Source organism: Panthera leo, chromosome D3 (genome assembly GCF_018350215.1).
Source record: "Panthera leo isolate Ple1 chromosome D3, P.leo_Ple1_pat1.1, whole genome shotgun sequence".
Classification (NCBI taxonomy): domain Eukaryota; kingdom Metazoa; phylum Chordata; class Mammalia; order Carnivora; family Felidae; genus Panthera; species Panthera leo.
The window spans coordinates 74873367-75017545 of NC_056690.1; positions in this window are offsets into that span (position 1 = coordinate 74873367).

Consider the following 144179-nt stretch of genomic DNA (forward strand, 5'->3'; position numbering starts at 1 on the left):
ATGCCCATTTTCATACCAGTACCACACAGTAAACTGTTTTGATTATTAAGTTTTGTAGTATATTTTGAAATCTGGAATTGCAATTGTTGTGTTCTTCTTTCTCAGATTGATTCAGCTATTTGAGGTCTTTTGTGGTTCCATACATATTTTAGTATTATTTTCTCTTTTTCTTTAAAAAAAATGCTATTGGTATTTTGATAGGGATTGCATTGAAGATGGCACCTTAAGTGTGAAATCACAAGTAAGATAATAGTAAAAGGATAGAGAATGATATACCCCTCTATGATTTATCAAAAAAGTCTGGAATTTACTTATGAAAAGACAAAGCAGATTTCAAAACAAGGAATAAATATGGCTGATTCATTGTAATAAAAGAGCCAATTCTTCAAGAAGGCATAGCACTCCTTATATTATGTGACAGAGTCATCTCTGTTAATCTGAGATCTCTTGTTTCCTGGTATTGTGTCTAAGTTGTCAGCACTTATAGAGTACCAGTAAGTACTGTTACTGGGTTTAGGGCTGCTAACCTTCCATATTATCTATCCATCTAGGAACCTATACCTTATATGATGCCTGGTGCTCTGTCCATGCAGGTTGCTTTTGAGGGGAGGATCCCACTTTCTTATTTTCCTTAACAAAGGATTTCTTGGCACCACTTCTGTGCCATTCTTAGGGGCACAGGAATTACAGCACTCTGAAGCAAGAAGTTGGACAAAAATGGGTTTGTCTATGACCCTGTGCCCTGTTGATTTAAACCCACCATGTAATCATTTCCTCCTATGACTTGGTGCCTGTCATGGAAGCGGAGAGCAAGTCCCCCAGCTCCCAGAAATCATACATGTCTCCAAGGTTCTTCATGGGAAGCCACCCAAACAGTGCTCACCCATAATTATCATACTCTTCTCTTTATCTTCTAGAAGTCATTTCTTACCTGGGGATTTTTTTTTTCTTTTGAGAGGGTGAGAAAGACAAGGAAATTTGTGCATGCATGCGTGTGTGTGTGTGTGTGCATGCACACATGTGTGTACTGTGCATGTGTTGAGACATAGTATATTTGTTCTCAAATGTTTTTTCTGTGCCTCACTGTTTCCCACTGCTCTCAAACATGAAGGCAGAATGTACATCCTTTTTTCTTTGCCTTCTCATGTATCTCATTCTACCTCAAGATAATGAGAACAAAATGGCCTGTTTTTTTTTTTTTAGTAGAGATTAGATGATAAAAAATAAAGTGTAAAAGGTCATGAGAAAAGTGACAAAATAATGTAAAATATATGACTCAATTGGATAGATCTTCCCTATTTCCTTAACTGATGGCCATCACAAAATTAACTTTTTATCAGTGTGGTTTCACTATAGATATATTTTAAAAACCATTATAGGCATATAACTTGAGACCAAGAACATGATTTTATGGGACCTATATGGCATCAAAAGTTCCTCTAATCATCAATATTGGCACAGGGATGCTGACTTGGAAACTACCTAGTGGTCTTGCTGAAAGCAATTAGCTGCCCCTCTTTCTACCATAACATTCTGAAAAATATTTTAACACAAGATCTTCAAAAGTTGGCAGACTACTATAAGCCAAGTTATTCCAAAATAAGTATAAATGTATTTTAAAAGCTTTCAAATGCCTTTTTGCATTATTTTTTAAGTGTGTAAATTAACTCCACATAAAATAAGAGATGGAAATATACCTAAAGGGTTAAATCACAGCACCAGACAGAACATCACAGAATACCAAGTGAATGGTGTAGACCATGTTTCTCAAGCAGATGTCCAAGAAACCTTGAGCATCCACAATTTCTTTGAGAAACTTAGAATTTAATTTAGTAATCACAGTACTTGAATTTACTTCTGTGTCTGCAAATGCATTTCTTCCAGGTGAGGGTCAATTGATGGCACAGCTCACTGCATAAGTACACATTTCGTAGAAGTCCATATAGAGAAAACTAATGGCAGAATTGAGTCATGAAATGTATCATATCATCATGAAGACTGTAAAAGACTTTGAACCATAGCATGATTTCATCTTCATTGAGCCGTAAGCACATAAGGAGGATTTTTTTTTTCCATTTGTGACTTCGGTAATCATTGGATTAGACACCCGTTTAATGCAGATTTCCACAACACCATCATCTTAACCTTTTTTCCAAGTGAACAAGTCAGCTTTATAGACGGATCAAGTGACATTCCATTAAAATTGATGTTTGAAGATTATTCATCATCAGAGTTTTGGTTAAGTATGAGGCTTGATTATCCTCAATTATCAAATTAAGTCTTGATGTTAATGATGCCAGTTTAGTTGTACAGAGTTCAGTGGGCATTCTCTGCATTGATATTACTAAAGTTAGAACACAAAAAGCAGGTTTAAGTTAAAACTAAGACTAATTTTTCCCCACGATAAACTCAAAATCAGAGGTCTAGTTCAGCAAAACAACATAATCCATCACATTGAATTCATATTGTCAAATTGTATCTTATTGGCTATGTAGTTTCAGTGATACAATTTCCTTAATACTAAAAACACAAGTATAAATATGTTAATGCACCTGAAGGGCTTGGTACAGTCCCTGGCATATGAAAAGCATTCAGTAAAGGTTAGCTATTATTATTTTGTGGAAATTTATTTTAGTACATACTTATGGAAAATTATTAGTACATTGCATTTAGGATAGCACTGAGGTTCCCAATTTTTTTCTTTAAAAGGTCTCTAAACATTACTCAAGTGTAAGGAACACTAAGATAGAAAGTAACTGCCAGGAGTTCATTAGTGATCGGGGGGACTTCCTGGAAGATATCAGAAAAGCTGCCTTGTTATTATGACAAAAACTTAAAATTGAGGCATAGAAAAATGAAGTGCCTTATTCAAACCTATTCATCAGGGCAGTAGAAGAGCCCCTTACATTTTTAGTTCCCGGTCTTTGGGACTAACAGTCTTTTCTTTCTGTCTTGTCACTGAAGTCCAAGAATCTTTGTACTTATTATTCTTTTGTCTTTACATAGTTTTTTGGAAGTAAATAACAGTTGATTATATTTGGCAAACAGTACTTTTTACTGTATTTTGATATAATAACTTTTTTCACTTTGCTTTGGAAGTTGACAATTATGGTGACATTGAATGGAGGTTAGAGGTGACATTAATTATCGGGGTAACCTAGATATTTACATGAATGCCAGTTTTGATGAAGCATCAAACTCTTATTTGACATACACATTATCTCAATTGTGAACACGAAAACCACGTTGCTGTGGAAATGCTGACAGAATAGCTCTCAATCTGCTCGCCAAACACACACACACACACACACACACACACACACACACACACAACCAGCATTATTTTAAACTACGAAGTATACCACACCTATTTAAAAACTACATAAACACCACATTTTAAAGGAAATCTATGTATGTACTTAAAGAGAAATTACACATAAAATATAAGCTGTGGGGTACAATCATAGTGATTGGAGCTCTCCATTTAAAAACCGTAACATAGCAAAGACTGGCTACAAAAACTGACAAGATCTGCCTCTCAACAACAAAGAAGTAAGGTGAAATGAAAGAGGCACAAAGTAGTGATTGCTGAATCTTCCCTTTCTGAGCTATTTAGCAAGATATCAGAGAGGGCGTTCCATGTGCAAGATGCATTAATTAGGAATGGAACCCTCAAAAGATATAGATAGATATATATATGTGTGTGTGTTTACATGTATGTGTGTATATGTACATATACATGTGTATATACAGATAACATGCACGCACATATATGCATATATGTGCATATGTATCTATAAAGGTATGTACATATATCTATGTGTATGTATATGGCAAATCTGGTCCTCCCTTAGGAGCTAAAAATCTACATACAAAAATGAAATTGATACATGAAGCAAAAATAAACAATTAAAAATGAGGTATTACTGCAAACTGTCCCTAAGCCCTCCAGCCTTCTGGGTCACAATCTTTACAGTTTTCATCTTCTGTGTACTTACTCATTATCTTGTCTGCTTGTTTTATGTTACTGGGAGAGTTACATACTAAAATTTTCCACTGTATTTATGGATTAGTTTATTTCTATTTTAAGATTCATTCCAATTTCAGGGATGTGAAAAAATATGTGACTTAGAATCAATGAAATATGGTGTAATATCACACATCTGGACATATGAATAGTGTGTACATTGTTAAGCCCAATAGAATAATAAAAGAATTTGTATACATTCTGGGCAGTGGCTAGAATGGAAAAATGCTGGAATGTCTAGGGTTGAATTGGGTTTTTTTGGCGGTTGGAAGGATAGAAAAGAACCTCAAGTTTACTTTATTCCTTGAGCCAGGAGCAAATTCTAACCAGCATATTCACTGCTTCCTCAACTGGAGGTCTCACCCTCTGCTCCTTTTCTAGGGGATGGAACTCTCAACCTGTTGGTTCCATGGGCACCCCAATTTATAGGTGTAGGTGGCCCTATCAATTATCTTAAAAACACATACAGAATTGTGTGTTCATATAAATATGGGCATTTATCTGGAGAGAAGTCCCACCCTCTCACTGGATTATTAGAACTCTGTCTTCCAAAAGTAAGGACCATTGCTCTGGAGCCAATGAAACTTCAGACAGCATACACTCTGATCCAGATAAAAGAGGATAAGGGCGTGCACAAAAAGGCACAAAAGTCCAAGGCCCATTCCCTCTTCCCTGAAATGCCCCTCGTTCCCCCAAAAGCCAGTCCAACTCTTCTAGACGTCTTTAGACATTGTCTGCAAAGCAGGGGTGAAAAGAAGAAAGAATGTCAACAGCCCCATTCTGTCCTACACTGAGGCATTAACTTCCTACCATTTAAAAAAACAACTTATGAGTATTATACCTTTACATTTCTTCTGTATCTTTGGCTCTTTACCAAATCCATCTCCCCTCTATGCCCCTGGTTCTTTCCTGAGGACAAAGTGAGTGACATAGTAAATAGGGCCATCACTCAAAAAAGAAGCTGTCCTGCTTCTCAGGGACCCCTGACTGAGCATGGACTCCATGCACTGTGATGTATGCATTCCACACCCCAGCTGTTCTGCAGCTTATGGCCCATATAGGAGTCCTGTGATTCAAGAGTGTTTTTTGATCCTGGATACATTTCTGCTATGGCAACAGTCCTAAAGACATGGCTTAAGGCTTATCCTGGGCTGTGACCTCATACTTTTTCCACATTTTATTTATAAACATTTCAGGATGACAGTTGACAACAAGGTCGTGCACAGGAGGGAGACCGTTGTGCAGAAAGACTCAGAAACAGGAAAGACTAATTAAAGTTCAGTGGTCTTTCCCAGGTGCATATCTTCTGGACCTCAGGCATAAAAAGCTGGATTAGTTGACTCCTTTCCCCAAAGAAATCAAGGAAAACAAATGTGCCAAAGATATCACAAGGCTTAGTAAAAGTCAGAAAAAAAAAAGCCTTTTCTCTGATAGGGTCATGTAGAAATCAAATTTTAAAAATCACCAATGTAAGGATATTTTTTTAACCCAACAAATGTGGAAATATCAGCTTTTTCGATGTAGGTGAGGGGAAGTCTGAGGTGTGATTTCAGGTCATGGTTCTTAGATTTTAAAAACAGCCTCAAAGAAGAGGTAGTGTTTTTTTTTTTTTAAGTTTCTGGTTATTAGTCAGTGAGGATGTGATGTATGGAGCTACAGCCATCATAATGTGATGATGAAGAAAACTAGTTGACACAAAGATGGCAGAGCAGAAAGACAGAAAGAAACTCAGTCTATTTGAACCACTGACTAAACCAGCACTAACTTCTCTGTCTTGTCATATGAAATTACAGGGTTTGTTTGTTGTTGGTTGGTCGGTTGGTTGGTTCTTGTTAAAGTCAATTCAGTTAGACTTTTTACTAAGAGGGACTAAAAACTTCCAAAAGGATTCAGTCATACTGTGCAATTAATGTCCAAAGGGTTGTACCCATTCTTCTACCATCAGTGTGTTGATTGATCAGTTTCACTGCAACCTCAGTTGAAGTTGTGGACAACCTCAGCAGTATCCGTAGGTGTGTGTACACATATATTGATGGGGTATATGTGTTTGATTTTTGCTAAATTAAGTTGGCTAAATTTAAAATATTACCCCTGTATTATTTTTTACTGATCCTAAAGTAAATCGGGCTGAAAAATACAACTTCAATTTCAAACGTATTCTCTCCCTGCTGCTACCCTAGATCCTTATTCCACCTTTGTGAATATGCCCCACCCATTTAGGTGCCCACACCTGAAACTTGGTATCCCCTTTATGTCTTTATATCTCCAATTTAATCAGATTCCATTTTTCTTTCTTTCTTTCTTTCTTTCTTTCTTTCTTTCTTTCTCTTTCTCTTTCTCCTTTCGTTCCTTCCTTCCTTCCTTCCTTCCTTTTTCTTTCTTTCTTTCTTTCTTTCTTTCTTTCTTTTCTTTCTTTCTCTTTCTTTCTCTTTCTTTCTTTCTCCCTTCCTTCCTTCCTTTCTTTTTCTTTCTTTCTTTCTTTCTTTCTTTCTTTCTTTCTTTCTTTCTCCCTTCCTTCCTTCCTTCCTTCCTTTCTTTTTCTTTCTCTTTCTTTCTTTCTTTCTTTCTCTTTCTTCCTTCCTTCCTTCCTTCCTTTCTTTTTCTTTCTTTCTTTCTTTCTTTCTTTCTTTCTTTCTTTCTTTCTTTCTCTTCCTTCCTTCCTTCCTTCCTTCCTTCCTTCCTTCCTTCCTTTTTCTTTCTTTCTTTCTTTCTTTCTTTCTTTCTTTCTTTCTTTCTTTCTTTCTTTTTTTACTACATGCACAATACCTCATCTCATTCACTCATTTTTTTTCTTCTGAAGTCCTAGAACAGTGTCCTAACAGGTCTCCCTGCTGATAATCTCAGCCCCCTCTAACCCACCTCCCACACTTCTTTCAGCACTCTTATAAGTATACAGGTCCTATCATGTCTCTCCCTTCTTGAAATCCATAATTGAGCCTTCTCTGTGCTCAGCATGTGATCTGGATCCTCATTTGGCTTTGAAGGAACTCTGAACCCTTCCAACGCATCTTCTCATTCTGTCCTCCTGCCATCTTTAGTTAACAACAGCTACCAAAGGCACCATGTTGTGTCATCTTCTCCTTGCTTTGCACAGTTTTCTCTTTCTAGAATGGCTTCACACAACTCCTTTCCCTAACTGTTTAAAAACTCAACTTGGAGGGGTGCCTGAGTGGCTCATTTGGTTAAGCGTCCAACTTTGGCCCAGGTCATGATCTCGCAGTTTGTGGGTTCAAGCCCTGCATTGGGCTCTGTGCTGACAGCTCAGAGCCTGGAGCCTGCTTCTGATTCTGTCTCTCTCTCTCTCTCTCTCCCTCTCTCTCCCTCTTCCTGCCCCTCCCTTGCACTCTGTCTCTTTCTCTCAAAAATACAATAAAAACATTTTAAAAAATTAAAAAATAATAAGAAAGAAACCTCAACTTGCATATTATGTTTTCTAGAATGCATTTCACACCTCCATCTCCTCCGTGCCACTGCTACACTTGTCAGCATAGTTGTGTTTTTCTCCTCCTAGATTTTGAGCAGGGATTAAGCTTTATTGCCTGGTACACACTAATAATAACGCTGATTGTAATGATGTCAGATTACTTACAACATGAAAGTAATGGCTGTATAGCTGCTTCTTAGATTTTAAATGTAACTTTCATACCCACCTGATAAGGTGAGTTACTATTATTATTATTCTCATTGTATATATGTTATAGAGGTACAGAATGCTTAAAATGTTTCCCAAGTTACACAGTCGCTAAATAAGAGAGCAAGGATTTGAATTCCGGAGCCCACGTCTTTGTCTCTGTTGTTGGATGGCTTCTCTGGTGGTTGATAAATGTCCAGTTTGTGAAAGTTAAGATGAACGTAGGGAGTTTGGGTTAGATGCTTCTGACCCTCCAGCCCATTTGTAGCTCTTGAAGGAGGCAAACCGGTTAGACTGGTGTCGGTCGCTTTCCCAATTATAGCTTCCTTCTTCTCATGAGCTCTTTGATTCCACAGTGTGGCATGTGTCTTCCCCCCATCTCTGATCTTCTGAATGCCCAGTGCCTCGTTTCTCAGGAAGTAATCTGATATCTGGACAATCGTCATCATAATAATGCTGCTGCTGCTGAAAGCTAACAGTTATTGAATGTTTACTACATCCTCTTTAAATGTTTACCATGGGTAATAGAATAAAGACCATGTCCTCTTGTAAAGCAATCTTAAGGGAGAGTGGTGCATGCCTTCCTGCCATATAGGTGACTCCCCCCACTGCTTGCATGCAGGCTGCCCAGTTTAAGATTTTTAAGCTGTCTCCTGCCGTGATCAGGACAGAAAGGCTGGTTTGTTCCTTCTCTGACTAGCCCCAGCCCACTGCCCTGAGAACCCCCATTTAACTCTTCCTCCCACCGCCACCCAATCCCCCACCCAGTGCAACTCTGATGCAATGAAAGGGGAACCAGGCTAGGAGTTAGAAGACATTGGTCTTTCTTTAATAGCTGGGTTACCTTAGGAAATCATTTTATCTTGCTGAGCCATGGTTTCCGCATTTTTATTTTATTTTATTTTATTTTATTTTATTTTTTTATTAAAAACAATTTTTTTTAACATTTATTTATTTTTGAGACAGAGACAGAGCATGAACAGGGGAGGGTCAGAGAGAGGGAGACACAGAATCTGAAACAGGCTCCAGGCTCTGAGCTGTCAGCACAGAGCCCAATGCGGGGCTCGAACTCACGGACCACGAGATCATGACCTGAGCCAAAGTCGGCCGCTTAACCGACTGAGCCACCCAGGCGCCCCTCTGCATTTTTATTTAAGTTTATTTATTTTGAGACAGAGAGAGAGAGGGAACATGGGCAGGGGAGGGGCAGAGAGAGAGGGAGAGAGAGGGAGAATCCCAAGCAGGCTCTGCACTGTCATCACCGACCCTGACTTGGAGCCTGAACTCATGAACTGAGAGATCATGACCTGAGCCGAAACCAAGAATCAGACACTTAACCAACTGAGCCACCTAGGCACCCCCATTTCCACATCTTTAAGTGAGAGTGACAATTATTTCTGCCTCACAAGTCGTCTCCTCCAGGGTGTCTTCCCTAACCCTGTCACCTAAGGAGAGAATTATCCTCGCCTTCATTTTAGTACCTATCTACCTGGTTTAGACCCCTGTGTGTCACACTTTATTGTAATTGTCTGTTAAACTGTCTGCACCATCTACGACATTGTTCAAGCCTCAAGATCAAGGACTGTGTCATAGTTGTCTTTGGGTTTCCTATCCCTAGAACATCGGTTGGCCTGAATTTCCACAAATGTTCCCTGCCTTTCCCTTGAATTTCCCATTTGTGGAGATTCCTTTTGTCCTCAGATCCACCCATGATATCTGTTTGGATCTACAACCACCTGAGGAAAACTGATGGAGTAGCACACTAGGGATCCCAGCTATCCTAGACCAGGAGACCAACAAACTGTCTCTGGTCATGGTATTCAACCTGGGTCCCATCAAAAAAACTAGACAGGCCATGCTGTGTCTAATGCTAATGAAGATACAAGGACTTCTGCTGACGGTCTGGCCAAAACACGTATGATGTAATTCAAGATGTTTTGATTTCTAAAGCAGAACTTGGACAGGGGAGTGAACTGTGGGTTGTTTTCCAGTGGAGTGACTTAAAATGGTGGAGTCAATGGAGACACACCATTGAGGGATGTCCAAGCCTGTAGGATTTGTGGTGATGGCTGATTCTTTGGATATTATTCTTTCCATTCTTCTTCCCAATCCCATGCGCTATTATAGTTCAGGGTGTCCAGAGACTTGTTTGAGCTGAATACTGTTTGGAATTTCAGAACAACCATGCCGTTCTTTAATGATCAAGTTTATCCCCTTCTATAAGGATACTACTCATCGGGATAATTTCACCTCAGAGTGTGGGAAAATGGAGCCCGCAGTGTGTGTACTTCCTACCATCAAAGAGAAGAGGCAAGGGAGAAGACAGTCTAAGTGTGAGCAAGAGGAATTACTCCCACAGATGTGCCCTTTGACTCCCATTTCCTGCTCCTGGCCAACCCTTTGGAGATTATTTTCAGGGAGATCTCCCTCTTCCTGTGAGGCCAGAGACTTTTCTAGTTATAAGGCTGCTGTGTGTGACATGTCTGGGCAGGCATGCAGCAAAACCACAGAGAAACAAGGGATTAAAGAAATAAAGCTGAGCAAACTCAAAAACGTCGTCTGCAGAACTTCTCTCGAGCTTGAGGTAAACATCTCCACCCACCCTCCTCCTTCTGCAATTTCACAGTTTATTTTTCACTGCATTCGACTTGCGGCTACAGAGAAAGGGAAGCAAATTGTCCCGTAGGAGTGGTTTTCCCAAGGAGCACAGCTCTCTAAGTTCAGGAATGACAGACAGAAAATGCCCCTTCCAGAGTGAGAGGATGCCCGAAGGCAAGCAAGAGATGGCCTCAGTCACTGGAGGGTGAGCTCACTTCCCCCCTTCTCCCCGTGAGCACCGCCTGCCTTCAAACCTGGGCCCTGTGTTCTTTTCCTCTGGACACTGGCCCATCCGAAGTCAGAGAGTGGACAGCGCTGCCCCCTTTTCCGGACACATCAGGCTCACAAGCAGATTTCCTCCAAAGATTACCATCCTCTTGCCCTTACTGACAATGGGCAGTATCTGAACGATGCTTCCATCTGCCAAGATCCGAGGGCCATCTTTACGAGGCAAAGGCCCATAAGTCCTCACAGACGATCCCCAGCCTTGGCAAATGCAGCAGCCTCATCCAGATTCCAGCAAAGAGGAGTTGGCAGGGCATGAAGAAGGGCAGAAGGTAATTGAGGAGCTGGGGCTGGTTTTAAGGCAGGACAGAGCCCCGCTCCACGAGCCGAGCCGGAAGGAATTCGCTGTGCGCGCCAGATGTCATAAAGAGCTGCTGAGCTCGCTGAGCTTTCCAGTGCTCGGGAGCAAATCAATCAGATGAAGTGCGGCTGCCGCTCGGCTGCAGACCGTGAGCTAATGCGGGCCCTGCCCCGGCGAGCCAGCGCCACGGGCACTGGAGCCGGCAGTGGGGGACGGTGAGGCCGGCTCAGCGAGTGCCCGCTGCCTGATGCCAGGAGGGAGAGACAAAAGGGGCTCTTCTTTTAACTCCGAAAATAGCCCCTGAGCGAATAGGGCCCTCAACAGCTGTGGTTTCACTCTCCTCACCGCTGGGCGAGCTGGGGGTGCTAATTGTGGAGCTGGAGAGCTGTTAAAATCAGACCAGGCCTGTTACAGGAGACGAGTGACAACACTTAGACCCGCACGTGTGGTTGGGCTGCACGAAAGCTTTATGTCAGAAGTGGAAAGAAAGCAAAGAAGCCATGAGAGAAGGAAGGTAGCTGGTTGGCTGTTCCCCCATCTGTGTGACCTCAGCAATGTGTCCATGTTGTTGTGGTTGTTTTTTCATGTCGATTTATTTTTGAGAGAGACAGAGACAGAGACAGAGTGTGAGCGGGGGAGGGGTAGAGAGAGAGGGAGACACAGAATCCGAAGCAGTCTCCGGGTCTGAGCTGTCAGCACAGAGCCCCACGCGGGGCTCGAACTCACGAACGGCGGGATCATGCCCTGAGCCGAAAGCAGGAGTCAGATGCTTAACCGACTGGGCCGAGTGGCCCTCCGTATTGTTCTAGCCCCTACCACACAATGATAAGGTCATAAAAAGAATCTCATTTATTGAGATTTAACCATGTGCAGGCACTAATATGGGGGTTTAACATACATCATTTCATTCAATCCAGACTCAGAGAGGTTATGTGACTTTCCCAAAGATAAAAAGAAGTGCGTGCACGTGCTTGCATGATTGTGCCACACGCGCATACACATTACTACTGAATGGCAATCAGGCTTCAAATCCAGTTCTCCCTGACTTCAGAGCCAAAACCTTACCCATTATGCCACACAGTCTCTCAGTTTCAAAGCAGGTCCTTTGTAAGAATTTGTGAATTAATAAACTATGGCACTGATGGTCAAGAAAATAAAATTTACCAAAGTCACCCAGTTTGGAAATTAAACAGAGAATATTCCCTGGGAGCCAAAGAGAGGGACATACATTGGACATATGGTCACAGATTGAAGTTTTCCGTTTTCTCTCCCTATAATAGCCCTGGCAGACAGCTAATAAGGGAAACATATTGCAGGAGGAATCTTCTCCTCTCTCAAATCACATGGTACAGATTTCTGGTAGCAGCAGAGTTTGCTGAAAACAAATAATAATCTGACAATAGGTAAATTCTGCCCCTCTCATCCCAGTGAGATAAATATACCAAAAGATTTAGGAGTTTATCCTTTTGAGAACTGAGCCTATTTAAGGAAAAATTGCAGAGGGGGGCATGAAGGCAATGAACTATCTTCTTCTGAAACATGTGAGTTCATCAGATGCCACAATTCTCCCTCCATGCTCAGATTGTTCACTTGATGGGATCATTTGAGATTGTTTTGGAAAGATAGATGATCATTCCTACCATCTGTATGAGGGTAGACAGGCCACTATTACATCTTCATAAAACTTCCAACAAGAAAATATCCGAGCTAGCCTAAGCAAAGGAAATTACCTTTGAATGTAAACAATGGGAAAACCATTCCTGACAATAGAAAAACTCCAGGCCCCTGCAATCCTTTTGCCCCTCCGTTTTCTTTAATTTACATCAGGGTAAAAAGGTAAAAAGATGGAAAGCACAACTCCTTTGAGTGGTATAGAATCTGCAATACCTCTTTACAAGCTGTCTAACCGGTGGTGAGTTCAGACATTTCAGCCTCTTTGGTATTCCTCGCCGAGGAAAGACCAGAATAGGCCGCTGTTTTTGCTTGATTCCGTTGGATCTACATGCTAACTCTGCTGCTGAGAAATTAGCAGGCATCATATGAACACTTCTCCCTGACTATTCTGTTCTCCTGTAGGCAGTTTCTTCTTTGAACCAGCGCCCTGTGAGTGCTTCTGTAGTGTTTAGCAAGGCATCTAAAACATAATTCGAAAGCATCAAAGGGTGTGTATAATTTTACTTGAAAAAAGTGAATTTGCACATATTCTAAGTTAAGTTTAAAATATCACTCTCTCTGTCTCTCAAAAAGTTAAGCTAAGTTACCATATAACCTAGCATTTCCACTCAAAGGTACGTACCCAAGAGGAGTGACAACAGATGTTCGCACAAAAACTCGTACACAAATAGTTATGGCAGCATTATTTACAATAGCCCCGGAGTGGAAGCAACCCAAATGTCCATAACAGATGAATGGATAAACAAAGTGTGATATGTCCATACAACAGACTACTATTCAGTAATAAAAAAGAATAAAGTACTGATAAATGCTCAGCGTGAATGAACCTTGAAAACATTATGCCAAGTGCAACAAGCTGGACACAAAAGGCCATATACTGTATCATTTCATTTATATGACACATCCAGAATTGGCAAAACTATGGAGATAGACGGTCGATTAGTGGTTGCCTGGGGCTAGAGGGGTTGGGGAGTGACTACCAGTGGGTCCAGGATTTCTTTTTAGGGGATGTATATGTCAGTGGTGTGGTGACAGTTGCACAATTTGTGAATATATTAAAAATTACTGAGCTGTGCACTTCAAAAGGGTAAATTTGGTGGTAGGTGAATAATATCTCAATTTTTAAATAGTTGGTAGAAAAAAAGGTAAAAATATCACCCACATCATAGAGATTTACATGGAACATACATGCCTGTGAGCCACAACAAAGCACAGCCCTTGACCATGGGACTTATATCCTCCAATCACATCCCTCAATGCGACGGTGTTAAGAACCTTAACTGAGGTTAAGAACATAATCTCGGAAGCCAGATTGCATGGGTTCGAACCCTGGAGCTGGCACCTGCCAGCTGTGTGAGCAAAATACTTAACTTCCTTGTAGTTTGGCTTCCTTGACTGCAAAATGGAGATTCTAATCATAGCAGACTGGCGGAGTTACCATGACAATTAAGTTAGCTAATACACGAATAGTGCGGTTTTATCTATCTCCGTCATCTCGAATGTCACCAGGGAAACTATGTGGTGACCTATTTTCTAGAGTGTTTGCAACCTTGATTACACAGTCAGCATTTGCTTCTTGATCACACATTATTGATGGTACATAGTTAATTTTATTTAGGAACCATGTAACAAATACATTGATAGTTAAATATTAGATAAAATATTTATTTTATTTATGTACCATATAACCTAGTTACGAAGCATTTGAAAGTAAGAACCTATATCCATCCTTCATCCTTTCCACTTGTTTTTTCATTCCCCAGCATCCAACCCAGCACCAGCTCGTGGTCAGCCCTTCGTAGGTTCTGGCTTACTGTTTCCCCAGGGCCTGGGTCACTGGCTGCTTTCTCCTAGGACTGGTATTATGGTATGAAGTGTAGTCCCACCACAGACCGCCAAAAGACCACTAATCTGACTATGGAATGAATTACAGGAATTTATATTACCCTGGTAGCCACATCTTGGGAGTACACCTTAACTTCTGCCCCCAAGGTGCTATAGCTGAAGTTTCTACACTGTTCTGTGTCTAAAGAGCTGCTTAGATGGTGCCTAGAGACTGTGGATCATGGAGCTGGCTACATTAGTTATTTTTTGGGAGCTGACGTTTCTTCAGTGTCACCAAGGCCCGCAGCTGGGAACAACAATGTAAACTGGAGAATAACAAACCCAGCGTTGGGCAAAAGGCTCGCAGGAGAAACGTCCAAGCAAGACCAAGAAACGCGCATGCATGTGTGCACAGAGCGGTCCCTAACTGGCGATCCTGGAGACTCAACTGTTCAACAGCTGTCCTTCTTTCAGTCTCTTGGCCAAGATGGGCTTTTAAACATCAAGACCAAGATGGGCTTTAAACATTGGTGAATACTTTCTAAAAGACAAAACTTTTTGGTTTTAATTGCATTCCAAGAGACTCCGATGGTTTCCTCAACTCTGTTTTCTTCGTTAGGGTATCTTGCTTGTTAATCTTTCTCTCCTTGCTCATTTTATTTTTTTAATATTTAAAAATGTGTTTATCTATTTTTGAGAGAGAGAGAGAGGCAGTGTGTATGAGCAAGGTAGGGGCGGGGCGGGGGGGGACAGAAGATGCGAAGCAGGCTCTGTGCCAACAGTGCTGAGCCCAACGTGGGGCTCGAACTCACCAACTGTGAGATCATTACCTGAGCTGAAGTTGGTTGCTCAACCGACTGAGCCACCCAGGTGCCTCTTCTTGCTCATTTTATTATCAAACTCAAGTCAGATGCCATTTCCTGTTTATTGTAGAACATAAAGGGATGCTTGGGAAATACCACGATCAGGTATTTTGTGATAGTTCTTTAATGTCTTGGTGAGTCCTTAAGACTGACTACTGGTGGGGTCTTCCCCAGCCCATTTATACTCCAAAAATGTCCTGAAATGTCCCTGCTCCCAAGAGCAGACAGCTTATGAGAAAGTTTTCTGAAGGGCAAAACCCAAGACCATAAGATGTACACATTTAGAATTCCTCTCTTAAATTGTGTTTGGAATGCTTTGGAGATACTCTTGCTTACCTTTTTGTCCTAGACTCTGAATTCTCTATGGGTGAAAACTGCCACAGTACACGGAGGATGACTGGGGTGTGGGAGGTGCTGACTTGAAGAAAACTGGGCCAATGAGGAGATGGTCCCCGGATGTGTTCTGTGATCTTCATGGAAAAGTCTGTAAGGGATCATGAAGGGATTTCTCTCTCCACTACTATAAGACAGTGGTGCTTCTTCAGTTTTCTGGCCCTAATTAGCAATAACTAATTAATGCTCAGCCACCTTGGTGGGTATTGGGAGAGAAGAAACTGAACTAGACAATGAAATGGTTGTCAACCGCCCCCTCCCCATGCCTTGGGCCCTGGAAGAGTTGGAATGGGATTATGTCCAAAGTTTTCCCTGGCTTCCTGCTGCTCCCTGTGAACCACTGTTCCTACTTCCTGTATGGCAGCTTTGGTACAAGTCCTACTATCTCATTCAAGTCTATAATCAAGTTCTGGAGGGGAAAAACATGGCTTTAATATTTCTCTCTATTTGCTCTCATGTCAAGCCAGGAGCACTGAAGCACCAGCACTCCTCAGGAAAACATCCTTTTGCCTCATAACCGAGAGCACATTTGGTATGCTAGCCTTCTCCTCCTTGTTTGTTTTCAGGGTAGTGATAAAAGGATGGAAAAAGCATCAGGGAAAATCAGTAAATTTCGGTAATATTTCAATACATCTGCAAAGGGCAAACAGTTTAGAGTTTCTCCTGCCCTGTCTGAAGTTGGAAACTCTCACCACAGTGGGAAGCACAGCTATTTTGACTTGGCAAAGCAAACCAAACAGCACGCACCTGCAACTGTACGTCTCTGACGTGAATAGCTGTGGCCAGAGGGTCAGTCTGTTCTCAGTTTTTCATCCAGAAACCACATTCTGCAAATGGAGAGAAAACCACTGTTGGATTAAAGGAAATCCTTGCCATGGAGACTAAGCATACAACTTTAATTAACTCATCATTTTCTAATTAGCATCCCCCGAGCCCTGTGCATGGGCAGCTTATGTTGCAGAATGTGCCATCAAATTTTTCCAAACAGTTCCATAAAATAAAGTTTTGCTTTTGTAAACATTTATTTCAGAAAGTTTGGAAAACGCAGAAAAAATTTTTAAAGAGCTGAAAACCCCAAAACTCATCATTCATATCAAGTCATCTAATCTTTGGTGTATTTTTTTTCAGTCTTTATATATGTTTTACATTTTGTATTTTATACGTGGTGGAGACTGTATCATCTATAGAAGTTCTGGCCTTTTATTTAATATTTTACATTAAGCATTTTATTCTTTAGTACAAACTTCATAAACATCACTGTTAATATCTGCATAGTATGCTGAATACAGGTGTTATAATTTATTGATTATTCCATTATTGTTGAATGATTCCATATTTTCCAAAATTATCTAAAAATTTTGCTATCATAAAAATGCTGCCAGGGGCGCCTGGGTGGCTCAGTCAGTTGAGTGTCTGACTTCAGCTCAGGTCATGATCTCATAGTCCATGGGTTCGAGCCCCGCGTTGGGCTCTGTGCTGACAGCTCAGAGCCTGGAGTCTGCTTCAGATTCTGTGTCTCCCTCTCTCTCTGCCCCTCCTCTGATCATGCTCTGTCTCAAAAATAAATAAAAACGTTAAAAAAATTTTAAAAAATGCTGCCATGAATTCATTGTGTATACAGCTTTGATATCTGTATTAAGAATTATTTTCTTAAGAAGGATTCTCAGAAGGAAATTCTAATGTGGGAACTCATATATTAGCTTCTGATGCAAAATACCAAATTGATTTCTAAAATTTGCACTCTGCTATCTAGAATGAAATAGAGCTTTAATTAATAAATAACCCCTTGACTTTTACCTAACTGGGCAGAGGGAGAGAGAGAGAGAATCTCAAGCAGGCTCTATGCTCAGCCCATAGCCAGATGCAGAGCTCAATGCCATGACCCTGGAATCATGACCTGAGGCGAAATCAAGAGTAGGACATTCAACCAACGGAGCCACACAGATGTTCCTATAAATGACCTCTTTTAGTTCTTTGCCTATTTTTATTTTAGGATCTGTTTTCTTATCAGTTTATATGAGTTCTTTTTATTTACATAAAATACCAACCTCTTGCTCGGCATGTTTGCTGGAAATAATATTTCTACTTTATTGCTTTTCTGTCCATTTTAGTTATGTTTTGAGATGCAGAAATATAATATTTTAGTAGTCATATTATTGATCTTTTCCTTGGTGATTTTTTTTCTGCTGATCAAATACTTAGAAATTTCTCACTCCAGAAATTTTATAAGTATTCATCTCTATTTTGTTTTAGATTTTCTATGTTTTGAAAATTTTCATCTCCTTAATCTATCTGAAATGTATTTTAATGGATGGTGGACAATATAAATAAACTAGATCTCACATTACCTGTCCTGAAAATATCTAACCAAATTCCACATTACTTATCAAGTTAATATGTCTCTTTTTCTCTGGATGCACCATTATCCTTATGAAACTAGTGCTCTATCAAGGTTTTGTTTTTTTTTTTTACCCAATTTCTATTTTGTTTTGTTAGTGTGTTTGTAATTTTTTTTAAATGCTATGTTTTCTACTTACATAATTTTGTAATATACTTCAGACTCTGGGGGGGGGGGTAAGTTCTTACCTTTGTCAAAAATTTCTCAACTGGCACCTGGGTGGCTCAGTCAGTTAAACGTCTAACTCTTGATTTTGGCTCAGATCATGATCTCATGTGTCATGGGATCAAGTTCCACATCAGGCTCCATGCTATGCATGGAGCCTGCTTGAGATTCTCTCTCTCCTTCTCTCTCTGCTCCTCCCTGCGCGCTCTCTCTCTCAAAATAAATAAATAAACATTAAAAATGTTCTTAACTGTTTATAATGTTATACCTGTTTATATTCCAGGTAAACTTTGGAATTATCCTGTTCCCAAAATTCCTGATTTTAATCATTATTTTAATTATTTTTTAATTATGGCTGTATTCAACTGAAGAGTTTCATGTGGACTAATTTCCTCATCAAAAAACACGGTGGCTCACAGAACATATTCCCTTTTTCAGAAACATTATCAACTTGGATTACTTATTGTTTTTAAATGCATAGGTGGTTGACTATTCTCGTTTTTTTTAAATGCAATGAAATGGGAAAACTTCATGCCAGTCCCTTCCTCTCTGGAAGGTTATTTGGGTCAGTTTAAAAATTTTACTATAATAAAAAACCGTGATGCCAAAATAAATCTGTGATGATATCTTTGCACTTATTTGCAAGTATTTCTCTGGGATAACCTCCTAGAGTGTTGGTGAAATGGAATTCATAATTTTAATTTTGATAGTTTCTGCCAAATTGTCCTTGAATAAGACTATGCCAACTTATGCTCCTATTAACAGTGAATAAGAAATTCTGTTTTCTCACACTGGATGTTACGGAAATTTAAAATATTTGCCAGTCTGGTGAAAAATACAATCTCAGTGTTGTTTTAATTCATATTTCCCTAATTACTAGGGAAGTGGAACATATTTTCTGATGTATGTGACCATTTGCACTTTTTTTTTGAATTGCCTCTTCAACTTCATTTTTAATTTTAAGTTGTGCTTATTTTATTTATCTCTTTATATATTGCATATATTAAGCCTTCATCTGTTACATATTTTGCAGATATTTTCTCTTAATCTCTTCCTTGTCTTTTAATATTGTTTTACCATCTTTCTCAGTAGAGGAGTTATTCATTTTCATATGGTGAAATCTGTCATAATTTTAATTTTTGTTTTCTGATTTTCCTCCAGGTTTTCCTTTTTTTTGTTTTTTTTAAGTTTATTTATTTATTTTGAGAGAGAGAGAGAGCACAAGTAAGGGAGGGGCAGAAAGAAAGGGAGAGAGAGAATCCCAAGCAGGATCCACGCTATAAGCATGGAGCCCAACTTGGGGCTCAAATCCATGAACTGTGTGATCATGACCTGAGCCAAAATCAAGAGTCAGAGGCTTAACCGACTGAGCTACCCAGATGCACCCCCCCGCCCCAGTTCTCTATTTCATAATTTTATAGGTTAAAAATGTTTTAACATTTAATCTATGTATAACCCAACTTTTATTTTATGTATTTGTTTATTTTTTAATTTTTTTTTAACATTTATTCATTTTTGAGAGTGAGAGAGACAGAGCATGAGCGGGGGGAGGGGCAGAGAGAGAGGGAGACACAGAATCCAAAGCAGGCTCCAGGCTCCGAGTGTCAGCACAGGGCCCGACATGGGGCTTGAACTCATGGACTGCGAGATCATGACCTGAGCTGAAGTCAGCTGCTTAACCGACTGGGCCACCCAGACGCCCCAAACATAGCTTTTATATGTGGTGTGAGGAAGAAGTCTAGGGTTATTTATTCTTTCTGAGTATCCATTTGTCTCAGTTCCAGTAAGTGAGTAGTGTGTCCCCCTTAGGAAGTGTCTCCATTACCACATGCTAAAAATCATGTGTGTGCGTGTATGTATAACACATACATATTCTTAGACTTTATTTTCTCCAAGATCTTTTTGTCTATTCTTGTATTAATGTGACATAGTGTTAATTATCAAGTTAATCATTAAAATAGTTACTTATAATAATCAAAATAATTACTTATAATAGAAATAAGTGTAATTTAAAACTGTAAGGTAATATTAATTACTGTATATAATATTTTGATAACTTATAAGAAATGCCTCTTTTAACTGTTAGTTTTTGAAAATTTCACACCCAATCTTGTACTTTCTCTCCCAAATTAGATTGTAGGACTCCTTTACAACTAGTTTTTGGGGCGATTTTGATTGGGGTTATTTTGGACTTTCATGTTAATGTGAGGAAAATTGATCTCTTTATAATACTGTGTCTTCTAGTCAAGACACATAGGATGACTGTTCCTTCACTCTGGCCATTTTCATGTTCCTGCAATAAGGGTTTATACTTCTCTTTATATAGCTCTGCGTACTTCTTATTAGATTTATTTCTAGGTATTTTAAAGTTCTGTTGTGATAACACGTTATATCTCATTTTTCCATTGCATATAAAAATTGTTTACTGCATATGTAGAGATGCTTACATATGGACCTTTCATTACATTTGGGGAGGAACTTCAAATAGTTTTACAGTTAATTCTAAACTTTTGATAGACGTTTGAAGACAATGACAATTGTTGGTTTTTATAGTTCTCCTTCTGGGATGTCCAGGTATGCAGCAGCACTTTTTTTTTAATGTATCTTATTAGTTTTTTGTCTTTCTATTTCCTTGGGCAAGCCAGGGTTCTTTGGTGTCTACATTCTGTTATTTTAAGCAGAAACTCATTCACAGGCTCAAAGGGAAGGTTGGAGATGAAGTCAGGACTAGGCTGAGGTAAGTGAAGCAGTTTCCTTAGATGCCAAATTTAAGGTGATGCTAAAAATTTCAGTAATCAAGTAATCAAGACAAATAATATTTTCATGCAATTAAAAAGAATTTAAATCCATGGTGAACAAAATACAAAACATTTAAATAAAGATAGCCTTAGTATGTAGAGGCAGGCTCTGGAAAAGCCAGGAACCAGGCAAACATAGAGACCGCAGTAGCAGTTTCCAACGACAGCCTTACATTGACTGCCAATGGAATGAGTAAACTTGGAGAGAGACTGACATCCTTGACCAAAGGGAGGGTAGTGAACTTCCACTGTCTGTCAGAGATTCCACATAATGGGGGAAAGGTGATTCTCCAAAAGGAAACAAGGGTAGTGTTGCCAAAACAACAGTTGTCTACCATATTACAGTCCCAGAGTGCACTGTTCTTACATTGACCGTATCTTCAGCTAAAACCTCAGACGTTCACATGTTAGGGCCACACCTCCCATGAGGTCATGTCGCAATGTGCCAGTCCTCCTTTACTTCCTGCTATACTGTCTACTCAAAGCTGCAATCCTCATATGGATATAGCATAAAAGATAGTATTGGAGAAATTTTGGTGGCTTCAAAAAGCACTGTCCATTGGCAAGGGAATGGCAACCTGGGTTCTGCTTTGAACAAACCCTGTGGGTCTGTACTTGGGAAAGGACCTTATAGAAAGACCATAATCTCTTCCTTCCCGAATGGGTTGTTCTGCATCGGGAGAAAAAGTATGTTTTGACCATTCATTGTTTTAGGTCCATAGGCCTTGTTAGGCTAGTGAGAATTCTTCTCAAAAGAATTGACTACTTAACCTTAATGTTTAGTCATGTGATTATCTTCATGATATTGTAATGAACATTTAAATAAATTACATTTACTATAATTCTCGATAAGTTAGGTTCTACACCTACCATCTTTCTATTTGTTTTCTATGTATTTTACATCTTTTCTGTTCAGCTATTCCTGTATTACTGCCTTCCTTTGGTTAAATGGATATTTTCAATAAGTTAATTACCTTATTGTTTCTTTTGCTATATATTTTTTCTTATTTTCTTAGTGGTTGTCGCAGAGATTACAATTCGCATTTTAACATAATATGGGTTGGATTAATACTTTTTTCCAATAGTATGTAAAATTTTGTTCAGGACTCCACTGTGATTCCCTTTAAGGGTCCCTTGTTTCTGATGAATTGCTTTTCTCATGTTTCTTCCAAGACATTTTCTTTTTCTTTTAACAGTTTGTGAGTTGTCCAGGTGTGACTCTTTGGATTTATCTTACTTTACATTCGTTGTGCTTCTCAAATGTGAAGATTAATGTGTTTCCTCCAGCCAGGAATCTGGGACTATTATTTCCTCAAGTATTATTTTTGTCTCCTGTTTTTTTTTTTTTTCTTGTCCTTCTAAGACTACCTCGATGTGTACATCGGTATGCTGGATGATGGCCTGCTGGTCTCTGAGAATCTGGTTATTGTTCTTCATTCTTTCTTCTTTCTGTTCCTTGGACTGAAGAATCTCCATTGTCTTATCTTCAGGTTTGCTGACTGTTGTCCTCTGCCAGCTCTGTTCTGCAATTGAGCCCCCTCAGTGAAGTTTTTATTTCAGTTATTGTGCTTTTTCACTCTATGATTTCATTCGGTTCTCTTTGTATAGTTTCTCATTGTTCATAATCTCCACATGGTGAGACATCATTCTCATACTCCTTTTCTTTAGACGTGATTTCCTTTAGTTCTTTGGACATATTTATAATATCTGATTTAAACTCTTGTCTAATAAGTTCCTCAGGGAACATACCCACAAGCTTCTATTGACTGAATGTTTTTCTGTGTAAGGGCCATACTTTCTTATTTTTGTGTGTGCCTTGTGGGGTTGTTGTTGTCGTTGTTGCAAAATGGACACTTTAATTAATTTAAAGTGGGTATTCTTAAAATCTCCCCCCACCTCTATCTCTCCCTGACCCCCACTGAGGTGTGATGTTGTTGCAACTGCTCTTTGTTGTTTAGTAAATTCCCTGGGCTCATTCTGTAAAGTATGTATTCTTTTTTTATGTCGGGCCACTGAATTCTCTGCTTGGTTAGCTTAGTGGTCAGCTAATGATTAGACAGCATTATTTTAAGGTTTATGTATTTATTTTGAGAGAGAGAGAGAGAGAGAGAGTGAGAACCAGTGGGGGAGGGGCCGAGCAAGGGGGGTGGGGCAAAGGATCCAAAGCATGCTCTGTGCTGACTGCAGAGGGCCCTACATGGTGCTCGAACTCACAAACTGTGAGATCATTACCTGAGCCCAAGCCAGACGCTGAACCAACTGAGCCACCCAGGCATCCCTATGCAGAAATGTTTTTTAAGTGTCTTCAACAAAGAATTCTCCCAGCCTTTGCCAGTGGATTCTCTGTGTGTTGGGGCACACCTTTGGTGTTCTGGCAGTTCACAACTCTGCCTTAGCCTTCACTTCCTGCTTGTTCAGAGCCTCACGGTTAACCCAATATGAGAGATTAGAGTCATCTCAAGTCTTCCTTGGGCATTCACAGAGCCCTGCACCTGTGTGGGCCTTTCTAGATTCTCAGGGATATATTGGAACTTTTCAAGGTTCTGTAAGAACATCTTATTCCCCATATTTTCCTTTCACATTTTTTTTGGTCAGCCTCTTATTTTCCCCAGCTGTTATGCTGCCTCAGGCAGCTGCTTGTTTTTGACAAATACCCTGGGGATAGTATTGTTCTCACTAAGGGAGATCAGAATTAGGTCAAATGCAGACAAGCCTTCAGAACAGGGTTTTTCTAGGGAGCTGCCAGACAGGCCACGTAGTGACAAATATGGGGAATGAGCTTTTTGGGAAGCTCCAAACCTGTTCTGTCCACCTTCAGTGACTGCTCGGCTGCTGGCCGTGACAGCTATCACAGTTGGTCATTCTCAAATCTACCTTGGATCCGAGTAGAAGGAGATGAGAGTAGGGCAAGTTAAAATATCACAAAATGCAGTCTGTGCTAAGTAGACTCACAATCCTGTGAATAATTTTCCTTGTATGGCAAAAGGGATTTGCAGACATGATTAAGATTATGGACCTTGAGATGAGGAAATTATCCTGGGTTATCTAGTTGGGCCCAATCTAATTACATGAGTTCTTAAAAGCAGAGCTTTTCCCACCTGTCATCAGAGGGAGAGATAGCTATGAAAGAATGGTCAGAAAGATGCAGTGTGGCTGGTTTTGAAGATCGAATGGGGGCTATCAGCCAAGGAATGTGGGCTGGAAAAAGCAAAGAAATGGATACTCCTTTAGAGCCTCCAGAAAGGAATGTCGCCCCGTTGACACCTTGATTTTAGCCCATTGAATCCTGTGTTAGACTTCTAATCTACAAAAGTGTAAAATAAGAAATTTTTGCTGTTTTAAGCCTCTAAATTTATGGTAATTTGTTACATTGGCACAGAAAAACTAATACACTGTTATTACTGAGATTCAGCCATTAAAAAAAATTAACACTCCTCATGTTGTAAGCATTTGGTTAATATCCAGGTTTCTGTAAAAGTTGATTTTGACTGGTTTTTCCAGTGTTTTCCTTGCCTTTATAAAGAAGTGGAGTTATAGACATCTTTACTCTGCCATTCTGGAAGAGTTTCCCCCCACTTCCTTTTGGCATCTGGTATTGCAAATGAAAATCAGTTTGTTTGTTTTTTTTTTTTTTTTGTACTGTGGATATCTGGTTTTTTTTTTTCTCTTTTGGGAAGCTTTTCAGACTTTCTCTTGACTGTTCTGAGTTCACTACATTGTGACTAGGTTTGGAAGTTTTGTTTGCTTTTAATTCATTCTGCTAAACATTTGGTAAAGATTTTCAATCTAAGAACTCATATCTTTCTTATGTTCTGGGAAGTTATCTATTTTTATTTGCTTAATAATGTTCCTTTTCATTCTGACTATTCTCTCTCTCTGGATTTCCTACTAGATAAATGTTAAACTTCTATATATGTAGAAGATATATTATGCATGTCTCTCAATTATTCTTTCTGTCTTTTATTTTTTTCCCTCTTGTACTATGTTTAGTGAAATCTTCATTTCAATTTTCTAACTCTCCACTTCTTCAGCAGTATAACTTGTTCTGTTTTGTCTATGAATTGAATTTAAATGTCAACAATCAAGTTTTTAATCCCCATGATACCTAGGTGATTCATTCTTATAGGCGCAATACTTTTTTTGTCTTTCTGAAGATAATACATGTAAAAGTCTGGCACTGATTGTCTTATTAATTTCGCATCCTCCTTGTAAGTTCTTCTATGCGTTGTGTTTAGTGCATCTTTCTTTGTGTTACCTTTCTCAAATGTTTGCCGAGTCTTAGTTGCGTGTTCATCTGCAATTGGATTTCCTAAAGACTGCTCTTTTAATGCAGCCTATATGGCAATGGGCTAGGACTCTTTCTACTACTGCTTGTTTAAAGTGACATCAGAATAGTCAGGAAGCCTGAGTTAAGGGAGGATGGATGTAGCAGGTCTTCCTGGGTTTTGCCAGTCACATGGGGCTCTGCCCTCATTTTCTAACACATGCTGCCACACTCGCTGATCTTGCCCCAAGGCAGATTTCCCTTTTACTGCTATGTACAAATGGTGCTAAGGGGTAAGAAGGTGGAAGACAGTTGTACTTCACTCATGCTTCCTGATACAGTATTATCTGATACATAATGGTTTATAACTCAATATAAATTATAATTGCTACCAGTATAAAGCTACCCTGTTATTCCTATTTAGTGACTATTCTACTTCATCAAATACTGACATTTCTCCCTGACTTCCTTTTTCTTAGCCCTTGCTTGGAATATCTCAGCCTTCCTTTAATTTTCAAAGTTTCCAAGGTGCTTTCCTTTGCATGTGTCTTTGATGGAGAGAAGATCATAGGATTTTTAAATATTACAGTATGAATATTATGTCTTTAATAAGGAAATTCAAACCATTTTCAAATGTTGACTTCATTTGTATGTTTGCCCCAGAATATCTGTGTCTTTGGGGGGCATTCAACAAATATATGGTAAGTGGATGAACAGTTTTTGTGACAGTGATATTCAGGTTTCACTACTTTCTCTCTTTCAATATAAACATTTTAAACTTTGCTCATATCTTCTGTAGACATTTTTTATAATTTTACTGGTAGTTAATTGTAGTTTTGTAAAAAATTCTATTTATGTGTTTATTTGCAAGCTGTATTAGGCATTTGTTTATGCTCTAATCACAATTCTGAACTATTTGAATGATTTTAAACTCCATAGCAGACTATGAAGAATAACTAGCAGTCTGCATATGAAAGTTACAGAGTAAACAAAAGAATCTGCTGGATATAGCAGCAAAAAGCCAGGACCCGACATCCTTAAGGGCCTTGTGTTTTAACAATAGACCCAAAGTTTATACAACTAACTCATACATAAAGAATAATCCATATCGTATGTTAACGATCAAGGAATTACACATACTTCACAGAAAGATCACTTCCAAAATAAATTAAATTTCAAAGAAATCTTTGAGAGATTCACTATGCAAGATTCAATGAGCTAAGGCATTTGTTATGTAGAAATGCCTCTAATGTCCTAATTAACCTGTATAAGCTACCTGTTTAGGTATTTTTATTAGTTCCATGTATACAGAATCTTCTTTTAAACTGACTTGGTTTTGGATCTGTTATTTATCTTTAAACTCCATCATTGACATGTGAAAAAATGGAGGATGTTAATACCTAATAGGGCACTAATATGGATTATGTTGAAAATTGAATGAAATAATCCATGTAAAGGCATTTGGCACAGAGCCTAGCATCCATTTCCCCCACCACTTACTAGGTATGTGACCTTTGGAAAGTTCTTTAACCTCTCAATGCCTAGATTTATCATCCCTAATATGGGGATTTTAATAGTTTTTACCACACAGATTTAACATAAAGAGCTTAGAGCAGAGCCTGGTACATCTTAAGTTCTCAGTCACTGTAAGCTATTATTAGTATTTGACACAGTAAGAACTACAACATACATGCTCTGGCAGCAACTATGAGAGAAAAAAGTTTTTTGTTTTTTTGTTTTTTTGTTTTTTCACACGGATCAAGGAAGCAATAGCTGTGACATGGTCCAAAAGGTAGAGAAGGCCAGGGTCCAAGCCCAGGCCCACTGCTTGGCTATGGGAATTTAGCTATTCTCAGTATCTCTTTTTGTGTCACAGGGCAAAAATACCTAATATACATTTGATAGGAGAATTGTAGGAGTTGTCATGTACAACAGTGTTCTATAATGTAATATCAAAACTGTATCATAATGTCAGTTACCATCAATAATTATAGTATGAATACTATTTAGTGGGGGCTATTTTTTTATCTTATTGGCACCTCCTATTCTATTAACTTACCTAGCCCCATCAACATTTAGAAAAGGATTATATATCCTTGCCAATATAACCTCCTTCTTCCTTACTTCCCCATTCCTTGGATGTATGTGTCATTAGTAAATCTGGGTACAATTACCATAAGGAGTAGAAATGAGATAATTTTTTTGTGAATTATAAACAAATTTCTAACTCTCCATTTTGGCAGAACAACTCTGGCCCAGCCACTATAGCTGTCAGGGTGATTTATGATGTTCCTCACCAAGCTGACAGCCAGTGGAGGAGAAACTCCACGCAAGAAAAATTCCTTATATTTATTCTACCTAGTTTAATACCTGATGAACCATGTTATAAGAACAATTCTTAAAATAGCTCGAGGAGAGCATCTCTGCATTTCCTAGCGCATACAATACATCATAGAAATTCTCACAGAGGATGTAAGGTAGATGGTAGTCTTGCTGTGAACTTGACTGGTTTACAAAACGGACGTTGATGAGAGGCTCAGCAATAAAAACAGCAGGCTTTAAATTCTAACTGGTACACTTCTACTTGGTTTCAATCATTTCATCTTAACAATAAGCCTTCATCATAGGCAATACTGTTATCATGTAAATATAATAGTAAATAAGAAGGGAGGACCAATCCATGGGCGACAAAGCATGATTACCTCCAAAGCCTCTTAATTTGGAGAGGTGACAGAGTCCATTCTAAGTAGGGTCATCCCTGCTTCATGTCTTTCCTTAAACCTTTTCTGACCACTGCAGGACACCGTAATCTTCTACTTCACCTGCAATTCATAGAGCACCCATTATATTGACTACTTTGTAGTGCTTTCCAAGGACATGTGATTTGTGTACCCTTTCTTCTCAACTGTGTAGTGTCGTCAACCTCCCCCATTTCCATTGGCCTCTTCCTCCTAGCGTATAAACTTGAAATTCACTCCATATGACAAACCAAACAAAATCTTTCCCTTATCTTTTTAGCTCCTTATCTGGCTTAGTGTCCTATGTTTTAAAAGAGTAGGTGACAATTACTTGTCACTCTAGTCTCTTGGCTTTGGGGGCACTACTCTCTCTTGCCTCTATTCAATGCTCTTTCCTGCTTCTGTTGAAACTCTCTGACCGTATCTATTCAACCTCCTTCACTGGCTCCTCTCTCCCTGTCTTCTCCTTACACATTGATATTCCCCAGTACTTGTCTATTTGTAACAGTCCCTGGGATTCTTCAATTACTCCAATACCTTAAATATGCCAACACATGTCAAATGCGTATTTCTAGTGAGATACCTTTCATAAGTCTAGAATCATGTTTCTGACTGCTTATCATATACTTCAAATGTATCAAACAGAACTTATTTTCTCCCCAAAACATTTTCCTTTATTCACCCTCTTCATTAGGGAAACTATGGGAATTATACTTGTTTCCTCCCTCTCCTTTACTTCTAAATATCTCTTGCACATATCCAATTATTGAAATATCCAATTATTTCCTTTTCCCATGACCTCATTATTGTTCTTACCGCCTTTCCCCTGATATCCAGAACCCTCTTCATTATGTCTCTTATCATCGTTTTTCACCCACCTCTGTTGTTATCCTCACTCACACCACATGTCATCTGGGTTGACTTTAAAAACAAAATGACGCTAAATGAAAAGGAAAATCCCTCATCATGTCATTCCCCTCTCAAAAGTCCTGGAATAGTATTCCATTGATTTCAAAGCAAAGTTTCAATTCTTTGGGCAAAGTCAAGGCACTTTTCAATCTGACTCTCATTTGCCTTCCCCATTGTAATCTGCATTATTTCCCCTGGGCCACCTTTGGCTTCTATTCGTGCCCTTTCTTGCCTACTGCTTTTTGTACGTGTACATGCAGTTTCCTGTTCGTAGAGTGCCCTCCTGTCATTGTTCAGCCTGGCAATCTCCAGATTCTCCTTCAACGCTGCATCAGAGCACTATCTTCTGGGAAAACAGCCCTAACCTCCAGTAGTGTAAGACACTGTGTCCTCCGAACCACTTAAACATATCTTTATTAGAGCCCTTATGACAATGTACCATGTCTGTCTTCCTTGCTCACCTCTCATCCTCCTGAGGCTAGAATTGTCTCTTCCACCTTTACATCCCCACTGCTTAGCACAGATTCTGGCACACAGAAGAAACTTGATAAATGGTTGTGGAATAAACAAAAGACCAAATAAATGAAGCCCCTTCCTTTATGAAAGCCTGGCGCATGAAGGAATCATTCTGTTTCTTGGTATCTATAAAGCACACGATACTAATGAGTAGAACTGGCTGTTTGGTTCATGTTATTATAATCCCTTTGACACTTCTAGAGAACGCTTGCTCCAGGGCAAGTATGAGGGTTCAGTATTTTTAGCTTCTAATGACCTCAGATCTGTTCCGTATGCTTCCCGTTCCAATCATGTGTACGTGTTAGCCATGGAGAATGGCCACATATGCACACTTTCAAGGAATTACCTCAAGGAAACATTTGAGCTGTAATCATCAGTAGGAAGTGGGAGATTTAACATGTTGCTTCTGGGAAAAATGTAGGCTTCCTCATTATTGGGCACTTCTCTTTGAGCAATGTTTCCTAATGCTTCCCATTTCTGCAGTTGAGCCTTAGAAAACATGGTTGGTTTTTTGGGGGCTATAGATCATCATTAGGCCATCATGAGATCAAACAACAGGTTATTAAGCAGAAAGGCAGGTGCATTGTGTTAATAACCCAACCAATTTTACTATCCATCTGCATTCCTGACTCATACAGATGACCTAAGAGTGCCCCTGGCTTTCTTTACACTCACATACCTACTTTGGTGAGTGAAAAGTCACCCACTAATTTCATATTCTAGAGACTTATTCAAAGAATGATGTCTTCACGGATAATGAAGGACTTGATTTATTCCATTACCTATTACTGGCTAATGTTTGCAAAGAAGTTTGGATAAAATTGGTCATTTCATCTAGTTACACAATGTCCTATGGTTTTACATGAGGTAGTCTTAACTATGTTTTGGAAATATGTTTTTGGAAATATGTATTATGTTATCTGAATAAAGAGGCCATATATCCAGATACATCTGTGTACTCCACATGGCTAGTATAGAGCAGCTTCTTGATACAATATATATAAAATGACAGAATATTAGAATGATAGGATTGGATGAAATTTCATTTTCTTTATGAAAATTTATAACATAAATATTTAACATAAATATTTTGTGAAATGTCTAATTTGGTGTCTAAAATAAAAATAGCCATTTTCTTCAAAGGCTGATTATAATTACAAAAGTTTTTCCTAAAACTATTTAAGTATTGCTCTGATTTAATGTATGTCTCACTTTTTAATTCAGCGGTTGCATGTATAATTCTCTGCATGGTAAAATGATGTAACGAGAACTAAAGCTGAGAGGGGGGTAAATTATATCCAGTACAGTCTAATTGTAGTTGATCTTTATCTGATTTGGCTTCTCTGGGGGCTACTTGGAAATCGCAGTACCAGAGGCATTCACTAGTGTCCTACAGATGTTAAGAATAGAGGCTTTCTGTAGACTTTCAAATAAAGATGATGTCTCTACAGGGCAATGACAACCAATTAGAAGATGAACATTTGGTCCATGAGTTGATGATTTTAATGCCATGCATCATGCTTGACTGATTAAACACCTTCCCTCTGCCCTGCATTAACCAATTTATTGTCCTATGAGGCAATGTTGTAAAAAGCTGCTATCTGCGTAAAACTGTGGACCCACCACCCTCAATGATGTATGATACAGAAAGAACTGTTTATTTCAAGAGGGTCTTTAAAAAAACAGCTTTTCTGAAATGTAACTCACATGCCATAAAATTTACCCTTTTAAAGTCTGTCATTCACTGCTTTTTAGTATCTTTAATAAGTTGTGCACTTATCATCACTGTCTAATTTCCAAATGTGTTCAGCACCCCGTGCCCCTTTAGCAGTCTCTCCCCCAAATCCTTTCTCACCAGTTCCTGGAAACCATTAATGTTCTTTCTGTTTCTATGGATTCATTTAGTCTGAATATTCCAAATACGTGAAATCAAATCATTCAATATGTGACAGCTTCCTTCACTTAGCATGATGCATTCAGGGTCCATCCACCTTGTAGCAGGTATCAGTTTTTCCTTCCTTTTTATTGTTAAGTAATATTACATTGTAGAGACGTATAGCATTTTGTTTATCCACTCACAATTGGTGAACATTTGGGTTGTTTCCAATTTTCGCTATTATGAATAATGTTACTGTGAGTATTCATGTACAGGTTTTTGTGTGGACATATGTTTTCAGTTCTCTTGGGTTTATACTTAGGAGTGGAATTGCTGGGGCATGTGGTAATTCTATGTTTAACATTTCAAGAAACTGCCAGGTTATTTTCCAAAGTGGCTGCTCCATTTTGCATTCCCACCAGCACTGTATGAGGGTACCAATTTCTTTAAAAACATTTTTTTATGTTTATTTATTTTTGAGAGAGACAGAGACAGAATGCGAGTGGGTTGGGGCAGAGAGAGAGGGAGGCACAGGATCTGAAGCAGGCTCCAGGCTCCGAGCTGTCAGCACAGAGCCTGACGCGGGGCTCGAACTCAAAAGCTGTGAGGTCATGACCTGAGCGAAGTCGGATGCTCAACCGACTGAGCCACCCAGGCACCCCGGGTACCAATTTCTCTACATGCTCAGCAACACTAATCATCTGTCTTTCTGGTGGCAGAAATTCTAGTAGGGTTGAAGTGGTATCTCATTGTGGTTTTGAAATGCATTTTCTTAATCAGGTGACTAATGATGTGGAGCATCTTTTCGTATGCTTATTAGCCATTTGTTTATCTCCTCTGGAGAAATATCAATCTAAACCCTGGGCCTATTTTTTAAAATCAGGTTTTCTTTTTACCATTGAGTGTTTATATATTCTGGGCCTAGGTCCCTTAGAAGTCACATGATTTGCAAATATTTCCCCTTATTCTGTGTGTTATCTCTTCACCTTCCTTGACTCGTGTCTTTTGAAGCAAAAAAAAAAAAAACTGCAGTTTTGACAAAGTTCAATTTATCTATTTTTCTTTCTTGTTGTTTATGCTTTGGCTGTCTTACCCAAGAAACCATTACTTGCTCCAAGGTCAGAAAGGATTCCTTCTATATTCTTTTCTGAGGGTTTTATAGTCTTCACTCTTTAGGTAAAAGATTCATTTTAAAATTTATTTTTGCATATAGTGTGAGGAAGGTCGAGAGGACCTTGTTAAGCACTCTCTTCTGTTGTATATCAGTTTAAAACATGAACAAAGAAATCTGTCAGCTTCCTGGAAGCCCACATCATGAAAGCAACTTCTGTTGCAAACCTGACTTTATTGATTATTTATTGAGTAGAATTCTGTCCATGATGATGTAGGGCTAACATTTGCTAAAGGAACCAGATAGAAATTTTGGCAGGACTGTGAACCAATTTTAAGAACTTTTATAAAATTTCAAATGTGATTTTAAGTTCTCAAAGCTGGACTGAGAACTTGGACAAATTACCCTGGATGTTTTTCCAAACATTTTCAACTTGGTTCAAACCAGTCATTTAATCTTGATTGTATTTTCTGAAGATTTATTCCATACGGGTTTGATTAATTTACACAGAATTCTTCACAACTCTGTCTAAACCACACTGTTGCTATCAAAGAAACTCAATGAAAAACCCTCTGAAGAACACAGCAAAATCGTATTAGCAACACCAGGTTCTAAGTTGAAATCCTTTCACTTCTGTGTAAGAACCATTAGCTTTGAATGTATCTGGATACAGAAACCTATTTTCCCATAGGTTTCTCTTGAAACTTGAGTCTTGAGACTCTTGAAGGTACGTTTGTTACAGCATATTTGGGCTTAGGACTAACACCTTTGGTTTGCAAGTTGAAGCTTTTCTTTTACACTTACCACTAACAACATATAAGTTGAAAAGAATCTCAAATCTAGCTGTCCTGGGGTACTTGGGGTACTGCAAAGGAGAAACCAGTGAGAACAAGAGCATTGGAATCGTCACACATCACACGTACTGCTTGCCGCCATTGTTCTTTCATTCAAGGAGCATAATTAATTGAAATGATATTTGTATATTACATACCTGGTACATCATAGGTTTCCCAAAAATGTTGATTCCTCTTTTCTTTAAACACCTTTAAGGTACAGAAAGAATGAATATCTTGAAATGGTTTTCACTTGGAAAATCAGGTGTGGGGAAGAAAACCTATGAATAAAGGAGAATTTGCAAATGCTCTTTGGCTGTGCACATTACCTAATAGTTATGTAAAGAGCGAACATCCTCTCAGCATTAATAAGCAAATGAACCAATAAGAACACAGGTAAGGGCTTTTTTCCTAACCAGAATAGAGGGCTAGGTTGTATAGGGCAAGAGATTAGATGATTTGTATTCCAGGCAATATTATTGTCACCACCAATTCTAATGAGCATTTCCTAATTTATGTCTTTAATGTATTTATTATGAATATATTACATAAGTGGTAGCCTGCCTCAGGACTGGAAATTCAGGAGACTTGGTTTTCAGACTCAGCCTTTTCACTAATTATTTGGTCAATTAGTTATTATCTTATTATTTTTAAAATGTTTGGGAGAGTGGAGACTTACTAATAAGATATAGTTCCGTGTTGTAAATCATGCCATGTCTTCTGTCTTAATATCTATGGGGACATTGAAAATTGGCCCAACAATGACTTATGGGACAATTATGCAAAAAAAAATCTTATTTTCACTATAAAAATAGTTTACTTCAAAACACATAGGCTGCTGCTCGCAATTGTTGCTCTAGGTAACAAGGCAAAGCAATTTGGCCGCAAACAGATGACAAGACTTATGACCAATGTTTTCTGAGTTGATAAATGGAAGCAAAGAACAAATAGGGTGGGATTTAAGTGAGTTAAGAAATGTTTTCTAATTCTTAAATTGATTTATTTGAAAAATAAAAAGGGACTCAAACCTTTGCATCTCAATCTTAATCTGAGAGATTTCTTTTTTCAATTATGTGTTTATTATTATTTTTTTGTTTGATGTTTTTATTTAAATTCTGGTTAGTTAGCATATAATGTAATAATGATTTCAGGAGTAGAATTTAGTGATTAATCACTTATATATAACACCGGGTTCTCATCCCTACAAGTGCCCTCCTTAATCCCCATCACCCATTTAGCCCAACCCCCACCCACCACCCCTCCAGCAACCCTCAGTTTATTCTCTATAGTTAATAGTCTCTTATGGTTTGCCTCCCTCTCTCTTTTTATTTTCTTCTTTCCCCTATGCTCATCTGTTTTGTTTCTTAAGTTCCACATAAGAATGAAATTATATAGTATTTGTCTTTCTCTGACTTGTTTCAGTTAGCATAGTACACTCTAGCTCCACCCACATCATTGCAAATGGCAATTCTTTTTGATGCCTGAGTAACATTCCATTGTATGTATGTATATATGTATGTATGTGTGTGTGTGTGTGTGTGTGTATGTATATATATATGTATATATCACTGATAATGCTGCTATAAACATTGGGGTGCCTGTGCCCCTTCAAGTTAGTATTTTTGTATCCTTTGAGTAAATGCCTAGTAGTGCAATTGTGGGTCATAGGGTAGTTCAATTTTTAACTTTTTGAGTGGCTGCACCAGCCAGTTTGCATTCTCACCAACAGTGTAAGAGGGCTCTCCTTTCTCTGTATCCTTACCAACATCTGTTGATTCCTGTGTTGTTAATTTTAGCCATTCTGACAGATGTGAGGTGGTATCTCATCGTAGTTCTGATTTGTATTTCCCTGATGATGTGTTTAAAAGGCAGTCATTAACTACTCACTGTGTGAGGAGCACAAAGGAAAGAGAAGATACAATCTTTAATGTGAAGAGACACAATTTTTTTGAACTCAAAATATACAGGAATAGTTTAAACACGAGTTTCCAAAAAAAAACTACTAATCAATACATTTCCTAACATGAAATTGTGAGAAAAATAACTGATTCTGAATATTACCTACCTGCCGCAGATGTCTCTTGAGGTCATACTTCCTTTAACGCCCCTAATCAATTAGTCTGAACCTTCGACACACTTCACTGAAGGGTGTCTAGGATCACTGATCCATGTGTTTCTAAAGATCCTCAGGAAATTCTTTTGGTGTTCTGGTTTTTACTATTTTGGTTTTTTAAATTAATTTATTTACTAACTAATTAATTCATTTTGGCCTGGTGCATTTTCCTTTAACACAACCCATTGGAATGCAACAATATATAACATCAATATATAGCCCAAGATCTAGGCTATTCAGGATTCCAAAACACTGCACAAGGACTTCAGAACAGTGACAGTTGGTTGGGTCCAGGCATCCTGGCATAGACAGTGCCTCCACCATAACACGAAATGGTGAAGGTCTGCTCTCACTTCCAACCTGCAGCCTTTCATTATCTCCTGAAAACTCAATGTTTGGAAAAGAGTAAATACAAGTCTCCCAAGAATAAAAGCTAATTTTTAGAAAAGAAACTTTTCACAAAGGATTATGAATTATTGAGATGTAGTTCTGACCGCAAAACAAGCAAAAACTATCTTTGACTAAGGTAATTCAGAATGACACTGTTTAACCCATAGCAGTCACCTCCTCCCACCCAAGGAGCCAAATTTCAGAGCTATAGAAGAAGAATAAAACCTTTCAAATTTATGTCTGCCTTTCTGGAGTCTGGAAGGGATCACTTGATGACTTCCATTGCTTTGGATCCTTATTAGCCAGGGAAAATGAACTTAGAGGAAATAGATGGCAGAAGAAGTATGATATGCAAGAAACTGTCCCTGAAACGTTCTCATTAAGCTTCCTTGCCTCACTACACCAGTCCATCATCGTCATAATCATCAACATCATGATCATGATCACTTTTATCATTATCATGTTCACTAGCAGCAGCAGGAGCTCTCAATGACCGTTTATGGGCTGCTTGGTGTGTGCTGGACCCTGCAAAAGGCGAGAGAGGCAGTGGACAATCAAGTGCTTGCAAATGGCCAGCAAAGAGAATGTTTCCATCTCTTTATATTTGTCTTTGATGGCTAAGAATTAGGCACACTGTTGCCTGTGCCATTGGAGAAGCAACCACATGATCTACCTTACCGTGCCCCTTAGCTACTGCAGGTCATATAGTCTCAGAGCTAGAAAACACCTTAGAAATGACTGGATCTGCTTTACAAAGGCCCAGAGAAAGTTTGACTTGCCTGAAGTTAGAAAACTTAGTCATGAGAGAGCAGGGACTGGACCCTGGATCTCCTGAGTTCAATTTCAACAGACTTCTCAGTATACCAGCCTGTTTCTCTTCTTGGATAATATTCCAGGGTACCAAGAAGCATCTTAGAATATACCTGATGCTAAAATAATATTAGTTCTGGTAGAAGTAGTAAATGGAAAATATTCCTGAAATGTTTGTAGTTGATCTAATTCTCTGGGATTCCTATTTGCTTTCATGATTTACACTTTGGACTCTCAAATTTTATTATCAAATTATTATATATTTAACTATTAAGTGGTATCTAGTCTCACGGTTGAATACAGTAATGATGTTAGGTACTGAAAAGGTAGCATGATCCCTCCAGTAGCTTCATGGTAGAGCCCCTATGAATGCAAAGTCTTCAAATATAATTCATAATATAATATGGTAGTATGTGCACCTCCTTCATGATTTTCTTCTCATCACAGGACATTAAGTTTGAACACTTTTTTGCAGACACTTCCAATTTGGTATGGGTTTACAGGAACAAACAGACTAGCTCTAAATCTGTTTAGAACAAACATACCAATTCTAAATCTTTATAAGCACACATGACTTGTAATTCAATAGGAAAACATATCTAGGTTTTGGAGTCCAAAAACGTGAGCTCATTTCCAAATTATTCAACTCTCTTAACTATAGTATCCCAAACACTAAATGGTGATACCTTTCTTTTAGATTATATCTGGATTGAGTACATGTAAAGTGCCTGAGACGTATAGGTTCTCATTAGATGGTAGCACTTCTGATAGATTATTTCACTTAATCCCTCCAGATCCACTGCAAGGAAACTCAGAGTGAGAATTTGGGTCATTTGCTTAGCACCTCCCACAGGACCAGGTCATAAAAGAGCTAGGACTGACCTGAGTTTGCCCTCTCAAATCTCAGGTAAATGTACTGCTTTTGAAACACCATAATTGGCTAGAAGGATGGGGGTAGGAAGAGGAGGTAGTGGAAGTCTATATACCTTCAACTTTGCAAATATTCAATACCATTTTCCCCCCATTCCTTTGTAATTCCAAGATAGAGTACTTTGGAAGTTTTTGGGTTCATCCAATGTGTATCAGCTTTTCTAAATGATTCCATATTTCTGAGAAGACTGTAAGTAACTCATTCCAAGCTCAAACTACACACTCTGAAATCAGTACTGAGAAGAACTTAGTTGGTTATTGGGATACAAACTAACATCCTTCTAACATCCCATATCTCCTACCTTGCTGCCTGCTGTCTGGCTGTCAGAATGTTCTCCTCTTGCATGGCATCCTAGAGCTGACAAGTTGGCAAGATGATCAATAGAAGGGACAGCAGATGATTATCAGGGGCACAGAAGGCAAAGGTTATCACTATGTGTTTTAACTTCCATTTAAATTTCATGGGACCTGTAAAAAAGATGGCACGTATGAAAAAATTTTCTAGAAAATACAGAACGAATTAATCTATTAACATATTCTATGCTAGTACATTTGAACAAGGCACCTACTCCCTTTTAGAAAAACTATGTATCCAATTCTAGCAAGCTGTATTCCTCCTTACAATGTGAAAAAAAATTTTTTCTACTATGCTGAAAATTAAATTGACCATGTGCACAAAAAAAGACAATAAAGGCCTATGGCACTAAAAACTCATTAAGATTATTTTTTCAGTAGCAGTGCACAAAATATTATAAAATAATATTAAATCCAAATATTCTTAAATAATCAAAAACTAAATGAGATGGAATAGACCCTTTCAGTACCAGAGTTATTTTTCTTACAGAAATCCTCTCTTAAAGTTATACCTATAACCAGATTTGCTGGCATAAATTGATCTAGGATATAGAGGATAATCTGTAGAACATTCGGTTATAAGGAATATAAAGTTATGTTAGCTTTCACAAAAGATTTATGACATTCAGCATATTGTCTTAAACAGTTAAATATCACTAGAGAGTCTTTACAAATTTTTTTTCTTTGGTGTCTCTAACTCAAGTGGTAAAAGCAGCCACAGGTATTTGGCTAGTTAAAATGCTTAGCTTGATGAATGCTTTGGGAGTGGTAATATGATTAGAAGCCAGCATTTTTTTTCCTATTAACATTTAAAGTTTATCATTAAGGTCATCGATCTGATTTATTAAATTCCCTGATGGTAAAACCCACGGCAAATCTACCTGACATACAGTATTGGCCTTATTCTTAGGGAGTCGATTTTTGCTACTTATGAAATGATTTTTAAGTTAAGATGTCCTTCTTGCTAAAATAGAAGTACCCCTCAGCCCTGTGAGTTTAAAAATTTAGGAGTTTCTAGCTAACATAATTTGATGAGTTTGATTTGGAGAGATGTAAGAGGTCTAAGTGTGGAATGCAGAGAAGAAAGTTCTCTTTGGAGACTAAAGTGGATATCTGTTGTTCTGCCCATCCAGGATCCACCATTTACCTCTTGGTCATAGGCCCCAAGCCTCCCTTTTGGAGATTTCCCCTCTTCCATTGCCTCTAGTCTTAATGAAAGTACCCAGTAGGATGTCTCACCCTTCTTAGGCCAAGGCTGGGTATAAGACATTAGTCAGGATGTTAGGCTGTCTTTAGAATTCAAATATTGAGAGAATGACAATGATGGTGATGATGATGATAAATGGAATGGATTCATCCCAGTGCTGGCATGCTGAAAAGACCTGAGTTCCTGCCACTTAGGTTCCTAGTGCTACTCATATCTTTCCAAGGCTTATTTTCTCTATGTACTTTTTAGTTTCAGTTGCTACCCTAAACATAGTTGTTGGAAGGGTATCCCATTCTTCCCAGGATATGATACCCTTACAATAAGGTTTTTCATTGAAGGTAGTCACAGGTTTTTTTCTGCTGCTAAAGAAGGGTAACAGGACATGCCACCCCAAAATTTGCTGCTTTGGTATATCGATTATTTTGAGCTGTAGGCACTTGAAATAAAAGCCAGTAGATGCAGTGAGAGGCTTTCTCTGAACTCCCTTTATCTTCTTAAAGACAGATCCTCCAAAATGAACTCCTTTGTCACAATCCCTTCCCTGGGAATTTCACCAACCAGGGAAGACTGACTCATTGCAGGATAGGAGACTAGGAGTGGACACCACACCCAGCCATACTTTGCCACAGACTATCGTACCTCCTATCTATTCTTCTAAGGGCCCATCTATCTTCCCTAAAAATCATTTACTGTCCAAGAGGCCTACATCTCCCTTCTTCTTTCCTTATTAAGATGATGTTTAAGCCTGAAATCTATGCCACCTTGAGAGTTTCTAATTTTTCCCTGGTATCTCCTATGAGGTATACATGTTAATAAACCTTTTCTCTTGCTAATCTGTCTTTTGTTATAGGGGTCTAAGCTAAGAACTCAGCAGAGTAGAGGGAAAATTATGCTTCCTCTCCTACACTAGCAATAAGGAATCCCACCCAGCACAGATATTCTTTTTTTTTTTTAATTATTTTTTTTAACGTTTATTTCTTTTTGAGACAGAGAGAGACAGAGCATGAATGGGGGGAGGGCCAGAGAGAGAGGGAGACACAGAATCGGAAGCAGGCTCCAGGCTCTGAGCCATCAGCCCAGAGCCCGATGCAGGGCTCGAACTCACAGACCGTGAGATCGTGACCTGAGCTGAAGTCGGCGGCTTAACCGACTGAGCCACCCAGGCGCCCCTTTAAGGAGATGTACAAAGTGAGGGTCATTGGGAGCCTTGGAATAAGCTCTACCCAGAAAGGAGAACGGGGCACACAATGAGGAGTGTAACAACAGACAAATACAACCTTTAGCCTTGCGTAGACTAGTCAACTTTTAATAAAGTGGCACCGGAAACTTAGACTTCTGCTTTTCACGGAGTTCAGTGCCCTCTATAAATTTACCTTTTCATTGGAAAAGTATAAGACCATTTGCAAAGTCTACTGGGGAAAATATACACTTTCTAAGAGTCCTTGAAAGCCCCAGATAAAATGAGGTTTAGCCTTCTCTCAGAATCTTCCCAACTATGGAAGTCTAGTGGCAGGAAGACAAGAGGAGAAAAGACTTAATCTTCCCAGTTTCCCGGGTCCTCCCAATGTCATTGGATTTGTATCTTTGCTGCCCTGTGGTCAAGAGAATGATCCTGTTAAAACCTTGTGACAGTTTGGATCCTGGACTTCCGATTTCACGTGCCAGTAAAGTTTTAAGAAAACAGACTAACTTGGGGTTGCTACTTTTTTGTTTTACCAAATAAGGATATTAAAATAGGAAAAAATGACCAAATATTATTACCACTGATACTTAGAAGAAAGGTAAAATTAAAGACCAAAGAACAGTGCATAAATTTACACACACGTGAAAGCCTTTAGGTGAGTTTTAGGAAAAACCTAATTTACATTGTCATGATTTTGCTCAGTTTGCTATGTGAAAAACAGGCCCTGGTCCACAAAATGGCAAATAGTTACAGGCCTCTGAGGAGCACCCAGAGGCAGAGGTTAGACACCCTGTAGAGAGTTATACACACACAGATCTGGGGTTCTGCTTTCCAGGCTCACCTTTCTGGAGACCGACCACAGATATACTCATTGGTACAAGGGCTGAGCACAACTTTGTTCATGTAAACATGTAAGCACACTGAACTGATTAGGACCTTGACACATTTTCTGTTAACAGGAACTTTTATACCCAAGGGCAAAAACCAAGAGCACCTTACAATGCTCTGGGTCCCAGCTGGAAAGCCCATGGGTACCTATCTCAGGGTTCCCTTCCTTTCCCAGCCTCCTTCCCAGACTCTGATCTCATTTCTTTTTTATGCCAGGTGTTGACTCCTTGGATCTATCCCCAGAGACCATGGTTCTACCTACCCCTTATAGACTTCTAGTCAAGTCTGTCCCATCCTTGACTTCAATCTAAGTTTCAGGAACCTCTGCCCAAGTACACTATCCCCAGGTCTGCATTTTTCCAGGAGGAATTTGATACAACTAATTTGATCCCTGTAGGGAACGGCAGATTTTAAGCTCAATAATGACCATGGTTTACCACGCGCTACCATGTACTAATGTATGGTAGTGTAGAACAGCAAACCTTGAAATACCTGCAGATGGTCTCTGAATTCTTTTCTTAAGAGGGTCAGAAGGGAGAGAGACTGCTAGGCAATATGAGGTCAGATAGGTAACAGAGAAGGACACACCAGCAGCTTTGCATACAAGGGTAATGGCAGACACATGCTGGTTGTAGACTGCTGTAAGTCAACCCAAGGAATCATGCCCAAGTGGAAAAGGGTTAATGGTAACAGAAGTGTGTGTGTGTGTATGTGTGTGTGTGTGTATGACTGAAAACCAAACCTCTTGTTATCATTTGTTCAGGTTCATGGGTTGCCAATATTAAATGTTAATGTTAAAGTAATTAGAATTAAATAGTCCATATTATCTTAAACATGTGCTATGATCTATATCAGCCATCTTAAAGTAAATTATTCTGCAGTAATAAATTATCCCCAAATCTTTGTGACTGACAACAGCAGCAGTTTTCTGCTCATGTTACAGGTTGGCTGTGGCTCTGCTCCACCTGCCCTCACTCTAGCACTTAGACTCACGGAGCAGCCCCAATCTGGGATATTACTGGCTTCAGGGCAGAGGGTAAGACAACATGGCAGAATCATTTGAGCGCTCTTAAAGCTTTTGCTGAGAACTGACATGGGACACTTTCACTCACATTTCATTGGCCAAGTCACATGGCCAAACAATGTCAATGGAGTAGGGAAGTAGAATCCTCCCAAAGGAAGGGTCAGTGAATGTTTTAAGTAATAATACAATATACCCCGTGAGTACTCTATTTTATCTTTCTCATTCAATAGCTCCTGAGAAGTCTTTAAAAATCCTGTTTGTCTGGAATTAAAAATAGCACAATATATAGACCAGAGTCTTCAGAATTCCTCAAGATTGCGAGTCTTTCACAATTAAAATGCCAGTTCTTCAGTGCTCCTGTGTTCTGCAGGGGAGCCTGCTTACAAAATGGCAGACACGCTCACATGTCTGTCAGTGTTTAGAATGGATAATGCAAGCACAGCATTTCACAACAACCCTGGTGGCTGAGTTGCAAAATTATTTATGGCTTTACCATTTATGACATGCTGCTCAGTTTCCCATGAGTTGCTAGGAAAGATTCCTGATAGCTACTATGAGCCATTGAAACCTATGAGACTTCATTTATTATGGCATAATATACACATTACCTCACTTGTGTTAGACCATATGGAGAGCTCTCTGTTGAATTTGGCATAGTTACTGGGGTGAAACGGGAATGGATTCTGTTCCTTGTCCTCCTCAATTATGCTGTGTGTTGGATCAGGCAGCCAACTTCAACAGATCATCTGGGCATAGCAATCAGTCCTCAGGACAACATCACTGCCATCACCTATGCCAACAAAGAATAATAAATGTGATATCTAAGAGCGTCTGCATGGCAGGGAACAGCAAAATCTCAAGAGTAGATCAACAGGACTCCCTGCTGACACTAAGCTCCTCTTTGGAAGTTGAGGGAGAAGCGAGGCACCCATTTGTCACTCATTGTGGGGTGGCATTTGGAAGGGGAAGCAAGAAGCTCAAGAGAACCTGAAAAGCACAGCCAGTTCTAAGTCCAAATGAGCAACTAACAACAACTCCTTAAATGGAAAGAGATGCACCTCGGGGGGAAAGCCACAGTCTGTGATCTGCCATGCCAATTTGCCTCTTGCCTAAGAAGGGGAAGAAATGAACATTTGGACTCTGTGTACACTGAGAGAGAGAATGTTAATCCCCATACTGTAGATACAAAGGGGTCATGGCCAATATACAGGTATTTCCGTGTACCTTTTGTAATTCTGGGGCTGGTTTATATGATACAAGGTAGAGACTTAGTGTGTTCTCTTGAATACATGACTGGAAATTTCATGGTGGGAGGCATTTCCAACTTGGAACTTGTTAAACTCTCAGGCATTTTTGTAATTGTTACAATGAATTCACCTCAAATAGAACCACCACATTAGAACTGGTGTGAAAATTCACATGATAGCCTATGAAAGTAATCCTAATAGTTTTCTCCTTTTATAATGACAATTTTAAGAATTGTTCTACAATTTCCCTGTTTACATTACCAGTCCATCTGTCTGTGATGTTTGTGAATCTGTCTCTGTTTCTCTTTCCCTCTTTGTCACACACACACACACACACACACACACACACACTCCACTCGGTGACCTAAAAATCAAAGTAAAACTCAGCAAAGAGAAGAGTAAGCAGCACGTACTCTAAGAGACCTGCTGTATAAGCTCAATCCATCCTCGTATTTCTTTTTTTACTTGCCTCTCCTATGTTTCTCATCTTTATCAAAATGGAACATTAATAATTGAAGAGTTCCCATGGCAAGATATTATCACTGATAATGAGCTGTGGGTAAAACAGACCCCTCTCTTCCAAAGGACAAGCTCTAACTTTGCTTATGGTTGACTATTTGAAATAAAATCAAAAGATTGGTGCCCACCCCCCCTCCCCCTGAAAAAAAAGTCTAATTAGTGTTCGTCTATTGGAGAGGAAGCTGAGCATGCCGCCCCACCACTGCCAAATGAAATTAAGGCCCAATTATTGATAAATGAAGAGTGGTTTGTGCTGGAGCCTGGCCTGGAGTCGCGGAAATACATCTGTCATTTGGCCTGTACAGGAGTCATTCATGTGTGACATAGCATCCTGTGCATTTATCATGCATCTGTAGATTTTTGTTTTAATTCAGTTAGCTGTCTAACTAGATTCGGTGCTGGATGCCTCGAATGGAGTCAGGATTTGGACTGACAGATGCAATTCTAGTCTGAAATGGTGTGTGACAGGACTAGCTATCCTGCATATTAATTATTATTGAAACCATTATAGGCAGTGCTTCTCCACTAATGGCCGATTCCGTTATCTGTTCCATGGCTTCTATGGTGAACAATTGCCCAGTTGCTCTAGGGCAGGTAGGAGACACACTGGATCAATGGACCATTGTTGTTAAGTGCACTTACTATTACCATGAAAATTACAATGCAAGTGCTTGAAAGGCAAGAATGAAAATGCCCCTGTCTTACCATTATGCAAATTACACATTCTATAAATGAGATAAGTGGGGGGAGAAACACTTTTCATAAATCTTAACTAGGTAAAAGAGTTTATTAAGTCCATTGTCAAAAACAAATTGAAAACAAACATTTGTTAAGTTGATAAAAAAAAAAATGTCTGCAGGGCTATTCCCAACCTAGCTTTGCACACAAAGCTTAGTTTGGTAGCATGCTAAGGTTTAATTTAAAGTTCCTGTCGTTTTATCACTCCGTTGTATAAAATATTGAAAATAACTGTCACCTTCAAAAAGAAGCCACTAATGCAATTTTTGTCCCAAGTTCTGAGAAAATATTGTGTTAGGAGGACTTTAATAAGACCAACTCCAAGGGCAACCATTTTGCCTCTATGGTCTTCCTTCATTATTTACGTGTTTTACTTGTATCCTGGTCACATGCCCACCCTCCTTCCCTTCTGATTTCAATCATCTAATGACCTTTCGTAAGCCCTGCAAAAAACATTCCAGACACAGAGGACTGATCGAAGTAAATGTTGCTGAAATGTACAGTGTTTCTTGCCATTTGCTTATCAACCTCATGTGATATGAACTGTGTGATTATAAACTGTGTGAGTTCTGTCACAGGCACAGCTCGAATTACACATTTCCGATTCGTAAGGAATTTGTAAAGTTGCTGAGGACTGTAATAAAGCAAAAGACAAAATGGTAATACAATGAAATGTAATATTTTCTGTTAAATAGAAAATTAATGAGAGAGGTAAAGTAATAATGATGAATTTGCATCTTTTCAAAGATTCCTATTTGTTAAAGGACATTTCATATTGGTATTTCAGGTCCAAAGAAGCTTGTGCTTTCCTAAACAATTAAAAATTTGCATCTTAGAATAAATGCTTTTTCATCTCCCGATGTTTGAAAATGAGGTGCTAAAAAAGAACTGGGCTTCAATTTAAAAGTTCAATAGCTTGATTATGATATTGGATTGCAAGATTTTCGTTGTTCAAGATCATTTTGAATAAAAGAGCAAGTTAGAAAGCAAAGATATATCTCAGCATAAATAGATCTTAAAATATGAATAGTCATAATATTCAGGAAATATAAGTAAATTTTGACTTTACAGTTTAGAAGCTATTATCATTTTTTGTGTGATTAGCTACTCCAATTTACAATGTTTGCCTCACTGCTTTATTTCTTTCAATAGGATTTTTTTTTATAAGACTCCAAAAACTTAATTATGGCTTATGCAAATATCATTTGAGGGGAAAGAGGGTAATATTAAATCTTTGAAAGCATTATTAGGTTAAATGCTAGGAAAGTCATTGTAGGTATTAAATGGCTGTCAGAGAAAAAATGGAACTGAGGTGGAAGGCCCCTTGGAGAAGTTTCTTACACTTCTCTTAAAGCCATCTACTTGGATCAGTTTTTCCCAACGCTTTAAGGAGGTGAATATTTCTCTGGAAAGCTAGAGAAAAAAAAAGGTCTTGCTTCTGTATTATGTACAGATTGGAAGCCAAACTAAGCCCACATGATGCTGGAACTGCTAAAAAAGAATACATAAAACATGCGGCTACTTTTTTCTGGGCGTGATGCAAAACTTATTTCTTTGCTAAATCATTGAAATTTTGTCTATATTGATTGGAATCTCCAATAGTGGGTTAACCGTCTAGAAAAATACACAGGTGAATGAGAATGCCAATCATGTTTACCTAAGCTGGCAAAATTAACACGTTTCACCTAAGAAAACATGGAGTGTCAGCCACATATCAACCACATATTTTTATTTTTATTTTTAAAGTTTCTTTATTTATTTTGAGAGAGAGAGAGGGCATGTGCATACAAGCGGGAGAGGAGCAGAGAGAGAGGGAGGGAGAAATCCCAAGCAGGCTCCCCTCTGTCTGCGAAAGCCTGACACAGGGCTCGATCTCACAGATCGTAAGATGATGACCTGAGTCGAAATTAAGAGTCGGACACTTAACCAACTGAGCCCTTCCACCACATATTTTTAAAGTCCCCATAGCCTATTGAGCATAGAGCTTAAGGAGTAAAGAACGCTTAGTATCCTGAAATTATCAAAGGATAAAAGGAAAAATAATGGCTGAGAAGTGTAAGAGTGAAATGACAGAAAAAGAGGACAGTGGTCGCTAAGGGAGCAGGCACACAAGAGGGCAGATTGAATCACATGGTTGCATGTCATGGCTTCCCCAGCTCTGGGACTTTGGACCACTGTTCCTCTCTGAGCACTCACTAGGCTGCTGCTGAAAGAGACAAAAGAAATGTCAGGGAGGAAAACCTTTCCTCTACCCTCTTAGGTTATATCTGGGGGGGGCGGGGGCTGGAAATAAAACTGACAGAAACAGGTTAGTAGGAGAAAAGGCACCAAATTTTTATTAATATTTGTACGCATAGAGGGTGCCTGGGTGTCTCCGTCGGTTATGCCTCTGACTCTTGGTTTCAGCTCAGGTCATGATCTCATAGTTCATGAGTTTGTGCCCTGCATCGGGCTCTGCGCCAACAATACGGAGCCTGCTTGGGGTTGCCTCTCTCTCTACCCCTCCCTCATGCTCTCTCCCTCAAAATAAATAAATAACCTAAAAAAAAAAGCCAAATAATTTTTAAAAATGTATATGCATGGGAGTTCACTATGAAGAAGCGAAACCCTGCATAGTGATTAGACTCAGGGGCTTATGTACCCTCCTTTGAAAGGCCTGGGGGTTTAGGTTCGAGGGACAAGCAACTGTGGGGAAAGGACTAGGAAAAGATCTAGAGGAGTTGATGGAGAGTAAGGGCTATAGTTTAGTGAAGTCTGTTTTCGCAAACTCATCTCGGTGTTGGCGCCCCATTGTCAGTGATGAGTCTCTCTTCTCTCTTTGGTGCTTGGGGTATGGGGCGTCGTCCTCAAAGGGAAATGCGCACCCTACTCGTACACAGGTAAGGGGAAGGCAGAGAATTGTTCTGCGATTGCCTTCAGCTCAAAATGATCTTTATGCCGAAGTGGCATAATTTGGGGTGGCATATTCTGATCTCCTTCAAAGGATAATATTGTGTTTCCAAAAACAATGGATAGATACCGTCATTAAATAGGCTGGCTTTTATTCTAAGATTTCCTTTCCTCATTTTCAGCTTTTAAAATAACCTTTATTTCATGATGTTTGTAACCAGTGGCATTTTTTCCCCTCTCTTGCCTTTACTTGGCAAATTAAAACCTTCATGACTCAGTGTCATTCTGTCAAATTTTTCTTCTTTATTTTTTCCTTCAGCGGCCCATGATTTCTCAAACACTTGGAAACACTGTCTCTAGAGGAAATATTAACAATGGCCACCCTTTATTGAGCCCCTGCTATGCCTCAAACAGTATTCAGGGAGATGCACATATCTTCTAACACTATCGCTAGTCCTAAGAGGTAGACAGGATCGTTCTTGAATAAACAAGGAAAGCCAGGCTGATGAGTGAAGCTGCTTGCCCAGTGTGGCACGACTATTGGGTGACCTTCTCTCTATCATTTAGACAGGACACTCTTTAAAGTCCGGTTATACCAGGGCATCAAGTATAAATGGGGTCTTTCTGGGACAACCTAGTGCACGGGGTCACCCCGCAGAACTTCTTCATAGGCCAGGATTTAAATCAGCTTGTATCTAAAGCCCACGCGTGTTCTCGTTGCCGTACGAAGCTGCCTCTGAAAGTTTTACAAAAATCAAGGTATCGATTTTGGAGGAATTGAGTTCACCAAGCTGTATGACACGAGGGTACACAAAACGATAATTCATTCAGCCTTCTATTTAGGATTATTTGTATCTTAGGACATCTGCCTCCAGTGGTGATTTTACAAGTGGTTTGAGAATCCGAGGAGACTCTGTGTAGCCTGGACACGGCCTGTGCAGAACCACGCTAGTGCCGGCTCTCCAGAGAGGAATACATTTTCCCCGCATAGACGTGAAATTACTCTAGCAGTGTGTGGACTCTGACCTCAGCTAATGTCCTTCAGCGGGACAAAGGTACGGATAGATCCCCGGGTTGTCGTTTACCGCAGCCCAGCAAGGCACCCCCCCCCCCCAGGCCAGAGGTGGTTCTGGGGCTGGTTGAACCTAACCCTATGGGAAGGAGATGGGCGTTTGCCAGTTATTTGCCTTGAAAGGAGAGCCCGACCATATACAGTAGTCGAAGCTGTATGCTCAACTTTCCCTCCGTTATCTGAGAAATTGCAGGCGAGAGCCGAGTGTCTGGGACAGATCAGGATGATGCGGGACCGGAGTCCAGCTCCACTAGGTCAGAACAACGCAGCCTCACTCTCTGTGGCCCCCGCCGGTGTCCTGAAAGAGTGTGCTTAAACTTGGAGGTCGGCTCCCGGCTCTCCCACCTGCACTGTGACCTGTACCTTTTTAATATTTTAGAGAAAAGATCTCCCCTTGCGAGAAAGTGCTTTCTGTTTGTGAAAGAATATGTAAAACAGCACCAGGTGAAGAACGACTTTTTCACCCAGTCTAGAAACCGTCACAAAGAGACAAATTTTGCTGCTTTTGCTTCGTGTGTGAATTTTTTTTTCCACACAGCGCTATTCATTGCGTGAGACAATGGGGCCAGTGTTGGCCAGCAAAGAATAGTGCTATTCATGCACCCCGTACCCTGCACAGTGCCTACACTTGTTAGTCTTGGCTGCCCTGCGCTGCTGGCTGCTGGCAAGAAAATCGGGTCTATGTTGTTGGACAGAGCAGGGCAGATCAGAGAATGAACGCTGGCAGCCAGATTCCCAGATAACCTCGGCTCCTCTAGAAAACTCTTGTTGACATAAGCCTGTGCTTTCAGGGGTGTCTGGAATTCTAAGAACTTGGGCCAGGTGTGCGGGCAGGTGCTGGTGCTTCCGTTCTAGCCTCCCCACCCCCCTGCTGCGATTAAACGCAGCCACAGTAGAGATTAAATGCCTGGTCTAGGGATGAGACAATGAGGTTTCAATTCTGGCTCCGGAGCTGCCTGACGGTAGGAACTTGGACGAGTCTCTTAACTTCTCTGAATCTCCATCCCTTCATCTGCAGCAAAGGGTATCTATGCCACCTACTTCATGAGGTGCTATGAAATTCAAGGACTTAGTATTGTGTTATGAGTAGCAGGGGAAAAAAGGTAGCTCTTATTGTCATTAGCAAACGGCTGCTGTCGTGATTTTTGTCATTAATGAAAGACTGGTTTAGGCAATCTCTGGGCACAGAGTTAACGGCCGTGAAATCATGGGTAACGTCGCTGGAGTGATGGGTGGATGGGGAGGGGAGAGAGAAGACAATGGCGGGACACTGTTCATAGTACCAGAGTGGGAGAGTGTTTTGCACAGGGAGGAAAATGCCCTCTGACAGAGGCCGCTCCATTTCTCTCAAGGACAGAAGAGAAGGCTGATTTGCTTTCATATGGTGTCATCCCCGAAGGGTGGCTCCGTTAATGTATGCCGGAGATGGTCTTGCCGTCCTCTGCTTTGTCTCTTCAACTTCGAGTGAGTGCAGCACAAAACCTGGACCCTCTCCTTAACGTTCTTTTTCTTAAGGGAGATGAAATCTTATAGCTCTTGTTTGACATCTGTCGGGGAGCAAACAGCTAAATGTAGGCAACCTTGTGGAAAACTTCGAGACTGGTAGATTCTGAGATCGCCAAGGGCAAAAAGTCTGCTTCTCCTTTCCTAGAATTACCCCCGCGCAGAGCCCAGAGGACTGCCAGAACTGAAACGTGTCATCAAGATTAGTGTAGCAAAGCAGGTAAAGTCTGAGATGGATGGAGGGCTGGAAAGAGACGGTCTTTCAAGTTCATTCCAACCCAAGATGTTGTGTTTTTTGAAGTTTTCCTCTCAATAAACATTCTTTAACTATGTTGTGTCTCCTGTGAAGCTGCCACCATGAAAGCTGTACATATTTGGCACCAATTTGCTTGGCACGGCTTATATACCCGTACACTTGTTATGGTATCGGTACCTTAGATTCTGTTAATGTACTATACGAAGCGTAAAGAATACTAATCACAAGGGCAATTTTCTATGTTGTGTATATTACAGAGTAAAGATAATGTATTCTTGGTGCTTTTAGACATCTTAACCAGTTGTCCTATGAACAGCAGATTTCACTTGGTGTAATCACATAATTAGAAGACATCATTGCGGTTCATAAATGGAATTAATTAAAATTTTAATTAGATTTTCAAAAGATAATTTAATAAAAGTAGGATTGATTAGAAAATCATCAATGAATTTACAGATTCATTTAAGACATTTATCTCTGTCACTTCTAGATTTCGTTGAAATCTGTTAAAAGTTAGAGTAGGTGTGTCCGGAGTAACATTTAAATAGTCACCGTATTGTTTCAAGAGGCAAATAGTTTCTAAGATGTGTCTTGCTATCTTTCATTGAATAGTGACCTTTACCAGTCAGCTCCATTGAACATAATCCTGAAACAAATTCACAAAAAGACGTGAACCATCCATGTTCGTTCTGAAGCCAAATTGTTGTTTATTTGGCTAATGACATTTTTTTGGAAACATAAGTAAGGATTCCAGAAAAAGTATATGACTGGGGCAATTTTACTGATGGCCTAATTGAGTGGCAGTCGTGCCATTGACATAGAACAATCACAAATTCTGTGAGAAGATGGACAATAGATCTAAAATTTGTAAAAACATTAAAGCACTGGCTCCAGCACTGGCCAGAAAGCAGGAGATGTAATATACATCCTAGATCTGCTGCTTTTAAAGTATGGTTAGTAGTATTTATATTAGATATGCTTTAACTACAATAGCAAAACAGGCACAGTTTTTCATTGTGTTTTGATGGTTTTTATCTATCAATGAAAATGATGTCAAAGAGGGCCTGAAAGTTATGCATTCATGTGTTCATTCAATCAACAGAAAGCTAGTCTCTCTATTAAAGAGTTGGCTACAGAGTCATAAAATAGAGTGATATAGTCAGCAAACCTACCCACTCTACCCTCAAAGTAAATCCAGAATCCTTTGACTTCTCACCACCTCTGATGTGGCTATTCTACTGAAACCACGATCCTTTTTCTACTTAAACAATTGCATTAGCTTCCTGATTAGCCTCCCTGTTTCCACCTGTTACAACAAAGCCATCGGCTGTAGTCTTCGGAAACATAAGCAAGATCATTCAGAACCTTCCAGTGGCATCAAACCTCACTCATAATAATGCCCCAAGTCTTTCCAGTGACCTGAAACTCTATGCTGTCCTGCTGGCTTCTTCTCTGACCCCATCGCCCAGTCTCCCCTGTCAGCCACTTCTCTCCAAACACAAAGCATGCATCGCTGAAGATACCTCCATGGCTTGTTCCCTCTTCTCCCTCAGCTCTCTGGCGGGGTCAGCAGCCCACTCTGTCTCCTTCAGATGCTCGTCCTTGTATCCTTTACCATCTCCTCACCAGGCTATATTTTTTCTGCCTTGCCTCTGTCATCACTTGTATGTATCATTCACACTGGATATTTCTTCATTTTCTGTCTCTGCCTGTCCCTGGAAAGGCAAATCCTGAGAAATAATTCCAGTAAAGCATGGTGGGTGGTTATGATAGGACAAGTAGAGAGCAGGGGAAATAGCAAGAAGAACTTAGTGATTTTCTTAAGGGAGGGCTATTAGTTGAAGCTTGAAGGATAAATAGAAGAAGCCAGGCAAAGGGTCCAAGGAAGAGGCAGTAATGTCTTTATTCTACTTATTTAGTTAGTTAATTTATTTCTAGCCATGTCTTCTTGTCCTTGTCATTTTAATTCTTGGGGATGTGACATCAGCTTCTGGCAATAATTTAGATTAGATAATCTGAAGAAGTTCTTGTCCAATATTTAGTTTCACCTTCTTTTTATATCCTATCACGTTACTCAGAAAGATAGACAAAATATTTATAAACATGTTTCTAAAACACAGCTGAGTCCTTAAAGAAGTCAGGAGAGTGATAGAATTCTCAGTCCAAAAAAAAGGTACTAAAGAAGTGAGCTTGTGCTGTTGTCCTGGGGTGGGGGAACCTGCCGGTGAGTGGCCCACCCATGATTATGGAACCTGGAGGAGATGATCCACGATGAATGGGAGCTAGCAGACACATAAACCAAAGGATTAAACCCAAAGAACTTCAAGTAATAGATTATTAGAGGGAGACTCTAAAATAACATGCTAAAAATAATTAAGGAAAGAAATGAACATGTCAGAAAAACAGAACAGCATGAGTAAGGAATGGCAAGCTTTGAAAAAAATTAACTTGAATTTCTAAAGTTGAAACATGTAAACACTGAAGTGAAAAACACACCAGGTAGTTTAACCAAGACATTGCTAAAATATAGCACAGAAAGATGGAGACAAAGAAAATGTTTAAAGGAGGTTTAGACACACTGAGGAGACAGTCTTCTAATGAGAGTGCCAGAAGGAGAGAATCAAAATGGCCAGAGGAAGCAGGTGAAGCGATAAGGCCCAGAATCTTCCAGATTTGATAGAAGGTTTGAAACCTCGGGGTCAGAGGGCCCAGTGGAATTAGACAAATACATGGGCACATCTTATAGAAATGCAGACTAACAAAAAGTCTTAAGGGTGATATAACTATGTGGGTTTATATAAAAAACGATACTTGTGTAAAAAAACAACAATAATCGTGAATAATTTCATAGGAGAGAAAAATAAGGTGAAACTAACTATTGGAAAAATTAGCATGTAAGGTGGGATGGGGTGATCAGAGGTCCACACTTTGGTAAGGCTCTAGCCATATCAGAGCAGAATAGAAGGATCAGTTAACTTTAGACTCTATTAGGTCAGGACCCATGTTAAAAATTTAAGAATAAGTAAAATAATAGAAAGAGAATATATATCTTCCAAACCAGTAGAGGGAAATGTGAGAGTAAGGGAAACTGAGTCACCCCCCAAAAAAAAGAAAAAAAAAAGAATCTTGGACCAAACATGGTAAGAAAGCAAAACTAAGATGGAAAAAGTGGAAATACCTGTGCAATTATAATAAATCCAAATTGACTAAAATGATACCAGCAGTGGTAGCAAAAATATATCTCATCTGTAAAATTAGGATGCCAGCGAGATTCAGCAGTCATCTAATGTATACATCAGAAGGTCCCTGGGCGCCTGGGTGGCTCAGTGGGTTGAGCGTCCGACTTTGGCTCAGATCATGATCTCGCGGTCTGTGGGTTCAAACCCCGCGTTGGGCTCCATGCAGACAGCTCAGAGCCTGGAGCCTGCTTCGGATTCTGTGTCTCCCTCTCTCTCTTCCCCTCCTCCACTCATGCTCTCTCTCTCTCTCTCTCTCTCTCTCTCTGTCAAAAATAAAAATAAAAATAACATTAAAAAAATTAGAAGGTCCCTGTGATTATATATAATAGATGTACCGATGTAGATATTATAGAAATATAAAAGACACATAGATATAGATGTTTCCATAGATACAGAGACACAATAGATACATAGATATAGATATTTATATATTTTACATATGTTTATATCTATCTACCTATCTATTCATCTATTTATATATTTCACTTAAGCAAGCACTGGATTCCATCATTTCCCAGTGTGGGAAATAAATGTGGCCTAAGGGTATGGGTCTACAGAAAGGCAAATCAACCCAGTGGTGATGAGGTCCAGCAAAGGAGAGGGTGCTCAGTGAAAAATCCAGGGCATGAGGCAATGACCAGCAGCACAGCATATTAGGGCTGCAACTGTCAAGAACATAGGGAGATGACTCAAAATCAAAGCAATAAAATAAACAAACAAATAGAGAAATAAGTGAATACGTGCCTATAGAAGAGGCAGGAGTTTCAACTTCAGAAGAGCCTTGGGTAAGGAAAAGCATAAATGGTGCCCTATATCTCTCCAATCTGGAGATGTCTTGGAAATACTTTGAAATCTGTTCCCCCAGGTTTGTTTTTCTTCTCCATCACACCTCACAAGGAACACAGAGAATGATGTCCTGTCACTTTGATGCGTCTCTCTACTCAAATGGCAGAAACCAACCAGGTGAGTTGTCATAACTTTAGATGAGGCTAGGATAAAAATACACCTTGGAGAGCTTGCTTTCTGATGACAGACTGAGAGTAGCTCTTTTTGATTTGAGTGATTTGAGGCTTAAATTCAGTGCCAACCCACATGAGTGTCTCAGGATGCAGGGTTAGGAAAGAGATTATACCAGGAGTATAAGGTCTTTTATCTGTCTTCCCTTAGAATTGTCTTTGATTGATGGATGGGTGACTCTGTCCAGCATCCCAGTTTAAAATTGTAAGTGAAAACAAACGGTTGATCTTTTAAATTCAGTGTTCACTTCTGGATTTACCTTTAAAAGCAGTTCAACCACGGGAGGGTTAAGCATCCTAATTAATTACACCGTCTGAGACTGCAGCTATTCTGTGCATCCAATTTAATCATTTTGTTCCATGAAAAGCAAAAACCCCTTCCCTGTGGTTTCGAAACAACAACTATAAAATCCCTAATCCTAAATCCCAAGTCTTGGTCTTCAACTGGAGTAATTTGTATCAACCAGTTCGTAGGGTGGATCTCCCAAGTTGCACAAAGAGGGATTCCAACCAGCAATGGAGACATGCATTGAGACAACCAGCCAGAAATGTAAAGACACCCCCCATCATGGCTGCAAAGGGGGTCATACTGAAGTGAGCACCCACTGTGCTGAGGGTGCTTGTGACTATTAGCCAAGTGGAGAGGATGGCTTTTCTTCACCTTTTGTGGTGTCTATTGGTAGTAATGACCTTGAGCTCATCACAGTTCTTGGCTGTTCATGGCTGGCATTTGTTGTGTTCTGCTCCGGTGATACCCTTGCCTGGTTTTGTAAATGTTTTGAAAATTCTTCCCTGGATCACAGGGTATCGATGCAATACAATTGTTTGCTAGTTTTTAATTTTTAACAAGGCAGCAATTTCAGCTTTATTTATAGCCTTGTCTCACTCTAAGACCAAAGAGTGTGTCTATGGGATTGATTCCAAAGTAGACATGAGTGACTTAAAGTCATTTCTTTCTGCAGTTATGAAACCTTTTAGTTTTTAGTGGAGTCTAACGTATTGTTCTGATCTCGTTCTTACCTCGGAATAAATGATTTCCCTGGAGACCTTCAGTCTCCAATGACAGGAATCTTGCTCAACATTTCACCATATATGTACAATCACATCTGAATCCCAGCTTAGATTCAAGTGAAGACTTCAAAGCACTAATGAAAATATTCACAAGTGCCTACTCTATGCTGGACACTTGACATTTCATGTAATCCTCTCACAACCACGTTTTCAGGAGAAATCACAGAATGCTCAGATTCAAAATCAGATTCAAGGACCCAGAGGTCCAAGCACTGTCTTTACACTTTGTAGACAGTCTCTTCTTCCTGGAGGAGGCTCTCGAAGGATTAGGAAGCAGAGAGATATTAAGACCATATCTTGCATGCTTCCTGAAATATCTTTGTGTCTTGGAGCAGTAGGTTGAACCCTGACACTTCTGGTCATGGAACTCTTCCAGAAGCTTGGGAGCTTTTGGATTCTTGGGGTTATTGGACACTGAGAGGGGACAGGATGGGTTCAGGGTTGAAACACTAGGGCTAACTGCTTTGGGCTTGCTTCAGGAGGTAAAACTTCATGGAGGAAAGTTGAATCCAAACCACCCAACGCTCATTTTTTTCCTGTATTTTCATTTTGTCCATCTTTAATCTATTTTTACATAGCTCTCAGAGTTACTCTTTTTAAAAACAAAGCTAATTGTGTAATTTTCCTGCTTAAAATTTTTAAATAACTTCTTATTGGACTAATATAAAATAAACCATATTAACATGAATAGTTCAGTGGCATCCAGTACGTTCACAATGCTGTACAACCATCACCTCCTTCCAGTTCCGAAGCTCTTTCATTTCCTAAAAGGAAACCCCGTATGCAATGAACAGTCACTCAACTCAGCCCCTGGCAACCACTAATCAGTGCTCTGTCTCCACAGATTTACCTATTCTAGATATTTCGCATAAATGGAAGCACACACTATGTAACCTTTTGTATCTGGCTTCTTTCACTTAACAATGTTTGCAAGGTTTGTCCACATCATAGCATGCATCAGCACTTCATTCCTTGCTATGGCTGAATAACATTCTGTGGTGTGGATATCAAAATCATATATGGATTTTGTTTAGCCCTTTATCCCTTGATGGACAATTAGCTTGCTTCCACCTTTTGGCTATTATGTACCTTCTGTCTTTATCCATTCTACTCTTTCCCATTCTAACTGGGAGCTACCTCAGTGAGCAAAATTCTGGAGGAGTCTGGGAGGTGATGAATGCTATCTCTGAACAGACCTCAAGTTCTTTCTGAAACTTGAGAGCTTAGCAAGGTTTCCAGGGTGATTACCTTTCTGTAAAAGCCAAACGAAAGACTGGGGGGTTCAGGAATAACTTCAGTGTGTGCTTGGTTCTTGTCTGTTTCTATGCTACTGACTGGTTCTTATCCATTCCTATGCTACTGCACAAGAGTCCTAGGAGGTGATGTGGATGTTACCATTCATTTCATAGAATTTTCCTCTGGGGAGTGAGGCTAAGTGTGCGGATGGTCAGTTAAACCTGGCTTGAGGGGCCATGTTGCACTGTCATATATATAAATGTTTTATTCTGGAAAATTTCAAACATGCATAAAAATAGAAAGGCTGCTTTAACGTATTTCTACATCCCCGTCACCTAGCTTCAACAATTAATGTCAGTGGCTCTCATTTGATTTATTCATTCCCCTACCATCACTTTTTTTAAAATTGTTTATTGGTTTCTTAGTTGCTCCTTTTTATTTATTTGTTGCTGAGGTATTTTACAGCTAATTCTAGACATAATATCGTTTCTCTTGGACACATTTCAGTAGGCATATCTAACGTTTCTTTTTTTAACATAACTACAGTATTATCAGCACCCCCCAAGCCAATAATTCCTCAATATCATCATTTTGTGCTTAGTTTTTCCTACTTGTCTCAAATATGCCTCTTCTTTACTTGTTTTATTCAATTCAGAATCCAAACAAATTTCTGTGAATTTCTCATATGGTTAATACGTTCTTTTATCTCTTTCAATGAGTAGTTATTTCCCTTCTTTGGTGCGTTCATTATAGAAATTGAGAATTGGGTGCTTTGTCTTGAAGAACTGTTGAATTTGGCCGGGTATGTCTTTCTGGTGTCCTTTAATGTGTTTCTCCATCTCCCACAAGTAGCTGGAGGTAGAGGTTTGGTTACATTAGGTCGATTTGCATACATATCTGCATATTGAACAATGTACCCTATTTTCCTTAATATTAAAACGGATCAATAGTTTCATGTTGTACTAGGCTGAAAAATTGTCTCCTAAAAGATATCTATCTCTTAATCCCTGGAACCTATGAATGTTATCTTATGTGGCACAAAAGAAGAGAGGGGTTCTTTGCAGCTATGACTCCATTAAGGTTCTTGACATAGGCATATTATCCTGGATTATCTACTTGGGATCCAAATGCAATCAATGTATTTTTGCTACAGGGAAAAAGAGGTTAGAGTTCACACACACACACACACACACACACACACACACACACACACGGAGGAGGAGGAAGCAATGTAACCAAAGAGGCAGAGATTAAAGTGACATAGCCACAAACCAGGGATTCCAGCAATCACCAAAAAAGAAGAAGAAGAAGAAGAAGAAGAAGAAGAAGAAGAAGAAGAAGAAGAAGCAGCAGCGGCGGCAAGGAACAAATTCTCTCCTAGAGCCTCCAGAGAGAGTATAGCACTGCCAACACCTTAATTTCCGCTCCATGAAGCTGATATTGGGCTTTTGGCCTCCAGAACAGTGTTGTTTTAAACCACCAAGTTTGTGGTCATTTATTACAGCAGCCCTACAAAACTAATACTAATAAATGTGATCTGCCTGATCCATTTGTTCTAAAGTTCCCCTTCAATTCTTCCAATAATAAATTTTAGCTGCCACCAATTATGTTGCCTAGATCCATTGTTTCATTAAGGAGTGGAAAATAGCAATTTTATAATTCTGTCATTTTCTTCTCCATTTTGTACACATGATTCTTTAATATAAAGAAGAACTGTTTTCCTCGTCAAGTATTTGATTCGCCTGAGTTCTAGTCCAAGTAAGGAAAAATAGGGGAGAACACTATAAACTCAGGTTTTCATACATTTGGTAAGTTTCAATTCATTGCACTCATTATTATTTATGATCCTCAAACCGTCCCATCTTTGTCATGGGAGCCCTTTCAAGCTTTATTAAAAGCCAAAATAAAGTAACCCTAGCAACCAAGTAAAGAGGGGGTACCCCAATTGAAAGAGTAACAACTAGCAATGCAACACTGACCTCCATCCTGGTCTCCTTTGTGTGGGTCACACACACACACACACACACACACACACACTCAAAAATTTATTTTCAGAACATTGGCAAAAATGAAGAACTGTGAAGACACTTAATAAATCTGACATCTCCATCTCTTAATATAGTAGCTCTTAACCCTTGCTTCCCTGTAGGACCACCTGGGGGAACTTCTGAAAAATACTCCTGCTTGGTCTCTAACCCCAGAGATGCTGATTCCTTCTCCTGGGGAGGGAAGGGTATTTATGTTCTTTAAAATCTCCCCAAGTGATACGAATGTATAACCAGGACTGAGAACCACTGTCTAATGTATCTATCATACTTCTGAGATGGGTTTTTTAAAAAAAAAATAAGCCCTCATTTTCTGCCTTCTGCAGCTAAGAATCTCTAATGTTGGGCACGCAGGTTGAAAGGCTGCTTATCATCACTGTGTTTTCATGCCTTCCAATCCAAGGAAGATTCTGTCATTAATGACACCAGATCTGAATTTAAAAAGCAAAAATTACCATCCTACCCTAATGCTAATGCCTCTGTTTGATATTTTAAGTCCATATTCCGCCTTTCTTTCTTGGTTTCACCTTCCTTCTCCACTCTTACCACCTTATGACATTTTCTAGGGAAGATGACATTTTCTAGGGAAAGAGGGAACCCTCCTTCAGTAGGTCGTATGTGGGGGCTGTGTCCCGTTCACCTCTGTAGTCTTCCTTTTCCATCGGGAGCAGAGTTTGAAACATAATTGACATTTAGTAAAGTTTTGATTGGTGCCAGAAAATTACCAGGATAATTTTGTTTTCTCTTTTGCATCCCCTCTCCCTGCAATCCTATGGGATTCTATTGGATAAATGAAGAATTCTTGAAATCTCCATGCTCCTTGTCTATATACGATACAGATAATTGTTCATTTTGTTTCAATTTATGCAGTAAGGAACTCTGGGTAAAAGATTACAAATTTTACAAAGATACATGAAATTTAACATGCATCTCAATTTTTTAAAAGTTTCAAAGGTAAACAGGTGTTTGAAAACATACTGTCATGAAGCACCAACCTGGCAGAAAACCTGTAGCATTTATAATGAGAACACAATCCGATTGAATTTGTAATTAGCACTTTTGAAATATGCTCATTATTATTGTTATTATTAGCCACGAAGCTATGCAGCTTTGGCTCACACCCATTGGAATTTTAGGGTGTGAATCTAGCCAAAAGCAGTCAGTATAGAACCCAATAAAAGAAATATGTTGCAGTTTTTATAGAAGTAATTTTAAGTTAAATATCCAAGCAGGACCATCAATTAGGTAGAAATTATTTACTGTTCTGGATCAAAGAAAATGTTCACCTTTGAAGATGCAGATCTTTATGAATAATATCCTAATGGTTTGAGGAAAATGAATACATTCATGAATGGGATGCATTTGGGAAGTAATCATGAAAAAAAGGAATAATCATGGTTGAAGAGACGTATCCCAATGGAGCAGAGAGAATTTCAGAATTTAGGAATCTGTCTTCAATGAGCTTCCAGGGGAAGATACATATCCAAATACTATTCAGGTATTAAAAGAGTTGTGACCAACTTATTCCTGATGGCTCTCATAGGAAAAGTGGCTGGACACACAACAAGCTTGCAGTTTACTTCATTAACAGTTATTGATTAACCACAATGTACTGCATTTGATGCTATTAGAGAAATATTAATGATCTATTAAATTGGATACATTTGAATGGAAGGGACCTTGGGGACAATCATCAATGAGTCAAAGCAGTGATCATGAGCTCAATACAATGGCTATGGGAGATGCCAAGGAAAGTAATCTGGTAAGGGCCAGGTTAGTCAGAAAGGGAAGATTTCTGAAGAATATTCATTTTGATTCAGATTCTAAATGACACTTTGGCCTGATTGGTGGGAAAGTTAGGAGATGCCTTTCCAATAAGGTGACTGATTTGGGTTTGGTGTCATTTCAGCCTTGTGGAGAGATAGCCAACATACTGATTTGATTAGAACAGAAGAACTTACCTGATGCTCAGTAAATATTTGAGAATCAATGACTTTTACCTTCCTGTTTCCCAGGAGGATATACAGGCAACCCATTAAGGGGATATGACTCAATACTTTGCAATGATTTAATTCAATTCTAGACAAGGTACGCCCATTTGATTCAGTCCTTCATGAACTTTATGTCAATCCAACTCTGTTCATGTGTATTATCTGTTTGACTATGACTTTGTATGATTGCTGGTTTGGGCAGCATGTACAGAACACATATTAAATTTACCTGGATGATAATAATTGTAGATATTGAGACCACAATGTAATTTTCAAAGAAAACAAAATAAACATATACGGAGGCCACCTTGCCTCTCAGGTTATCTCTTACTTCAGTCTTGGGGTGGGCTCTTGGCTGCAATATTTCTGCAGAGTGATCCTGTCCCTCACCCCAACCCACAATATTGCTCCTTTTTTTTCTCAGTAAGCAGTTATTGAATGCCTTCTATTTGCCAAGTCCATTCCTAGAAAAAAACATGGAAGTCTCAAGGATCTGTTTTAAGAGGCAAGTCAATGGAGCAAAGAGCTACAAAACAGTGTGACGGTTTCAGCAAATGACTTGCAAGAGCAGACCACTCCCCAGAGATTCTGATTTTATGGGTCTGATGTGGGATAGGAAACTAATATTTAAGCCCCACTCCAGGTAATCCTAATGTGTAGGCAGGAGGGTCACTGTGGTTCTCAAGTTGTGGTCTTTGGACCAGCAGCATCAGTATCTCTTAGTGTCTTGTTAGAAATGCAAATTTTCAGACCCTGCCCCAGACGTAATGAATAAGAACCTCTGGCAGAGGGGGTGAGAGGCAATGATATGTTTTAAGAAGTCTTGCAGGTGATTACCATACATACCCCAGTTTGAGAACTACTGAGCTAGAGGAATACAGATTGACTCTGTGTCAAGATTTTGGGGAACTCTTCTAGCACCTCTCTCGCCCCTTTTCCTCTAGTGAACCCCTGTCATGTTCTTTACTACTCCAATAGTCTCTTCTGAGTATACTCTATTAACCAATTTCTTGTTTTTCTTTCTTTCTTTTTTTTTTCATACCTTATATGTTTAGGGCTCTGAGGATGACAGCTTAATTCAACCTCAATTCAACAACTGCCCATGTGTGAACCCAACCTTGTCATAGACAACATATGGGATTTTTAAAAAGTATATGGCATTATTCTTGAAAGAGTCATGAGTCAGAAACCACAGCATTACCACAGACAATATGCTGCTTGCATAGGTACTGCATGCTTCAGAAGGTCAAGGGAATATTGGGAATTATATGGGGAACATGGAAGGAACAATCCTAGAAAGCTTCATGGACCAAGGCAGACTTGAGCTGAACTTTGATACAAGAGTAGAATTTAGATCAGAGGGAGGGCAGAGGGAATGTTCAGAGCAAAGAAGCTCTTTGCAAAGACATTAGTACCAGCAAAGACGTTAGCCTGACCAAATGCAGAGCTGAGAGGCACATCAACCTTCCCTCCCTACTGAGCACTCTGAAATATCTGGTCTCTCAACTGACACCACAAAATACAAGTCAAAAAGGCAAATTTTAATTTTCTTTAATGGAAATCTGAGTTCAGGCAAATTGGCTTTCAATGGTTAGCTGAGCTAGCTACTTTACCTTGTAAGAGCCACAATAGGAGAGGCTGGGAATCAAGCTTAGTTGGCTTAAAACCACGTACTAGATGTGAGGCTTCACCTCTCTGAGCTTTAGTTTCCTCCTCTAGACAGTAGGGACAGTGAATTTTCCCTAGGACATTTCCAACTTTGATATAAGTTCACAAGTGTTAGATGGCAAGCACCATGGTAAGATAGCTCCTGGTAGATCCCTGGGCGTTATGGCCCCTCTTGGCCTTCTTTGACCTAATGAGGATCATTAGCTCAAATGATTGGCTCAGGAGGGCTACACCGGTGGTTAAGAGTGAAAGCTATGAATTCAGAGGACTGGGCTGGATCCGAGCCTACCACCAAAACATTGTGTAACCTTGGCCACAGAATGGAGCCTCTGGAAATATCAATATCAATATAGCCTCTTCCTATAATCTGGAATAATGATATTCCATACCTCATGGGATTATTGTGAAAGTTCAATGAGGTAATGCTGGTAAAATGGCCAGCATAGTGGCCAGTACACAAGGAGGTTAGCAACTGTGAAGGAGGAAAGGGCTGTCTGTTCATGGGAGAGGGTGCCGGTGGAGACAGATGATCTTCAGAGCGCTTTCCTGCCCCTCTAGGAAGGAAAGACGCACATCGGGGAGCAGGTCACCTTCTTCCTCTCTGCTTTCTTAACGCCTTTCTAGGCACCTCACCCTCGGACCTCCCACTCATCGCTCTGCAGTCTTTTTTTCAGACCAGCAGTCAATGATTGAATGAAGTGTAGCTATGCTTCTCAGGGTCCACAATGGCTGACCCGGGAATATCTTTTTTCAGTAAAATTAATACTCGCAGAGGGTCCAGGCCTGCCTGCAAGCCACTACTTAAATTTTCTTTCTAATACCCAGGTATGTGAAAAATGGTCAGGTGAAAAGACAAATGTTCTCATCCCCAGTGTGCTCACCCTGTCCACTCATACCCAAACCTCTCCCACAATTCCAATCCTCATTTCCACTACAGCCACATGGAAAAATCCCATCCAGGGGTAACATTTTATAGCTGATTTACAAATCCCTTAAAAGTGCCAAATTTAGCTCTGACATTCTTCCTTATGTACCGTAAAAATAAATGCATTGAGAAGCCTTTGGGGTCCTTGCTCTGCTGAAGCACTTCCTTTTTATATTTTTTGCTTCTCATTTTACCTCTTATTACTTTACATGAAGCTGCAGCTCTTGGGAGGACCGCACACCCACCGTAAACCCCTATTATTGATCATGTACTTACATGGTTGGCAGCGTTTTATGTAAGAGGAATAAATGATATAGTTGTTTCTATCCATTAAACTATACTGTTATCAAGGGATTGAAAAACTGCCCTGAACATGGCAATTATTTTGGAGGTTCATGTTTAAATATAATTGCCTAGTAATCTTTTATTTACTATGTGGTGGCAAAGTATAGCTGGCTTCGTGTTTGCACCTTGTAAAATGTAAGGATGGTTAGCATATTCAATTCTCTGTCGTCTCTCTGCTCTCCCCAGCCTTTCCCTTTTTCCCTGATGCTCCACCCCCAGGCATTTTGATGTGTGGCTTCTAGAGACTTCCCAAGTGCTGTAATTTTTTTCGTATCAACTCATCCTTGGAGATCAGTAACTTCCTACTTAGTATGATGTGGGGCTTCCCAGGCTCTGGCCATGTGGGAAGGAGAGCTGGGGTCTCTGAGGCACAAAAGACTTTGCATGATTAGTAGAGCCTTGAGAGTCGGGGAGACGTGCCTTGTGAGCGAACGCCCCAGCCTAGAGGAAGCTTAATTATAGTCAAGGGAGACTATTCCTTCCTCAGCAGCAGCTGCCGCTGCCCACGTGCACACACACACACATGTGCACACACGTGCACACACGTAAGCACACGCACGCCCTCACTCATCATCCGGACATGGATTCTTTTTGGAAGCTCATTTGCTCCTCTCCCTCCCCTGACAGGACCCCAACGATGGTGACCATGAGCTCTAGCCTTTCCATCTTCAGCTCCCCAAATAAGCCTATTCTGACTTTGCTTTAGCTTTTTAAGCCATTGGTAGAAAAAGCCTTGAAACTTTTAAAGACCAAATATAACAACATGATCCGAATAAAATAACTGAGAGGTTGCTAAATACGAGGCCAGGAGCAGTTTCCTCTTTTTATTGAAGTATAATAGGGGCTGAGATTTTTAAGTGTTTTTCTGTTTCTCTTTGAAGGTGCCAGGAATTTGCACGTGAGGCTTTAAATGTGCTTCTGTTACTGACTTGCAGGAGGAGACTTCTGCGCTGTTCATGTTAGTTCTCATGGTTGCACTATAAAAGCCAAATGCTTGATTCTTTCTAGAGGACTTGACTTTGCCAATCTGTGGAGGAGGAAAGAAAGCGGATATTATCTTATGCTGTCCCTGTAAAACAGGTGTACAAGAAGAACTCAGGATTTAGTGTGGTTGTAGGAGAAAGGACGTTTGGACCTCACTGCATTTTAAAGCCTCCTAGAGGTGCCATCCTGTGTCTCCTTTTCCTCATCTGAGGTTCAAGGTCTTCTGTCCAGCCACCTTTCCAGCCCCTGGGAGGCCATCTCCTTCTGCTCATCCACACGGTCACTATCCAAGTCCCCATTCTCCTTTATGCTGCTTTTCTTCAAGTTGTTAGAAAGCAGCTTTGGAGTTTCTGGTTTACATGACAAGGAGAGGGTCAAGGATTGGCACGTGGTCCTGGGAATCGGTTGCTTGCGTTCAAAACCTGGTTTTCATCTTTACAGAATGCTTTGCTGTAGACGCTGATCATCCCTGCATTCGTTTCCCATCTGAAAATTGAGGATACAGAGAGGAACTACCTTTGAGGGCTATTGCATGAATTAGTTGAAATACCGTGTGTGAACGACTCTGGACAGCACTCTTTCTTAATGTTTCCTGAAATCTTTTTTTAGACTAACTTTCACTTTCCATGTCTGGATGCGTCTTGTCTCCACTTAGCCATCCATTTTTATCTTGGTCACTGCTTCTGTTCACAAGCTTTGACTTCACTACACCAAAACAATCTATGGATTGATTGAATCATAATAATGACAAGCGTAAAAGCAGTGGAACCTTCCTCCTGGAATTAGGGATGGTCGGTCAAGCCAAGTGGTTACTTGCTTGAATCATTTCACATTATCAGTGATCTCCGATGAAAGCCAGCTGGTTTTCAGAGTTGCTTTTCCTAGCCCCTCTCTTTATTTTCCCTCCTTTATCCAACCTCACCCCACAAGGAGTTTCCTCCTATAGTGTTCCATTACAGTAGAACAGACCCCAAAACACATGCCTTCTCCTGGTCTGCCTTTTGGCTTTCAGGGAGTCTGTGAACATTTTCTAGGATAATTCACCTGCCCCGGCAGGGATCCCCAAGGGACCAAGAAGAAAGGGTCCCAGGAGAGGAGAGATGGCTGGAAATTCTACCTCAAGATCATTCCCAAGGCCTCTGTTTCCTCCTCCTGCTCCCCCTCCCCCTCCTCCACCCCTCTCCCTCCCCCCACCCCCTCTGCCTCCCAGTTGTCACTGCTATCCTATTTCTAATGCAGACCAGGAGACTGCTGAGGCCCCAGTGGGCAAGACACTGCAGTTAAAATCTTTAAACCTTCAAAACTAATGTCATTATCCTTAATTTTTCAATTCTGTTGGGGGTGGGGGTGCAGGGAGCTGTGTTCTGATGAGAAGGAGGAGTAAGAGAGAGGGTAGCTGTGGGGATATCGGGGTGTGGGGATAATTCCATTGTTGCCCCAGAGGATTGCGCATCAGGACTGGTAAATTCTCAAATCGGACACTGCATTAGGACATAGATCAGCTGTTATTTTTCCAGTCTCGGGAGAAACCTTGAGGAATCTCATTCCTCCAACTGTATGGAATTATCTGCCAATGTTGTCCTTTCCACTCACAGTACTCTGATTGAAGCATTAGGCAGGGGCTTCAGGAACAACAAAAATCTCTTTAAAGCTATTGTTTCTTTGAATGTTTGGTTTACCTTTTGGTTCGGCAACAAAATAACTTAATAAATGAAGGGTGAGTAGCATTGTTACTATAGCAATCCCCATAGTAACATCAAAATGCCACGCACATTCGTTCTGGAAACACTCGGGAAGCCTCCGCCCAGCCCTCCCCATGTTCCAGGTTCAGCATCCCAGATTTCAGCTCTGACGGCTAGAGATTTTAGGATATTAAATTAAATCCATTTTATTTCCATGCCGAAGAGTTATTGGACTCATGAAATACCAAGAAATCTTATCCACTCATGTCCTTTGCAGAAAAGTCAGAAGTGAATTTTCTATGAGCTCGACAGTAGGTACCGACTGCTTGCTCTTGAGCTTCCTGTTGTAGGTCTGCCCTTAAAATGACAACAACAATAATCCCAGTCAAGGCATGAAGTGTTCTTTGTTGGTTTCAATCGTCTTACATAACTTACATGGGGGCAGGACCAGGGGATGAAACGTCTTCGGAATGCAGCGTTGTGGGAGCACACATGTTTTTAATCTCCTATTTTCCAGAAGATGGCCAGAAGGAATCCCCAAGAGGTCACTTGGAGAAGCCTTTTGCCACCTGGTAGGGTTATAAATTGATTCTCTGATTAACATTGCTGTTATTAGGTTGAATGAATGAGAGACTATAGAAAAATGAAATGGGAGGCAAAAACTGATTTTGAACATCATGTTGTATCTTTATATAATAGGTAGTCATGCATATACATGTAAATATGTATGTCACTGTGTGTGCATATTTAGCATAAATTTATAAACCAGCTGCAGAATATCAAATAGTGGATCTGTGTATCCTGTTCCATAGCTCATTGTACCTCGAATATTAACACTGACACCCTAAAGGCAGAAATGACAATTGGAAAGCAGTTGTGTTAAATTCAGAGCCAGTGGGGCTATAAAGTCGTGCAGCCTAGAGAACTGGGGTCAGTTTACTTCACAAGCAGAAAGCATCAGTAGATAAAGAGGAAGAAGTGGAAGAATAAAGACCAGGCCATAAGCAGGCAATTCATAAAAAGAGAAACAAGATTATTAATAAACAGATAAAAAATGTCCAGTCTCACGACTAAGCAAAAAGTACACATAAGAGCAAGCATACCGGGATGTGGAGGGGGGCTTCTACTTTTGCTCTGGAGTCAGCAGCAGGCCCCCGGCCAAAAACAACAGGTGCTAAGCCTGGACACGCACAAGAGCAGCCAGCCCCCAACCCCACACCACCATTATATAAGCAGAGGGTAGCAAGGGGGCAGGAGGGAACAGGAATCAAAGTTGGGCTGTGGTACTCATCGGAGGTTACTTTCTCTCTCCCAGGAATGAGGGAGGGGGTTTGCCTTCTCTCCCCCAGTTCTACTCAACCTAAATAGCAGAGGAACTTCACAGAGAATCATCCATTGAGGATGAAGGTGCTAACAGGCAGACTGCTGTTCGCATCTCTGCCTAGAATTCTTCTTCAGGAGTAGAGAGGCTTTCTAATCTGCTCCTGTGCCTATCTAATCTGGGACGAGAACTGCAAGGCAGTCACGAGTTAAGATGACAGAGGGGTAGCTGGCACTTAAACCAACCGTACCCCAAGGATGCAAAATTTCTTGTGCCTCAAAAGGACACCAGAGACCGTATCTAGCCAGCACTGAGACACCCAACAACTCTGCCCAATGGTAGAGGCCATTCTGGTGTTAGGAACTGAGAGGAGACAGAAAGAGAGAGTCGGATCTCTCATGGCAGAGAATGTGCAGAGGGGATCCTAACAAGACTTCCAGGGAGTCCAAAACGCCAAAGACTTTACATTTACCCCTTGCGAGAACCATCACCTGGATTGCTACCACACAGAGAAATCAATAGCTAGTTAGTCTAAGTCAGAAAAGTAGTCATACCCCAAAGAATGAATATTGTCATTGTGTCCCTAGCGGTAAGAAGATAATGAAATTGTTTCATAGATGTACCGACAGTTAATTGAGATTGCTCAACCAACCAGTCACATAAGGATGTGATTTTTTTTTGCCTATTGAGTTGCCATAACTCTTAACTGACTTAGGTTGCTGAGGGCGCTGTGAAAGAACGAAGATGAACTTGCTGGTGTGAGTGTACTTTAGCTTGTCATTCTGAATCAATTCTGTCGTTTTGTCAGTTACGTATTTTGGAAGCGCTTGGGTGGTTCAGTCGGTTAAGTGTCTGACTCTTGATTTTGGCTCAGGTCATGATCTCACGATTTGTGAGCTCGAACCCCACGTTGGGCTCTGTGCTGACAGCAGAAGCCCGCTTGGGATTCTCTCTTTCCTCTCTCTGCCCCTCCCCCTGCTTGCACGCTTGCTCTCTTTCTCTCAAAATACATAAATAACTTTAAAAAATATGTATTTAAAAAGCCTTAAAAACTGGCATGCCGTTTGACATAATAGTTTCACTGCTAGGAATTTACACTAAAGATATAATTGGAAAGGTGCACAAATATATACTAACAAAAAATGTTCATTGTCATGTTATGTACAAAATAAAAGGGAGAAAATGTGAATTTCACGTTGAAAATAGCTAACTTAATTATGGCAGATGCATAGGATAAAATATATGCTGCCATTAAAATTATGCCCTACAGACCATTTAATGATATTGCACAATGCTCAAAATATAATGTTTAGTAAAAAAGACAAGCAGGATCACATCTGCCATTGCATAAGATATAGAAAGGGAGAGCAAGAATATCTCTAAGAGCAGGAGACATGAGTATGTAACTGGAAAATTCAAAGGCTCAACGGGCAAAGCACCACAAGCAATAAGATAATTTAGTAAAGTAGCAGATAGGAAAAGAAATCAACATAAACAGACTTCCTCTATACAAACTAAAAGTAATTAGAAGAGATATGGCAGTTTTGTTTGAGATAGCAATAATGATGACAAACTTAGGCATGAAAAAGACTCGAAAATTACACAAGAGCTGTACAAAGAAAACTAAAATCGCTCCTAAAGGATGCAGAAGGAGCCTTGAAGAAATGGAAAGACATGTCAGTTTCTTGGATAGCCAGGAGTTAGTTCTCCCTTGGTCAATTTATAAGTTTAATATTGTCCAAAAAAATACCACTTGGAAGAAAAAAATAAGCTAGAGTAGTCAGAAAGTCCTTGCAAAAGTGGAGCAGAGAGAAGGGGGGCTGGCTCTACCAGATATTAAAACACAATATAAAGCCTCTATAATGAATGAATAATGGTATAGGCACATGGATAGATGGATTGATGAATAGGAAATCCAGAAATAGACCTAATTGCATATGGAAATTTAATACACAAAAAAGATGGCATTTCAAATTGGTGGCAAGAGATGGACTTTTAAATAAGTGGCGTTGGGATAAGTGGATAGCCATATGGAAAAAGATAAAATTGGATCCATTTCTCACATTGTACACCAGGATAAATTCCAAAAGGCTCAGAGATCTAAATGTGAAATGAATGAGACTATACATATTTGAAGAGAAGATGGGTATTTTCCTCCAATAACTGGGATGAAGAAAACCATCTCAACTATTTAACAAAGTCCAGAAGCATTAAGGAAAAATAGAGTCAAATTTGATAGCATTAAAAAAAAAAAAACTTTCACAAGGAAAAAACTGCTATAAGCAATGTAAAAATAATGAAAAATGGGAAAAATTTGCAACTTTTATCACAAAAGGTTAACAGGTTAAATATATAAAGAGCTTCTTAAAATAGAGAAGAACAAGACTATAACTTGGTAGATAAATGGACTAGGGAAATGAACAGACTGTTCCCTAAAAAAAGAAAGGCAAATGGCTCTTAACCATATGAAAATATGTGCAGCCTTGCTCCTAATAAGAGAAATGCAAATTATAATACCCTGAGATACCGCTTCTCACATATCAGATTGGCAAAAATCCAAAAGTTGCGGAAACTCTTCCAGAAGTGGTCAGGACGAGGGCCACTGGGAGTGGAGGCCCAGGACATGGAGCTAGGTGGGCACTCGGTGACCTTCTGCAGAGCAACAAGGTTTCTGCTTGTTGTGCTGGTTTTCTCTGCGGCTGAAATCACTGGCTGTCCAGGCAACACGGTGGAGACAGGAAAACTGGGCTGGGAAATGAAAGAACCCAAGTATAGGAAACAGAACATAGATACAGGATGCCCTATATCCAGAATCGAAAGCACTGGCTGCATCCCAGCCTATTAAAATGTTAAACGGACCTAATTCACAAAGTATTTTTAGAGCACCTTCTCTATGCCAAGCACTGTTCTAGGTTCTGGGGATTCAGCAATGGGCAACACAACTCTAAGTCCTCCTCCTTCTGGTGCCTACTTTCTAGACTTCTTTATCACCTTCTAGTTATTTTGCACCCAGGCCTTGGAAATATCCTAGAACTCAGCCCCAATCTCCCATAAGATTTACCTGAGGATGACAATCACTTCTCTGACAGCATAATTTCATAACTGTGACAAAATACTGAATTCAAGTTAAAATGCTCCAGGACTTAAAGATAGCCCAATAGCAAATAGTGGACTTTGTTTTTTGTTGTTGTTTTTTTTTTTTTTTTTTTTTTGGCTCATCCCTTGTAAGTCAATTATCACTAACCATTTGCTGCATTCATTTTGTAAACTTGTCAGTTTTCATTTATACAGGTGCAAAACCCAACATTCTCCTAGGCATAGGGTTGTGTGCATTTTTGTTTGTTTGCTTGTTTGTTGTTTAACATTGCCTACATTTGGAAAGGGTCAAGCTGATTATTTTACAATCTGTTTACATGAACTCCCATACTGGGGTGCAGCATGCCAAGTCTCATCTAAGTTCAGATGCTCGCAAAACCTCCTGGAAAATTAGAGTAGTGTTTATAACAGGAAACAGTGACCCCAAATACACAGGAGCCACACAATAAATGTCCTCAGAGATGTCTTCCGGGTCCTTATTAGGGACCTTTTTATAAATGAGATTGCCTGATAACTGTCTTCTTTACCTCCAGAAATAACCCCCTCTGGATGAGGCCCAAGACACTTCCTGAGTGAGAAATCTGTAGTGAATTCTGCTCTGTAGCACATGGTGTGGTTGTAGTATATTAGGATCTGGTGGAAATTTCAGACCTTGTTGACTATTTCTATTTTGATGCCTCGTACAGTGCTTTGCACATGACAAGTTGAGTCAAAGAATAGGTAAATACAGTCAATTCTCATTGTTCTTGGTAGTAATGTTCTACAAAGTCACTGTGAACACTGAATGAGTGAATCCTGAACCATTGCTCCTAGAGGAAACACAGGGTTAGGTTCCTGTGAGTCCCTGGTCACAATGTTTTAGTCAGCAGATCAAACCATAACCTCGATTTTGTGTATTTCTGTTCAAAGACACCTTATGTAATATATGTTGTTGATTTGTTCTATTGAACTCACGGACCATAGCACTATAACTGGTACCTGAATAAAATTTATTTAGCACATTCCCTTTCTCCATAGGGCACATTGAAGCCTTCTTGAGCTTAGGAACACTATGCAGCACCTCAGCACTATGCTTAGGGTCATTTTAAGCAGCAAAATCACCCAGAAAAGCACAAGACTGTGAGTCATTGGATAGGGCGTTCTTCAAAGCACCTTCCCATTGTAAATATCCATGATGTGTTCCAGAAAAGTGACACATCCGTACTATTTTTGAAAATCACTTCAGAAAATGGGGAATTGGATGTTCAGATGGATAATGAATAATTTCATAAGTGCTCTTTCCCAATGAATATCTTCTGTGAGCTTAAGTTTCATGATATATCCTGTTCTTTCAATATTGGAATCATCACAAACTGTTAAAATGATAGGCAAGTCGAAGAATGTTTCTGAATCTGAGGGGAAATCCACTAGTAACAGCTACTCTGTTTATTAAATCACCCATAGGGCCTATTTTATGTTTTTGAATATGTGGCTTAAAACTATGAGCCTCAGCATCTTCACCTGAGAGAGGGGATTGATAGTATCTGCTTTACAGAGTAGTTGTGATGATAATTCAGGTACGACACCCAAAATTGCATGATGAACTATAAAGTGGCATTAAATATGAAGAATTACTATATTATTCCCTCTACTTTCAGCCTTATCCCAATTCAAGTCACTGACCAAGGCCCATATGAAGTCCAGCCATCTCCTTGAAGCTTTCCATAACCGCTCCAGCCAATGGCTCTCTTTCTACTTTGCACTGTAGCCACATGTGTTACATCCTACCCACGCTACTATTCAAATACTTGGTTTTTATTTCTTTGATGTGTTTTGTGTGTACACTAATTCTTAAAATTAAACTCTGGAAGAGAGAAACTCTGTCTCCTGTAGTGTAGTGTTCTACACATGGTAGGTTGTTGGTGCTTACTGGATGGATGACTGGTTGGATGGATAGATGGGTGGATGGATGATGGGTGGATATGTCACTGTAGTTCTGTTAAGCTAGATAAACATGACATCTAGGAGGAGCCTAGATGTCATTAGCTTGATAGCTTCCTTTTCTTTTCTATTCAGGCGAAATGGCTTCAGCCCCCATCCTATATCCAGCAAGAGGTCCTCCACACTCCCTGACCCCTCTGAAGATTTCCAAGGGCAGCTTATGTTCTCCTGGGTCAGTTTCTGTGCAACCTGCCTCCACCTTAGCTCTGTCAGCACCAATGGCCAACATCTTCTTTCTTCAGTGCTTTGACCCAGGCTGAATATTGCCCTGCTTCTGCCATTCTCTCCCAACACCCTAACACATTTCTACACAGATCTCGATGAAGATAGATCTTTCCTGAAGCTTTCAAAATGAGAAAAGGTGGTTTCACCACAGCACAGAATGGGGAATGATTGGTAATTGATTATTAATCACCATTATTCTTGAAAGCCCTTTGGCTATCCTTTCTGCCTTGATTTTCACATTGGTTGTCTTTTCTTCTCAGGCTTTTTCTCCAGCCTCTTGCCAAGTTGCTCAGCCCTTTCTAACCAAAAATTATGCCTCCGTGACCAATCCCCAAATTCCAGGTAATTTTTTAGGGTAGTGCCATGTAGCTGTCTTTTGTTTTCATCTTATAAGACAGGAGTGGCATCATTTATACAAAAAAGTGTTCATCAAGATATCCCCCCACCCCCCAAAAAATGCTATCTCCTGTGAGATTAATGATTCCACTTATCTGCCAGGCAAAAATAATGGAAAGCCAGTGTTCTGCTTTAAACAGTAAATATTTCCTGAATTTGTCAGTTTAAAAGTTATTTCACTTGAGCTTTCCAGCATGGTGTTAGATAAACTTGTTCTCTCAGGAGCCTTCTTTCTGGTAATCAAACACCCCAAGGACCACTATTCCATCCATCTCCAGAAGCCATCACAGAAAATTAACTTCTCATCTCAGAATGCTGTGTTCCATTGGACATTAATGATGACGTGAGGTTTGGTCTGTCTTGAATATATTCAGTAAGTTATTAATGAATACCAGACACAGGAGTGCAGATTTTTTCCCCACATCATAAAACTTGATTATAAGAAAAGCTTATCTTATCATCAGCTACTCTCCAATTGGTTAAAAATATATATATATATATATATTTGGTTTTAGGGCTTCAGGACAAGAAGCTTAACCGTGTATATGGTGAGCCTACCAAATTTTCAATCTTAAACGACACAGTTCCCTCCATTTTCTGCTTTCTTCAGGTCCCAGCTTTGCTTTTCAAAAGAAATTTTGTCTTATAACTAATCCTACAATAGTCTTCCCTAAAATCCAATATCCTATCTGCCTTATTCTATTATGACCATTCTACAGCAGCTTTTATGACACCATCCACACGTGACATTCTGGTTCCACACACTATATAACTTTTCTTGGCAGAAGACATGTATAAACAAACATAATAAACAACAAAGTGTGTGTATTATAAATTCATCTTGGTGCCTAGCATAGTGTTAAGCACCACGGAAGCTACTAAAAAATAACTGTTTAACATGTAAGCAACGTCTAGAATTGCTGACATTTTTACAATTTGAGAGTAAAATATAGAAACTGAACAAAGGATGAAATTTAGTCCTCCCTGCTATGCCAAGCAGAGAATGTTATTAACCTGGTCCTTAGTCAATGAATATTGGGTACCATCAGTATCCAGTTGTCTGTTGGGACCTGTGGCAGATATATATCCAAGATGAGGTGTGGTGTTGCTCTCATGAAGGTTAAGATTGCTATTTTTCTTTTGCTTCATTGGAAAGGCATCCAATGTTTCATACATTCATAAGCTATGAGCCATGAAACTCCAATACATTTGAACTCAGGTAACATTATGGTAAACAAAAGGAAAAACGGAAATAGTGTCCATTAAAACATCTAGCAATTACTAATTCTTTCGAGGCTAAAAACAGTTGTGTCCACAAAGTCACTTGAGCCTAGTCTAATGGTTAGACAAAAACATTTTACAACGCAGACGTTTTTGGTAGACAATTGACTATGTCTAAAAAAAAAAATCTGTATTTTTAAAACAAAGACAGTAGAGTGTTGAACTTTCTGTCGAGGTCAGCTCTCCAGTAGCATATGTGATGATTTCATTACTGTCTTGCCTCCACTTCTTTTAAGAAATGGTAATGAAAAGTGTTTGGTTTCTTTTCTTAAATTTTCAACACCTCTGTTAGAGACAAAAATACAGTTTTCCCTTACAAGTGATTATTTTAAAATGTAAAAGTCAAGCAAACCATTAGCGTCCTACCAGATTGTCAGTCCTAATGGTCATGAAAATTGGAAGCAGGATGGTGACCCCAGCACATGCTGTCTTTTTGGAAACATTTGCAAGGGTGGCCTGGAACCTGTGAGGTTAGAGATAATTTAAGAAGTAATCTTATATGGCAAGAAAGCAAACTTGGAATCTTCCTGGAAAAATAAGCAAAATCGAAGGCCATTCCTATAAAATTTCCAAAGCCCTTCACTGGAGTATTGTAATCATTAAAAAAAAAAAAAATCCCTGATTAGAAGGGTAATATGAAACATCGAATCTCATCCAACTTTTTGACAATTAATCACAGTTATGTCAAGTTATTACTGGGGCTATAAGCTTTAATTGTGTGATTAATCCTTTGTTGTATGAAACATTGGCAGATACTCTATGTATTTCATATATAATGAAGCAAACCATCATACCAGCCTATGTAAGACTCTTCTCCCATTGCTTTCCCATCAGCTAAGAACTAGATGGCACCGGCCTTCCCAAGGCTTTCGGGACACTGGCAGAACCAAGTTTTTTTTCTATGCAGTCTATGCGGTTCTTTCCTCCCAGTCTTATCATTCAGTAAACAGCTCGGCCACACATAGGTATTAGCCAGTCAGGGATATTCCCCCCCTACTAAGGAGGGAACAGTAACAAGTCTTTCATTTGCTAACTTCTCCCCTCATTTGGTTTATTTTGAATACTTTATTAAAAATAAAATATATTATTACCTTTCCATTTATCTTTCATACCCAGGTTTGTCTGAAAGATTGCTCTAGTTCTGGATACTATGGGAACGTTGCTTTGCTGGGGCTTTTCTGGTATCTTAACTCAATGGCTTTTAATAGGGATGTGTGTTCCAGTGCAGGCTTTCCAAATGCTATTTCCTCCTGGTGTCCATGGAGAAACAATGCTCACAAGTTTTCATCTTTTAAGTTACTGAAAGGTGATCATATGGCATATGGCTGTTAAGTTTAACTAAATTTGGGGGGAGGCAGATAGAGTGGAGTAGAGGCCTGGCCATGAATGGTCAGGAAGCTGGGGCAGTGCCACCTGAAGGGGCCAGGAGGCTGCGGGCCGGATGTGCACAGATCCCTGGGAGAGAAAAGAAGAAGAAGAAGAAGAAGAAGAAGAAGAAGAAGAAGAAGAAGAAGCAGCCGGAGCAGCTTAAATGGTCAAAGAATCAAATGTAAAGTGAGCTGCAAGGGTCAGATCTGGATTGAGGCCCAAATTCTGAGTCTCCGCATCCGTCCGGGGATAAACTTGGCTCCTAATCAGGGCTGACAATTAGGCCGTACAGTTAATATTTTTACAGCTGTTTTATTAATAACACATACAGTGCATCCAGCCAGGATTTGTTGGAGACACCTCAGGAAAACGAATGATGTAAATAACAGATGGATGTAGAATATTCCTACAAACAGGCATAAAGATATTCCCTTCTTGTTTAAAAAGAATTTAAATAGACAGATTGTAGATAAACAGGCAGACAGAAAGGGGGAGAGAGAGAGGATTTATGATATCGGAGGTAGCGGCTGCATGCATTCACATGGTGGAGAACATGGACATAAACACACACGCTCTCTATATGGCAGGAGAGCCTCAAAGCCTTGGCTTCCAGAAAAAATAAACTCTGTGGTGCAAGGGACTCAGCACTGCAGCATGGGGGCCGTTTGAAGCAGGTGTACCGATGTGGTTCATCTAATACCTCCTCTGATACATGTCCCAGGTTCAGAGATGACTCACGTGGCCTGCCCAGCCTTGACCCATAGGGTGGCCTGGGGGCATCCTTTCCTCTTTCTACATATGTCAATCTCCTTTTCGAAGACCCAGGTCGCTGTTTTCAGTTTTGCATCAGAACTGGGAGCAGTGATATTTCAATCTGAAAAGAGAGATAAAAAATTCAGGATCTTCATGTCTTTTGTTTTCACTCCTACTATTTTTTTTTTTTTTTTTTTGTACTGCTTTTTCATGTGCCTGCTGCACTGTGCTCCTACCATACTTTGCAACCAGATGGCTCAGGAACGAAGAACAAAGGCCACTAAAAAGTGGGTGGGGAGAAAAGGAGAAAGAAGCAGAGAACTGGAAGTCAAGGCGAAATCAGAGATGGGAGCAAAGCTCGTAGGATTTAATCCCCGGTACCTTTGGGTTGAATTGTGTAAGGAGCCCAGATACTCTTCTCGGTGATCTTCTCGGTGTGCGTTGTGTGTGTGTGTTGTGGTGTGTGTGTGTGTGTGTGTGTCTGTCTCACACACGTACATCTCCCCGGTTATTTATTCCACTGACAGGGACCAAAGCCAGAATTCTATTTTCTTTGGTTCATCTCCACGTTTCCTGACACATGTCAGAACGGGTGAGAGGTGCCTTTACCCAGAGGGAGAATTGTTGAGCGCAGATGTGGGCACGGAGGGTGGGTCCCCACACCTTGGAAGAGTAGTGGGGAGTTAGGAGGGCCCAGGAGTTGCCAGAGTTGCCTTGCACAGCTGGGCGACCTTGGGTAAGTCACCTTCCTTCTCTCACTCTTGGTTTCTTCCTCAGAAGATGTACTTCAAAGGGATGTTGGGAATGTCAAGCGGGCTGACAGGTAAAATGCCTTGTAACTAGGAAAGCACTGCATGAAAGCACTAAACCTAAGACTGCCTCTCCAGAGTGTGCCTTACACGATCAAGCTCACTCTTGATCTCCAGCTGAACTGTTTGTCTACTATTGACCTAATTGTGACTTATCAATTACTTTGCATGTGAGCCATAGAAAGGTTTCATCTTTTTTAAAAGTGTATTTCCTCTGAGAGAGAGAAAGAGAGAGCAAGCAGGGGAGGGGCAGAGAGGGAGACAGAGAATCCCGAGCAGGCTCTGCACTGTCAATGCAGAGCCCAATGCAGGGCTCAAACTCACAAACCGTGAGATCACGACTGGGGCCAAAATCAAGAACCAGATGCTTAACCAACTGAGGCGCCCCAAAAGGTTTCATTTTTAATCAGGAATGTCTGTAGCTATAATGCCTGAAAGCAAAAGGAATGACTATCTAATGGTGAAATTTCATACACATTGATCGAACTCAGTCACATTAGAAGGGAAACATCTGTTACTCTAATCAGGGCTACCCACAGAGGCTTATTCAGAATCCTTGTAAAGCCAGGCCAGCATCCGTTCGTTTGTGGAAGTATTGAGTAGGAGAGGAGGAAGACCTCATGTGGGGTATGTAAGTGCTTATACTAAAGCCTTTCTTGTGCCTTTACACCCTCCAGCTGGGCTGAAGTTTTCTTCTCACTGCAGTGTGCATGGTTACACTCCTCTTCCCAGCCTCAGATAGGAGGGGGACACTTGTGAGATTGACAAGCCTTGACATTTTCGTGTGAAACCGCGTCCACGTCTTTTGCCTTCTCTCATGTCATGGGGACTCAGGGAGGCAAGGAGGGGAATTCAGTTAAAGTGACTTAACTTCTTGTCTTCCCAGGCCAACCAGGCTTTGGAAGTATGTAGTGTATGTTCCCCGGCCGAGAGGAAGGGGGCGTCATCCTTCACATGGGGATCTAGGCAAAAGGCCTGCAACAGCTCTCTGCCATGGGCTGATTGCTAATTGATGTGCTCAGAATCTCACATGTTTGGCAGCAACTCATAAGAAAAATTAAGAAGGACTTGAGAGCCGGCCTACAAGTTTCAAGTCCCGGCTTTCTTGCCAACTGTATGTTCTGAACCTCTCTAAGATTGCTTAATTTCCTCAGTCCTTGTAAAACAGCATCGAGATTATCTAACACATAGGGTTGTTGAGAGTGTTCAGTGAGATGATGCATGGAAAGCAATTAACACGGTGCCTGGAAACCTAGTAAGTGCTAAAAGTTGCTACATTTAGTATTATCATTATGGGCTTAGTGAGCGTGTTCCTTCCATCTCCTAGAATCACAGGATATTAGAGCTGGACAGAAGTGTAGGAGTGGTTTTCAAGCCATTTGACCAAAATCTCTAGTAAGAAATGCATCCTATTGTATAAGCTTGTGCAAAAACAAAACCAAACAAAAACAAAAGCCGTAAGTATTACTTGCCAGTAAAATGGAAGTATTTGCACATTTTTCAAAAGTTGTTAAGAACCGCCGCTTGTGTGTGATAGCTTCTGATGTTGGCCTCTTTGTACTGTTTCATTTCTTTAATTTGGCTAGCATCTTGTAGAGGAGCAAAATGATTTCCATACAGATACTATTAAAACAGAAATTTCCTGAAATAAGATGGATTTACTCTCTGTGACACACTCTGATATTTTCTCCTTGGTTTGATTCTGTTTTGTTTTCCTTTTAAATGCTCGTTGTGACCCAATAAATCATTTTCAAAATGTGAATGGGTCACTGCTCATTGTTTGAGAACACTGATGGAGACAAAGCATTTCCTTTTACAGATAAAGAGGCAAGACTTAACGTGGCTTGTCCAATGTCCTTCATGTGCCAAGGACAGAACTGAGCCCTGAACCCAGGTATCGGGGCTCCCGAAATCCCAAGATACTTATAGTCACTGACAGGTGTTAGGCTGCAGGGCTTTGCCTTTGTTGTTTTTATGTCCTAAATAGCTAGAGCAAGGGTTCTCCATGATTCCTTGCCACTCAGAGCAGCCAAACAGACGTGTGCAGGTCATTCTGAACATGCTTGAGAATTTCCCGAATCTTAAGAAAGATCTGTTTTCTGCGCTGCATTGGCAACACAGTTGGAAAGTTACTTGAGTGTTTTTCAAAAATTGTTTATAGATCTGAAAACTGTTTGGGGTTTGTGATTGCTTCTGTTGTTTGCCTCTTTGTATCATCTCATTTTTCAAAATTTAATAAACACTTTGCAGAGGACCAAAATAATTGGTCACACATTTGTGGGTTCCCAGATTTGTTTTACATGTGTATGCAATACAGCGTAACTCAAAACATGTTCAAGCCCAGTGCGTCAAATCATCTCTGATGCTGTGGTCAAGACCAAAGCAGAACTCAAGTGAGCACCCATGGCCTCAGACCACATCACTCACGGGGCCTCTGACCACAGTGCTTGGGGGGCCAGATTCTGGCCCCAGTGACGCATATGGTGCCATCACAGCCCACGGCCAAAGCTGCTGTAATAGGCTCCCACAGAGGTCTGAAGACTCAGTCTGGGGTCTGCTAGGTTGGAGTCTTTGCCCAATTTGTGCCACCGAAGGAAGCAACAGCCACTGTAGGAAGCCACAGGTGACAATGGTGCATCTGCCAAGCTCCTGTCACCTGGCCCACAAAGGGCTACCAAGCAGAGTTTTTCAGGGGCCCACCTGTAAAGCAGGTAAAGATTGTATCATCTCTTTTCCTTCTTTATCTGGCACTTTTCAGGACCTCTTTTCTCCTTCCTATGATACATACAAGCCCACTATTCATCGAAAGGGTGCTGAATCCCCAGTGGATTTTCTTTTTGTCCCAAATCCTATGCCGGTCTTTATCGAGATCTTTGATCTCTTTTTACCTTGGATCATTCAGCCCTTGGGTTGTCTAGAATATCGAAATTCACGAGACAATCCCAAGACGATGTTTCACTTCCATCCCACCCCACTTTATCACAATAAAGTTTTTACCTAATAAAGCTGGTTAACTTGAAGGTATTGTCTCTGCTTTAACTGTCCTATGAAGAAGAAACAGGTTGAGAAGGCTTTGTGCAAATACCAACAGACCTTTAAACTGTGACAGTTTGGTTCTTGCAGAAATAAAGAAAAATAAACAGCCAGACTATAGAATCAGTCACAGCCCATCTGGGATGTTCAAGCCCCACATTTGGATGCCTCTGAAATCTAAAACAATCACATATTTGTTCACGAACTCGATCATTCAGCGGCACGCTTATCGGTTGGATTTCATTTAACAATGAAGTCTCGGTCTTTGCTGTTCTTCACACTAGGCTAAGATCCAGGTTCATACTGATGAAGTGGATTGGAATATGGTATTTGCGGTTCACATGGGGATATCTACGCGTCTTCGCCACAGAGTGATGAAATGCTAGGCCCGTGGCTCGCAGTGCTTATTACTTGTTGATAGGAGCTATAGCCGCTGATGTTGTCTTCCTCTCATATTGTCATGGAGGGTTTTGTACCAGTAGCTGTAAGCCCAATGTGGCTCTTCCCATACAGCTCCAAAAACAGTTTTAAAATGAAGAAAGCATTAATTCAGTTATGAATACAGTACCTAGAATGTTCCATTGTAGCCATGGTTAGGCCTTCAAACTTTTAGTCTTTTTTTAGTCACTTAAATATAACCAAATTGGTTTGAAGAGTTATTTGCCCCAGATTGCTCCTTGGTTGATTATCTTCATTCATAGGTATAGTTACTTAAAGGCAAACACCGTGTGAATGATCTGGCCGACACATGCTCCTTATATAATACTGTAAACTCCTTCCTGCTTCCTCTCTCACTGTGCAGTGATTAAGTTATAGTCTCTCACTCTAAGCCTAGCCTTCTGTAATCTGTTCTATGATACTGAGACTAACACTGTGCAAAATACATTTTCCCTTTGTTTCCAATAGGAGGCAGAAGTGGAAGGAAGCCAGGAGTAGACGAGAAGGGCCATCTTCCTTCTTATTGTCTGCTGTGCCAACAGCATTGTCTCAGTAATGGCTCCTGACTCCAGCCCCTTTCAGCGTGCTCAGAACCAACTACACCATGCCCCCAAGGAACTGCAGCATCTAGACAGTTCTCCTACCTGAAGATCTGTGTCCTGTCTCCATGTAGCCCCTCCTCTGAACTGCCAGGTCTCTGGCAGGGTTGTGGTTTTGCACTTTAATTCTCTAAATTCCCTTATTAAATTTCCCAGCTGAAATACTAGACGTGGTTTCTGTTTTCCCTGTGGACCGTGATTGGGCAGTGCTTAGCCCTGGAGTCCCAGAAAGGAGGCCCTCCAGGATGGGGTTATGGGATTAGTTTGATTCTGTCCCTGGGCTTGGGCACCTGCTAATGGAAATGAAATGTTAGTATTTCATGGCATAATGGCAATTCAATTTATTAGGGCTAATTGTGATCAAGTTCCTATCAAGTCAGTGTCTTAGGAGATGAAATACCTGCTGACCTTGGCCTTCATGGTAGCAGAGTGATAGTACTGACGACAGTTCCAAGAACACTGAGGTAAGAAGGCTGCTTTGGATGCATTGGGAGGTTTATAGGAGGAGAATGGTGAGTTCAGTGCTTTAAACTCTCAGCTTGAATTACAGTCAGAAAACTCGAGAACTTTTTCTATGGTGGCCTCAAAGATTGTCTCCTTATCATCACATAGCTGAACTCATTGAAAATCAGACTCAGAACTTAGATGTGTTGACTGCAAAATTACATACACTCGCCAAACCAATTATGTGAAAGGCAGGGCATTGACTGGGAAGAAGTGGGACCCTGACACATGGGATGGGGCATCTGGGTCAATGGAGTCAAAGTTGAGAATCATGAATTTGAATCCTTTGAACTGCTTGAATCCACTACTTGCCAGTAGAAGCAGCCCATCCTCCTGGGTTTGAGAAGACCAGCTTCCCTTTGCTTAAAGACCCTGCAATAACCTTGCTGGGGTGGCTGCCTTGCGAGAGAATGTCTATGGTCTTCAACACTTACCCCAGCTACCATTCACTGGTATAACTAGGATCTATACCTATAACTAGGATCGTATCTCAGCAAGTTCCAGGGGGAGATAGCTTATACTTAAAAAAAAAAGTGAGATTTTTATCCCTTTATAATGACAGAAATTTAGCATATGTATGAGAATGACTTCTAAGAATGTTAGAACAAAGGGGATGAATATAATATTGGATTGAACTGACTTTATTGAGGTGAATGCACTTCACAGAGACCGTAGGTTTCCAGAATTGCCCACTTTCCTTTTCTTGCCCACCTTCAAATCTCTCCAACTACCACCTCCATCTGGTCTTCTTCCTCAACTCACCAAAGATGATTAACCCTTCTCTTGCTCTGCCTCCTCCATTTTGCCATCCCCCCGTCCATTTCTCTTTCTCTTCCCCTCCTCCCTTTCCCTCTTCCTCTTTCCTCAAGAGAGAAGAATTGCAAGAAAAGTGCTAGTATTGGACCTGTATCAAAGGAAAGGAGATTCATAAATTTTGAAGGGAAATTAGACAAAAATAAGAGTTCATGTCATTCAGTTCTAAGTATACTCGTGTTCCCTAAACTCCCCTTTTAGATTTTCCACTACAATTTTCATTCACTTTCTTATTTTCATCTAGTTGGGATCTTAGGTATAAGGTCTTTCACAACTAGGGCAACTGAGACCTTGAAATCTTTAATCATCTTCCTCGGCCATTTCTGTTGTCCTCTGTGGTATATTTCTTCTACTACTTATCCTTACAAATTATATTTTATTTCCACTGGGGGTTTGATTTTATTTATATATGTGTTTGCTTTTCTTTAATGACCTGGAACAGATTCACAGTTTTATAGCAATATTTTAAGGGGGAAATGCATTCAAAGTGGCAAATAACCAACTTCAAAGAGAATTCGAATTAGAACCCATTTTTAAGTTGAGTGTTGCTTGCATAATCCTTCAAGTAATGATTGAGGAAGGAAGCCAGTAATGGAACGAAATGATTAAGATCACAAATTCTGAGCCCAGGCTGCCTGGGTTCCAATTCCAGCTCTGCCATTCCCTAGCTATGGGACTTTGAGCTAAATATAAAGAATCTCTCTGAGCTTAGGTTTCTTCATTTGTAAAATAATACCTATCACATGGTGGTGTTGTAGGAATGAAATGAGCTAGTATGTGTAAAGGGTAGAACAATGTTTGGCACTTAGTGAGCTGTTTATGTGTAAGTTTTTTATTAACACCCTTCTGAGGACCTTATTTTTCCTGATTTTATAGGTCGGAAACTAAAACTTAGAGATATCCACTAACATGCTCCAGCAGCATGCCTGATAAATGAAAGAGCTTAGATTTGAAACCACATCCATTAGATTCTAAAGTCCACGTCCTGTCTGTTGTGCCATATGCCTTCCCTTTTAATAATCAAACATATAGTAATAGATGTACCACATCATAGTACCCACAGATTAAATAACTTCCAATGTATAAGAGTTTCGTTTATGTAAGAGGCTTTCTTTCTTTTTTTTTTTTAATTTGGAAGGCATTTTTCAATGGCTAATATTATAAATGGGGTTAAACAGTGTGGGGGGAAATTATGGTGTTACTGACTATATGGAAGAGAATGAAAAGGAGGTGGACAAAATTGCCCTTTATTCTAATGGCCCTCAAAAATGGGCCACAAATCTTCCTGAAGGAATCATGTGATTTTTGACTTCTGGACTCAGAAATGCCCTCTTATTTGATGCTCTAGTCTCCATCATTCATCTTATGTTTTGGGAAAAAGAGGAAAACACCCCATCATTCCTCCCAATTTATAACTTATTATACAAAAAGGAACCTTTTAAATGTTATGAATTTTTAATTTTTTTTTTCATTTAGTTGATTCTCTTGCTGAGAAAAGAGACTGCCAAAGAACTGTGCCTAGTATGAGCAATAAACACCAACAGTATCTGCTGCATTAATAATTTAAACGTAAATAGTCAGACAAAATGATCTGGCAAGTCCCACAGGTGAATCACGCAGAATTTTAAAGATGCTGCTATGCTTAAACCACACAGCTTTTCAATAAAAATTTTGCCCCAAATGTGGTCAGAGATGTATTAGAGAGGCCACTGATTTAGCGTCCATTCTGCTACCACACTCGTCTTACTGTTTTCACCAAGATACACCTCTACCCAAGACCTCCATAAGTTTTGTATTATCCGTGGGGTCAAGTTCAAGGTCTTTTGTAAAGTAGCTACATTTCATCCAACCCAAGCTGATACTCAGCATGGACTTCTGATTGACTGGGCATCCATTCGGGCTGATCAGTCTCTGTATCTTATTTTTTTATTAATTATTTTAATTACCATTGTGTTGGTTTTCTATTGCTGCATTAAAAATTTGTCATAAGCTTAGTGGCTTGAAACAACACTAACTTATTCTCTTCCAGTTCTATGAGTTAGAAACCCAACACGTCTCCCTGGGCTAAAATCAAGGTTTTGGCAGAGCTACACTACCTTTTAGAAAACTTCAAACTTCTCTTCTGCTTCCCTCTTTCACTTATAAAGTACCTTTGTGAATAACAGGTCTACTCATATAACCCAGGATAATCCCCCTATTTTAAGGTTAGCTGGCTAGCAAACTTAATTCCATCTACAACCTTAATTCCCTTTTGTCATATATCCTAACATATTCACAGATTCTAGAGATTGGGGCATGAACATCACTGGGGGCCATTATTCTGCCTACCATACCCATTAATGCAATTATCCCTGTATACTATCAACTGCTCTTTGCTGAAATCAAGTTGAGCTCCTCATTGACTCTCGAAGTCAATGTCTTTTCCCATCTCTGTGCCTTCCCCTGTTTGCTTCTTCATTCCAGCTTAGCCGTGTCCTTTCCTCTCAAAGCCTGCCCATCCTGAGGCACCTGGGTGGCTCAGTCGGTTAAGAGTCCAGCTGTTGATTTTGGCTCAGGTCATGATCTCATGGTTCATGAGATCGAGCCCCATGTCAAGCTCTGTGCTGACAGTGTAGATCCTGCTTGGGATTTTTCTCTCTCCCTGTGTTTCTGCCTCTCCCCTGCTCATGCTGTCTCTCTCTGTCTCAAAATAAATAAACATTTATTAAAAAAACCCTGCCCATCCTTCCAAATCCAGCTTAAGTTTTGCCTCCCACATAAGCTTTTCCCATTTCAGAGCGTTCATCTTATTTTTGTTTTAGCCCTCCTTTTGTGATTTTCCATTAGAATTATATTATGTTGATCCATATAAAATTGCCAATACTTTGTACTCACAAAAAAATTGCATATGATTTAACCCAATACTCACTATTTATCATTTAGTTGTTCCTAAATTATTTTATTTGTATTTGTTTTCTCTTCTCATTTTGATTGTAATCTCTTTGAAACTAAAACTATGTCTCATAGCTCCTTGGAATCATTCCCTTCCAACTCATGCTTGCTCAAAAGATAGTTCATTCAGTGTTGATGTAGCTGGGCAATGTTGTATCTGTTATCGTTATTTCATTGAAATCAACAAAATTAAAATCTTGCCAATTTAAAGGGAAAAATTAATTTATTAGAAGGATAGTGAATTTAAAACTCACACAACTGAAAAAGAATGGCAATCGTCAGAGAGTAGAGGGCTAAATTAACTCTAGAAATGCATATAGTATTGGCTATGAATGAATCAGTACCAAGAGGTTTGGTCCTGTTACACAGTCCTGAAAATCCTGAAAGAGGGATTATCCTGATTTAGGCCCTTCCCTACTTTGTGAGTGGGGAATGGAGCTAACAAGGACATTTTGGTTGGCAGTCCACTAGGACCACATAAAATGTAGGGAGAACAGTTTTTAGACAGGGTTCTCATACCAAAGACAGGATGTAGAGGTCACTGGCTAGGCAAAGTGACCAATGCACATGAATAACATCTAAACAGAAACTTCTGTGTTATTTGGCTTGTCAATACAAGGCAAGTAGGGATAATAAGAAAGAGTATGAAACAAAACAAGGGTAAGGATGACTTTTAATGAGCTATAGTCTACATTAAAATCTTCACCTCTGTTCTCCAACTAGGAATTGAGCAACACCAACAGCTAATATTTATTGAGCATATAATATAAGCCAGGCACTGTGCTAAAATGATACCTGCATTTTCTCATTGAATCCTTATGATAACCCCCTAAGTTGAGAACCATTATTGTCCCCATTTGATGATGAAGGACAAGGAGCAGAGAAGTTATGCAAGCTATGCACACCTTGTACCCACTAACTATAAAGGAGAAAATGTAATGAGGTGAGGCAGAAGAGGTGCAAAAACAGAGGTACACCTATATCATTTGGACTTTGGTAACATTTGAGAAGATCAGGTTAAGGAAAGACAGCTTTAAGTTGGGATTCATTCAGCTAGGAACTGTGTCTCCTGTGCTGGAAGCCAGTAAGAAGTAGAGGGAAGAATAACTCTTTTCTAATGGGGTAGATTGGCACTTGGGCAAACTATTCCAGTGCAATGTGAAAGCTGTACACTAGAATTTTCTAGAATGTGCAGAATGAGTGAACTCAGAGGGTCCCCATGACCCAAAGGATGAGAGGAAAGGGGACATTGAGGGAGTTTCTCTAAAGGGATGTAGGTCTTGAAGAATACCTAGGAAACAGTCATAGTCAGGAAGGCAGTTCTGAGGATATGTATATAGATGAGTGGGAATTCAGTATATTTAGGGAAGTGCAAGCAGTGAGGTATGATTGAGGTGTATCAGTCACGATGGGAATTTGGGGATGAGAAGTCCAAGAGATGAGACGGAAGACATAGATCAGAGCCAATTTTTAAAGAGTTTGAAGGCTGTACTAAGGCATCTGCTTCTTTAACTGTAAACAATGGAGAGTCTCTGGATATTTTTAAAGTCTGTACATCACTCACAAGATCAGATTTGCTTGGGTGGACAGTGTGAAGGTAGGCCTGGAGTTAAGGATGACTCTTTGTTTTCTGATTTAGGTAGTTGGGCAAATGAGGTACCATTTAACTGAGGAATGGATTCCAGGAGGAGAGCAGATTTGAGAGGAAAGAAAATGACTTTGATCTCCTTATGTCAATGTCCAACAAATGCTTGAAAATGTAGGGCAGAGCCCAGGAAGTATCAACACGTAGGGAACAAGAATTTGAAATGATGGAGAAGGTTAGGGATGGAATAGTGGATGAGCTCATCCAAGGAGAACATGTAAAATGAGAAGAGGGGTAAGAACAGAATGCTGGAGCCACTGACATTTAAGGGTTGGGGGAGGAAGGTAACCCAGGCAGGGAGGCTCAGAAGAAGTTAAAGGAGTAAGAGAAATAGAAAAGAAAAAGTGAAATAAATAAAGATAAGAGGATGTGTCAGAAATACCAAGTTGCTGTGTATCCTTCAACTAAGAAGATAATTCAATCTTTTCCATGGGATTTGGCTACTAGGAGGTTAGGGTGGTCTCACTGGCTAAAGTCTGTTTGCATGGTAGTCAAAGTCAGGAAGTTGAATGTACCGGGCAATTGAAGAACGGGGGACACGAAGAGCATTGTACTGAGAATGAAGGACAGAGATGGAAGATGGTAAATTGATGGTAAGGAATAGTGTTTTCAGTGTGTGAGAAGCAAAGAAATATGTGGAGAAGAGGGGTTGGAATGAGGATGAATTGGATGAAGAAGGGGAGTGGGTAAATAGCAGGAAGGGACAGATTAGGGCCTATGTGGAACTTTGGTCTAGAAGAGATGCTGCAGATTTTTCCCCTAACACAGAGACACCCTATTTAGCTTACCCACAGTTCTTTCCCCCTCTCTTGTCTTTACCTTCTCTGGCCTTTCAAAATTTAGTCCTAATACAGGAATCATGACTAAGGTCATGTATGCCAAGTGCCTAGTACTGTGCTGGTTACAGACAGAGGCTCCAATAATAGTCTATCTCTCTTTCCTTTGCTTTCTCTTTAGGCTGGACCACTCTCCCTTTCCATTTTCCCTTTGCCTATAAAGGACATGAAATACTTCAAAACTGAAATTACCAAAACTGACACATCAAGCGGCTGTGGCATGTTGATTGTAAGAAAGTCTGTGAGACACAGTTGGCTACAGCTCCTAAGACCCATTTATGGACAATGGGTTTCCTGCTGAAACATCCTCACCATGGGCTTCACAGAGTCAGCCTGTGCAGATATTCTCCTTCTTTCTTCCACAAAGAAGAAAGTGAACGAAGTGTGCCTAGGTCCTAACGCTCTATCCATAAAGGGCTCATGTGAGTAGAAGGTCAGCCTCTGAGGAAATAGATAAGGAACGTAATTCTGATGGTCTGTTCCATTTGCCTTGCCCCGACCCAAGTGATGACCACAGTGACGGCGTACAGGAAGCTAAGAAGAAACCAAAATAACAGAAACATATGGAGCAATGGCCAGCCACCAAACTGGGATTTCCCTGGTCCAGTGAGATGTTCTGTGAAATCTTCCTTGAACCAATAAATTTAGGAAACACTATGTGCAATACTTACAATGCATATTAACAGTAAAGAAATTAATTTTTTTTGAAAAAACAAGCACTTTAACACTTATTCGATCGTGGATTCCATTTTTAGAGCCACATCCAGTAGAACAGATATAGAACAAGATTTGACCATGGTAATGGTAAACATTCAAAAAATTTTTTCGAATTGATTTCCCATCCTAGCTCAAAGACAAGCTATCACAAGTGATCCAAAATCAAGAAAATGTGTAAATGGGCTTCTATGGATTTGAATGAATAAAATTCCTATAGCATTGAAGAAAGATATATTTTAAGCCTAATTTTAGAAGATGGTCTTCCTTGGGTATTCCATTTGATGTGGAATCCAATATTCAAAAATTGCCATCTTTTTCTGTTGTACTTTATCCTAAATATATTCCATAGTATGTTTTCATAATTAATATGCAAATAGATGTATAGTTTATAATTAATTTCAACCGGGCACAGTGAAAAACTTGAAAACCTCAGCATGAAGGCATCTTTTTTGGTAGAAGTTCAATGAAATCCCCAAATGTCTTTGTTTTTGCAATCCATAATTTGCAGATTATTAATACAATAAATCCTTGTTGTCTGTGAGAGTTGGCATCATACCCACAAACTCCTGTGCAGAAAGCCCACAAAGTAAAAATCCAAATGGAAAGAAAAAACCATGTGGTTTCTGTGTACGCTCATTACCTGCTTCTGAAACCATAATATCTCGGCCTTTTATAGATCTTATAACAAGCTCTGCAGGAAGCAGCTGCAGTCATTAGCCATAGGACAGACTAAACACACAATCTGCATGGAAGGAAGCCTGGATCAGCTTGGTCTTTTGGACCCCCAATCTTAGGCACTGGACAGAGCACCATCAATGGCATATTTTGTGTGTGTGTGTTTAAAAGACAAAAACAAAAACGAACCAGAAAGTAGCATATTATATAAGTTGAAAGGCGTTGGCAAATCAAAGATTCCAAATCCTCTCTCTGCCTTTTCTGGTGTGAGGTTTGGATTGGGTAAGGGGTTGCCCAAGATCAAGTGTCTAGGAAGATTGAAAACCAGTTCTGGCTTCTGTGTCTATATTCTTTCCATCCCCTTCCAGTGGCTTGTTCAGGGACCCTGGGAGAGGAACAGCAGCAGGATTTGGTGTACTTCGTGCCACTGAACTTCTTCAAATCTAGCCACTGAACTGTAACCATAGTGACTGCCAATTCAGAGTCCCTCTCATCACACTATTCTAAGAAAAAAAAAAAACAACACTAAAATGGGGACACTTGTTCCCAAATCCCAAATTCAAATTCCATCCAGGAGCGTCTTCATATGGAAATCACCCAACTCGTCACAAATTCAGCCAGACTAGTTGGGGTTAAAGCACTGACGAGACCAAACACTTTGTGACAGAAGTCATAGCTGCTCCAAGACTTAGGGTTCACCTTTCTGAGAGCTCTTCGGTGCCAACGCAGAACCAATATCCCAGCGTCGCTGGAGGGAATGATGGCGCCCTGCATTTCAGAGAAGATTTAAAACCAAGATCCTAGCTGCTCATCATCATTAAAAATCTCCAGGCAGTTTTCATAAGAGCAAGGGGGTGGTTGCCTGAGGTTTTGGCTGACAGTCAACCCAACTAATTACATTCTGTCTACTGTGTCCTCCTGCAGTTTCAATTGGATGTGTTATATTTTTTTTAACTTCCTGTCCTAATCTGAATGTAGGGTTGCTATGTGTTCTTAAGCAGATGCTACTGTTCTTCCTGGTAAGAGAGGCTTTTCAGACTTGGTTTTTTCTTACAAAAGTTTTTGAGACTTTAAATTTAAAAATATATATATTCTAGGGGCGCCTGGGTGGTTCAGTCGGTGAAGCATCTGACTTCGTCTCAGGTCATGATCTTGCGGTCCGTGAGTTCGAGCCCCGCGTCGGGCTCTGTGCTGACAGCTTGGAGCCTGAAGCCTGTTTCAGATTCTGTGTCTCCCTCTGTCTCTGACCCTACCCTGTTCATGCTCTGTCTCTCTCTGTCTCAAAAAAATAAACGTCAAAAATATATATATTTATTCTAAATGATCCTAAGATCTTCGTATCAAATAATTTCCAATGCAATGTTTGCAGATAATGAGTTATTTATATTGTTATTTTCTCCAACCATGCACTGACGTGAGCATTCATTCTTAACACCAAGGAAGTAATGTCCTACTTCTGGCCAGCATCACAGAAATACCCTTACCTTTCCCTGTCTCCTTGCCTTCGTGATGACAGTTTCTCCTGTTGCTCTTCCTACTGGTGAATTTCATAGTCAATTCCCACATTTTCTGGCACAACTGCAAGGAGAAAACCTTAAGTTAGTTTCATCTATTTGTCTATCTGCCTGTCTACCTATGTATTTTGTTATAAGTCAAATTGTTAAAAATCTTACCTTCTTAGCGTCCGACTTCAGCCAGGTCACGATCTTGCGGTCCGTGAGTTCGAGCCCCGCGTCAGGCTCTGGGCTGATGGCTCGGAGCCTGGAGCCTGTTTCCGATTCTGTGTCTCCCTCTCTCTCTCTGCCCCTCCCCCGTTCATGCTCTGTCTCTCTCTGTCCCAAAAATAAATAAAAAACGTTGAAAAAAAAATTTAAAAAAAAAATAAAAATCTTACCTTCTCTGGTAGAGTTCCTCTGTGAACTCCATGAAATATATCCATCAGTGCAATGAGTCCTTTGGTGGGAGCTCAGAAACAGGAAACGTGACTTTCATCCCTCCTTTGTCGTGCACCTGGCTTCTGGCTCTGTGGCCTTGAACAAATGCTGTCACCTCTGTGAGGCACACACTCTCTAGCACTGATGAGTGAAGAGGTGCCAATGGGGGATTCTCCAAGGATGCTTAACCTTTAACTTTATATACCTTCTTTGATGTTTAGAGATTAAGAAAATACAAGCTTGCATATAAAACATGTTTTAAAATGTTAATGCTGGATGTCAACTAGAATTGTTGAGGTGGTCATTTCAATATCAAATATAAATATAAATATCAAATATATATAATATCAAATCATTATGTGGTATACCTGAAAAAAAGTTTTTATGATAGATTTTCTGTTTTGATAAAGAAATTACCAAAGTTTCTCGGATATTTCAGTTAATCTGATTAAAAATTCTGGCTACCATTTTGAAACACTTTCTGTATACCAGGTACAGATCAAGGCCCTTTATTTGTATTAATTCATTTGCTCCTCTACTTCGAGATAAGGAAACAGATGTACGAAAGGGTAATTTGCCCAGACTAGTCAGGATTCGCAACCAGAAAGTTCAATTCAGATCCCCACTCTTCCCCACACTGCACCACTGCCTTCCTTCGAGGCGGGCATTTTATACATTTCAGTTCCCCCCCCCCCCCGCCCCCCGCCAAACACTCATGAATTTCCACAGGAACGAAATATGTGTTGTCTTTCCTCCTTCACCCTCAAATAAAGATTTAAAAGAGAGAAAAATAAGATTATCTTCTGGGAGTTAAACTATAAATATACACATGAAGAATCAAAGCAAAGATATCCAAAGTCATTTAAAAAATAGAAGACATCTTAATTCGCGTTCTTCAGCTCTGTGTGGACTTGGTTTTTAAAATCATTTCCTTACTTCTCGGCATAGCCTTGCTCAAGACGTAGGTCTCCCTTGCCCATGTCATCTCTATTTCCTGCAGGGATGCCAGCAGAAAATAAACTACCTAAAGAATAATCTGTCTTTATTAAAAAATGAGTCAGTCAGAAGCCATTTGGTTGGCCATGGAAGCAATGAGTGTGTCCTTGAGTACCATATCACCAGTGCCTGCTGGAGCTCAAGCCAGAAGGAAGGATCCTTTGGGGAAAACTTGACTTGATTGCTATGGTAGCACGTGTGTTCCTGTGAAAGAATGGATGTCTCAGGTAACTCGGCTTGAGCACTTTGTCTTTAGACCATATAGCTACATTCCCGTGTGCTTACTGCAAGCCCGTTAAACTTTCTTCTGTTGACTAACTGCCCTATCGTGGCAATGCCTACAGGAGGTAAGATTGTAGCCCTGTGAGCATGACCTACACTTCTTGATGCAAACCAGTTATTGGCATTCTGATTGGACGTAATCTCAGGAGCTGTGCGCATGTGAGTCTCTCCTTGGAACTTCCCCTCATCAGTATGATTGCAAACCCAAAGTCAAGGGCCACACCCAATCCCATGGCACGTTCATGATGTAAATGCCCCAGCTTGGGGCCTTTTCAGGGGCATCTCTCCATGACATGCCTCCATATCTTGGGCCCTGCATACCCACTCCTTTACACTCCCTCGTCTAAAGGTTTCTTTTACTCCAATAGAAAGTCACAACAGGTGTGTTTCTGAAGCCCAGATTTCTGTCTTCAGTACAATAAGCAGCAGTTTTCAGTAAGGGATGAACATAGCAGTACATATTTATTCCCACAGGTACATATTGGTTTTTATATTCACATGTGTGCTTCCATTTGCAAGACAAAAAGAAGTACAAAATATGAAATAGCAGCAAAACTAGAAGTGCAGAATTTGTATTTATCAGAATGGGATAGATGTCAGGATAATAAGCATATCAAGGGAACAAACAGTCTCCTTGAGCATTCCTGCCTGCCAGGCCATGTGTGTGAGGCAGAGCAGAACCCCCCTTCCCTCCTCTTTGGCTGAACATCTCTAGTGATTTAAAATTCAGACATCGTGACACCAATGACAAAGGGATTTCAAGAAAGACGTCTTCAGTGCATCTGAGATATTTCCAGTTCATTGTAAAGAAGGAAATGAATAGACGGCAATTAAAACCAAACTTTATATATCCCAGCTATTGTGTGAATTATGTACGGAATTGTGATCAGAGAAAAGACAAAGCCCCAGCTTGAGTTGTGTTACGTATTATATGGGAAGGATGGGTTTTGAAGTAATTGACATTTCAAGAGTTAGCAGAAATAATTAGTCTTGATGTCACCTCTATTTAAATCAATCTTAGTACAAATCAGAAATTAAAATGTTAACCAACTAGCTTGATTGCCTTTTTTGAGTTAAGCGGTAAGTAAGTGGAGTCTGAGTATCCAGCACTGTGCTGGTGAGTGGGTGGGATACAAGGGTGGTCCCTGCCTGCAGATTCTTATAGTCTAGTAAATCCGTAAGCAGATTTACATATAAGAAAGAGCTAGAAAATGCAACCTTCATATCCAGTTTGAGGTTACATCAGTGGTTCTCAATCAGAGGCAATTTTGCCTCCCAGGGGACATTTGGCAATGTCTGGAGACATTTTTGGTTGTTTCAGCTGAGGGTGTGCTACTGGCATCTAGTGGGTAGAGGCTAGGGTTGCTGCTAAACATCCTACAATGAACTGGACAGCCACATTCAACAAAGAATTATACAGACCCAAATGATAGTAGGGCAGAGGCTGCATGCACATACCCCGTACTACTGGGGCATTGTTTCATACAAGAGAAACTCAGTGAAGTGACCGGGGAGGGAGAAGCGAGATGGTGCTTCAATCCTGGGAGGACCGAAACTGTCAGAGTACTTGGATGGGCCAAGAAGCCCCTTTGTTTCACCACTGGAATTCTCAATTGTTCCCTAACTCCCGGCACTCAGCTGTCAATTGAACCTCCTCATTCTGCTGGGATATCAGGCACCTCTCAAGGTTTTGCTAACCTTTAATCAAGCACTTATTACGTGCTAGGATCTTGCAAGCATTTTACAGATTTTAGGTCATTCAGTCCTTGTAACAATTTTATGAAATAGTTCCTCTTATCTCCATTTTAAAGATGAGAAAACTGAGGCACAAGAGGCCAAATCATTTTTTCCTATTATACAACTGGTAGTTGATGGGACTGGACTTTAAACCCAGGTGGTTTCACGTCAGTCACTCTACTCCTTCTGCCAGATGACTTCTACTGGGCAGTAGTGATCCAATTTCCCTCAGATTTCTTTCACAATAAAGTGTGTGCTCACAAAACCACCTGCAGAGATACCCAGATAGGCAGCACATGCACCTGGAAAATCCTGAGAGTGGACTTACAGCCTCTCTATTCTGGTTCCAGGGTGTCTCCCTGGAAGTTCCAAGGGAAACTAATGAGTGTGTGGTGGTTGGGGGTGCATCTTTCCCCCTTTTATTCTCAAGTAAGGTCCTTGATAGGAAGAGCTGGACTAGTAAGTTTAGAATCATAGAGCTCGAAACACAGTTGATAGAGTAAATTTCAGATTGTTAAAATAAATTATGTACCGCTTTACAATGCAATTGTTTTTGTTTACTTTCTTTAAAACTTTTATTTAAATTCCAGTTAGTTAAGGGCCCCCCCCCCCGGGTGGTTCAGTTGGTTTAGCATCCGACTTCGGCGCAGGTCATGATCTCGCGGTTCATGAGTTCAAACTCCACATTGGGCTCTGTGCTGACAGCTCAGAGCCTGGAGCTTGCCTCAGATTCTGTGTCTCCCTCTCTCTTAGTCCCTCCCCATGCTCACCCCCTTCTCAAAAAATAAACATTAAAATTTTTTTTAAAATTCCAGTTAGTTAATGTACAGTGTAATATTAGTCTCAGGTATACAATGTAGTGATTCAACACTTCCATACAACACCTGGTGCTCATCACAGGGTGTTGTATTAAATTAATGGAGATCTCCCTTCTGGGAGGGAATGTTTTCGGTTTTAAGCTTTATCTTTCATTGTAGCATGAGGAAATTTCAAACACAGCAAGTAGATAAAAGAGATACTTCAAAAGAGCATCCAGCTCCCTGTAAGTAAAGTCTTTGCTGTATTATACCTTTTACTCATATTCAATTTTTTAAAAAGCAAACATTTATTTTCTTTGAACACCTAACACCAAACAATATTCAGGATACTACAGGGAATCTAGAGGTATAATACTCTAGTTTCTGCTGTCAAGCAATTAAAAACAGTAGTTGAAGAATAAAACAAATGCACAAATAAGCTACTCTAAGTGCTACAATAAATGAGGACAAGGGCCAGTCAGAGGAATTTACAGAGGAGAATTTACACCTGCTTCACAGAGTAGATGTTGGTTTCATGAAGAAGAAAGCACTTGGAGTGGACTTTGAGGGAGGGTAGACTTTTAACAGGTGAGGATAAGTAGGTAAGACCAAATTAAACAGGGGAGCAGCCTGAATAAAGCCTCTGAAGCAGGAGGACAAGGGACATATTCAAGGAAAAATCTAGACAGCAGGATCAATGGAGCACAAGGTATTATATGAGAGTAATAAAATATCAGTTTGAGAGAATCCAGAAACATGGTTGTGTACCAAGAAGACTAAGAAATACCCACCTAAAATGGTATTAGACATACATATAAGACAATTGCTTTAAACAACAAAGAAGAGTATATTACCTAGAAAAAAACCCTCTCTAAAGGAAGGAAGGAAGGAAGGAAGGAAGGAAGGAAGGAAGAGAAGGAAGGAAGAAAGAGAGAAAGAAAGAAAGGGAGGAAGGAAGCAAAGTAGAGAGGGAAGGAAGGAGAGAAGAGGGGAGAAGTAAGGGGGAAGGAAAGCTGCTGAAATGCAGAAGGAATTGAAAACTAGAGTTTTTGAAAGTAATAACTAGTAGAGGTTTTGAACTTCGTAACCTTAAAGTTTGACACAGCTAAGAAATTAACATACAAAGCACACAGACTTATAGTACTTCTAGGACACAAGCAGCAGTGTATTCAAAATCCTTCCAGATTTAAAATTCTTACCACCTAACCAGGCCACAGATAAATATCTGCTGAAGGGAAGATCACAATTCAGGATTATGAAAATAAAGAAACAATTCAATATGAGGGTGAGTCAACAAGAAACATTAGAATTAGAACCCTGAAAACATCAGGTAGCAAAAATTGTATAGACAGTATAAAATAAATATGTTTAAATGATTGAAGAAAAGAAAATAACCAACCCATACCAAAAAAAAAAAAAAAAAAGATACTATGGGGGAAAAAAGGAAATAGTTGACAAGGAACAAATGGAAATTCCAGAGATATAAATTTTAATCATCAAAATTAAAATCTAAATCAATCAAACCACAGATTAGATACTGCTAAAGAGAGAATTAATGAACTGGAAGGTAGAGCAGGGACAATTTTCAAGAATATAATAATAACAGATAAAGAAATGGAAAATGTGATACAGAGGCTATGAAATCTAGAAGATCGTGTATATCTATGATGAGTTCTAGACAGAGGGAATAGAGCAATAAATATTTGAGCAATAAAATATTTGAAGAGAAAATGGCTGAGAATTCTCCTGTGTACATGATAAATGCAAATCCTCAGATCCAAGATGCTTACAAATGACATGTCCTAGATGCCTACTTCTGACTCTGGCATGGATCAAAATGAAACGTGCGGGTTCGACCATAGTGTAAAGATGACCCAAATATGAAATCGTGGATTCTGCAGATGAACTGGCTTCTATGTTGTAGAAAGCCTTGATACAGCCCCTTCTCTCCTCCACCTTCCTGTACCTGGGCTTTTGGCTGTATTTTGCTACCAGACCTGGCCTTTGAAGATGTGTCAATCCAAGCCTTCTCTCCATTCTGACCAAGATACAAATAAATAAATAAATAAATCCCATGTCTTGAATTTCAACCAAGACTACATGAGAGTTTTACAAATGGTTGGATGTGGGGGCAGGAGGGGGGACTGAAAAACACCAATATACTTTCCCATTGCCAAATCACACAATGCAAAAAAACAAAAAACAAAACAAAACAAAAAAACATTTGCATTCAAGTGAACGATAGCTTCAGTTGACTTATCCAGCACAGCTCCTGAGAACCCAATCTTTACATTCTCTTATTCCCTTAGCCACTTCTATAGCACATTCTAAATATCCTTATATGACAAATTATTGAGAGAACCCTAGTTTGGAGGTCAGAAGGCCTGAGTTGGGGTCTCAGCTCTGGCAGTGTCTGCTTGAACCTGGGGCATCTCCTGACCTAATAACAACAGTAACCGGTTTTGAATGTTTGCCGTGAACCACACCCTATGCTCTGTATCTTGCATGAATGCTCTCGCTTAATCCTAACAGCCGCACTGTGAGGTGAGGTTTATTATTATCTCCATTGATGGTTGAGGTCACTGAGTTCACCTGCCCACAGTTACACGATTAGAAGGAAGAGGTCCTGTCACTGAAAAACCCAGAATCTCAAAAGTTACAGTCTCCAGCCACGCTGTTCTTTTGTTTTCTCCTATCTTGTATAAGGCCTCTTTACTGCTCTTACATCCTCTGAAGTGTTTGTGTGTCTGGGCCTATGAGTGTGCATGAAATAAAGTTCCACCAAAGACAATGAGGAATTCGCGTCCACCTCCAGGGAAAGGAAATCAAAGATACTGTTCAATACGATTTGGAGATAATGGCTGGTCACTTATGACCAAATATGGCTTTCAAAATTTAAAAAGTAACAATTGCATTTTGTAGATTGTATAATCTTATTTTCATAAATTATCAAAATATCGATGTGTATAAAGAAAAGTCGATCCATTTAGTTAATAAATATTACCCGTTCAATCAGTTTGAAATTCTACATTAGAAAATTAAGCTTTTAGCACATGAAGAGCTTCCAACTCAGGGATGTTGGGCCTCTCTAGAAGGAAAGGATTCTGGGAGCATGAATACAGCAATGTACAATCTCAGTCCTCTACAAAGCAAGGCTGTCTCATCACTTGCCAAGTCCCAAAACACATGCAGGTTGCCTTCTTCCTTGTTGTTTTTCTCCTTGTTCCCGCTTACTTTTTTTTCCTGCTTGTCCTTGATGCCCATCAAAACCCTGCCTGGGCAATTGCTGCAAATGGGGCCCGCTTCTTACCCTCCTTCTCAGGAGTCTTTCCATCTACTGACCTAGTCAGTCGATAGGCTGCATGAGCTCCCCCTTCCAGATTCTTTAGAGCTTTTATGGTGCTTTCCTCTGACTGAGCACTTACCTTTCACTGACTGTTTCTTAAGCTGAGCGTCACATGAAAATAGACACCACGTCTTCCATAGTCTTTGTCACTGTTTTAAACTTATTCTCTTTGCACATAGCATATATCATAGCCAAATATAAATGATATCTACATGTATATGCAGATACGATAAATATGGATGCATGATCCACATGGATCTTAGTATTCGCCTGGGTGCAAGAAACAGAAATCTAACGCACCTAATTTGACACCGGAGGGATTTTGATAACGGTGCAGGGATATCGCAGAGAGCCTCAGTGCAGGAAGTACAGCCAGTCCCCAGAAGACTGAACTGGGACCTGGAAAACCATCAGGAGCAAAAGCAGCTACTTTCTCAGCCTCCTTTTTCTCTCTGGGGCCACATGATCTACCATCTGCTCCATTCTCTTGCTTTTCTTAGCAGACGGCCTCTCTCTGCACCAAGTTTTCATGGGCCAGGGAGCACAGTGACCTCTAGTCTCTTGTCTCTTAGTTTAAATTCTTAAGAGAGAGAATCTGAATGGCTCAGGTCATGGGTCAGGTGTCCCGCCCTGGTCCCATCAACTGTGGCCAGAGAAGAGTAAAATCCCATGACAAAATCAGGCAGAAGGGGGCCAGCCCTTCAGCTAAAGTTGGCACAGGAACTGTGTTAAAGAAAGGAATATATATACATATTGTTTTCTTTTAAAACTATATTGATTGTGTACTGTGTGTGTGTGTGTGTGTGTGTGTGCAGCGAACGAGTGAGCAAGTTAATACTTGGAAGTTGTGCTTACAAATTTCATGCTGAGGAAAAATGAGAAATGAGGTTTTTTTTCCCAATGGAAAAATAAAAGCAAGAGAAAGTTGTTGGAGGCTTGTAAGGACAGAGAGATCAAAATAGATAGGATAAAAAATTCAATAGAAAAGCACTTTTTGAAAATGTTCTTTAAGAAAGAATATTCTGACATCTATATGCAGGGTGGGCAGAATCTGGAGACAACAGTGGGCAGGAAGCCCATTTGGAGTTTGGATTTTATAATCTTCTGTTCATAATATAGAACCAGACCACAAAGGTTTAAAAGAATGTGGGCTAAGTGTCCCTCGCTCAGCAGACAGCATTTTGTTGAAGACATTTAAAGATTAAAAGCAGAAGCAGTTAGTCTACTGTGTAATATTTACCGAGTTGAGCAGCTCCACCATACAGACATCTTACACATAAATTTAACTACTATTATTGTGTTGCCCTTTTCCAAGAAAGGGTAAAGTAGATTTGTAGGAGCACTTAACACACGTAAATCCCCCACCTCTTTAAACCGAAGTGCATTGTATTAAAGAGCTACATAAATTTTACAAGTATTCTGTCCTTTTGAAATCATAGCGCTGTTCTTTCTTGCAACGCCATTAAGTGATGCCTCTTTGTAAGCTGATTCCACAAACCCTGATAGAAGATACCTCACAAAAGACACTGCTTTTGCCAAGTGCATAATTGCACCAAGGATATCACTGTGTGCAGAGGTTACAGACTTGAGTATTAGAAGAGCCCTATCAGCAAATAGCTATTTCATTGGCCACCACAAACTTCTTTGAACTTTATTTACTCATTTACTGTGGTTTACCCACTTTTCTTAAGACTGCCTTTACAAAATGATTTAAAACATGACTTCCTTCAAACATCTAATAGTCCATAAAACAGCTTAGTGCTTGTAAGAGAATGCTCAAATTGATAGTAGTGGAATCTCAAATGCTATATTTTTCCACTGATAACGTGCAACCCAGGCAAAGACAGTCTGATTTTTGTCTGTCTCTTCGGAAGCATGTTTTCCCCGACTCCATTCCAAAAGAAATGAACATTTCATTTCATATTGAAGGTGGTCCATGCCAAATGATTTTTAATTTTTTGATTAGCTTGAATTATCAAAAATTTCGTTTTTCCAAGATGTTAATGACAATTATTTTGACCAAATACATACATATATGTATATATATACATATATATGTGTGTGTGTGTGTATACAAACACGTATATGTTTGTATGTATTTGACCAAATCATGTAAGTTCCCATAAGTTCTACTGGTAATGGAACAAGTAAGAGATTTAGTAATCTTATCTAATCAGGCTTAGGTAGTAACTTTATGAGAAAAAAATTAGTTTGGGTTTGGCAAAATCAGGTTTGGAACTCAACTGTTTCTAGATTCAATGATTTCAACGTGTGCTGTGTGATATGTGTCTACTATGATGTTAGAAAACATGAGATCCTGTGCCTTGAAATATGCTTCCCAAGTGACATTTCATAACAGAATTTTTGTCGAGTGTATGGTATTCCATCACATGGCTCTGCTGTAATTTATTACTATCATTTATTTAGCTAATCCCTCATTGTTAGACAATTTACATTTCTAAACTTCCACCATTATAAATAATTCTGTAATGAACATCCTTGTAGATAAGTAATATCTTTTAATGTTTTTTAATGTTTATTTATTTTTGAGAGAGAGAGAGAGAGTGGGGAAGGGGCAGAGAGAGAACGAGACACAGAATCCGAAGTAGGCTCCAAGCTGTCAGCACAGAGCCCAATGTGGGGTCGAACTCATGAACCATGAGTGGCCTGAACTGAAGTCTAATGCTTAACTGACTGAGCCACCCAGGTGCCCCGATAAGTAACATCTTTTAAATTTGTCTCCCTAGCTCTGCTCTCCCTCTGCTTAAATCAATCTAATATACACCCCCAACTAAGGCAGATTATTCTTTGGGAAGCAACACTTGGTTGTAAACATAATAGCTGAATATTCTGACTGTCCTCAGAGTCTCCACAATCTAGTACTTATCTAATGCTTCCTTATGATCCCCCAGTTATCTCCCAAGGCTCCTCCCCTTGAACTTTGGCTACAACTACTGCTTGATGTCCATACCAGCATCCAAACCATTTTTCCTTAGGGAGAGGGGAACCCAGGAAAGAGAGTCCACCAGGGTCCTTCCTGGGAAATTTTGGAACTAGAACCAAGAGAAAGAAACTGTTCTTTCTTCAGATGACTGAGGTAGTCATCTACAAACCTTGGAAGCTTATGCTGCCCTGTGAACCCTGGAAAAGGAGGCTTGTCTGTGGAAGGAGAAGAGTGAGCCAAGGTGGAGGAGAAGGAGAAGAGATTGGGAGACAGAGAGAAACTGACAGGTGTTCCAACTGAGATGAGAAGAAAGGAAAAGAGGAATCAAAGCATCCCTTCCCTGGAGGAATGTTAGCACCTACCAGTGGAGGGGGTGTGGGAGAGGAGATCTAAACCGTGGAGGGTGGCTGATCTACACAACAACTCTGCTCATCTCACTGCTGCCAAGCCCTATCAAGCCCCCCAAGTTGGAATGGGGAGTAGACCACCCATCATTGTGTAAATGTATTAAAATATTCTTAGAGATGTCTTACCAACAATAAAATATCCTCAGGTGTATTCCAATGACACTAGAAATGTAACACAATGGAGTGAATTGTATTTCTAATACTCCTCTCAGGGAGATTTCTACATGGGGAGACCTTCTTTGACAAGCTGCTTAGAGAGGCAGAAGACACACCCTTCTCCCATGAGACATGTGGAGGCTCAACCGATGGTCTTAAAATAACCTTCAAATGAGATTGGATCATCTTAAAATCAGGGCTTTTATTACGTTGAGTGAAGTATATGAGCTTAGAGCCAAAGCTGAAATTATCTCAGAAGAAAGACCTTTGCGAGCTGCCACTCTCCCTCTTGTCCTCTGTCCTTCCCTTCATGTGATTTTTTATTCTTTTCCTTTTTGGAACAAATTAGGAGAGCATCAGTTTGAAAGAATGGCAAATTAAAAGCCTACACAGAGCACCCCTGTCTCAGCCTATCAAGGGCACCTGCATGTCTGATCTTGCGTGATCATTCTCTTCTCTGTACCTTTTATTAGGCTCTTCCTCACTTCTCTACATAACGCTTTTTTCAAGAACCGGTAGAATTCTATTTCAGCCCACGTTGGTTCCATTTAAGCTACCAACTACCCCAACCTTAGATCCTCTGCAGAAGGGTTAATGAGAGCTAGAAACTCAACAAATCTGTACCCTAGATGTGATCCCTGCAAATGCTAGTTGATACAAGGGCATCCATGCTGTTAGCTGGCAGCAGAAAGCTGGTCTGTCTGCTAGACAGGGGCATCCAAGAACCTCTATGCCCATATGACACCTTACTTCCTCTGGACGGCCTAGGCCAGAAAGTTTCAACAGGACTTCTACCGTGTCATAATTAGGTGTTCTTATTGTTTAAACCAACTTCTGAATGGTCCTTGGATTTTGACGAGAATCTGTTCTATATTTTAGCAAATGCAGAAAGGGAAACGGGAATGCAATCACAAAACCCAGTCTCTTACAGGCAGCAGGTGGAGGCCAGTTGAATGGCAGGCATCCCTTCTAACTGGAGGCTGTCACAATGCTGCCAGCTCCTGAACATTTTCATGAAGGAAGTGAAAAGAAGAAAATGCATTTGGCAGTTTTAATCAGATAATTACTTAAAAAAAAAAAAAAAAGGTATGTTGAGTATAATTCCCAGGTTTTTTCCATCTGTTTAAACTTAAGTAGAAGAGCGTCACTCCCGAACTGACCATGCTACGTGATGAATATACTCTTGAAATGAATGCTTTCAGATGGTTTCTTTTTATGAAACGTGCACAAAGATGTGTACTGTGGTGATGGAGTGGGCCTTGTGAGACATCTGGCCACAACATGTGCCTCATTAAGTTACACCTGTAAGTGTGGGGTCATTTTTTATACCAGTAATATTAATAATAAAGGGTTCATTGAATAGGATTATTAATGGTGCCAGGTGGAGGATGTGGTATTACTTACAGCCTGGTAGGGGATTGGTTAATGTCTCCTCCTGCCAACGTTTCTGGTTTCATGTTTATAGACAGAGTGCTCCAGATGATGGCTGGCAATGTAGCCATTGAGAAAATGAATTCCCCCTCTTTCCCATCAGCAAGAAAATTTATAGCAGTCGGTGGAGAATTTGAATGAATCTATTTTCTAATTTTGAACTCATAATCTCACTGAAGAGCAAGGAACGTATTTACCGATTAATTCAAGAAATTAAAAAGCCTCTCTCAGAGTTTTGCTTTCTCTACCTTGACTCAAATGGAAACGTTTCAGCTCTGGCCATCTCCTATCACTTCTTATTTCAAGCCACATTCATCGCTGCATTTCCCTTTGTGGTCACAAATGGAAAATCAGGAAAAAGAAGAAATCTAAAACCTTTCCTTCCTTCTGTGGAATGTATGCTTTTTCTGTTTTACGGTGCAAGACTTGTAACAGAAGGAAATAAATGCTCCAGGTAGGGTACTTTTTAATGTGCATTATTACAGGTGCTAACAAGTCTGGTAAATTCGGAGTATTGTTTGATTTGGCAACAAGATCCCAAGACTCAGAACACCAACCCATGTTTTGGCTTCAGATTACATGCAACTAGAATAAGATTTTAAATTTAACAAGGCAATTGCTGAATGCTAATTGAATTGCATCTGAGTAATAAAACTCAATTGATTACTAACACCATACTTATCAAAGGCATAATAGAAAAATTGTCTTTTACATATCTTTCGCCGTTCGTGAAGACTCCTACACATCAATTCATGCACAGACAATAAACTAATAAAAACAGTTTTTAAAACATCTATGTGTGTCACGCTTCACAGTTGAAAAGTGATTTTTCGTATACATCCTATTAGCAGCTCCGTAAAGTAGGTGGTGGTGTTTTCTTCATTTTGCAAGGAAGAAAACTGAAGTTCAGGGAGTGATATTCTCAAGATACACAGTGAGCGAGTGGCCTCTTCAAAACTGAAACCCACCCCCATCAAATCTAAACTTTTATGTTTTTTTCCACTCCACCATCTGTTTCCCCTCTCTCAGCCAATTCATTCCCCTTAAGAAAATCCTAAAATCCAGGAATGACTTCCACCACTCCCCCATTTTTGGTATAAAGATATTTGCATAATCTGGATGCATCTCATCGAGTGGTGAGTGGAGAAAGACAGACAGGAAGGATACATGCTGTATGGTTCCATCTCTGTGAAGATCAAGTCAGTCAAAACTAATCCAAGGTGGCAGAAGTGAGGGCAGTGGTTACCACTGCGGGGAGACTATTGACCGAGAGGCAGTGCGAGGGAGTTTTCTGGGCTATGGTGATATTCCATGTCTTGATCTGAGTGGTGATGGCACAGGTTTATACACATAAAAGTGTAGCTGCATCCTTAAGATTCGTGAAGCTTGGGGCACCCGGGTGGCTCAGTCGATTTGGCATCCGACTTCAGCTCAGGTCATGATCTCGGGGGTCATGAGTTCGAGCCCCGCGTCAGGCTCTGTGCTGACGGCTCAGAGCCTGGAGCCTGCTTCGGATTCTGTGTACCGCCCCCCACCCCTGCCCTCCCCTGCTCACACTCTGTCTTTCTTTCCTTCAAAAATAAATAAACATTAAAAAAAAAAAAGATTTGTGAAACTTACTGCAACCGTATCGTACCTCTATTAAAAATTAGCTTATAAAATGAGGTCATTGCATTGCTGGCAAATATTTACTAGATGTCCCTGAAATCTATCTTCTAATTCTCCCTTTTGGAAAGAAGACTCCTATCCCTTTCCAGGTCCTCCAGGCTCTCTTATGCTCCTACCATCTATTCTAACAGTGTCCAGCTATTTCTTCTATCACTGATCACAATATATGACAATTTTCTGACTGTAAGGCTTTCACTCACTCAGTGGGCAGGGACCATTTTTTCCTCATGTGTGCATTCCCAGCATGTAGTGTGGTAGCTGGCATGAGATACTTACTCAATCCTTGCTTGTCAGAAGATAAAAAGATGAGTAAATAAATACAAGAGCTAGATGACTTTTCACTTCACTGTTTTATAACTCAGGCCTAGGAGACAGGTCATGTTAGGATATCCTGAAAGACCAGGAAAGCATCCTGTAAATGAGACTCTCCAAGAAGTCCTGGGTCACCTCCTTTAAGCCATGGTCACCACCACTAACAGTCTGAACATACAATACACATGACAGTGAGACCACTCACTTTCACCTGATCTGAGTGTCTGCTTTCCAGGCTTTTCTTTTTTATGCCAAGGAGGATCCCTCAACTACAATCCTTTCTGCATGCCTACCTAGGTCCTGGCCTTTTGACCAATTCTTCCCCAGATTCCTGTACTGTGGGATTTTACTCCCTATCCAAGACAAAACAAACCCAAAGTCACTATCCGCTCATTTGTATCCGTTTCACCTGCCAGCCTTTCTTATTCATCCAAGTTCTACGCTCAGGATGAGCAAATGTCCCCATTTCACGAATCCTGACTTAATGGCATCTCCTTTTGAAGGTTTACAGTTTCTGCTGTAGTTTTTGGTCTTTAGGTTGTGGCTCTCCTTAGAGCAGGCCTGGCTGTGAGCAGAAGAGTGAATAAAGCAGTTTGTTCCGGGCACATCCCTTTCTTTCTCCACTCTCCATCTGTTTTACTCTTTCTGTTCCAGACTGGATCAAAAGGACCCCAAATGGGCCTGACCAATTTCAGGAGAGTCCTTGGGTTGGTAACGCTCTGATAACAAAATAGTCAGACTGTGAATTTCATCCTCTTGGCCTAAGCCTACTCAACTGACTTGTTTACTGTTGTCATCTCTACAATCTGTTTTCCATTTGGAGTGAAAATTCTCCAGAAGATTACATTCCTTATGAGGGTCTGGCCTGAGGGTCTGTTGGTGTTTTAGAGCAGCTAAGCAACCTTAAACAACTGCTAGCATTCACCTGGTTAGTAAATGCACCTGAATATAATCATTAGCCAAGGCCTTGCCATCTATTAATCTGTGGCTTTGTTTTATTTTATCTGTCTTTATGAAGTCGCTTGGATTGTATAGATATTCCACACTTAATGGGGTTTGTGCTTTTCATTCTCCAAGCAGGAATATCAGGCAGTCAGATGCAGGGTATGTGAAAATGCCCTAGGGGGTCATATGGGATTTCAGGAGTGAGGAAAAACCTGTTTTTCTTTCCTCTATCATACTCCTTAATGTCAATAATGTTCAGATATTAACTACGATAATCCTGCCTCTTGCTGGCTATTTACAACGCACTGAGGATTTTCCCTTCACTGGCCGGGCTCCCGTGCAGATGACAGGGCCTGTGGGGTATCTGCAATGGGAATAAAGAAGGAGAGAGAAAAGCAAGTAGAAGGTGAATTCGTACTGCAAAAAGAGGATATACTCCAAACATAAGTGTCACAATTTTGCACGGTGCCAGTGCCCAAGTCTCGGAGACTGGAAAGTATATAACATATTTGCTCTCTCCCTGCTTTAAGCAAAATCAGTATTTGTCCCATGCACCTGGGCTATGGCATCTTTTGATGGCTGAAGACGCATATTAGTGCTATGGTCAAGTGCAGGGTTTGGAGTCAGAGGAGACTGCATTCAAGTTCCCACAACTTCTTACTGGGAACCTTGGCTCTCCTCCCTACGCCTTAGTGTCCTCATCAGTGGAGTTAGTATCTATAGATAGGCCACCACAAACTGTTTTAAGAATTCGTTGAGATGCCGTGTAAGTAAAAAAAAAAAACCTCTATAAGTGGAAATACATTGCGCGTAATGTTCAAATATTAACTGCGATAATCTTGCCTCTTGCTGGCTACTTACAATGCACTGAGGATTTTCCCTTTACTAGTCAGGCTCATGTGAGGATGATTCCAAACCAGGGCATGATTATATCTAGGTAATGTGTTTGAATGTGTCTGTTGGTAGGGATGGGGATGTGGGGTGTAGACAGTGGGATTCAATGGGTTATTCTGCTATATGGTCTGCTCTGGGGCCAAGGAGTTTCCTTGCCAGTCATTAGGCAGGGGTCCATTTTTTAGACACTGAGACAGTTGACATATTTAGTCGCTCTATGTGATTTTTTAAAATTAATGGCAGTGGATTCTTAAAATAACACTTTAATGGGTTAACAGCCGATGAATGAGTCCTGTGTTGATTAAATTCCCTTTCAATACACGTTCGATAACTATGGGAATAAAGCACTGGGTAGATTGCCTTTAGGGTATTATTAAACCTAAAATGTGCAAAACATTGTTTGAGAGAGGAACCCAATGCTTCCACGCTGCTCTGCATTCCTCCATGTCTGGCTTGAAATGAGATATGGCTTGGTCATTAGGGTGGCTACAAACTGTCTTTGAACACACCTCCCACCCTAAAGATGGAGGCAGGAGAAACCTCCAAAACGTCAAACAGGGCACCAAATCCAGCTAGAAGCTATCCTATCCTGTCATCAAAGCCACACTTTCCTGCTGATTGTGAAAGCCTCCCGTAGTGCCACCAGCAACACTGCTGTGAAGATCCAAAGTGGAGATACAAGTCCATCCTACCAACTTCTGCTCCTCCAATTCCCCTTGGCTCTGCTGAAAGCAGGAAGGAGGTAACTGGACTCCCAGGGGGTCAGTGTTTAAGCCAAAGCAGGGTGAGAGTAAGAAGACAAAAACGGCACAAAGAGACGAGAGTAGGGTCTGGTAGACATTTGAGAGTAAGCCCCAGAGGAGACTCCCCCATCAGAGGGGAACCTTATGGGCGTGCCTTACTTTTTCCCTTTGGGAAGCACAAATCAGAGTGGAACGAGAAAGAGAAAGGAGAAAAATCACTTCGTGGATGGATTAAAGAATACTGGGGACAACGATGATTTGTAGGAACAGAGAATACTTCCTTCTTTTTGCTACATGTTCTAAAGTCAGGGGGCGGAAGAAAAGCGAAGGAACATTCATTGTGTGCCAATTCTGTGCCAGACATTCTGCTCGCACTTTTAACTTTACCTCATTTAAACTTCACGGGAATTGTAGTAGGCTTTTTAAATCCCTCTCGTTCCATATGAAAAAGCTAATGTCCATGGTGGTTAAATTACCTAAGGTCACACGTGAAGCAGCCAGGTTGGAACAGGTGTGCCTGCCTGTAAAGCACCCTTCCACATTGCCTCCCAGTGTCTGTGACTTCCTCGGTATTTCTACAGGTTTAGAAATAGGGTTAGCAACATATGCTTTGACACGTTGTTTTTTAGGATTTTCAGAGACTTTTAAAAAAGGGCAAACCAAACATTCATAAATGCAAATTATTTATATATAGATGAACCAAATACATTTTGGGAAAATCGATCAAAATTCTAAACGGCAACGATTTTCTAAACAATGGTTTGAGACTAATAACCGAGTCTTCAGTTACCTAAAAATTGATCACATAAATTAGACGCTACAAATGTGGCTGACTTCTAACAGGTTCATGATAGTCCCAAGATTTACAAATCAAGTGACCAGGTTTCAGAGACCTCTTCAGGGTCAAACTAGACTTATCCCCCACACTTAACACGTAACACATGTCTTGAGTTGGATCAGATTTGGGGTGGGGACTGGGTAATGTGTGTTCACAGAAACTGTATTGCATCCTGGGTTTACCCTGGAGGTGGTGACTGGGCTAAACTACTTGAATATATTCAGAAGAAATTTAACTATCTGCCCAACTTCACCAAATTATCATCTCCAAGTATAACCTGAGCCCCCCTTTCCAGGGGAGCAGATAGTCAAAAAATAAGGAGGTGAAATTCAAAGGATATTTGGGAAGAGAAACAGAGAATGGATGCTGAGTTGGGAAAGAGGAAAAATCTTTGAAGGTCACTCCACTTCCCCCCATGGAGCAAGAAATGCTGCCTACTGGCTCCTCCCTGATGGGTATACAATGCCTTACAAACTGGGCATGTTGTGTAAAGAGATGCTCCAGAAAGCTGGGGCGGGGGGGCGGGGGCGGTGGTGCTGAAACCTGGAAACCAGTCCCTGAGAGTCTCTTTCCTGAGATTTTTTTTCACCCTTGATAGATTGGACAGACTCTTGCAAAGTTACAGAAAAGAGAATCTGCCTTTGCAGAGGTGTGGGAGTGATTAAATGAGATGCTGCAGGTAAAGGGATCTGTGTTTAACACTCTATATGTCAGCCATTTAAGCGATGACGGTTGTGACAATGGTCATGATATGATGGTGTCGTGATGGCAATAAGAGCATGGTGCCCGACAAAGCGCCCCCAGGTAGGTTAGTTCATTGCATTTGGGTTGCACCCTGTGAGATAGATAGCAGGAGTCCACACCAGAAAGCCTGGTCTGCTGACTCCCACCCATCATTTTTTCCCCTTACTCTCTGCTGCCTCCCAGGGGAGTTTTTAAGGACATGGGAGAAAGAGGAGTGGAATGAGAAATCAGAGTACAAACAGTGATTCTGCAGAGGATACACTGTGGTTCCATTCACTGCATTTCTCAAATGGGGTGAAAAGACCTCTTTGTTAGAGAGAACAGAACCCAGAGAATAATCCTCCCTGCTTTTCCCAACAGGGGAAAATATAGAGGGGTCTCCTGGAGATTATGTCTCCTCTAGGCCTGCAAGCCAAAGTTGGCGCTCCATCCCCTTACTAATTTTCAGGAGCAGAATGATACTTTTGTCCCTTAAGAAAGAGAAATTTACAAACAATAATCAGAATTGTTTCCAAAAAAATCCTAAATTCCTGCTTTTAGGTTAGTCCTGAAACGCATTAATCTCTTTCACTTGATGTAGCTCACTATCATTCTTCCATTTTAATATCTCAGGGGGAAAAAAAAAACCCACCCAAATAACCAATAACAGTTTACAGCTTTGACGCAGAGCACTAAAGTTGTTTTTCTATGAATATAGATTATTACATTTTTTTACAAAGCAAGTAAACAGATGCATAAAAATGCATTATTTCAGGAGCATAAGAAAACCTGCAATAAGTATAGTGGTTTTAATTTGTTTTTATGATTACTTGTAATTAATTAGCATCAAAAGTAAATTATCAACCTCTGAAATTGTACCATCAGATGTGAGCAGGGTACTCCATGAATGATTGGCTGGCTCATCTTTATACCAAGGTAGGAGAAAGAATGATCTTTTCTTTACTTCTTTCTTTTTTTTTTTTTTTTTTTTTGCTACGCCTAAATGCAATTGCAAAAAGCCAGTGACAATGCAAAGGAGGAAATTTAAAAATGAGTGAGGGGAAGGCCCAGTTTGTTCTGTGACACACGGCGTCAGGGGGTGAAACCGATGTACATGAGTAGTCCCATCACCCTATCAGGTTAGGCCTGGAAAAGTTTCCTTTTAAAGGAAACAAAACAACAACAACAAAAATGGATCAGATCTGCTACGCTGGAGAAGGTTCACATACCTCCTCCAAACCTTCACTCTTCAGCCAGAAAAAGGGAGACATTTTGACAGGTGTAGGTATTTCTTTTAAGCAAATCGTGCTATTTGTTACCCCTTAAGATTAATGATGGAGTTGTTTGCTGCAGTTTTGGTCAATTTAAACTAACCAATAAGTTCAAAGGAGCTATCCCCTTGACCTCTTTCCATTTCCGCTGACATTTACTGCAGCATTTCACCCTGCTGTGAACTGTCCTTTGCTGAGGGAATGCCAAGAAGAAAGAAAAATGGGTATTTAGTAGGCAGCCTGTTTTTTTATCTGCGAGGAATATGTGCAGGGATAGACCCACGTCTATTTTATTAACAAGAACGTACTTGAACTGAGAACTCAATCTCTGAAATACAAATAGAATTCGACAACAGAAGGGAAGAGAGGGGAATAAATCAGATTAAAAGCCCACAGCCTTCTTTCCTGCTTAGTATCTCTCCTAAGAGTTAGGAGCTGTCACAATGGGATTATGGAGCTTCCAACAAAGTTAAATAAAATAAATAGATTCACTTCTAACAAGTTTCATTCCATAGCAGGCCCTCAAAAGACACCCAATTTTTTATTTTTGGTAAGCTACCTGAAATGAAACTGTATGTCTCCATTTTTCTAAATAATCCACTGGGATGAATAAAAAGTGTTACATGTTGATGGGGAGTTGGGGATTGATTTGCACTTACGTTTGCTTCAACATTGATGAAATGATATCAAGTCAATTCCCCCCAATCAAGACATAGCCAAGAAAGTGTTGCTCTCACAGACGTTTGTGATTATCTTGTCCTCTTCCTCCAGGGATTCTACTCCAGGTAACCATGTTGCTACCAGTGAACTTGGCTGGTTACTAAGGAACAACGTCAGAATTAGCAGTCCCTAAAGAGGAAATGTTAAATCGAATTAAGGATGTCTGTGTTGCAGTTATTATACTAGAAAAATCTTTACTAAATCACACTAAAGTAATAAATAATGGTCAAAGTTCAGACTTCATCAATTTCATTCTTGTTTAAATATTTCAATGAAGGGTTCGTCACAAGCCTTGAATTGCCGTAGTCGCTCCCATCTGCTGGAAGTGAGAGTCAGGGAGGACTGGAGAGCCCACAAAACTCCTGGCCAGTCTGGGTTACCAACAGTGAACAGACGTTCCCATCCCCCAAGTTTATTGCCTGCCAAATTTGTCTTTGGAAGGTCACAGCACTCTTCCTCAAATACAGTGCTCCACGGCACATACCAAGATGGATATTTTTTTCACTGATGAGAGGAAAGGGATAAGGCTATTCAAGGCAGACTCAAGGAGCAAAACAGTTCTCTGACTTCTTGAAGAAGTGGACCATGTACTAGCAGCCCTTACTGAAGTCACCAGCATGGAAAAGCCCATATTTTGTTTCCTGTCATCATTTCTAATTTGGAATGTAGGTTCCTGGTTAGACCATATCTTGGCATTCCTTTATAAAGCTGTTCTTCTGTGGGTCCAATGAGACCAGTTAGCTATTTGGCCAATGAATGACCATATCTTTTTAGTTATTGGTCTTTCATTATTCCTTTTTGTGTGAATGTGTAGGGGATGGGGAGGAGAGGGAGGTTGATGGTAGGTGAACTTAGGTCCACCTGAATGCCGGATCTCAGAGATGGTTCAGATTACTTATATACAAGGAAATGTCCAGTTACTTCAAAGTCTGCACGATATTACAATAGTAGGGTACATTTGGATGAGGACCAAGACAGACAAATTTTTCCAAAACTTGTTTTATGGTGAAAAGGCTTAGAATAAGGTTCCAGAAAGTCTAGCAGGGACACCTCTGGAGAAGATTATTAAAACAACAAAATGTGTATTTATCACCCCACATCCTTCTGTTGGGCTCTTTCCTCAGATGTTCTATGTCCTAATGAAGCTTCATCTGAGGTATAGGATCCAAGCTTTTTCCTCTTGAGCGGTTCCCTCAGGTCTGTAACTCTGTAAATACCCTTTCTCTGTAAAATAGCTTTATCCTGGTGCTAGACTCTCTGGATTCTGCACCCAGAGTTCCAGGCTAACTAAAGTTTTTATTGGATCAAGTTAATGCAATAACAGGTAATTTTGTATTGTTGTACTTCCTTCCTGGTTAGCAGATGTACATTCTAGCAGGAGCTCTCTAAATATATTTTGATTAAAAAGAGTGGTCCTCAAGGGTGTTGATTCCAATTCAGTAAGGGAGATGTTTGGGGGTAGATGAAGCCTTTTGACTCCTTCTAAACCACAGTGGGACAAGGCAATGACTACATACTCTGACTCTACAAAGACTTGCCCTAAAGGTTTATGCTCTATTAATATAAGACGCATGATTTCCCCGATAATTGCTTTTATCTACTACTTGATATTTGCGATAGAGGCACAGTCTCAAGAATTGCCTAGGGCAACTGTCTTGTTTAAAACCAATATTGCTTTAAATCTACACATTTTAAAAAGCATAAAAGCACACAAGTCATACTTCACCCATTTCCGATTTATGAAGTTTCCTGGGGACGTTTTTACCATAAACATTTTTGCAATACAAATATACAAGCTTCTTTCTCTTATTTTAGAAGTAATGATTGGTACCCAAGACTTTCTTACAAACTCCTTTTCATCAGCAGTTTAATGTCCTTTTTAAAAGCTCCCTTTTACTAAACTCCTTTCAGAATTATACTTTTCCCTCTTAATATTATGACATGTGACCCTGAAAATAAACATTTGGATACTTTTTTTCCCCTGCTCTTCAATATTCATGCTTCGGTTGGCAACTTCTTATACCTTTATGCTTCCCTCTTTTCTCTTTTTCTTCCTTTGATGACTGTTTCTGAAACACACTGCTGAAAATCTTTCCCATGTCTCTAAACAGTGTTAAGCTGTAGATGGTACCAATTTCACAACTTGCTTGTCTCATTCTTTGCCCTAAGGAATACAAGAGACAGAAAGGGGATGCTGATAAAGCCTAGGGTTTCACCAAGAGAAACCTAACAAATAACACTTTAAGAAGAGCAAATGATCAATGTTAAAATATGTGGCACTGAAAATAAATATTTTGAGGGTACAAAGATTAATGTCCTTCAGTGCTAGACACACAGAAGTTCAAAGAACACTTATGGTTCTTCCAACTCCAGTACTTATGGCACTTACGGTTTTAAATGATTAAGGTCATAGATACATTCCTTGACAAAATTCTAAAGTATATATCCAGCAAACAAGCAACCTAACAAGGGAATGCCAAAGGATATAAGTGAATTCCAAAAGGTTTTATCTTTAAATTGCAACATGAGGTGATGTTAGGGGTACTTCTAAGAGTTACAAATGTGGTTTCCTAGGAGTAGCAGTAACCCATTGCTGGAGGCATGCCGATTTGTCTGCTTTGCACAAGAAATCACAAAAATTGCAATGGGTCAGCAGGGCGTCTGCTGAAGGATAAGAAGTTTTTCTTTCATTATCCTAAAGAAATACCCCTGGCATTAAAACTCACATGAATCTATTCATGGTTCAATTATCTTAGTTATTTCTGATTTAGATAGACACTTTAATAATATGTTTCCATGTTTTTACTGTATATGCCTAATTTTTTTTATTTGTTATAAAGGGTAAGCTTTCAATTTATTTTATTTTATTGATTTCACCATTAACGAATGCCCTATCATCTAGGGTTGATGGCACTACCCATCCAATTGTCCGTGGTAGGAAACCTGGACTCATTCTTGCTTAAAACTAACTTACTTGGGGAGCCTGGGTGGCTCAGTCGGTTAAGCGTCTGACTTCAGCTCAGGTCACAATCTCACGGTCTGTGAGTTCGAGCCCTGCATGGGGCTCTGTGCTGACAGCTCAGAGCCTGGAGCCTGCTTCAGATTCTGTGTCTCCCTCTCTCTCTGCCCCTCCCCTGCTCATGCTCTGTCTCTCTCTGTCTCAAAAATAAATTAAAAAAAAAAACACCAAAAATTTTAAAAAATAAATAAATAAAACTAACTTACTAAATCTTATAAATTTTTTTCATCAAACTTCTCCATTAAGCAACATCTGAATATGAGTAACCCACGGGTACTTTATATCTATAAACTTTGCCAGTTGACACCCTCCTGATTTCATAGTTCTGTCTTCAGGGCCTACAGTGTGATGCCATAAAAATCCCTCTCCTGCTGATCTAGCCACATCGGATTCTATGCTCACCAGTTGTAGAAGCCAATTCTCTTTACAGTCAGCAGGTTCTTTATCAACTTTTGCCTTCATGAGACAATTGGTGACTCATGACTGTCTAGACCTGTTCTGTTCAAGTGGTGTTGGGTAATCAGCAGCCATAGAACCCTTCATTTTTAAACTTAAAAGATAGATAATTTCATTTTGTTTTGATTCTGAGGACTCCGTGGAAGAGACTCCATTAAAAAAGCTTTTTCTTGGATGAGTCAGGATAAAGAATTAAAGGAAAATATTCTAATTTGATATCCTTCCATATGAGCTTTAACACTATTTGTTCAAAAGAGATCTGTGTTTTAAGAGCCTAATTTCCTTTCATTTAGCATTTTAAGGTGTCAGATTTTCTTGATGTTGTTGTGTTGGTTGTAGCTTTGGTAGATGTAAGGGTGAGCTGATGACAGTGATTTTAGTTCAGTATCAGTAGGATGGTGTCTAAAACATCTAAAACTCTAACCTTATGACTTTCATTCTTAATTTGACTCAGTCAAAGGAGACATTTGTCTGGTTGGTGCAAATATAGAGGAAAGAGCACAGGTTTCATGTTTAAGATTATAGAGATTACAATTAAGATTTAGCCCTCAATTCTCTGAATTAGCCTTCCATAGACAAGTGGATACTCAAACCTGTATTTCAGAGTTAAACAGGGACAAGTGCCCAATAGGAACTCAAGTGTAGATTTCATTATCAATTACTATGGTTTCTCTTTTTGTATAATTCTACTAATAAAAAGCCTGCAAATTCATCAGAAAGCTAATCTGGACTTGGAATCTCTTTAACCTAGGAATCACAAGGCTCAGAAATGTTGAAGTGAGGTAGAGATTTACTAATGCATATTCATCATAAGACCTAAAAGGGAGAACTTAATTTTTATAGGCTACTTTTCTAAAGCTAGCCATTGGGTCATATCATTTGATAATCACAGTTCAATACTGTTCAGTTGTAGCCCATCAAGTTTATCCTTGCCCATATGTATTTCATGCTATGCACCAGACACGATTTTGGTCATTGAGAAATGTTTAGGACCAACTTTACTTTCACTTCAAATGAAAATTTTTCTATGGTGGTTACTGTTTATTCTTATTTAATTATTATCTCTTCTCTATTTACCACTCCCAAGTATGAGGAAGTAAAGATTTCAAATGAGAATTTTCCCACTAAATATGCATTCTCTTAGTCTGTTTAAAAAATTGGGTTGGAGAAACTGGTAGACCAGGAGGACTAAACCAGAGGGAAGACCTCTCTGAACATGTAATGAATGGCTTCTGTGGTTCAAAACACTTAAGTCTGGCTGTCTTCTGGGAGAAGCTTGTGAAAAGGTAATAAATTGAAATGCACCTCATCTAGGCAGTCTTCAAGACTGATTTTCTTTTGGTTGATAAAGCCTAGAAAAGTTATCCAGAGAACTTACTCTCAAGGGAAGAAATACTTTTTTAATAGATATACACTCAGATATTTAAGGGAATGGGCCTTGATCTAGCTACTGGGGCAGATGGCATCTGCAGACTTGGGCACAACTCTTGTTCAAAGTGTGGCCCTGTGTGAGCAATTTCTCTGGCCTTGTAGCACCACTGTTTTGGAGACCATTGGAGACATGGTATAAGTCACAAGAAGAGGAAGAAAAGTTAACCCAGAGTTTTTTAAATCCTTCCCTAGGAGGGATGCCCCAACCTTGCACAATGATTTATTTCTAATTAACTTGCTAATAGACATTATCTCCCTTTTAACAAAATGTGACCCAACACTCGGCTGGATATTCTGTCTAGGCTTAACTCCAGCTTGTACCCCCCCCCCCAAAAAAAAATCTATCTGGAGTCTCCTGATCTAACATTTTGCGTGGTGAACAGAAACACTTTAACCCATAACTGCAGTTCTTGTGACTATTGTCAGTAACATGGAACTCGTCAGGAAAATAGTGGGGATCCATGAAAACTTTTTGCTGTATATTCTTTCACTGATTCATCTAAAAGAAATTTTTGGAGCAGTGATCGGTAAATGAAAGGCTAGCAATATACAGATGACTCAGATCTCATTATCCTGGGAGTCAGACATGCAAGTGAAGATTCACATTATGAAGTTGCATGTCTAATAGAAAGTTATCTAAGCTCGAAGGAATGAGACAGATTTCTCCTGGAGGAACTAAGGATGGCTTTGTGTGTATCACTTCCCATTGTGAGCCTAGGCTGAGGATTTGCCCCCAGGAATCTGGAACTTGGAGCTTTATCTAGGGATGTGAAGTTTTTGCAGTGCACAAAGACTCTGCTGTGCTATGCTCCTTTAGCCATGTGCCCTGGCAGGGAGTGCTGTCTGCCTGAAAGAAAGGAGGACATGGGACCATGCAGCCCTAAGGTCTCTAAGTTGGTTATTACCTCTGGGCAACATTTTCTAATTCACTTAAGGGTAAGCCAATGCCCTCCTGGAGAAGCAGTATGTGTTACAAAGAAGAGAAATCCAAAAGGCTACTTTCTCCTTGGGGAGAAGCCAAATCACAACGCAACAGACCCTTTACATGACTTTCCATCACAAAAGAGAAAGAGAATCCATGTATAGATTAGGGATAGAAAGCAAAAGGAATAAATTTCCTGAATTAGGTGCTGACCTACAATGAGCGTAATGGGTATGGGTGGACTAGTGTGTAGATGTGATGAGAGTATCACAGAGCCAGCCTGATGGGAACAGGTGTCAAAGACAGAATGAATTTGAGCTGTGTGATGGAGGAAGAAAATGAGGAGAGAGAGAATTCCAGGCACGGGGACCAACTCTGCAAAGACCCCGAAGGGTGGAAGGCCATGGAGTGATAAGATGGAAAGGAAGAGAAAGGCCAGCTCTCAAAGACAATGCCCACATAATTACCAGGACAACAATTTCCTCTTAGAGGGAAATATTTGTGCCCTTGTGTGTTTCCTTTTATTACATAGTTGAATCTGGGCACTAAATCAGCTTCCCTTTTTGCTTTGGTTGTCCCCAAGCTCTGGGCTCTGTTGTAGACCAACCATAGCTTGGTGCACCACATCTTATTACTGGGATCTTGTGTTGTTCCCCTTGACCTAATGTGATTCCAAGGCATTCATTGTCATGTGTATTAAGCCACCATAAATCCCTTTTAAAAACTTGTGAAAACATGAGTGCTGCATGGAATATATAATAGTGTCTTCTATTTAACAATTGATCGGTAAATGTTTCCTGAACAGCTCTGATAGTTGATTCTCTTATTTGGAGAGTGAGAAGCACAAGATTAATTTCATATTTGATTGTTAGCTTGTGATCTCTTTGAGAATATAAATCATGTGCAGATAACATAAAAAGTGGTAGTACAAGGCATTATAGGCAGGATTAATATTTTATCTATTTTCATTGTTACAGAGATATTTGCAATAAAAACATTCCAGTACCTCTCCTTTGAATAGTATAAGAACTCCACTGAGATCTTCACTTCAAATCTTCCCTCAGGAACCCCCCCACCCCCTGGTGCCGCAATCTAGCAACTGAGGGGCTATCGCTGGGCACACCAGGGGCCTCTGTTCAGGGACGAAGTCACGGTTTGCTCTGATGGAATGGGGCCCACGCCCTGACTTGTATTAAATATTTTGAACGTCACTCCTGAGTTGGTATTAGGTGCTAAATAATCTGTCTGTACGTGATCATTGCTATATATAATAATGGCTACTGTTATTTACTCACTGTGTTCCAATTTAACAATTATAATTACCCATTCAGGGAGTCCTTCTTAGTCCCATTTTACAGAGGAGGCAACAAGCACCAGGGAAAGAGACTAGTCAGTTGGAGCCAATTCTCCAACCCTGGTCAGCCACATTCCACATCTGAAAAAGGCTTTGTCATCCTGCATTGGGTGGTGGGTGGGAGAAGCAGCAGGAAAATGTGAGGGGGGAGGGCATTCCCGGCTGGAAGGGAGGGGGCATCAAGGCATGTTAGGTGGGTAGATGTTGTTCTGGATTCTTTCATTTTCAGTTACTCCCACTATCCTAATCATCATAAGTGCCCTTGAAATCACATCCACTTTTTTCTTCTTTTTCCTTTCCCATTTTTTTCTTTTTCTCTTTCTTTCTTTCTTTCTTTGGGTCACTAATAACACTTCGTAATAAGTTCAGCTACAGCAGAGTAAATTGGACCTTCTTGGCCCCAAAAGACACCATCTGGTTTATAAAACAACAGTGTATGCCCTCTGGATTGTGTTCCCTTAGGAAATTCCTCCTTATCTGCTGCCTGGCTACTAACTTAAGAATAATTTTCAGACTTTCTATTCTCATCAATTTGTGCTGTGGTTGTTCGGTTTATTTTGTTTAGTTTATGAAGGGAAAACAAACACCTCTTGTAAAAGATACACAGGTTAGTCTAGCATGAGAAAACTTTCTCAGATTTCCAGGGAAGGAACAAGTTGGTACTTCACAGTTAAGGAAAGATTTGAGCAATTCAGAGAACAATTGAGAACGGATTAATTGGAGACCCATTGTGGAAGTGAAGAGGTTTGAAACAGAAGGAAGAATCAAAGGGAAAGGAGATGCTCTTTTTGGTTGGTATTTCCTCCTCTCGTTTTTTTATTCTCTGGCAGTTTAAGCTTTAGGCATAACCAGTAAGCCTGGGAAAACTTTGCGGGAAAGTAGAGGAGGCGGGGTCACAGGGTCTGCAATTTCAAAATGACAATTCATCCCGTTGGCTGGCAGAGATGTAAAAGGTCTTCACCAGCGGTATTCAGCCCTGTGATTGCCTAAGCTTCCCTGGTAATTCTGAACATACTCCCCCACCCTCACATCCGGGGAAATGACCAGTCTATGCCTTCTGGAAATGTTACTGTCCTCTGTTCACTCATTACCTTTGGTGGCCACGTTTCGTTCTTTCTCACTTTGATGTGACAAATCCCAAAGCTCTCCCGTCCGTCCTCCACCTCTCATCGCCACCCACCGGGCCTTATGTCAGTCCAGGGTCCCAAACAACATCATTAGAGGGGAGGGAAAAAATCCTGTACAGATTGGCTGGCTCCCTGGCCTGGGCCGGTTCAGGCAGCTCTTGGCTTAGATACCCTACTTTCCAAACACAATCTGTTTTCAAGATTCCTGGGCAATTTCAGGTCCAAGAGGGGGTTTGGTCTTAACTTCACCGAACTCCATCTCTTCTCTGTTCCACTCCACTCAGGCGCAGTGAGACCCATTTGCCCAGACTCAGTTTGCGGCTTATGTGACTAAGCCGTGTTCTTGGCGCTAGAAGAATTTCCTGCCCTCTCCTGGCTCAGTGTTCTTTTCTTTCTTTCAAAACTTTGCTCTGCCAATGGGCCAAGCATGACTCCATTCGATTCTACCCAGGAGGGTTTTGGAAATGGAAAACTACAGAAGATGCTGAGTGGCCACCTTTAAAGAAGACAGTGCTCTTAATAGGGCACAAAGACCGAAGCTCAGAATGTGGGCCAAAACCTTACCTTTTCAGACCCTCTGAGAGTACCAAATTCTGTGTAGTGTGGATCCTGCTGCTGGCAAAGTGCCTGAAAGTGGGGGGGTGGAGGGGGCTGGGGCCGGGGGTAGAATATGCAGAAAGGCTTTGGAAGCACTCTGAAACAGAGTTATCTAATGACAAGTGCTGCTCCCTTGTGTGTGTGGTTTTATCCTAAGCGAAGAAGTACCTTACAGCTTGCCCTCTAGTTTTAAAAGTAATAGACAATTCGCTTCTTTTACAGTGTTTTTGAATGTTATTAATATCCTCTTGGGTTATCCTAGGAACATCATTTCCTGGTTCTTCTGTAACATAGAGATGCCCTCAGAGGACGTGGGAACCCCATTTGTCCCCACTCTGAGTGGCCCCAGGATGCCATTCTTTCTTAAAGCTTCTGGGCCCTCTCTCTGATCAGCACCCCTGGCAGTTCTCAAGGTAAGGGGAACTCCATTTTTAATCTTGGAAAACTTGTTTCCTTGCAGGTCAACTTCTTCCCCCTCCCTCTACCTCCTGATTTTCGGGACAATGGCTGTGTTTGGAATAATTGAGGTTTCCAGAAGTCAGACCTGCAGACAAGTGGAGATTCCCAGTATTAGTGATCTGGATTCCAAAAAAAAAGTGTCATGGCAGTGTCCCAAATTAACAGAGTAAATAAAATAGTAAATATAATTTATAAATGCTAACTCCTTGTTGGTTATGAGGCCAATTATTTTTCATTATTATTAATTGCTTATAATTATTATCAATTACTTAAATTAGTTCATTTGATCTTCACACAGTCCTTTGAGAGACGTCTTCTTTCATCTCTATGTGATAAATAGATGAAGTAGTTAAAGCTCAAGAGAATCAAGACATGTTTTAAGTCCTGTAGCTTTGATTTAAACCCAGGTCGGCTGGACCCCAACTACCCTCATCCTAACCAGCTTGTGTAGAAGCCCACATTCCAAATATGACCTTTGTTTTCAAAATATATTTTAAATAAAACATATAGAATTATATAAAATGTCGATATTACATTTTTATGAAATCTTCATATTTTTTTTAAAAAAATTGAAAGATTAATTATAGGAGGGGGAAAAAACCACTTAGCTTTTTAACAGATACTCAATGGTGACTTAAAAATCAGCTAGAAACCATTGGCTTCAGTGAACTTAACAGAACTCTAGTCCGGGGAAAGCAGATTGGTTTTCACTTCCCCTGCATGGCAACTTTGACCCGTGGAGTGAGTCTGGTTTGGAATGCTGGGTTGAGAGAGATTCCGAAGCCACTGCTGGATCAGCAGGAAATAAAAAAACACACATTAGAAATATCTGCCGTGATCTCATTCGGTAACGATTTGAACAATCTATTTTAAAAAATCATGAGACATCAGGGAAATTTGAACACTGAATATTTGATGATATTAAGGAATTGTTAATGTTTCAGATATGGTAATAGTGTTGTGATGACGTTTTTGTGCTTGTTTCTTTCAGAAACACATTCTAAAATATTTACAGATGAAATGCTATGATGTTGGAGATTTGCTTCAAAGTGATTAGGGGGTGGGAGTGGGGCTGGGATATGATGCTGGAAAAGGAAGCAGGTGGAGGTATAGAGAAAACCAGATTGGCCCTGAGCTGATAATTGTTGAGGAATCATTAAAATATTCTTTCTTGCATATGCTTCAATTCTTCCGTAATACAAAATTTGTTTTCAAAAAAGATAAATCAAAAATGTTTTTGAAGGGAAGTAACAGAAATATCTACCATGGACACAGTGAGTGAGGTAAAGTTGGAAGGCTGGTGGAAAGGGGAAGGAGGTGCCCTACCGTGTACTAAGCACCATCTCTATGCTAATCACATCGTAGTATTTTATAAAGGAGAAAACAGGCTCCAAGCAGAAAATGACTTGCTCAAAACCACATTGCTAAAGAATAGAAAGGTTCAGTTAGCGTCCAAGTACCTGCACCCAGTAACCTGTCCACCACCCCCAGCTACATGCCATGGATGCAATAGCTCAAAGTCAGAGCACAAGAAACATTGAAATACTCATTATATTCTTCTGGGTCCAAAGCGTCCAAAAGAATTGTGTGAACAATTCAGTATCAACTAGCCAGGAAGGGCTTTTTAAAAAATAGTTTAATTGTATTTTATTTTTGTATTACTTTTTTTTTAACGTTTATTTATTTTTGAGGAGAGAGAGCATGAGCGGGGGAGGGGCAGAGAGAGAGGGAGACACAGAATCCGAAGCAGGCTCCAGGCTCTGAGCGGTCAGCACAGAGCCTGACACGGGGCTCAAACCCACAAACCGCAGGATCATGACCTGAGCCAAAGTCTGACGTTTAACCTACTGAGCCACCCAGGCATCCCTAATTGTATTTTAACTGTGGTTTTGCAAATTGTAGTTTAATTTGGGGATGATCATAGATTAACATACAGTTGTAAGAAATGTTACGGAGAGATCCTATATACCTTTTACTTAGTTTCCCTCAATGGTAACACTGCATAACAGTAGTTGAATACAACAAACAGGAAATGAGCACTGATACAATCCGCCAGTCTTATCTGGATGTCCCTGGTCTTCCATGTACTAGTGTGTGTGTGTGTGTGTGTGTGTGTGTGTGTGTGTATTTAGTTCCAGGCCTTATACCACATGTGTAGACTCCTGTAATCATCACCATTGCCAAGGCACACGAGAGCTCCATCACCACGGAGATCCTTACAAAGGGATGTTTTGATAGATTACTACCACTGAGCAAAAAACTTGACTGCCAACCCATAAATACTTCATTTTCTACCTGGATAGGGTCTCGAGCAATGAAAAGAGTTAAGCTAACTGAAATGGAATCTGAATAAAAGAAATGCAAGTAAATTAGTGCAGGTACATAAATGGCAAAGGAGCCCATTTTTAAAAGTCAAGGATATTTTTAAGAGACTATTTTGTAAAGCTGTATATAATAATACAACCCAACTTTCACACATTCAGATAACCAGATTTTTGTCTTCTCTTTTAGCAAATGACTTAACTTCTCTCAGATGGAGTTTTTCATCTGTAAAATGTGGATAATTATACCTATTTATGGAGCAACTTGTGAAGATGGCATAAAATAATATATAAAAAAGCACTCAAGAAATGGTAAAGTACTACTGCTACTAAAAGTCTTGTGATGATTTCCATGAAGAGAACACAAATGATAATTAGGCTGACATCAAGAATTTATTTTTGAAGAGAATCTCCCAGGCTATACCATGCAGCCAGTACCCATTTACCCAATCTACTACACACACCCTGCTCCTATAGGCCCGTAAAACTGTCACGATTCCCTTTATGATAATTCAGAGAAGCTGAAACATTCGGAGACGTCTTGTATCTCATCCAGGGAAGAGCCCACGGAGAGGTTTCGATTTGGGGAGACAGAAAGCGTCTTAAGCCAACTGATAAGTGAATATGTTGACACCCGGAAATGTAAAGTAACTTTTGAATGCGTTGCTGATATTTTACTGTGTTGTAAAGTTTTGACGCAATGTCTTGGACATGCGGTGAGGGTGAATTTTCGCTTTAGTATTTGATTAATTTGGGCTACTGGATCCCTTAAGAAATTGGTGCCCCAGAGAGGTGACGCCAGGATAAAATTTGGAAGGATGGAGAACATGAACCAAGAGCTATGGGTACTGGGACAGGCCCTGCAACGAGAGGCACATCACTTCACTGTTTTCAGGCCTGTGAGTAGCTCCAAGGGTTAACCCATCAAATTCCTTTGATGCCTCCATTTCTGTATGTTTCTATTACGCATTTAAGCTCTCTTCAGCTGATATTCATATCTTCAGCTCTCAGGGAAGTGGAAACACCAAATCAAACACTCTTCTTGTGCATGAAGGAAGGTCCACTTTTAGGACCCTTCATTAGTTATAAGAATTATTTTTATTCCTACCCTGTAAAGATATTTCAGTTTTTAAAACAAGTATTATGAAGCCCTCTGTTCTCAAACGACTCCCCCATCTCCAGACAGAAACCACTTTGGAAAGATCAGATCTTAGGGAAATTTTTGGAAGCAGTGGCCTTCCCTGATAGGCTCTATTTAAACACTACCTCTGGTATTAAATGCCAAATCCTCAGCTCTGTGCACTGCTTCATTAGTTATTAATGAGGCAACATATTTGTTCAAAATTTATGATTGTTGATTTGCTCCCATCACTGTATGAAATATTAACATAGCATTTGTACTTGCAACCATTTGCAGACATTAGATTGTGTATTTGCATATTCATGAACACTCATAAATGTTTAAGGAGACAGCACAGAAAGCATGGGAGCTGTCAGACAGCCAGTAAAAAGGCATATTTACAGCGTTAATAAGTATTTGAGTTTATAGGCCAAAACGATGAGTAACAAATTAAGTGAATTTCTGGTTTGCCTATTGCAGAGAACTAGGGATTTTGCCATTTTTAAAAAGCTTTGTAAACTTAAAATTCATTTCATAGATGCCGAATAAATGCTTATTGTTTAGTCACAAAATGTATGCCCTCAGTGTAAAAAATTCTTAAGAGTGTCAGACTTTGAGAGATTTCATTTTCACTCTTGCTGAAACATAGTTTTTCTGCCTTGGGCTTGCTTTCTATCAATGTAATGTGGAAAGCAAAATGTGTCATATACTGAGGCAGTGTTATTTTCGATTTTAGTTCCATCGAGGAATTTGGATAAATGATATCTCCTGGTGTTGCAATATCAGCCAATGTACTTGACTTGTGTCAACCTATTAAAACTTGATCCTGGAGATTGAAAGGTTAAAACATGGAGCATTAAAGGACAATAAGAGATAGGCATCCAGCTGACAAATACCTGACTTACAAATAATCCATATATATAAGTTGCTACTAACATCCCACCAACCTATTCTATTGCAGGAAACCTCACTCTTTGCATTGTGAAAACCCTAGGTGTTTTGGGAAGTTTTATCAGTCAGTAATGGGGAAAATATTAAATTAGATCCCTACCTCACACCATATAAAAAAATAAGTTCCAGGTGTATTGATGAAATATACCTGGATGAAAGGAATAACTACAAAGTTTATATTATATAAAACCAAGATAGGGAACTATCTATGTGACCTCAGGGCAGGGAAAAAGTAATTGATCTACTTTATGAATAGTGTCACTACCTGGGGTCATATCATTGTTAAATGTCTCAAATATACCTCTGGATAAATGAACGTGTGAGCTCACCTTATCATTGTGCTGGCAGCAGAAGGGATCATGGATTAGCATGTGGGTCACAGTCGGTCTCTGTCGTGATGGCCTGATTGCTCTATTGGTCACTGCTTGTCCCACTGGCATCTCCTGCTGAGACGGGCCAACAAGGACCTGATGGTCATCTCAGGTGACCCAGTCCCAGCTCAACTTTTGCTCATCCTCTTTGTCTCTGACATCTGAAAGTTATTTACATGTGATATTTAGACCGGGTATCTTCCTCAGCAGGTTGTGGCAACAGAGCCACTTCAACAATAATCTCACCAGTCAGAAACACCATCACCTTCCTTCTGTGTCCCTCCAGAAAGCAAATTGGAACCTGTAGATATTTTTGAAAGCATAGGAAACTAAGCAGAATAGGGGACCTGGTTCTGGGCACTAATTTCAACCTATACCCCTCCTAATCATGCCATAGCAACAATTTGATTGATTCATAGATGGTATAGAGAAGGTAGGAGATGACTGTATGAAATGTCTTTTCTCAGAATATCTAATAAGGAGCAAAGGAAGACTTCCTGTACTCAGAATTTCTGTGATTTCTACTAAGGTGAGAGGTGAGCCTGACATGTTTGTGTTCGGTATTTTCTCTATATCTTTTTGTCTCCCTTTCCTTCCCCACAATCATCTTGGACCAAGAAGGATGGGCTTTTCTTTACTCTTTTTGTGCCACAATAGTGGTAGTAGTCCCTACATCATATACTCTCTTTCCAGAAACACATTTATTCTGCTCCTTTCCCTGGGGTCATGATGACAGAAAGGGTACAGTGAAAAAGACATTGACTTTTGAAGAAGGAAATAAAATCTAAACTCCCATGCAAACAGCCTTTGATAAACCAGTTGACAATACACACACACATATACACACACCTTTCACACACACATTTTAACTTCTACTAATCAGAAGACATTTATTTATTAATTCAATATGTATTTGTTGCAACTCACATGTAGGCACAGTGGTGCAGAAAGTGGAAAAGGCTCCTTTTTAAAAATATAAGTTTGTTTATTTTGAGAGAGACAGATAGAGTGCAAATAGGGGAGGGGCAGAGAGAGAATCCCAAGCAGGCTCTGCACCATCAGCTTAGAGCCTGATGTGGGACTTGAACTCACGAAATTGTGAGATCATGACCTGAGCCAAAACCAAGCCATGACCTGAGCCAAAACCAACTGACTGAGCCACCCAGGAACCTCGAAAAGGCTCCTTTTTAAATGAAGTTATAGTTTCTATTTCAAGGAAAGAAACAACTAAAAAAAATAAATAAGTGCTTAATATATCAGGTTTTTATAAAATGCTAAGGAAAAATAAAGCAGGATAAGAGCACAGAGATTGATAGATTGATGGAAAGAATGCCTTATTGGATATGATGACCAAGGAAGCCCTCTCTTAAACGATGATTTTCAAGCAAGGACCAGATAAAGAGAAAGAATAAGCACTGTGGACATCTGGTGAAAGATCATTTGAGGCAGAGGAAATAATAAGTCAAGGGCCCTGAGGCAAGAGCATGCTGGGCATGTTTAAGGATTATCAAGGAGGCCACGGTGGCAAGAGAGAGAAAGAATGAGAAGGAAACGAGTTGAGGGAGATGGTGGCAGGACACATTGTAAGCTTAGATCACAAATTTGGGTTTTATTCTGCATGATTTGAGAAGCTTTGGAGGATTTCTAGCAGGAGAATTGTATGATCCAATTTCGATTTTCAGAGAATCCCTGACTGCTGTGTGGGAATGGCCTGCTTAGGGCAATTATGAAGGCTGAGAGAATAGCTAGGAAGCTAATATAACAATCCAGGTGAGATTGGCTTGGACCAAGGAACTAGTTGCAGAGGCAGGGAGAAATTGTTGCATCCTGAAGATACTTTGAGGATAGCACCAGCAGGACTTGGATATGGAGTGTAAAAACAAAAACAGAGAGAGAGAGAGAGAGAGAGAGAGAGTCAAAATGATTCCAAGGTCTGGGACCTGAACAACTTGCATAATGTTGAAATGAGGATGGTGGGTGGTGTAGTTTGGAGATGAGGATCAGAGTTCAGTTCTGGACACGTTTGAGATGCCTATTTCAACTAAAGAGAGACAATAAATTGGTTATATGAGAGTCTGGAGTTCAGAGAGAGTAAGTCAAGAATGGGGCTGCAAATATGAGAGTCATTGGCATAGAGAGGACATATGACATTTAAAGCTATTGTTCTGGATGACATCATCTAGGGTGGGATTCTAGACAGACGAGAAAATTGGGTGGGCACTGATCCTTGGAGCCCTCTAATATTTAGAGGTCATAGATCTGAGGAGAATCTGGAAAAAAGGAGACAAAGTGGTCACTGAGGAAAGAGGAGAATGAGCAGCATCTTGACATGAAGGAAGTGGTTCAAGGAGAAGAGAGTGTATGAATGCAGCTGGTCAGTGGAGGGGGAGGCAGAATTGGCCATTGGCCTGGGATGTGGGAACCACTGGTGCCTGGTGAGGTAAGTGTCTGTGGGGCCTTAACATGATTCAACAGAGACAGGGGAGGAAGAGAAAAGCTTTAAGAGCAAGTGAGTTGTGGTATAGACGTCTTTAAGCCATTACTCTATGGCCTAGTAAAATGGGTCCCTGTGAAGGGCAGAACAAAATGGAGAAACAACCTTCTTGTCCTCCCTGAAAAGTGCCTGCCCTGGGCGGTCTAGTGCAGGGAATACAAGTTCCCTAAGCTCCTACAGCAACAAGAAATGAGCTCAGCCTGTGCTGCTTAACCCTACTAATATGCTTAACAAGTGGAACGCATCTTTGTTAAATCAGTGCCTTCATTACATCCTGTTCCCAGATCCATCCTCCAGCCCCTTCAGCCCCTCTGCTGACATTCCAGAAGCACAGTCCAAGTTAAAATGGGCAGCCTGCCTGTGGGAGAGATGAACAGGGGGAGACTGTAGCCTATTCACACAGTTTGGTGGAAAGTAAAGACTAAGGGGGCTTATTAAGTGGCATAACTCATAAAGCTCCTGTTTATCTAACCCCACATTCCATGGAGCTCCATTGGCCTTGAAAACATTAGCTCATTTCTTCTTCTTGCAGAGGTAGGGAGTCAGGTTCCTTGGGTTCTGTTTTACACATGAATAAAATAATGTAGGAAACCAAGAATCCATGGCAATCTCTGGGCCATGGGTGATTCAGCATAATAATGTGGGCAAGGAGCTCACCAGGGCCAAAAAGCTATATTGGAGGATATATTTGAATGCAGGAGACAGGACAGGAGCATGTCACCATGCAATCTAAGTACAAGTCTGTAGAGGTGATACTAACCTGAGCTTTGTATACGGAGCTCAGTACTGAGTTGTCTGAGGGTTTTGCCCCTGGCTTTCCTCAGGATGCTGATTTAATTTCTCTGTGCCTCAATTTCTTCAGCTACAAAATGGAGACTATACTGGAACCACTGGAGGATTCAATGGCAGAGCACATGTAAAGGACTTAGAATAGAGCCTGGCACAGAGTAAGCATTCATTAGTGGCATTAGTTTTAATTGTTTTATATAATTATGATTATTATTATTTATTTAAAGAGAATCAACATTAATTAATTAGTTAATTAATTAAACTCTTTCTGGCTCTTTCTATTGAGGGAGAGAAGAAATATTCTATCAACCTGCTTCTACTTACGGAAACGGTGTTTGAGAAGGGAAGAGCCCTATCTAGGAATTTGGTGTTACCAAACAGAAAACCAACATATTAACTAGGGTAATTCTAGACATTCTAAGAAGTAAAGGCCCAGGTTTCAGTGGCTTAACACATTAGCATGTAAAAGCACCGGGCAGGTTGGCAGAGCAAACCTCGTCCACATAGTTGTTCAAGGACCCAGGCTGATGCCACTTGCAACACATGGATTTCAAGGTCACCGTGGTGGTCGTCTCCATTCCCAAGAGGGGGAAAAGCATGGAGGAACACAAATGGTGTATGTGTGTTAGGAGGAGAGGGCTAATATGGACCAGGTCTAGAAATGAAAGACAACATTTTCATTTTCTTTCCATTGGGTATAACTCAGTTGGGATGCATATCTCGGCCAAAGGAAAATTTTAAATAGGCAGTTGGATATAAGGGTCTAGAGTTCAGAGAATAGGTCCAGGCTAGAGAAGAAAAAGTGAGAGTGAAACCCTAACATTGGTAAGTGGGATATTGGAAAATGTAAACCTTGGATTGGCCACCACGTCTCAAGTCTATGCCATGGAAGCAAGAGTGTAACTGTTCAGTGAACAGCTGGGTTTCTACTTCAAGTCAACCTCAAAGAGGGCTTGTTCTGTATGTTTCAAAAGTTGCAGATGAAAGAAAGGTGGTTTTTCTGATGAGAAAATTCTTTCATGGGATTTTTGGCTATAAAAGATAGGCCTTGAACCTGATATGGGTTGGGGTTTGAATCACTTAGTTTGCAAAACAAAATCAAAGAGAAGGGCTTCTTCCACCAACTGATCAGGAAGGGAGGTGGGGAAAAGGAATGGTAACTCCAGAGCAGGGCAGAGGGGGTAGGCCACCGAGAATAATGGCTGCTGAGAGCTTTCGTGTGGAGAAGATGGTCTGGAACTTTCGGGTGTTGACTTGCAGTGATTGCCCTGACTTAAATGGTATTCCTCTGCCCTCACAGGGCAAACACAGGCTTTGGGTGACCTCACGCTTATACAATTTGGGAAGCCCTCATTAAGAAATACAATGCAAAATTACAATACAATTTAGTTACAAAAGTGAATATTTATTTAGAAGGAGAGAGAGAACCACAACGAATTACACATTTTAAAAGCAATAAATACCACAGACATCATGAAATCCAGATAAATAATACAATATTTTTATTAATTAATGGCCTGAATCACTTCTATAATACTTTTTTTCTACACCTTTTGGCTGCACATGCTTTGATTGCCAATTCTTATAAACAAGGTTTTTATTAATACAATGTTTCATAGAATTAAAAAATAATACAATTATTCCATTAGAATGGCTGATCGAAATACATTGTTATTGTTGATAATTTTTAAAGGTTTCTTTCAGCTTCACAATTTGTTGTTGATAATGTCATGTAAACTTTTAGGATTTTGGTCAAATCTAGGAAAAGCTTTATGAAATTTCTTATATGAGCTGTTATAGATAATAGGCTTGATAGGACTGCTATATGCTTATACTCTACAATCACTGCTATTATAATATAGTCTGGACTGCATAATTCCCACCAAGAAAGAAAAAAAATATGTTGCCTTTATAACTGTACATGCTGGAAAACTGAATATACTCGTGACAGGAGATCACTTCTGTTTTTTTCTGTTTTTGTCGTTTTAATTTTAATTTTTTTAATGTTTACTTATTTTTGAGGAGATAGAGGAGACAGTGTTTGAGCAAGGGAGGGGCAGAGAGAGAAGGAGACACAGAATCCGAAGCAGGCTCCAGGCTCTGAGCTGTCAGCCCAGAGCCCAACGTGGGGCTCGAACTCACCAACTGCGAGATCATGACCTGAGCCAAAGTTGGACGCTTAACCAACTGAGCCACCCAGGTGCCCCAGATCACTTCTGTTTTGATCAGTGGTAAGTACTGAATCCTCCATTCCAATTATAAACATCTGACGATTGCAAGATTTTGCTCAGTCTAAGCTTCTGGCTTCATTCTCTTTACAGTTTCTCCTTCATCCATGTGGTGTCTGTGCTGTAGGATAAATGCATTTCACTAGACGCCCCCTGTAGGAGGACCCTGGAAGCCAGTCCAACGCTGGGACCTCCAGCAATCACTAACCTAAACCCACACGTCCCTGTGGACCACATACACTGAATCCCTCTAAACACAAACTAAGGCCACTGCCTAAAGGCCACCTCAGTTGGATCTAAAAACACCACAGGCACTTGGATATCTCCTGATTTGAGGACAAGGGTGCTTGAATGGAAAGGGTCAGCAGTGTTAGTTGTTGATAAGATAGCTTATATTTTAATGTTTTAAATAATTCAAACTTATTAAATGTATTTAACTAAAGAAATATGATGATGTGAGCACATTGCCAGGGCCTTCGAAGAGGTCTATGCAAGTGAGGGTCCCTGAACTTCTCTAGTTCTCCCCATACCTTCAAAGGAGCATTGAGCACACAGCCTTGTGTCAGCACTTTGTTGTTGTGTTAGTCCCCTAGCGCTACCCTAACGAATTGCCACAAACTGGGGAGCTTGAAAGGACAAATTTATTCTCTCACAGTTCTGGAGACTAAAAGTCTGAAACCAAAGTGTGAGCAGTGCTGTGCTCTCTCGGAAGCTGTAGGGACGAGCTGTTTCTTGACCCTTCCAGCCTGTGGTGACTCCCAGCAGTCATTGCATTCCTTGGCTTGTAGATACATCACTCGGTCTCTCCCTCTGCCTTCACATCTCCTCTTCTCTGTGTTTCTGTGTCCTTCGCTGTCTCTTATAAGGACACTCTCATTGGATATAGGGCCCACCCAAATCCAATATTACCTTATCTCCTCTCTCACCTTCATTACATCAACAAAGGCCCTATTTCCAAGTATGATCATGGTCTGAAGCTCTGGGTGGATACACATTTTGGGGGGACACTATTCAACTCACTATAGTTGAGGAGTAAAAGAAGGGTAGTACCTTCGGGGGGCAGGTAGCAGAGGGGCCAAAGCGGTGCCTAGGGAGAGGAGCATCTCTAGAGATGAAAATTGAGTGTGAATGAAGACCCAGAAGTGACCACGGAACGTTAAGCACGCCTTACAAATCGTGGGCAGAGTGCTGAATTTCCCAGAGGGGCAGGCAGGAGCGCTGGACATTGAAACTGGAGGACTTCCCAGCCTGCACGTGGCTGGCGCACTCAGCTACTGTTCAGTAGTATGGCCTGTGTATTAGGGGTCCTATTTGAAATTGGACTGTTTCCACACTTAGCAGGTCTCTTCTGTTGAAGCAGATCAACCTGTCAACTTCAGAACCTACAGGTAGGATCCACAAGACCTTTTGTACTTCGGAACAAACTGCACAAAACATCATTCATTGTGCCACACTTGGGTCGATCTGCCTTCTGGTCTCTTCTTCTCTATCTTCTAGGGTGGGGTGGGGCCGCTGACCTTTGAAGCTGTGTCTCCAAGCTCCCACGTCTGAAGGTCCCCAGCTCCCTCCCAATGGAAACACTGGTGGGAAATTATAAGGTGGAAGGAAGGTAGAAGTCAAGGCATCTCTCCTTCCTTCTACCTTCAGGCTGCATCACAGCTTCATCTCCTTTTAGACCCCAGCTCCATAGCCAGGCCCAGGGGGTCAAGCTCAGTTGGATGATCCCAGCCCCTAGGCTTTAGTCACACCGTCTGCCCTGCAGCCTAGGAATTGCAGGGACTTCCTGCTGCTAATGTCTACATTTCCCCGAGCACATCACAGATCTTTTATTACTCTTGGAAGCAGTTAACCAATTATCTATATTAATATCCATCGTTTCTTAATGTTTATTTATTTTTGAGAGACAGAGAGCAGAGGAGGGACAGAGAGGGGGGTACAGAGGATCCAAAGTGGACTCTGTGCTGACAGCACAGAACCCGACGTGGGGCTCGAACCCACGAACCGTGAGATGATGACCTGAGCCCAAGTCTGATGCTTAACCGACGGAGCCGCCCAGGCGCCCCTAAAATCCACTGTTTTTATATACTGCAACTGGTTTCTGTTTTCCTGGTTGAAGCCTCACTGATACAAACTACAAATGCTAAGAGAGGAAATAAATTCTTCATCCATATTCATTAGTGTATTAGTTACAGTAATAAACAATATGTCAGTTCATTAGTTTATACTGATAGATATATAATATCTACATCCATACCCATATCCATGTCCATAGTCATCTATAGAGATTAGGTATATATACATCTTTGAAGAAAAAAGGGAGGAGGAAGGTACGGGTCCAATCCAGAAATAATTGCGGATTTAACTTTTAAGAACTCAGAGATAGTTCCTAATAATTGATTTCATAAAGGTTAACAATTATGATTTATGAAGAAAGCACTTAGTGGCTGCCGTAACCACAGGAGGTCTTATGTGGTGACTGATGGGGACTCTCCAGGTCAATCCGGCACCAGCAATCCCCTTCCCATCCCCTGTACCTATGAGGATGAATGCCATGGCTGGAGTTGCTTAGAGTCACTCTGAGAACAAAGCTCAGGGCTTAAAAGTCTCAAGTTCCTTAGACCCACAAACGTATGGCCAACTCATCTTTGACAAAGCAGGAAAGAACATCCAATGGAAAAAAGACAGTCTCTTTAACAAATGGTGCTGGGAGAACTGGACAGCAACATGCAGAAGTTTGAAACTAGACCACTTTCTCACACCATTCACAAAAATAAACTCAAAATGGATAAAGGACCTGAATGTGAGACAGGAAACCATCAAAACCTTAGAGGAGAAAGCAGGAAAAGACCTCTCTGACCTCAGCCGTAGCAATCTCTTACTCGGCACATCCCCAAAGGCAAGGGAATTAAAAGCAAAAGTGAATTACTGGGACCTTATGAAGATAAAAAGCTTCTGCACAGCAAAGGAAACAACCAACAAAACTAAAAGGCAACCAACGGAATGGGAAAAGATATTTGCAAATGACACATCGGACAAAGGGCTAGTATCCAAAATCTATAAAGAGCTCATCAAACTCCACACCCGAAAAACAAATAACCCAGTGAAGAAATGGGCAGAAAACATGAATAGACACTTCTCTAAAGAAGACATCCGGATGGCCAACAGGCACATGAAAAGATGTTCAACGTCGCTCCTTATCAGGGAAATACAAATCAAAACCACACTCAGATACCACCTCACACCAGTCAGAGTGGCCAAAATGAAGAAATCAGGAGACTATAGATGCTGGAGAGGATGTGGAGAAACAGGAACCCTCTTGCACTGTTGGTGGGAATGCAAATTGGTGCAGCCGCTCTGGAAAGCAGTGTGGAGGTTCCTCAGAAAATTAAAAATAGACCTACCCTATGACCCAGCAATAGCACTGCTAGGAATTTATCCAAGGGATACAGGAGTACTGATGCATAGGGGCACCTGTACCCCAATGTTTATAGCGGCACTCTCAACAATAGCCAAATTATGGAAAGAGCCTAAATGTCCATCAACTGATGAATGGATAAAGAAATTGTGGTTTATATACACAATGGAATACTACGTGGCAATGAGAAAAAATGAAATATGGCCTTTTGTAGCAACATGGATGGAACTGGAGAGTGTGATGCTAAGTGAAATAAGCCATACAGAGAAAGACAGATACCATATGGTTTCACTCTTATGTGGAACCTGAGAAACATAACAGAAACCCATGGGGGAGGGGAAGGAAAAAAAAAAAAAAAAAAAAGAGGTTAGAGTGGGAGAGAGCCAAAGCATTAGAGACTGTTAAAAACTGAGAACAAACTGAGGGTTGATGGGGGGTGGGAGGGAGGGCAGGGTGGGTGATGGGTATTGAGGAGGGCACCTTTTGGGATGAGCACTGGGTGTTGTATGGAAACCAATTTGACAGTAAATTTCATATATTAAAAAATTAAAAAAAAAAAAAAAAAAAAGTCTCAAGTTCTTCTCTTGGTGTATCAGCAAAACATGCCAGTGTTTGGGGAATATTGCTACGCACTGTTTCATGCCACATTCCTTTGTCACCCCTCAGTAAAGTGGTATCCCCAGTGATCCCAGGTTTGTAGGGGCAGCTTTGGCAAAACCATGTGGAAGGCCCAGCTTTTCACCAGTAGCCTTGGCCTCTCTACTGTGGCCTCAGTCAGATTTTTCCAGAACTGTCTTCTCTTTCCTCCTTTTGTGGGCTTCCTTCAATTGCCATGGCCCTGCGATTTTCCACTTGGGAGGGAAAATCTCATCAGTGCTTTACTGTTAATTTCATTTGATGCCTCCTTTCCCAGGATGATTTACACTCTTTCTCTGTTTCCAGAAGGAGGGAAAAAAAAAGGAAAGGAAATCAAAAAGGAAAATCCCAAATACCTTGGTACCTGGGTAGAGGAGATATTTTGCAGTGAGGAGTTTCCATCATCCCTAGTTGCCTTTCATAGGAAACAGCCCAGCCCTTCCATAAAAGAACACAGCCCTTCTCAACTTGGCAATGCTAATAACTCTGCATTTAGAAGACACTGTGTGATGTAGGTATTGATATCTCAAACCAGGTTGATCATCCCTGACACCAGATGGTATCTGAGACATGAGATTTCCCCCCTTGCTCCTTTAGTACTCTTCCCTCTTGCAAACAAAAGCTTTTTACATGGTGAGTAATTTGTAAAGCATAAATTGGACTCATAAATGGATATTTATTTTTATGTAAATCTTGGCAAACTGAGGCAGCTACTTTACAGAGGTGATTAAAATTTAAAAGGCAGCATTGTGAGTAGAAGATAATAAAGGGTTGTTATTTACAATGGCCGTATTTACAATAAAACGCTAAATTTATTTTAATAAATAATAATTTTATATTTATGGACAGTCATTTATAGACAAGACAATAAAAACTTCCATTTCTGCTTACTGGATTTTTCTGCGTGGCATATAAATCAAATCTTTCACTCAATACTGCATTCATACTTTGAGCTTGCTATGTTTTATCAGAGTAGTCAAGTCTGTTGTTTCTTAAATCTGTTTTCTTTAAAATAAATGACTTTATTGATTTGGTTTGAGCTCAGCTCCAAATATAGCAGAATAACACTAATGGTCCAAGAAAGAGAGGGAAACGAGAGAGCATTTTATCAGCATGTTTCAGAGTCACAGGTAGAAACCATGGTCGTTAGCAATTTCTTTGTACAGTAACCACTTACAAAGACCTTAAATAGGAGGCTGTTAATAGCAGAGACCAAGTCACCATGTTTTCTTCAGGTTCTGAATCTGGGTGACTTTTTTTTTACTTTAGTAAAATTCTTACTTGATTATTTTTAATAACCTTAACTGATGACAAAGGGAAAATTTTTGTGTGGGAAGAAATATTGTGTGGTTGGAGGTTTTCCAAAGTTCTGCCTGATTCTGTCATAGAGAAAGGCCTATGCTAGCTTTTACCCAAAATACAATATTGTCAAAGTAGGTTTTATGGATTAGAATTTTTTAAAAAATCCCTAAGTTGGACCAGTGAGAAAAATCAACATATACTGAGCTGTTATGCCTGACATTTTATTTATTCAGGCAAGAATTTTTTATTGAGCACATACTGTGCGCCAGGTACTACATTAGGTGCTGCACTTAGAGTGAGTTGTCAGCAAGGTAGCCTAACCCTAGGACATAGCTGAAGACAAATGCATGTTAAAAGCATCCCCTGAAATGATGAACAGATAACGTCCAAGATTGGTGTCTGCAGACATGAAGGAGAGGTGGGCATAATCAAGAGACCAAGAAGCAAATCCTTTCTCATGGCAACTGGTCAGAAGTAATGGAACTTTGATGCACTTGACCAGGCCTCCTGTTTTAACAAATTTAACAAATTCGTCACCCAATTGAACCTTAAGGTGAATTCTGCCAACTGAGTGAGTGAGAATCTTGTGGGCCTTTAGGGATGAATGTGTGACACCTGGCCCCTGTCTTGTACTCTCTTTAGCATGAAAATGTCACAATCTATGAAATGTTACAAGCAAATATGAAATAAAGCAACAAAATAATGAATTCATTAGCTGAATGCATCTTTTTCCATGACTTAACAATGACTCTAAGTTTTACATCCATCCTCATTTTCAATAAATTCTGTAAGTACATGTTTGATATGAGGACAAAAACAGGGTTTCCTTCTGATATGACACCATGGATCCAAGTATATTAGACTCACACCTCTTAGTAGTAATGACTGTGTGGTCCCCTCCCACATTGACTCTGGGCTTGGCCAATGAGATCCTAACCAACACAATGTACACAGGAGATTTTAAAAAGTCCTTGCTCATTGGGCTCATTCTTGGAACCCAGCTGCCATGTAAAAATGTCCAAACTAGCCAGGTGGAGAGAGAGAGACAGAAACAGAGACAGGGAGAGACTTTCCAACCTTCAAGCCATCCCCACCACGCTCCCAGACCTATCAGTAGAGCTGTTGAGGTTATTCCAACTCCCAGATGTCATTTGACAGCAACCATATGAGACATCCTGCATGAGACCAGCAGAAGAACCATGTAGCTGAGCCCCAGCCATCCGAGAGTCATAAGGAAACTTGCTATTTTAAGCCAGCATGTTTTGGGTTAGTCTGCTAAACACCACCTGATATGGGACACATAAAAGGACTTCAAATAAATGTAAAAACAAAACAAAAACAAAAACAAAAACAACAAAAAAGGAAAAATAGAAACAAAAGAGAAATAAGGGAAGAGGGAAAAAAGTTTAGTTCTTACATCTAAAAGTTTACAGCAAGTAAACAAGCTCACAAGACTTGCTGAGAGCTTTTCAGATCTTAACCATTTCCTCAGTTTGTATATAACTTTAAAAATTAATTATATTGTCACCATCCAGTATGTGGCTTCACAGAAAGCAAATTCCAAAATCAGCCTCCCAGTGGAAAATTCACCCATGCAGATGATCAACTGTGAAAATCTGCGTGCAAGTTTGTGGGCCATCATCAAATTTAGCATCTATGGCTAAATGTTTCCAATGCAACAATTTCATCTCAAGGCCCGTATTAACTGAAAATTGCTCCGGGGGAATTAAAAGCTGACATCTGCAAAGAATTGTTATCCAACACCTGCCTCTCCAATTAAGAATACTGACCTTTTGAAGTTTTAAGGAAGGATAGTTTTTAAATTTGTTTCTCTTCAGTTACTTTAAAATCAATCTTTCCATCGTCCTTGGACATTGAACCCTAAATCACAGAGTGCACTCTTTCAATTTAATCACGCGGAGATGAATTAAGTAGCAAGGAGGGGCTGTCAGAACTAGCTTACAAAGAAAGGCCTGGGGGTGTCGTAGAGGAGGCAGAAAAAGCAGACATCTGAGGGTTGTGGTCCTCTTTGCCAGATTGCCATTTTCCTCTACAGTTTCCTTTTAACAGAGAACTAAGACTGCTTCATGCCTGTATTTCTCAGGGGGTTCTGGGAGTTGGAACAGGCCAAATTTTCCTACCTGCAGCTTGAAGATTAAGGACTTAGAGACTTCTTCAGAGGCTGCTTCTCCCAAGTTACTGATAGACTGAGGACAGGAACTACTGATTCTTTGAATGAAAAAAAAGAAAAAACCAAAAAAACCGGCCCAGTTTGGGGTCATCCTGCCCCTTAAATGGAAGCTGTCCGCCATGACATGGTGGGATATTTATGGTAAGTAAAACCTCTTGTGACTGAGAAGAATTTGAAAGAAAAGGAGTGTGGATTGTGAATTATTAGGTCTTTCTGGGGAAAGACCTATTTAGAAAAGTATGAACTCAGAAGAACTGTTTTCATATAAAATCTAAATTAAGCAAACTCCTCAGTGAATGTGCATTTAAGAAATTTAACTTTTTCATTAATGGTATTTTAATAAATTGTATTAGTTTCCTATTGCTGCTGTAACAAATTACCACAAATTTAGTGGCTTAAAACAACACAAACTTACTATCTTACAGTCTGGAGGTCAGAAGTGAATCCTATAGGGCTAAAATCAAGGTGTAGGCAGGACCGTTGTGTGTGTGTGTGTGTGTGTGTGTGTGTGTTTTAATGTTTATTTTATTTTGTTTTTGAGAGAGGACAGAGAGAGAGAGAGAGACATAGAATCCAACACAGACTCCAGGCTCTGAGCTGTTAGCACAGAGCCTGACTCTCGAACCCACGTAGGGTGAGATCATGACCTGATCCGAAGTCAGACGCTTAACTGACTGAGCCACCCAGGCACCCCTAGGCAGGACTGGTTTACTCCAGAAGAGATTCAGTCCACTCCTTGTCTCTTCTACCTTCCAAAGGCTGTTGATACTCCTCGGTTTGTGGCCGTATCATTCCCACCTCTGCTTCTGTCATTATATTACCCTGTCACCTGACTCTGGCTCCTCTGTGTCCCTTTTACACAGAAACTACACTGGCCCCACCCAAATAATCCAGGAGAATCTCCCCATCTCAAGACCCTTAATCACATCTTCCAAACCCCTTTGCCATGGAAGATGACATTTACAGGTTTTAGGGATTCACATGTGGGCGTCTTTGGGGCCATTATTCAGCCTATGATACAACTCAGCTCTTCCTTTTTCAGCCATTGCTGTTCCTAAATCTTTCTGACTAAATAGGTTTACTTTCCTGCCTCATAATGTACTATGCTATGGAATCTTTGCTGTACAAGGATTTTCAGTGCCCGAGGCCATTACTGTGAACAGTGAATTTTCACTATAGAATTTTAAAGACACAAACAGTGGCAAGGCTGTGCTCTAATGGGGAGGGGGGTGGTCCAGTGTATGGTTCCAAAGCCTAGGACTCTGTCAGAAAAGAGAGGCCTAAGGCAGAAGACAGCCTAGTGCCATCCCACAGGAGACTCGGGGCCCAGAAAGCAAGACATGGCTTGTTTGGGAGAGACATCATAACAGGCAGACCCGCTCTTGGAAAATCTCTTCCTAATTCCACAAAAGCATTCTGTAAGACAACTACACCAAAGATAATCACAGGATGTTAGGCAGTACTTTAAAAATCATGGGCTCCAGGGGCACCTAGGTGGCTCAGTCAGTTAAGCGTCCGGCTTCAACTCAGGTCATGATCTCACAGTCCCTGAGTTTGCGCCCCGCGTCGGGCTCTGTGCTGACAGCTCAGAGCCTGAAGCCTGTTTCAGATTCTGTGTCTCCATCTCTCTCTGCCCCTCCCCTGCTCATGCTCTCTCTCTCTCAAAAACGAATAAACATTTAAAAAAAAATCATGGACTCCAGGTTTTTCCCTCTGCTGATGAGGAAGCCTAGTCCTGGAGAAGGCTCTTAGCAGAGGCTCATAGCAAGATAGTGGCAAAGCCAAGATTTGAACCCAGCTCTGCTTTGCAGCACTGTGTCTTTTACATTCCCCCATCGTACCTTCTACAGAAAACATGTACACTTCATTCAGCCCAGATCCAGAAACTCAAGGTTCTTCTCTTTTGCCGTCAATTGAGAAAAGAGGAATGTTGCAAATTTCCCACACCATTTCATTTAGGTGTAAGCAGCTCTCCGCCTTAAAACTCAGCCCTTCTCACAGGTGTCCCCCAACTTCAGATTTACAAGGGTAGGTCCCTCCACAATCCCATTTTCCTCCCGTCTTTAGCTGCTACTCCTCAAGGGAACAGGGGTACACTCATCTCTCGAACTAGGGGGTTTCAGCTAGGTGAACCCGCTTTCGTTGATTTGAATCTTTCCAGACATAAAGTTTCACGTAATAACGGTATTAATTATCGGGGCTCCCCACTTTCCCTAGTGAATCTTCACCAAATTTCAGTAGCTAAAACCCTGCAGCTTGCCAATGTCTGACTCTTCAACAGTGAGTGAGGATTGGCCTGTGACAAAAAGGAACAGGGTGGTCAGTGCTCAAATCAAATCATTTCCTCTGCCCTGGTGCACCCCAACAGACCTATGTTCAGAAAACAGGTCACTCCTCAATCTAATTCATTTCTCTACTTACCGGGCACCTTTTGTACTGCATACTTTAATCCCAAGAGTTTTTTTGGCTGGGACTCTGTTGAGAACGGGAGAGGGATCTCAATGCCTCCAGCGAAAGCGGTCCCAGGCTGAAGACAGTTAAAGAACCCCATCTCGCCCTCTTGAATTCCATATGCATTCTCAGGGTGGCATTGTTCATGCCAGGGTGAGGGCAGTGGTGCCGGTCTTCCACACACCCCTGACAGTGACAGTAGACAAGGACATTAACTTTGAACTTCCCTGTCCCAGCTCAGAGTCAGAGCTGCCCTGAAGGCCATGCTGGAGAGGGCTGTGGGAAGCAGCAGGTGCTTACAGAGGCAAAGAGGCAAAAGCATGTTGTTAGGAAAAATTGTCCCCAAGCCCTGAATTGGCCTTTTATCACTGTCACTCTGGCTTATAAACCCCTGTAACGTGTGGCTTTCAAGAAGGGGGAGCTAAGTTCAGTGCCCGATGCCCTGCCAAGAGCTTTATAATGCATGGAATAAAAAAGACAAAATGTTTCTCCAGCCACATTGCTTTTCCTCCCCACCCAACTCCCTTCCCTGGGGAAGAATCATAAACACAGACAGCAGAATGACGCTCCTTTATTATTTCGCCGAGTTCTTTCTCTGCAGATGACCTATAGAAGTGATTTAACATAGACCTGCTGGAGTTCCCACACTTTCCATGGGCTCCTCAAGCCGAGACTGGTTGATTTCTTTGGGGTGTTATAACTATGACCTGCTCCATTAAGTAGCAAACAAAGTCCAGCTGGATATATCAAGCTCAGCTGGACTCTTTGCTTTCACACAACCTGCTTGATTAGGAGAGTCGCTGTGCCCTTGTCACACGGCGCCTCGTGCAGTCTGCAAAGATTGGGCTGCCATTGATTTCTGCATAATATGGATTCACACTGCCTTTCCACAACAGTGTGGCTTTCACACCCCACAATAACCTAGCAAGGATTGTGGGGGTTTTGTTTTTGTTTTTGTTTTCTTTTTCCTTTTCTTTTCTTTTCTTTTCTTTTTTTTTTTTTGTTTTTTGTTTTTTGTTTTTTGTTTTCTTTCCAGGCTTCTTCTGCTGCTTCAGACTTACGCTGGGGTTTAGTTCCAAAAATTAGTCACTCCTGGAGGTAATGTGTGGCTTATTACCGGGCACTTTATGACACATTAATTGCAACTTGATTTAGACATTTCCCATTTGGTGACTGTGTTACAATCATACAAACATGTCCTGCTCTTAAGTCAATAACTCAGGAGCAGAAAGAGGGCCAATTTCAAGTGCCTGGTTCTTCTCAGGGGATGGACCAGAGCAATTGTCAAAGTAACATGATGCTGTTTGTTTACTGGGAAGTCGTGTTTATCAGGCTCCTTTTCTTGAGTTGTTATCCATCCTGGACCTGCTTCGGTAACCTCACTCTTTGTTTCTATGCCTGTTTCCCTGTTTTAAAAAAATCACAGAGCTTGAAAATTAGTGCAACATGGTAGAGAGGTTTTATTAAACATTCCAAGGCATTCTGCATACTCTGCAAATCACAGGGATAAAATATGGGATATGGCAGCCAAATCTTAACCTTTATTCAATTGTCATTTTAATTTATGGTGATCTTTTAAAAATCACTAAGGAAGAATAATTTAGAGCCATATCATCGTGCTCATTTTGGCATTGTGTATATGGTGACTATAATGTATATAGTGAAAATTGGAAGACAGCATAAACCTCCAGCAATGAGGATATAAGAGATAAATCAATGCTCATTCATACTGTGGAATAATATTCAGTCATCCAAAATTATGTAGACCTGTATTTGATTAGATATTTATAATATTTTTAATGAAAGAAAGTTAGAAAGCAAATTTATAGGATAACCTTTTTTTTTTTTTTTTTTACTTAAAAAGCACACTTCAAATGTGAATATAGGTGCATATTTTCTGGGAACATGTAGTACCATTGATAGCATCATAGAGAACTATATTCCAACATGTTGTTAGATATTTTTCCTACATGGAGACACTATGACTTTTAGTAGTTTGAACTATATGAAATTGCTGAGAACCTACCATTTTGCCCCACAAAACATCATCTTCATATAGTTCTATGTCATTTGTCTATTGTGCTTTTATGCATTTTTAAATATTGCTCACATTTTATGCTTACAAGTCAGGAAAGTTTCATTCTTTTACGGTAGTTCTTTGAACTTGGATTATGAAGGCACACACCATCTTGTGTTGTAATTCTGCATTCGCTCTCTTCTTTCTCTCTCTACCCACCCCTGCAATTTGCCTACCACTAAACCAAGGAGTCTAAGTACCTTTTCTCTCTGGGTCCTCAATGCTTAGCACGGTGCCTGACTCTAGTAGACACCAACAAAATCGTGTTTAAGAAATGAAAAATACCTTGCAGTTGCGAAACTAAGGAGAAATTGCCTTGAATCGACTGGAGAGCATCAAGGCATGCACACTTGTGTGCAGTGATGACCGTGAGTG